Source organism: Acinonyx jubatus, chromosome B1 (assembly GCF_027475565.1).
Source record: "Acinonyx jubatus isolate Ajub_Pintada_27869175 chromosome B1, VMU_Ajub_asm_v1.0, whole genome shotgun sequence".
Classification (NCBI taxonomy): domain Eukaryota; kingdom Metazoa; phylum Chordata; class Mammalia; order Carnivora; family Felidae; genus Acinonyx; species Acinonyx jubatus.
Genome location: NC_069382.1, coordinates 73,035,108 through 73,140,607, shown reverse-complemented (window position 1 = coordinate 73,140,607; position 105,500 = coordinate 73,035,108). Strand labels below are relative to the sequence as shown.

Here is a 105,500-nt window from a genome sequence, read left to right as displayed (position 1 = left end):
ATTTGGTTGGGTATATATTGAACTTGTTAAGAACTGGTTCAGCTGTTGTTGTCTAGAGTGATTATATCACTTAGCATCCCCACTAGTGTACATGAGACTTCCAGTCACTCCACTTTTTCCCAAACACTTGGTATCATTGGTCTTTTAAAACTTATCCGTTCTATCAGCTGTGTGGTGACATCTCATTGTGGTTTTAATTTAAATTTTAATTTCTGTGGAGCCACATTTATTGATTTTTTTTCCTTTATAGTTTATGTGTTTTGTGTGTATTTAAGAGATCTTTGCCAAACCCAACATCACTACAATTTTCTCCTCTTTTCTCTTATAGAAATTTTACAGTTTTAGCACTTACGTTTAGGTCTATGATCAGATTTAAGTTAATTTTTATATATGATCTAATGTGAAGGTTAAAATTCACTGTTGTTCTTGCTTAAAATGTGTGTGCTTATTCAGGGGGTCTGGTGGCACCTCGGTTAAGCACCCAACTCTTGATCTGGGCTCAGGTCCTGAACTGGGTGCCACGTGCTATGCTGACAGGATGGAGCCTGTTCGGGATTCTCTCCCTCCCTTTCCGCCCCTTCCCACCTCGCATTTGTGCACGTACATGCATGCTCTCTCTCAAGAATTAGTAAAAAACATTTAAAGATGTGTGCTTATTCTAAATCAGGTGTGGGGTTGAATATAGAGAGGACCAGTGAAAGACTTACAAGTAGAAAGAAAAAAGACTTGGCTACAGCCTAGTGATTGACTACAAGCTAGATTTTTCAGGAGGGTCTTGATTTTGAATTTTCTGTCCTTTCCCCTCTCCCCAACTTTTATTATAAAAAAAGTTCAAACATACAGAGAACTTGAGAAGACCCATAAATACCCTTATACCTACCATGTAGATTCAGTAGTTGTTAAAGTGTTTCCATATTGTCTTATTTAATTATCTTTCTGAACCATTTGGGTGTAAATGGCATAAATGCTTCAACATACAGTGTTAGGATATTCTTTTACGTAAAGTAGTATCATTTTCACGTCCAAGAGAATTCATATTTTTTTCCTTTTTGTCACCTAGTATCCGGTTCTATTCAAATTGTCCCTAGTGTGGTCTTTAGTGTTTTCGAACCAGTATCCAAGTTTCACCTATCACATTTGGTTATGTCTCTTTAGACTTTCTAAGTCTAGCACATTCCTCCACTGTTTTAAAACATGTCTCGTAAAATGTACCATGTTCAGTACACGTTCAGTAATTCCATTTATATAAAACTCTGAAAAATGAAAACTAATCTATGGTTTCAGAAAGCAGTCAGTGGTCACCTGGGGATGGGGGAAGAAGGTCAGAAGGAGGGATAGATTGCAAAGGGCTTGAGCAAACTCTTGGGGTGGTCATATGTGCATTATTCGATTGTGGTGATGGTTTCACATTGTATGAAATCATTGTATGTTTGACAACATACGTCAAAACTGATAAAGTGTACATTTTAAATATTTAAATATGTGCCATTTATTGTACCTCAATTATGACTTAACAAAGCTGTAAAAAGTTGGGGGGGCACAATGTACTAATAAAAATAATAAGACAGAAAATTTTAAATTGAGACCGTCCTGGAAAACCCAGACTGCATAGGAATTGTGTTTATCATCAATCACCAAGTCTTTATCTTACTTGGTTCTAAATTTCTAATATTCTATTTTCACTCATGTCACTTTACAGTGGATTTAGAAGAGGCATATATCTTAAACAAGAGCAAAAATACATTTTACGTTTTAAACTACTTCTATGAAAACGCTTGAAAATAAATTAAGGAAACATTGAGAATGCATTTTAATTTACAAAACAAAAGAAAAAAATTCAGTAGGCCCTCCCCCCATTACCTCCAGAATTAAACATAGAGGTAGTTCACAGAAGGATCTAAGTCTCTCTTTTCAGCCTTTGCTCCCATTTCTACCTATACGTATTCCATCCCCACATTACTGGGCTTGCCTGCCACTTGCAGACCTCATGCCTGCACTGCTGATGCCCTTGGCTGTGTTGTTCTTTCAGCTCCAGATGTCTGTGTTTCCGGGTTGCTCTCCTCCTCCTTCAACTGTCTCTGACAAGCAGAAATGCTCCTCATTCTTAAAGCCTTCTTCTGGAAACTGCTGATTCTCACTGCAGCCAGACGCATCTTCCTCCATCTTGGACCACGGTGGTTTACACTGCCCCGGGAAATCCTTCCCAGTCCTGGGACAAGGGTGAGGCAAGGGAGGACCCACCTGAGACACAAATTTCAAAGGGTAGCAAAAAACTCAGTGATCAAGTATCTTCAAATCAGTACCTAATCAAGTTTCATTCTAGGCCTTTGGTCGTGATCTCTTTAGTCTTTTTAAATCTAGAACATTATCACCACCTTTTAAAAAATGTATCTTACAGAATGTACCATATCCAGTACATTTTATAATACTTACATACTAATATGATATTATAAGCTTTTATAATATCTATATTATATTTTATATGAACATTTAAAAATTTTTAAGTTAACACAAATTCTAGATGATGATACTTGATGATATAAAAATTTTAAAAAAAGACAGGATGTTTTTTTTATTTATTATTTTTGAGACAGAGAGAGACAGGATCAGTATGACTGATTTTCCAGAGCCTCAGTCTCCAGTATGGCTCCAAGCGGCACTGGCTCATTCCCACGCTGCCTGAATGAAAGGATTGACTCATCCTGTATCCCCTGCAGTTCCCATCCTAAGACCTGGCAAGTCCTGTACACCCATATACCAGACCACAACTTTCTGCTTCTTCCATATAAAACTTCCCTCATAAAAGAAGGAAAGAAAACAGCAGCTATGATTAGATGTCTAAGGATAGAAAACTAACGAAGGAAAAAGAAATTATAATAGGCTTGTAATCTAAGAGAATACAGATTGTCTCCAAGACAAAGAACTTCGGCTGCACCCTGCATGTGAAGAAAGACCACAGGGGAAAAAACAAGCTGTTACGTTAAATATTTCTCATTTTTAAGCGCTCTTTTTTATACCAATAACAGTCATCCCGAATAATTGAAATCGTCATGCCCCCTTCTTATCTTTAGTATAGAAATTTTTGTCATAAACAGATGCATATTCTTAGTCTAAAGTTAATAAATATTTTCTTTATTTTTTATCCAGATTTTCTTATCTTTCAGGTATAGATTTCTTTCTTGCAATAGGGTTGAAAACAATGGTCTGTTTGTGGGCGTCCACATTCTTTGTGACTTAATAACCATTTTGACAGTCCTCTTTTGTGGGCCTAAGACTTTTAAAATCTGTGACAGTATTTGCTGACAAGTAGGGCATTTCAGTATTCCCATTGTGTTCATGTATTAATCACGGATCTAATTATTCCTTTCTTCAGGCATTATGATATCATCATATGTAATCTATCTTCTAGTCTGGTTAAAACCAGTTTGGTTCTCATGACTTGGTAAATACATGGTATAGTACAGAAAATCATAAAGAGGAAAAAGAAAAAAACCTAACTTTCTGCTCCTCCCCCACTCTCACTGTGCCTCTCTCTCTCAAAATAATAAATAAACATTGAAAACTTGTTAATGTTTTTTTTATTTGTTATTTTTGAGACAGAGAGAAACAGTGTGTGAGCAGGGGAGGGGCAGAGAGAGGGCGAGACACAGAATCAGAATCAGGCTCCAGGCTCTGAGCTGTGGGCACAGAGCCCGATACGGGGCTTGAACCCACAAACAGCGAGATCATGACCTGAGTGGAAGTCGGACGCTGAACCTGAGCTGAAGTCCTATGTTCAACCGACTGAGCCACCCAGGCGCCCCAACATTGAAAACTTTTTATGAGTAAATAATAAGAAACATACAAGCTCAAAAAATCCCCTTAAAATGTGAAATATTTTTAAATGAAATAGACCTGATTTGAGCCTGGGACTAGACTCCTCTTTTTGTTCATCTCAGGAAATCTAGCACATATAAGATGCATCTTGCCAATCTTGGGGGGAAGAAACCAACAAAAGATTTGGAAGATGCCTTATATTTTCATTTGCAACAATATTATTGGTGATTAGAAAATTATCTTTCGAAATTTCAATTACAATTTTAGGTTTTATTGCTGACTATAGGCAGAAATAAATTTCTATGTGTTAGTCATTAGGTAGGAAGGAGGATCTAGATATGCTCTAAGCTAAGAAAACAGGCCGAAACCACCTTTCGGGGCAGTGGCTTTCCTCTGGTCTCATCAGATTTCATAGTCAAGAATTAGATCAGGATCTACATTGTGAGTCAGGAGAGTTCATTCCTGATACACAAAGGAGAGGGAAGTGGTACGTCAGGAACATGGTAAATCACTTGTAGATACCATCAGTACCCTCAAGTTGATGATGTAAGCAAATGATTTCCTCAGAAGCCCTTCGACACAACAAGTACAGTACTTGTTGCCTTGGAAAATCTGGTGTGGGGTATTGACCATCTGGCAGTTCTGAAACTTAGATCCAGGGCAACAATCTTGCTTGTCTTGTCTACTGCAGTATACTCAGCACCCATCACTGTGCCTGGCACATAGTAGGTGTTTACTAGCTATTGCTGATGAATTTTTTTAAAGTTTATTTATTCATTTTGAGAGAGAGAGAGAGAGCATGAGTGAGGTAGGGGTAGAGAGAGAGGGAGAGAGAATTCCAAAGAGGCTCCATGCTGACACAGCACTGAGCCTGATGCAGGGCTCAAACCTGACTTGAGCCAAAATCAAGAGTTGATCACTCAACTGACTGAACCACCCAGGCACACCTATTGTTGATGAATTTTTAAAAGTCTATAGGCTCATAAATACAGGGGGGACACTTAAATGCATATTTCTTTTTTTTTTAAGTTTATTTATTTTGAGAGAGAAAGAAAAGGAGCACAGGGAGGGGCAGAGAGAGAGGGAGAGAACGAATCCCAAGCAGGCTCCACACTGTCAGTGCAGAACGATGTGAGATTGGTTCCCATGAGCCATGAGATCATGACCTAAGCCAAAGTCAAGAGTTGAACACTCAACCAACTGAGCCACCCAGGTGCCCCTTAAATGCACATTTCTAAGTGAAGAGAGGCCAGTTTGAAAAGAGTACATATTGTATGATTCCAACTTTATGACATTCTGGGAAAGGGGAAACTACAGAGACAGTAAAAGATCAATTGTTTCCAGAGGTTCTGGGGCAGGGGGGAGAGACGAACAGGTGGAACACAGAGAATTTTTAGGGCAGTGACACTATTCTGCGTGGTACTCTAATAGTGGATATATGTCATTATATATTTGCTAAAACCCATGGAATGTACAATACAAAGATTGAACCCTAATGTAATGTAATGTAATGGACCTTAGTTAATAATAATGTATTGATAATTGGCTCATCAATTATATGAAATGCATCACACTAAAGCAATATGTTAATAATAAGGAAACTGGGGAAAGGGAAGGAGGTATATGGAAACTCTTTGCACTTTCTGCTCACATTCTGTAAATTTAAAACTGCTCTAAAAATTAAAACCTATTAGGGGTGCCTGGGTGGCTCAGTCGGTTAAGCATCAGACTCCTGATTTTGGTTCAGGTCATGATCTCACGGTTCATGAGTTCAAGCCCTGCATCAGGCTCCAGCTCACAGTCCAGAGCCTGCTTGGGATTCTCTCCTTCCCCCTCTCTCTCTGCCCCTTCCCCACTCACTCTCTCTGTCTCTCAAAATAAATAAATAAACTTCAAAAATTTTTTAAAAAATAAAATAGAATAAATAAAATCTATTAAATAAAAACATCTTAAGGGTGCCTGGGTGGCTCAGTTGGTTAAGCATCCGACTTCAGTTCAGATCATGATTTCATGGCTGGTGGGTTCGAGCCCTGTATCAGGCTCAGTGCTGACAGCTCAGAGCCTGGAACCTGCTTTGGATTCTGTATCTTCCTCTCTCTCTCTGCCCCTTCCCCACTCACACTCTGTCTCTCTGTCTCCTAGAAATAAATAAACATTTAAAAAATTAAAAACAAACAAACACTCTTTGAAGCTTTATTGTGCCCTTTACTTCCACTCCAGGACAACATAAAAGGAGCTACCAGAAACTAGATGAATAAGTAAATGAATGTCGCATTTGAATGAATGTGGTACTGGGTATTGAATGAATTTGGTATTCTTTAGACTCTATTTTGAGTAAATAAATACCTATTGAGTGCCAACCAGAGCAATGCTAGGCAGGATGCAGTATAGAAAGAAAAAAGACTGCTTCTTATTCTAAGAACTATATAGAAGAGCTTTTTATTCTCTTGACCACAAGATTCTTTAGGAGAGAAAATGTTTACCTACCACAGGAGAAAAAAATAGAAACTTTAGGGAGTATGACAATTAAATAGAAATGTAATGGGAATTCAAGCTTGTGCATCCACTCTGGAAAACAGTCTGGAGATTCCTCAAAAAAACTAAAAATAGAACTACCCTACAACCCAGCAATTGCACTACTAGGCATTTATCCACGAGATACAGGTGTGCTGTTTCGAAGGGACACATGCACCCCCATGTTTATAGCAGCACTATCAACAATAGCCAAAGTAAGGAAAGAGCCCAAATGTCCATCGATGGATGAATGGATAAAGAACATGTGGTATATATATATATACAATGGAGTATTACTTGGCAATCCAAAGAGTGAAATCTTGCCATTTGCAACTACGTGGATGAAACTAGAGGGTATTATGCTAAATGAAATTAGTCAGAGAAAGACAAAAAATCATATGACTTCACTCATGTGAGGACTTTAAGAGACAAAACAGATGAACATAGGGAAGGGAAACAAAAATAATATAAAAACAGGGAGGGGGACAAATATGGAGAACAAACTGAGGGTTACTGGAGGGGGTGTGGGAGGGGGTATGGGCTAAATGGGTAAGGGACATTAAGGAATCTACTTCTGAAATCATTGTTGCACTATATGCTAACTAATTTGGATGTAAATTTTAAAAAATAAAAAAAATAGAAGAAGTAATTAGTAAAAAAAAAAGCTGAGGATCATTGTTATTTTCTGATTTTATATATATATATGTATATATATATATGCTAGATCTATACTATATATATCTATATCTATCTCTATATAGTTATATATATATAGTATATATCTCTACTATATATCTATACTGTATATATAGTATAGATATATATACTAGATCCAGTATAGATATATAGATATATAGATATGTATATACTAGATATAGTATATATCAGATCTGGTATATACTAGAACATACATATATACATATATATATATATATATATATATATATATATAGAACATCCAGAGTACAGTTGAAAAGATGTGATGGATTTCTTTTTTTTTTTTTAAATAAAAACATTTGGTATTTGAAAATCTGGGTTCCAGTCTTGTAGCTTTTGGGTAAGCTAACACTTGAGTTGACACGAGTGCCATGTAGAATGGGAATGATTGCTCAGAAGGATTACATCAGAAGATGTATATAAATTCCCTGTCAATTCTGACACATAAAAGGCAATCAATGCATTGCCATTGTTTTATTATATTGTTGCAAAAGGCACAAGATATAGATACTGGTATCACTGTCATCTTGCCCAACTTGAATGTATCAAGAAGGCTTGCGGGGTGCCTGGATGGCTCAGTCAGTTAAGCATCTGACTTCAGCTCAGGTCATGATCTCACAGTCCGTGAGTTCGAGCCCCGTGTCAGGCTCTGTGCTGACAGCTTGGAGCCTGGAGCCTGCTTTGGATTTTGTGTTTCCCTCTCTCTCTGCACCTCCCCCACTTGACTTTGTCTCTCTCTCTCTCTCTCAAAAATAAGTAAACATTAAAAAAATTGTTTTAAGATAAAAAAAATAAGTAAATAAAAATAAATAGAAATGTACATAAAATTGACTGGGACAAAAACAAACATTTAAGACGAAGTAAATGTGTGAAGACAGGAAAAGTGAAGGTGAAACAATCCATATTGCATATAAATAGATGCAAGAGTAATGATCTCCTGAAACAGAAAGCTTGTGTGTGGTTTTGTAAGTCATCAGAGATATGCTGCTATCACACACACACACACACACACACACACACACACACACACACACACACACAGGCTGTACTCTTTCTAAGGATCTCCATGTTATAGACGGTTGAACCCAGCTATGGCAGGGAGGGGAGAAGGAGGTATCTCATTTGATGCTTAAACAAAACAAAGCAGACTGCAGGCTTATACAATTAGGTCATCTTTCTCATCACCAAAAAGACTGAGAGGTAGTACTGCCTCTTCTTCTTTCCATACCCACTCTTTTGGCTGATCTTGGATGACTTCTTTTACTCTTCAAATCTGGTGTAGGTGGAAATTTTAAGCTGGTTTTACCTGTATACCAATTGCAACATATCAAGTGGTAAAGAAAAGTGACAAAAAGAAGGCAATAAGGTTTTCCCTAAATCCTACCCCACACAGGAGAGCCCAAACTTGAACGTAGCATTTCAGAACTATAACCTACTCAAGACATACACGCAAACACACACAGACACACACACACACACACACACACACACACACACACACACACACACAAAATTCTCCAAGATTCCAGACATTAGACTAGTATCTTAAAGGGTTGGGCCACAACTGGCTGGGGGCATTCCCTCAATAGCCCCTAAAGGAGGAGTTAACCTAGAGGTTGGCCTTTGCTATCAGAAGGCTCAATCCTACTACCTACAAGCCTGGGAGCTCATATAGTCTATCTGAACCTCATTTTTCACATCTCTAAAACAGAGGTTTAATAACACATATCCTTTACAACAGACAGTTACAATGGAGGTATAATGAGATAATGAGAGCAAAACTTACTGATAGTGTATGATGGTAGTGTATACCATCACCATCATCATCATCATCATCATCATCATTCCTTCCCTGTTGGAAAAGACAGGTTCTCTAAGGAGAATGAAGGAAAGTGCCTAAATGACCTTAGGGTATAAATCAACCCTTGATAGGATCCTGGAAGGAAATAAATAGACTTGCTTTCAAGTTCAGCAGACAGTTATCGCCAAGGCTGTAGCATATGGCCATGTACTGCACAACTCCAGGGTGCACCATTCCTGTAATTCATGATCTGCAGCTATCAACTAAGGATTACTGTGTAAAGATTGCAGCTCCCACTTTCTATAATAAACTTACAAATGATGAAGCAAGCCAGAAATCAGCTATCCAAACAAGTGGCACATGACCTTCATATTTTCAAATAAATTTGATAAGTACAACAAATGTAATGAATGAAAGCAATTCCCATCCTGAAACTCTGTCCTTTTTTGGGTGCTAGAAGATCTGTACAAATACTAAAACTAACAAGAGACAACGAAAAGTATAGGAACTTTAGTCCAAAAACCACTGATCTTATTTAGGTCCTATCTTCAATTCTGAGGTCAACCACAACAGAAGTGCTGTCTAAAATACAAATTTTAGGGACACCTGGGTAGCTCAGTTGGTTGAGCATCTGACCTCTGCTCAGGTCATCATCTCGCAGTTCAGGAGTTCAAGCCCCACGTCGGGCTCTGTGCTGACAGCTCAGAGCCTGGATCCGGCTTCGGATTATGTGTCTCCCTCTCTCTGTGTCCCTCCCCTGCTCACACGCTGTCTTTCTCTCAAAAATAAAATAAACATTAAAAAAATTTTAAATACAAATTTTAAATAAAAACTCCACAACAACAGGAAATTTATTCTTCATGCAAATGAATTTTGTTCTCAAAAAGAAAAAGCAAACTGGACAGAGGAGAACAAGATACCAGAACTGGGATCTATTTGATGACAGGAAACTCTGATCCTAGCCTTTGGATATTTTCCAGAAATTTTCTCTTTTAAATATTATGTAGTTCCAATGAACAGTTTAATAGGATCTTTTTTCTTCTTTTTTCACTTTGGAAGTTATCCTAACGTTCATCTGGAAGAATGAACAAATGAAAATAACACGGATTTTCTAAAGAGAAATGAAGTAGAGTGCTAGCCCTACCAGATACTAAGACATAAGGCAGTAAGAATCAAAACTCTGTGGTGCTGGTATAAGGACTGAATTGACAAATTTCCCACTGGAACATAATAGCCTGTGAATGGGTTCTAGCATGCATAAAATATATGTTAAATGTTGTATCCCAAATCAACTGGGAAAGAAAGATCAGTTCATAAATTATAATGGGTTGAGGGGCACCTGGATGGCTCAGTCAGTTAAGTGACTGACTCTTGCTTTCAGCTCAGGTCATAATCTCACGGCTTCATGGGTTCAAGCCCGCATCAGGCTGGCAGCATGGAGCCTGCTTGGGATTCTCTCTCCCTCCCTCTCTCTACCTCTCCCCCATGCAAGCTGTCTCTCTCAAAATAAATAAACTTTAAAAAATAATAAAAAAATAAATGGTAATGGGTTGAACAGCTACCAATTGAGAGAAAAACCAGCTCATATCTTCATTTCACATTATAAATAAAAAATAAAATTAGGCTATGTAGAGAAATGAAAAAGAAAAAAAACATCTTTAGATGAGCTAAAATAGAATAGAATTAAATATTTTCCAAGCCTCTGGAAACAATATGAATTTCTAAGCTTGAAAATAACAGATAAAATAAAAATTTGACAATATAAACACAAATATAATTTTGAGAGTTAAAAAGGCAAACTGCAAACTTGAAAACACAGTTACTTATGGGAAGGGACTTTAACAAGTTCTTTAAAGAGGACCTTTAAAGAGTTCAAATAAATAGATACAAAAATTACTAAGACTCTAATAGATAAATCAACAATGGGCATGTGCAGAACATTTGCAGAAGAGTTGCTACAACTAACCTTAAATAAAAATTTCCACCAACAGTTACGATTTCACAAAGCAAATATATATCATTATCACCTATTGCATTGGCAAAATGAGAAAGCGATAATACTTATTAATGTAGAGGGGACAGAAAAATGTATATGCTTTATGAATTTCTACTGACATTTCACATGGACAAAACCTTTTAGAAAATACTAACTTTAACAAAATGTATCAACAAGAAGATCTCATGCCCTGTTATACATGGTCCTTTTTCTGGAGGTGAAGAAAATAAAAGGTATAGAAAAAGCCATATGCACTGGAACCATCATAAAATACTATTTATGATTATAAAAGACTTGAAACAGCCACATTATGAAACAATCAGGAATTGTTTCACTAAAATGTAGAACTTAGTAATGGCAGTGCGAGCAAAAATATTAAGTCAATAAAATATACATATGATGGAATATTACTCACCAAAAAAAAATCATTATGTAAATTGAATGACCATGCAATGCAGCTATTGGGTTGTTTGTTTGTTTGTTTTCCTATTCTGCCCAGCATGCTTACGAATCTCCTGGTAGCAATATCCCTTTCCTTTGGAGAGTGCTTCCCAGTGCTGTATAATCCTGGCGGGGATATATGTCCTGATGGCCAAACCTCATCTCCCTCCTCCCTTTCTTCTCCCAACTCATCTTCGTCCATGTTCATCTTGCTCATTTACTCTATCCACATTGGCCACTTTTCTGTTCCTCAAAGTTTATTCCTGTCCTGCTTCCTTGTACTCTCTGCCTTGTGTGTGAGAATGCTCTGGCTCAGTCACAAGGCTGATTGTTTCTTGCCAATCAGGTTCCATCTCAAATGACTACTCATTCTAATCTGTCTCCTCTATTTGCTTCACCTTATCTATGTCTACTTTAAATTATCTAATTCGTAGGCTCCTGGATGGCTCAGTTGGTTAAGCATCTGACTTCAGTTCAGGTCATAATCTCACAGTTCATGAGTTCGAGTCCTGCGTTGAGCACGAGCCAGGCTTTGAGTGAGCCCCACTTCTCTCTCTTTCTCTCTCTCTCTCTCTCGCTCGCTCGCTCACTCTCTCTGCCCCTCACTCACTTGCACCCTCTCTCTTAAAATAAATAAATAAACAAACAAGTAAATTATCTAATTTGCTTGCCTTCTGTTTCAGAACCAAAGAAAACTTTAGGATAAAAACTTAAAATGTACACTGAGATTACAACTAGGAAACAATTACAACTAGGAAAATATATGAGATTTGTATCACGAGGGTCATGGGGATTTATTATGTCTGATTTCTTTCATCTTTTTCTGATCATCCAAACTTTCTGTAATGTATTTATGTTGTTTTATTAATTAAGACACAGGTAGAAAAAAGTCACGTGCTATTCAGAACCCATTAGCTTCCTGACATTTTTATGAAGAATTTCATTTACCCCAGCTTTAATATTCAGAAACTATAATGACAGATTTTGCTAACAGCTAGCCTCAGAAAAGTTCTTGGTTGAAAAGAGAAAAAAAATTAAAAGGAGTGTTTGGTGTGATAGTACTCCCAATCACAAATGACAAATTTGTACTGTGTCATTGTTAAAGCTGCCAAAGCACGAAATATAACCATGATGGGTTTTCTATACATACACCTAAGCTCACATGAAGACATATCAAAGATTAGGGGCTCCTGGGTGGCTCGGTTGGTTGAGTGTCTGACTCTTGACTTCAGTTCAGGTCATGATCTCACAGTTTGTGAGTTCAAGCCCCGTGTCAGACTCCATGGTGAGCGTGGAGCCTGCTGGGGATGCTCTCTCTCCCAGTCTCTCTGCCCCTCTCCCCTCCTTGTGCTCTCTCACTCTCTCTCTCTCTCTCTCTATACAAAAATGATAAATAAATAAAACAAAATACCGACCAAGGATCAGATATACTAACAGAAGTTGTTAGAATTATTTGTCCCAATGCCATAGCCAAGTACATAATGGAAAGGTTCTCTTATTTATTATCTGTAATATGGGAGTCATTAACTGAGAATAATTAGGCCAATGCCTAGGAACTCTACAATTTTTATTTTTAAAGTGGTATTAGAAATTTTTTAAATTTAACTCTCCATAAAAGCATTCTCCAAACCTAAGGTAATCACATCTGTTTCTTAATCTCCACAATGACCTTGTCCTTGAAATCACATTTCTTTTTATTCCCAGCATGCTCCTGGCTCTTTGGTATACACAGACTTAGTGCTTCTGCCCTTCTAGAGATCCCACAATCACCTTCGCTTACTTATTTGAGAGTCTCACCTGTTTTTCAACCACCTAGTCTCAACTCAATGGATAACATCACTTACTTTTCCCATGAATAGTTACAGAGTGCCTAGAGTTACAGAGTATGTGGTAGATCCTGGGTAGAAATAAGGCATTCTTCCCCCCTTAAAACGTACTTGCAGTGTACTGGGAAAAACAAGTGAACAATCAAAATAAATACAAAATACATTCGATTTTAGGGAGGGAATTAATAGGATTTGCTCCTAAGATGGTCAGGAAAGATCCCCCTGGAAAGGTAAGTTGAGATCTGAAGCATGAGGAGGGGTCAACCTAGGGCAGAAAAAAGCAAGTTTATTTAAAAGTTAATATGACTGGAACATCATAAGCAAGGGGTTAAGTGGCACGAAATAAGATGAGTGTGATTAGAAGGTGCCAGATCAAGCATGGTCTTACAGGTTGGCTTTTATTTAAAATGCAATTTAAAACAGTTGAAAGGTTTTTAAAGCTTATTTATTCGTTTTGAGAGAGAGGGCGGGGGCAGAGACAGAGGGGGAGAGAGAGAATCCCAAGCAGGTTCCGTGCTGTCAGCACAGAGCTGAGGAGGGGCTAAATCTCACAAACAGTGAGATCATGACCTGAGCCGAAATCAAGAGCCCAACGCTTAACCAACTGTGCCACCCAAGCACCCTAGTTCTAAGATTTTTTAAGATGATTCTTTAGGATTTTCAACATAGATAATCATTTAGTATCCTTCAAAGGTTATTATGTGTGTATGTATAATAATATAAATTCATGTTATTATGAATTCATGGATCTAAACACCTTAATCTGTATCAATCTCTTATGATTATTATTTTTATCAATACATAATTATCTCATATAGGGTCAGTGGAAGTCTCTGTGGGTTGATTACTGAGTCCTTTTGACATGACCTTTGTAGTCTTGGATTGCTTCACTGCTATCTGGTCTGGCAAGATGTTCCAGGCTATTCTTTCACATTTCTTGCCCCAGACCTGTATAATCAGTTTACTCAAGGAGCGCTGACTCCTTTTATTGGTAGTCCGGATGGACCATCACACTGTCTCCTAGACCATGTCCCAGATTATACTCAACTTGCTTTTATTCCATTCTCCATATAAGGATAAAGATGATTTGAAAATCACACCCAGAATTGTAATTTCTAAATACCATTTCCCAATAAAAGGCTCCTTAGAAAAAAAAAGACTCAAGAACAACTTTCAAGTTTTAGGTGAAAACTGATGGGGGATAACTATATCAGAAAAATGAATATTCTGAGAAAGATTTGAAGCAGGGTATTAAATCACTGCCGCAAAATGCCAGAGGTCTGAATTTCAAAGATATTGTATAAAAAATGTGTCCGAAACTCCCATGCCCTTAGTAACTGTTTACATTACTTTGTATACTCCTCCAGTCCTCTTTGACTAAGTGTACCATTTAAAAGTCCCAAGCGATATGTTCATTCTGCCTTACAGCCTTCACTTTTCCATGTAGAGAATCACTTTAAAAGATCAGTAATCATGCTGACCCACAATAATTTACTTATTTTCTTATTTTGGGTTAATTTGCTTCCGATTTTTTATTATTGTGTGTTAGTTAAGGCTTTGGTTATAAGAAGCAAAAGGTGATTCAAGTTACTTTAAGTTGAAAGAGTAATTTATTTCAAAGATAGAGGGGTGTGTCACCAAGTGAAAGGGTAGAAATGCAGTTTGGGCGTCTGGAAGGAGCCAGAATGTTGACAGTCCATTCTTTGTTTACCCCTGTTTTTCTTAGTGAATCTGCTTCATTCTCTTTCCTTTACCCTCATTGTCTCTTCTTGCAGAGGAACAGCGTTACCTCAGAGTTTATTCTATCATTCTGACCACATCCAGGGATTAACCTGCAATCTTCTGTCCCAGGCCCACCTCCTGGCTTGCATTAGCTCCATTCCTGGTTGAGTTGCGAGAGGGATTACCCACTACAAACATGAATATCAGAGCTGCATCTCTGGGGAAGGAGGATGGGAGGAGTTCCTACAGATGATGGCATAGCTCACGGGCTGGGCTGACCCCTAAAAGGTGTCACTATAATTTGAATAATGCCACTCTGAACAAGTTTGTGGAAGTTACTTTTGTTCTTTGTCCTTGGAGTGTGTTCTTCAAAGGGGAATCACTGGGTCTCTGAGCAGGAACAGTTCATGACTTATCTTTAGACAATGTGAACTAGGCCATGCTGACGACAGGAGAGGAAATAAGGGTGTTGGGAAATACTGGTCTGGCGACTGTCAAGAAACTCTTCCTTATCTCCATGATATGCCTTTTAAGTCATTGCCTGTTCCACCCTTAGAAAGCACTAGAATGAACACACTCTCATCACATTCCTTCTGTGTTTTATCTTCAGTAGTATTTATTGAACAGAAGAAATGAAAAGACAATAAAATCCACTGCTCATGTAGTAACATCACATTCTTAAAGGGAGTTATAAATGTGGAAATTAATTTCTTCTTACAAACAAATATCCCACATTCTTTCATCTTTCCTGATAGTCTCATTTTCTGATCCTTTTCACATTTTTCTGGCCCTTACCACCCTTTGTCTCCTTTCTCCCCTCAGATTAAAGATGTGAACACTGTTCCTCCAAAATATAGTACTGAGAAATACTCACCAATTAAAGCTATTAATTCCTCTGAGTAAATGGCAACTTTCAAGGATGTTGATCACCTGAGTACTTCACATTTGTCACATTTTAAACAAAATTACGTAGTTCTTTTTTGGTTCAGGCCAGAATCTTAATCTATCTTTGGATTCCTTAATTTCTGAATTTGGGAACTGGATAGGGGCCAGTACAAGACTGCAGGAAGTTGGGAGATGTGGGGAGGTGGATAGGCTAGAGAGAACGAGGACCGACCAAGGATGTCCCAGGTCAACACTGTCCTGGTGACAGGCTTAGTAGACCATGCAAAAGCCACACACAAGGGGGGAGGGAACGAGGTATCAACCAATGTAAGATGGGAGGCAGCTCACTGACCTAGAGGAAATGGCAAAGTGTGGCCACCGAACAGGGCAAACAGCTACTGAAACTAAGGGTCCTGAGTGGGCAAGAAGGCAAGATGAGCTTGGAACTCAGGTCTCCAGAAGAGGGTCCAAGGAGTAGATGAAAAATATGTCCAGCTCAAGGAGCCAGAAGGATAACCAGAGTTTGGCTCCACACATTAGCATTGACAGAAGTATTTGCCATGTGTTTTCAATATATTCTAATTCCCCAAATTGCCTTTTTTTCTTCATTCTATTGCAGTGTTCCCATGTTGCTTATTTAAAATCGTATAATTCACAGAGGCACTGTCAGAACACGACTCTTGGTTCTAAGTCAGAAGTCTCATCCTCTGTCTTGTTTTTAAATGCAAGTGACAAGGGTTGGCATAGCCTGGCAGGTGTGTTCTCGGCCACAATAAGATGCCACCCTGCAGACGCCATCGGCTGGACTGCAGCCCAGGTAGGCGAAATTGTCCTCTGGAGGGTCCCTCTGTTCCTAAAGGAGCTCTTCCAGAGGTACAACGGGGAGGCCAGAGCCCTTTCATTTTATCATTCATTGTTTACACACTCCCACCTAATTTTAAGGGTATAAAAGGAATGGCAGCTGGTTTCTGAGTTTGCAGGGAAAAGTGCTAAAAGCAAATAAATAGTTGGGAAATTGTCTTGAAGTTCGTAGCGTGAACAAGGCATTAATGTGTAATAGAGAGGCTTTTTAACTGTTCTGGGAATATTCTACCAGTGTATTAGAGAGATGGTTGGCCATTGTTTAAAAAAAAAATTAAAGAATAGCAAAAGCCACTCTAGTAGTTTTTGAGGGAATGCTGTGGGCAAAAAAATTACACAAAAGAGGGTGGGGGGGGAGCACAAGAGCACCATTAAGCAGATGTCTGTTAGGGAACATTTAATTTAAAATCAGATAAGCATCCATTGCACTGTAAAACAAATATTTTTGCAACATCTCCATCCCTGCCTCCTTAGCTGCTGTTTTCAGACTTTGCTAGAATGTAGGAGGCAAAAACAATGTGAGGCTTAGATAGAGTATGGCTTGATCCCATTCATCAGTATTGAGGGAAGTATTCGACATGTGTTTTCAATACATTATAATTCCCCCGAATTGCCTCTTTTCTTAACTCTATTGTAATTTCCCCCATGTTGCTTTATTTAAAATTGTACAATTCATAAAAGATTAATGCTTGGTCCAATGAATATGCTCAAATTTCTCATTTGACATAGCATTACATGTGCTTCTGTCTTTGTTACTGACTAGCCCCCTTTGGGTACTTATTTCTTAGTAAATATTAAGTGGTGTATTTGCTTTTATGTTCTTGGCAAGAAATTACATGACCAGGCTTACTCTCAAATTTTGTACCTTTTTGGATAATGTGCTTTTGTAGTAATGAATCAAAACAGATTTGTATTCAAATGCTTCCATGAGCTCAAAGTAGAGAGAAGGGGATTCTAGGATCTTTAAAACACTAGGAAAATGTGACTCCACAATGGAATTGAGTCAAGTGAAACCTCTAGGATGAACTGAGGAATGTTTTTCTAACCATTAATTCTGGAAGTAAAAGGAGAATATTTTTAAAAAGGAATATCTCAAATGAGATACTACTATTAATTATAACAATGATTTCAATTACTTCAGGTTATGTATGATAACTGAATCCATCAAAATGAATGTAATGGACTCTGATTTAACTACATGGGACTACAGTTTTTCAAAGCAGTGAACTCCAACTTGTATTTAGTAGGATTTTTTTACTATGCTACTGACCTACTTTCAGACGTGGACTCACAAATCCCAGGCCCCTTAGTAGAGTGGGAAGAAAAGTTACTTGCTTATATTCTGCAATTTATTACACCAATTTATGGTCCTTCAAGTCTGGGCAGGGGATGGGCTGTTCTTGTTTTATAGAAGAACCTTTTTGTCCTTTGTTGGGGACGTTTCCAGCAATTTAACAATTGACTCTAATAGAATCTCATGAATAAAACTAATGAAAACATGAAGAAATGAACCCTAGAGACCAAACATACAGTAGCTTATTGTTCACTCTCTGGAGAATAGAAATACCTTCTCTAACAAGGTACAATGGTGCAAACAGGAACTAACACTCGAGTTTCAAAGAACAAGGCATTCAGGGTCAGGAGAAGGCCAATATTGCTGACCTTAATCTGGTCAGTAAAAATAAACTCCATAAACGGGTATGAACAGAGGCAAATGATTCAGCTTTGGACTGTGTTCAGATGATTATTAAAATTTTTTAAAGAGAGAAACAAATTACAAAATCTAGCTCTTTGTCCTTTGACTCATCTCCATAGTTTTTTGAAGGAGCGATATATAATATGTAGTATTTTCTCTTTCACTAAGACAACCCTTATTTTGCCTACTCTCTTGGATTCTAGGAAGTGTATGGGACACATGAAAAGCAAGACATGGTACTACTAAAATATTGAGATGGTTTTTAATTCCCTAATTCTTTTGTTGTTTTTAATGTTTATGTATTTATTTTTGAGAGAGAGAAAGAGCGAAAGAGAGCACCAACAGGAGGAGGGGCAGAGAGAGAGGGAGAGAGAGAGAGAGAGAGAGAGAGAGAGGGAGAGAATCCCAAGCAGGCTCCACATTGTCAGTGCAGAGCCCAACATGGGGCTTGAACTCACGAACTGCCAGATCATGACCAGAGTTGAAATCAAGAGTCAGGGGCGCCTGGGTGGCTCAGTCGGTTGAGCGTCCGACTTCAGCTCAGGTCACGATCTCGCGGTCTGTGAGTTCGAGCCCCGCGTCAGGCTCTGGGCTGATGGCTCAGAGCCTGGAGCCTGCTTCCGATTCTGTGCCTCCCTCTCTCTCTGCCCCTCCCCCGTTCATGCTCTGTCTCTCTCTGTCTCAAAAATAAATAAATGTTAAAAAAAAAAAAAAAAGAAATCAAGAGTCAGAGGCCTAACCAATTGAGTTACCCAGGTGCCCCTAATTACCAACTTCTTATATCAAGCCTTTTATTAAAGCTGTGAGAGCAGACTCTTCAATTCTTTGGGTCTCAGTGTCCTCGTCTATAAAATAGAGGAGCAGATGTGATCAGTGTTTACCCAAGTGTGCTATCTTCCTCATGCCACTGGTAGTACATGAGATGATTTTAGGTGGCCTGTGGACAATTGCTTTAGGTTATGTATTTATTTTACTAGCCTATCAAACCTGTGATATTTATGAATATTACTGCTTAGAAGCAAAGTAGGTATTATGTTTTTTAAGACAGTCAACCTAAAGAAAAATACTAAGTGGCGCAAGGACAGACACTCAGATCAATGGAACAGAATAGAGAATCCAGAAATGGACCCACAAACGTATGGCCAACTAATCTTTGACAAAGCAGGAAGGAATATGCAATGGAATAAAGACAGTCTCTTCGGCAAGTGGTGCTGGAAAAACTGGACAGCGACATGCAGAAGAATGAACCTGGACCACTTTCTTACACCATACACAAAATAAACTCAAAATGGATGAAAGACCTCAATGTAAGACAGCAAGCCATCAAAATCCTCAAGGAGAAAGCAGGCAAAAACCTCTTTGATCTTGGCCGCAGCAACTTCTTACTCAACACGCCTCCAGAGGCAAGGGAAACAAAAGCAAAAATGAACTACTGGGACCTCATCAAAATAAAAAGCTTCTGCACAGCGAAGGACACAATCAGCAAAACTAAAAGGCAACCGACAGAATGGGAGAAGATATTTGGAAACAACATATCAGATAAAGGGTTAGTATCTAAAATCTATAAAAACTTCTCAAACTCAACACCCAAAAAACAAATAATCCAGGGGAGAAATGGGCAAAAGACAGGAATAGACACTTCTCCAAAGAAGACATCCAGATGGCCAACCAACACATGAAAAAATGCTCAATATCACTCATCATCAGGGAAATACAAATCAAAACCACAACGAGATACCACCTTACACCTGTCAGAATGGCTAACATTAACAACTCAGGCAACAGCAGATGTTGGCGAGGATGCAGAGAAAGAGGATCTCTTTTGCATTGTTGGTGGGAATGCAAGCTGGTGCAGCCACTCTGGAAAACAGGATGGAGGTTCCTCAAAAAACTGACAATAGAACTACCCTACAACCCAGCAATTGCACTACTAGGTATTTATCCAAGGGATACAGGTGTGCTGTTTTGAAGGGACACATGCACCCCCAAGTTTATAGCAGCACTATCAACAATAGCCAAAGTATGGAAAGAGCCCAAATGTCCATCGACAGATGAATGGATAAAGAAAATGTGGTGTATACACACACACACACACACACACACACACACACACACACACACACACACAATGGAGTATTACTCAGCAATTAAAAAGAATAAAATCTTGCCGTTTGCAACTATGTGGATGGAACTGGAGGGTATTATGCTAAGCAAAATTAGTCAGTCAGAGAAAGACAAATATCATATAACTTCACTCATATGAGACTTTAAGAGACAAAACAGATGAACATAAGGGAAGGGAAACAAAAATAATATAAAAACAGGGAGGGGGACAAAACAGAAGAGACTCTTAAATATGGAGAACAGAGGGTTACTGGAGGGGTTGTGGGAGGGGTGATGGGCTAAATGGGTAAGGGGCATTATAAGGAATCTAGTCCTGAAATCATTGTTGCACTATATGCTGACAAATTTGGATGTAAATTTAAAAAAAAATAGAATTAAAAAAATGTAAAAAAAAATAAATAAAAATAAAGTGATTCTCAAAAAAAATTAAGTAAATGATATGGGGATATGACAAAATAGTGAAATGTTATTTTTGCATGGGTCCCATCTAGAATGTACTAGACTGGATAATCCCTAAGGTATGTTTTAGCTCTGAGTCTAAAATGTCTATTATTTTTAAGCCTTTGTTCCAAACCTTGGTCACACTGACCATAACAGAGAAGCCAAAATTAAATATAAAACAGAGAAAGTTAAACAGCAGAAGTGAAAAGGAAGAAACTAAAGTGCTTGAATAATTCTTAGACTTGATAATCTCTCAAGAATTAAAACTGGATGGATTTTCTTTGATCTTGATATAGAATTTTCACTTAACTGTCTAAGCAGCTTCATGCAACACTTTCATAAAAGCCTTTGAAAAGATCCCCGTATTGAATTATAAATTCTGCAAATCTGCCCCACATGTTTATATTATGATCAACACTGGTGTTCTAAAAGAGTTGTAAATTCTGTTTTGGTTGTCTTTTAACTGCTCGTTGGACTGGAAAGATCATAACATACATACTAACTTCATTATTGAGTGCCCAGCCTTGCACTTTATAAACTTTGTCTTATGTAATTCTCATAACAATCCTACAAAAGAGGTATTATTTTCTTGATTTCCAGGGTAAGAGACTGTAGTTCTTTGAGATTCCTAACTTGTTAACTATCTTACCCAAGGGCTCACAGCTAGTCTGTGGTGAGCATTTAAAAAAATGCTACTCAGCTCTGTCTCATTTCTAAGCACATGCTTTTTCTACAACATGAAAGTTTTATGTAAGAGTTTTAAAGAGACATTTCCTTCTCTTCACGTTTGAAATAAAGAGCCCTTCGGCCTTGATTAAGAAAAGGAAGAACTCAGATTCGCAAAGAGTAGGTCAGAGACCTAGGCTGAAGTTGCCACTGCAGGGTGGGACATTTGAAAGAAATCAGTGGTTATCTTGGAGATCTGCCATCTCTCTTGACGGTTTATGTTCCATTCCGGGGGCCCTGGATTGAGACTCTTCCTCCACCTCTGCAGAGAACCACCCTCACCTCACCACTCATGAACTTTCACCAGCATGAAAGTTGGTATCTTCCATTACTGCTTTACTAGTTTTTCCTCCCTGACAGTTTATCTGTCTGTATCCCCAGCTCAGAGCCACTTCTCTCCCTCTCTACCAGCTTAACTCTCAGCAGAAAGGAACTGCACCATTTGCCAAACCTGTGCAAAGTTCTCCCTCACCCCACCTCCCCTTTTATCATCAAGGAGTCCTGGATTACTGGGTTACTGGAATACTCTAACGGCTCCAAGGAAGACCAGCTATTCATCCCTCTTTCCTTGAGAGTTCTCTCTGTCATCCAAAATCAATGTGGGAAGACCTAAACTTAGAAATTCTATCTGTAGGGGTGGGGCGCCTGGGTGGCTCAGTTGCTCAGCTCAGGTCAGGTCTCTCTGCCCCTCTCCCGCTCACATTCTGTCTCTCTCTCTCTCCCCAAAAAATAAGTAAACATAAAAAAAAAGAAATTATAAGTTCAAATAAAATGACCAACTCTTTTATCCTTCAAAAAAAGTTATTACATAAATTAGCTTAATGTTTATTTTATTAAAAACAATTTTTTTATAAATAATGTTTATTATTTATTATTGAGAGACAGAGAGACAGAGTGCAAGCAGGGGAGGGTTAGAGAGAGAGGGAGACATAGAATCTGAAGCAGGCTCCAGGCTCCAGCTGTCAGAACAGAACCCAACACGGGGCTCGAGCTCACAAACAGGGAGATCATGACCTGAGTCAAAGTCGGTTGCTTAACCAACTGAGCGACCCAGGTGCCCCTAACTTAATTTTTTTTAAAACCACAGTAAGAGAAGTATCTTATCAAGTGGGAGAAATAAAACTCAACACAATGACAGTGTTTGGAAACCAGTCTTAGTCATAAAGGTGCCATGGAGAGAAGGAAGCTACCTCTAAGCATACTTTGTTTAAAACACAATGCCCTCAGTTACAGACAGCTGACAGGTGCCCAGAGCAGTTGCTCAAGGGCAAAGAGCCCAGGAACGAAAATATGGATGTAAGCCTGTGGTTTAATCTCACTTCCAATTTTCTCTGATATCAGCACCTTTCCCACTCACAGGTCAGGTCCTAAATGAGGCTGCATCATCAGGGGACTTCTTCAAGCCTGGGCCAACCCACCTCTTAGTTTCAATATAGGAGATTGCCATTTTGCAGGTTACAAAAATGGCCAAATCCAACCTATATAATTTCCTTCCCATGGAAGGAAGGTAATGCCTTTGCCTTGTACTTGGTCTCTATATCATTCATTTTCAAGGGATGTCTCTTCTGGATTGTACCTTTTGCAGGCCAGCCCCCACATCCATATACCATCTTTGGTTCAGACCGATCCCTGAACTTGAGCTTGGGTAGGAGCTCTGCTCTGCCACCCGCGTCTCTGCCTAACTTGCTTGGGAAAAGGCTTTACTTTAAAGGACCAGATCCTGGGAAAAGTAGTTGGGGGACAGGGTGTTCCCACCACTGAACAGGCTCTGGGCCCCAGAGGCCACCCAGTATACACATACACCCCCAAACCCAGACAACCTCATCCCTATTACACACAATGTACACTGACATTTTCTATTTTATTTTTTTTTCTATTTCATTAAAAAATGCCAGTGGGTACCCACTAAATTTATTTTGTGACCCAAGAAGGGGTCATGACTTACTGTTTGAAAAATACTTCTCAGAGGCCTTCTGGATAAACTCTTTGAATACAAATAAACACTTACAAATGCCCCCCCCCCACCCCCCACTCCCAGAGACTTGCTTTCCAGGTGCAATGACTAATCCTTCTAGTCCTGCCTCAGTCCTTTTGTCACTCTGACTCAGGATGTCCTCATCGAGGGGCCTTGACCACTGCTTCGGGAATCTTGTCCCTGCCTTCCTCAGGCCTCCACTCCCCAGGTCCACCCCAGCCTTCCTGTCCAGGGTTTCTTGCCCCTTCAAAATGTCTATATGACCATGAAACGAACCTATAGCTTTAGTCATCAGTTTGCCATTTCAGTGATTCCATGTTTTAATCCAATCTTGAAAATTCGACATGTATTTGGTACAGTGTGTCTTAACAAAGAATGCCACACACAGACAAGGGAGCCCAAGTACCAACATCATACCTATCAATTATGAGAGACACTGAGATGGAAGAATGGCAAAATTAGACGTCCCGAGTATTTCTTTCAACATCTGTTCCATTTTCCAAGATTAAAAAAAAAGGCAGAATTTTGCCTCATAGCTTTTCTTATCGACTGTATTATTTATTTGTGGTTATTTAGCCAATCACAATCTCCTCTCCATTAGAGCCAAGCTCAGGGAGATCAGAAAGTACTTAGCTCACTCCCCAGCACCTAGCACAATGCTAGGTATGTAGTAGGTTTCAGTAAATGTATGTCGACTGAATAAATGAATGTGTCCTTTAAGAAGGCTTCAGCAAGGGGCACCTGGGTGACTCAGTCAGTTAAGAATCTGACTCTCGATCTCAGCTCTGCTCATAATCTCATGGTCATGGGCTCGAGCCCTGCATTGGACTCCTCGCTGACAGCATGGAGCCTGCTTGGGATTCTCCCCCTCCTCTCTGCCCCTCCCCTGCTTGTGCTCTCCCTCTCTCTCTCTCTCTCTCTGTCTCTGTCTCAAAATAAATTAATTACTTAAAGAAAAAAAAGAGTAGATTTTTTTAAAAAGCCAGATTTAAAAAAAAAAAGGCTTCAACAAAATTTCTTTTTTCATAAAGGCTTTGAACTTTCCCTCATGTCTCACAAACTAGAATACTGAGTGTGAATCTGTTACTTCATCAAAAAATACAAGTTTGAGTTATTTTTGGGGTCCCCTTGGGTGAAACTCCTCCCCAAAACAAACACATGAGCATCCAACCCCCCAAATGAGCTTTCTAACAATAATAGTTGCCATCTCTTGCACAGTTCACAGTAAATCCAGGACGTGGGTGCTATCATTATCCCCCATTATACAGAAGAGGAAATTGAGGCTCAGAAAGGCTTAATTGAGGCCTCCGGGTCACATGTCATTTTGCCTTTATTCTACCCTTTCATGAAACATCTTGTTAGACTTTTTAAAAAGTGGGCTTTTTTTTCCCTCTTCATCCTTCTAAGAATCTTTTGTGCAAAGAGAGCATTAAGAAATGTCATAGCAGAGGAATGAGCTTTAAAATCAGGTTATTCCAAAAGAGAATGTGTAATGTCATCATGGAGTGACTCCTTCAAGATGTTTACACACATTTTGAACGTGACGTTTAAAAACTGCATCTTTTCTCAATGCAAGTAAATGATAAATCTTTCAAATAACATCAATGCTACCTGATCTTAGGTTATATTCTTTTGAATATAAATGGATGTCACAGTAACTGAGAGGAGAAGTAGCTGGTTCTAAAATAAAACAAATTTAAAATGAGGAAGAAGTAATAATTTGACTCTAGTACAAAAAAAAAGTATTCTAAACAGTTTTTTAAAGTTAAAAGAGGGAGATTTGTTCATCTATAATTCTATGAATAATTTCTACCTTGGAGCATGGAAAGGGTTCTTGAGATATATTTTAATCTGCAAGCTCTGTGCCTTTCATCTTGCCAGTTTCCTCTAATTGAGTGCGTAGAGTGTGCAAAAGGTGTTAAATGGGGCTCAGAGGAGCAAGGTCTGAGTTTCTGAATTTTACAAAAGCAGTGGCAATTTTTATCACTTTTCTCAGAGTTATTTGCATTTCAAAAGGACACATATCCCAATATTGTTTTGTCTCTCATAATTGATCATCACAGTGAGGTGTTTTAAGAATCTGGCCAGCAGCAAGCACGGTGACTATCCAAAGCACTCGATAAATGCTTAGTAAGTAAAAATTGATGTTAAAGATTGACCTCAGCAAGCACCAGGCTGAGAGGTTGGCGAAGATCAATCCACCTTGCTTTTTCTGCTCCTTGCTTCTTTTGCCCAACCCCACCTTTGACCTCAGGCACTAAATTGAGATTCTTTCTGCTGGCCCGTGGTGGGAAGGTGCCAATAATGAAGTAACGAAGTATTAGCTGACAGCATTTAGGCAACTGCTTCTCCCTTCCCCCACCCTCTCCCATCCTTCATTTCCGCCTACACGCAGTACAGCTGGGGCCTGGACAGCAGCCAGGGAAGCCACGGTGGTCCAGCCACTCCAACCATCCCGAGAAACAAACCCAGGGAATCATGCTTAGGTGTACAAATCAAAATAGGAAATTATGCAGATAAATAATGCTTTTATAGCCAACTCTGATCTTGTCACAGAGAAGTTAGGGAGTAAGATGAAAAGTTGATTTTAGAGCTTCAGGAGTTGGTTATTTTGTAATGCTAAAGGAACGGTGGAAAAAAATATGCACACCAATGAGGAAGACCTGTTACAACTCCTCCCACTGCTTCACAGTGTGGTCTGGGGTGGTTTCATACCTGTCTGGTCTGGGAAGTTCCCATCAGCCAAAAAATGTATACCCGTTGAGCAGAAACTATAGAAACCTCAGTTCCTTACTTTTCATGTCACAGGAAACAAACCGTTCTCATTCTTTTAGAAAAAGATAATAGAATAGGAATAGAAACATAATATTTTTAATCTTGTGAATGATTAAACTTCATTATTGCGTGTTACCTCCTATATGCATGATTCACATAGAGTTGCACTCATAGTGCACCTACATTTTATGCAGGAATATTTAACAGTAAATAAATCCACCCACTTCAACAACAAAAACAACAAAATGTCTGTTCTTTGACTTGTTTACTGAAATTTACTATGTACATTACCAAATCTTTTATGTTACAAGTTCTGCAGGTGTTCTGTTATTTCTCTTTCTTTCTAGGAATGAAGGTTCTGCAGGACGTTTGACATTTTGCTTGACTTTGGGGCCTGTGCGGTTAGTGGGATCTTAGTTTGTAAACTAAACTTTATACACAGTTGGATTAAACAGGCATTTAAAACCACCATGACCTTTGGGTACTCCCAAGTTCGCATATGGCTTCAGCTTCCACCAGTTCATTAAAATTTCTCCTCCCGAAGTGAGCAACCACCTCCACCTTCTCAAAACACTCTCCTGCCTGCCTTCCTGACTCCACATTCTCCTGGCACCCTTCCTACTTCAGCCACTCTTCAGTCCTCTTTGCTGACTTGCCTTCCTCAATACCTTCTTCATTCTTTAAAATTTTTCCTTCTATTTTTAATTGAAGTACAGCTGACATATAATATTACATTCGTTTCAGGTGTACAACAGTGATCTGATAATTACATACGTTACAAAATGCTCATCACAGTAAGTATAGTTACCCTCCGTCACCGTACAAAGTTATTATAATATTATTGACTGCATTCCCTATACTGTACTTTTCATCCCTGTGACTTGTTTGTCAATGTAAATTTTTAAAATAAAACCTCATTTTTAAGGGCAATAAGAAACATAAAGTGCCAAGGAACAAAGGTAAATGAATACATGCACAAGATCTTTGAAGTGTTTTGACATTTTATCGAAAGATTTTATTTTTTTAAATTTAAATCCAAGTTAGTTAACATATAGCATAATAATGCTTTCAGTAGAATTTAGTGGCTCACCAGTCTGGAGGCCTAATTGTAATTTCTTCCTTCATAATATCCACTCCCTAGGGCATTTCATCTACACCCATGGTTTTAAATACTTCCCCAAGCCTCTCCTCTAAGTTCATATACTCCATACATTCAATTTACTTATCAAATTGCTTCTGCCATTTCCCCAGTTTGAAGATGCTGATGGAAATAATCACAGCAGACAGTCTCTGCTTTGCTGTCCTGCCCACTGCTCCCTTGCAGTGTAATCAATAAACTTCCAGCTCCTTCAAAAAAAAAAAAAAAAAGGAAAAAAATAATCACAGAAGTGTCTTAGAGCATGACCATTCTTAGGAATACAGAACTTTCCTAACAGGCATCTCAAAGTCAATATCTCCAAAATAAAACTCTTGATCCAACCCAATCCCCACTCCAGAACATTCCCTCTCCTAGTTTTCCTCCATCTTACTAAGTAGTACCCTCTTCCATCCAGTCACTAAATCCAAAATCCCCTGTCATACTGGATTTCTCCCTCCCTCTTTTCTCTCACTTTCAATAAATCTTGCCATTTCTACTTCCTTGAGTATTTCTCATTTCCCAAAAGTTTCTCTCTAATTATAAGCCATTCTCCACTCTTACCTGGATCACTGTAGTAGTGGCCTGGCTTCCCCGTTCCTACCAAAAGATAACCAGAGTAATTTTTTTTAAAACATGGATTGAATCATCATGATACGCCATTGTTTGATAACCTTAACAGATTGTGCTTCCAAGGAAGATCTAAACTTCTGGCCCCATGTGTCCTATCTTGTCCTATTTGTTCCCTTGTTCTGCACGTCTTGGCCACATTGAAATCCTTTCTCCAACTGAATATAACAACCTCTTTTCTGCTTCAAGGCCGTGTACTTACTGTTCCTTCTATTTGAGACCCTGCTTCCCTTCTCTTTGCCTACCTTCTGTTCATTCTTCAGGCCTTAGTTTCAGTGTGACCTCCTCCAAGACGCCTCCCTTTACCTAACTACACGCATACACACACCATTAATATCCCACTGCATCTTTTAATTTATAACATTTACCACATACTTAATCATGCATTTTTTCTTTGTTGACCATTACTGCTTCTTCCACTTATCTTTTCACTAGTTAATAGTATATGGATATTTGTTAAATGAATACAAAATGGGAACACAAGATAATTGGCCTTGAAAAAGGAGGGGAACTATTTAAACTTAAAACAAAATTGTTTAAATATTTTTGTTGCTTGGAAGTCTTCAAATTTAAAAAAAAAAAATTTAGTGTTTATTTACTTTTGAGAGAGAGAGAGGGAGACACAGAATCTGAAGCAGGCTCCAGGCTCCACGCTGTCAGCACAGAGCCCTGATGTGGGGCTTGGACTCATGAACCGTAAGATCATGACCTGAGCCAAAGTCAGAAGCCTAACTGACTGAGCCACTCAGGTGCCCCTGGAAGTCTTCAAGTTTATAATCATTTGAGATGCAAGTCAATAAAATACTTTTATTATTTTTTTTAAGATTTTATTTTAAGTAATCTCCACACCCAACGTGGGGCTCAAACTCACAACCCCAAGATCAAGAGTCACTTGCTCTACTGACTGAGCCAGCCAGGCACCCCTAAAATAATTTTAAGTAACAGTGCTCTCCATGACCTGGCCTATAAGCAAAGAAAGGTAGTATTTGTGTATTTGTTGGGAATGTTAAACTGAAGATACAAAAAGTCGGTAGAAATAATCATGAAAGAGTCAAAGAGCATGACCATTCTTAATAATCCAGAACTTTCTTCTGCTGGTGTTTATGGGAAGAGATAATGTCCACAATGGCATTAGCCAAAGCTGCTCTTGTTCAATTATCAGTCACAATAAAGAAGTCATTTGATGTAACAAAACGAAGGACAAGAGAGTTTTATCATCACAGAACTGGTTCAGATAAAATGTTCAAACATCTGGGATTCTCTCAGAGTTTGGGATCTTTTCCTGGTTTGTGAAGAATGCATTTTTTAAAAGCATCTGGCTTGGACTTCCTCCAATGTGATAATTTGGTAAACAGTATAAAATATCACATAGTGTGAATTAGCCAATGTAATCAAATATTTTGAAGGAATGGAATTTTCTGTGAGTAATATTATGGAATTAGAAAGCAAGTTAATTTTACACTATTCTTTTACTTAATAAAAATAAGTGTGCAAATTTTTGATCATCCACCATGATGGTACAGATGGATAGGAGTATTTTTTGCCTGAATTAATTAGGCATCTATGGTTATAGTATTATATTAGCATGCATCTACTGATCAAAGAAGGAAATAGCTCAGATACAAAATCAGGACTACAGAGAGCTGGGATGGGAGGCCAAGTGAGGCTTCCCATAACCTTTCGGCTTTTCCTTTCAATAGTGCTATCCCTCGGGCACCTGAGTGGCTCAGTTGGTTGAACCTCCGACTCTTGATTTCGGCTCAGATCATGACCTCACAGTCATGAGATCGAGCCCTGTGTCAGGCTCTGCACTGACAGCACGGAGCCTGTTTGGGATTTTCTCTCTCCTTCTCTCTCTGCTCCTCCTCTGCAGAGGAAGCGAGCAAGGTTACCACTACAGGGAGTTAAGTTGCCCGTACTAAGAACAGAAGCTGAGCAGAGGCTACACAGAGAAGGGAGAAGAACAAAACCAGGGTATTTACATCAGCCAATGACTTCTGAGCCGGATAGAGATTTTTTTTTAAGTGAGTACTAAAACAAGAAGTTATAAACATCCTCTCTGCTTCTCTGAGAGCTTACAGGGACAGCTCAACACAGAGCAAAGAATCACTTGAGAGAGGGGGTGGTGGAGGGAGAATTTCCTGGATAACAGGTGGCCGCTGGAGGAAACACTTGCCTCCTGCTGCACATGCATACATAGCTGGCCTATGAGAGAAACACAGGTGACGAGGATTCTGTTCTTAAAAGGAGCACTTTGGGCCACTGCAGATGGAGAAAGAAAATGAAAAGCTTTCATGCAAGGAAATAGCCATTTTGATGACAACAAGCATGGATGAGGAACGGCATGGAGCCTAGTAGGGGATTACTTAATGAAAATATCCAGGGAAAGAAAAAGAAAAGAGCCTGACGACCAACACAGATACAGTGGCCTCAGTGAAATCTGGTTAAGAATCACATGAAATGCTCAGTAAGGACGGAATAAAAGTTAACACCAGAACCGTTCTGTGTATTTTTATAAGTTTAGTATATGTAAATTTTGACTGGGTCGACAATTTGTTGACTTTGTATTGCTCGTTACCAAAGTATGGATTCGATCAATCTCAAACTTATCTGAGTTTTTTTTTTAAATAAATTCCTAAATTAAAGAAAAAAAAACAATCTAGGGATTTTGTGAAAGAAAGAAAGAAAGCTGTCCTTCACAAATCCTACTGTTAGTTGCAGTCAAGCTTCCAGAATGGGCAGACCAGGTCAACAGCATCCCGTAAAGAACAGGGGTCGGTGGGACAGGAATGGGTGTTCGTGGAACATGAGTGCTTCTGATCCTAAGGTTAAGAAAGAGAGGTTGAAGAAATAAGGAAAAGGACTAAGAGTGGGTTCTTACTTCACTGTCTCTTTGACTTCTGTCTTCCACCTCTCCGAAGCTTGCACTTTTCCACTAGGCTACAGTCTCCCAGGACCACGGACGGCGGGTGCGGCGATGGCACAGAATGCGTTATGACAGTAATTCGAGGGGAGGGATGACTGAGATGAGAATTAGGAAACCCGGATTTGAGTTCAGGATCTGTCCCAGCAGCTGAGTGACCTTGCTCAGGGCTCCTGCTCCTTTCACATTGGGGACAACATTTCCCCACTCAGTCTCAGAACCTTCTCTGGTTTCACTCCATTGACCCTCACTCTCTCTGGCTCATCAATTCTTAAACTCTGTCTGGAGGAGCTCTTGGTGGTTTGGACCCATCAACTCACCTGGACTGGGGCCTCTTGCCAAGAGCCTCTCTCAGCTTGCAGAGGATCTGAAACATTTCTCTATTTCACCTCTGCCCCTGTTCCTATCTCCCAACACCTACTTATCAAAGTCCAATGCCTTTGAGGCCAAGTCAGATCTTGAGTTCACCCAAATGTCCTCAGTTCTCTCAGAATATTTCCCCTGTCCCCAGTTATTTACGTATACGTCTCTCTCCTGTTCCTCCTTGATTATGGGTTCCTCCAAGGAGAGATCACTTCTTTTTTGCCATAGTCCCTAGCATTCTGCTTTGCTTTGGACAAAATAAACCTAAGTTTTTATTAAATATATATCCTTGGGATAAGTGTAAAAGAACTTCTGGTTAGGTTATTTAACACACACGGAACACATTCTGATAAGTGTCTTTTTTTAAATCCCTTGTTGAGATATAATTCATATACTATACAATTCACCCACTTAAAGTGTACAAGTCATTGTTTTTAGTATACTCACAGAGTTGGGCAACCATCACCACAATCTAATTTTAGAACAGTTTTAAGTCTCCAAAAAGAAACCCTGGACCCATTATTGGTCATCCCCACCCTCCTCCCCTCAGCCCTTGGCAATTACTAATCTACTTTCTGTCTTTAGACATTTGCCCACTGTGGGCATTTTATGTAAATGGAATCATACAATATGTGGTCTTTTATGATCTAAGCTTTATGCTATCGAAACATTCAGAGACTTTTCTTTTTTCTTTTTCTTTTTTAATGTTTATTTCTGAGACAGAGAAAGAGATGGAGCACAAACAGTGGAGACACAGAATCTGAAGTAGGCTCCAGGCTCTGAGCTGTCAGCACAGAACCCAACGTGGAGCTTGAACCCACGAACCATGAGATCATGGCCTGAGCCAAAGTCAATGCTTAACTGACTGAGCCACCCAGACACCCCAAGAGTTTTCTTTTTAAAAAGCTGGCTCCTTCAGAGGGGTGCCTGGCTGGCTCAGTTGGTAGAGCATGTGACTCTTGATCTCAGGGTCATAAGTTTGAGCCTCACTTCGGGCATAGAGATTACTTAAAAAAAAATGGTGTGGTTTAAAGGGTTGGCTCCTTTAAATAAACTTTTGGCAAACTCCACTCTAAAAGGGAGAAATCATTAATCAGACAGTGATACTGAATGACCTTTTTAAGGGTATTTGTATTTTAACGGAGAATAACAATGCCATCACACAAATAAATGACTCATTTAAGGGGACAACACTTTGGGTGAATGTAAAACACATCCCATGAGCAGCCATCCTCTCCTGAGACTGGCTCTCCCTTCTGGAATCTTCTGATCCTCCAGCATGTCCTGATAGGAGGAACTGTCAAGTTCTTGGAAAAGGCCAGAGCTTTGCTGTGTACCTTCTGACTAATGGGATGAGGTACAGTTTTTCAACAATCTTTGAAAAGTTTCCTGGGAATTAAACCCATCCTCTTAAAACAACAAGTGTAAACCTTTATTACCAATTCATGGATTCTAAGGTACACATTTCTTTTCGCACACTTAAACGGGATGCAACTTATGGTTACTGCTGGCCTGATGGCAGTCATGAACGAGTTGTCATTTCTGGCACAGGCACAGACCTGTCATAGCTGTTCATGCGGCGTTTCAATTGAGATGAGGCATAGGTGGCCCACCTGTGCTGAGTCCCCAGGCCGTCTACAGTGTCTTCAGAAATTTACACTATGATTTGACATTGACGTTTTACATGCCCATTGCCCCTGACAGCACAGAGAATGATATTATGTGAAGGAACACAGATATTTTGACCGAGGATTTGAAAGTGATTCAGAAGACTCAGACTTGGCATGAAAAACATTTTAGGAATACCTAACCTGATATTTTCCTTTTTATGTATGCATGTATTTATGTTAAGAATGATGTGTGACTTTAAAACATCTAAGTCAGTTGGAAGGAGTATTTTCAAACATTTTTTTAAGTTGGTATTACAGTCTAATTAGCAAGTATTTCTTTCTTTCTTAGTGGCATATAAAATAACGACACATTTGACGATCTTAAATTTTGCATCTTAAACTTGGCATATCCCTGGTGTGTTATCTCACTCTGTGTTCTTCATGAATTAGAGGAGGGGCTGAGGAATGGAGCCCAATTCCCAGGGAGATTCAAGCCAGCAGGGCTAGAAAAATGAGTCTTATGTAAGGAACTTTTGAGGTTATTTCTCATGCCCCAGTGCTTGTACAGAGAACAACAACAACAACAGAAATCATGATGGAGGCAAGCAAGTCGCAATACACAAGGCTCAAGTGGGATCCAGTATTCAGAGTGTTGGCCAGCCGCCTGGAGACGCTCTAGAAGCTCCTGGAATTCTCCGGAGGATTGCAGAACTCCATAAACTATATGCTGACATCATCCTTGTCTGGGCAAAGACAGGACCAGCAGCCACCCAAGAATGGCCTTTCAGAATCCCTAATGAATTAATCACCACAAACCGGAGCGGGAGAGGGAGAACGTGTTCATGCCGTCAGTCCGCCTTTGCCCAGGGGTCCTGCCTCCCATTCACCAATTAACTTTACAGTTGCATCTGTCTTTCCTGCCAAGCTCTCCCATAAAGGAATTTATCACCTTCTGTTCTGCTTTTCTTCCCAAATGTGAATCAGAAACCAACAGTACCGTTTAAAAAGGCACTTTCAGCAAATCCAATTATGCTCCCAAGCACCTTTCCGCGGAATGAGTGAGCTCTTCTGCATTTCCTTTTGTGGCTTTATTAGCCATGCTGGCCAGAAGCTTGCTGCTAGCTGGGGCCAATAATAATAGGAAACACTTGTTTATGTGCCAGGCACTGTTCTGAGGGCTTCATATCGATGACCTCATCTAATCTTCACAAGAATCCTATGCAGCAGGCACTGCTATTACTCATGTTATAGGTGAGGAAACTGAGGCATAGAGAAGTTAGGAAACTTGCCCAAGGTCACACCGCTCTAGACATAAGAGATGAGGGTTGAACCCAGGCAAGCTGGCTCCAGAATCCATGCTCTAGCTGCCATCATGTTTGACCATGAAAAAAAGATATGCTCACTTTGCCTTTTTGTAAGTAAAGAACGTGAAGGTTAGCTAGTCTTGTGGTTTTTACACCTTTAAGATCAGGCTTCCTTAGAACTCAGTACATATAAAGGATCCAATCAGAGATGGTCTGTTTGAAAGAGGAGCAAGGGCCTGTAGGTATTGCCCCTGTTTGGCTTTCCTCCTGCGCCCTCCCCCCACCCCCGCCCTGGGTGTCTTTGGGCATTTCCTGGAATCCTGGGAACTTCTGGACAACCTCTCCCTAAATGCCTCTTCTTATTGACAAGCTCTCCCCGAGAGCTCAGAGAAGCAGTAATCTCCCCAGGCTGCAGGCAGAGCCCAGCTCTCCTGACCAGCTCCTGGCTCCCTAGCCGTGCCCCAGCATGCTGCCTCTGCATGTCGGTTAGCACCCGCTACACTGCACTTAATGAGGACAAACAAATGTGCTCATCACATTGAGTTCAAGTGTGAACGATGCGATCATTCTGTTCCTGCTTAGCAATCCTTTTTCTGGAAAGATCTAGGACAGATGCTGTAAAGCTTTGAACATAAACTCCTGATAACAGTGGCGTGCTTAGAAGGAAGCCCTGAGAAGCAGAGATGCAGAGTAGTTCTGTTTGTGAATTACTATCAGTTAGTCTCATCTTCAAGGGAGTTTTTTGCCCAGCAATTACTATTATTTCATCCCAGATATGGTTTGGAACTCTGTCCTTCTAACCTATCCCTAATAAGATAGGGGACAGAAATCCTAAACCACCTGAGAAATTTTGAAGCAGTCACTCAAGTTGGTAATATCTCTTTCTGGCAGTGTAAGTCACCAACTTTGTCTGTATGGATCACTTTGTATCTGCTGAGAGCCCACAAAGAGTCATTGTTTTTGAAAGCATTGCCGCTTGAAAGTGAATCTGTGTCCTTTCCTTCCCAGCAGGTGCTATCAAGACCTTTTCTGAGGGCTCAACCCAGATAGATGGAATAATTGGCTATGAAGTAATAGTAACATACAATTACCACTCTGTATTTCTAAATTAATGAAGAAATGATCCTCTGATTGAAACACTTTCCTTTGTGTTAACTGAACGTTTACTACCTGACATGGTAGTTTGACAACTTTTTCAGAACTCTGATCACATGTATGAAAAACCAAGGCAGCCTTGCCCCCTTTTCTGGCCTTGTCTGATACTGTGTTGATAACTTCGACAGTGTGATACATTTATGTAGGATAGAAGGAGGGGAGAGAAAGAATTATGTTCTTGTCCAATACTGACCAAAAAGATTTCCACCTTCCTCCATGGGAATCGATGCATAATTAGAGTCAAATGCATCCACACTGTTAAGTTCTGCATCTGCAGGCATCTTCAGATATGTCTATCTTCATCCTTTGTATCCTTGGCCAAGTTATTTATGCTCACACTTAATTTCTCTCTAGAAATAATACCACATGAGTCATTAAGAAATACGAATCCCTTCTCGCTCTGGCCTGAGATCAGGAACTCTCAGCCATAACTTGGGAAATTATGGGAAAAATGAGCTGCTCAGTTAGGAAAGACGTTATTAATAGAGGAGGAGAATCCTTCTGCTTTAGGTTAAGATGGCTGTCTCCTTGGATCTTACTAGAATCTTAAGTCAGTAGTCTGGGGCAAGAATAAGCAGTGGGTAAACATCTTCTTGTCTGGATGCAACCAAGCATAAAGAAAAATGATATATTGTCGTTCAGAAAATATTCTACTAACAATAAGGGCTATTAGAATTGCCTCATTTCTTCCAGTAATTCTTCTAATGTGATCTCTCTTAAGTAAAGCATTTTCAGTGTGCATTCTCCACCCAAAACCTAGTAGGTCAGTGTCTCTGGGGATGTGATGCAAGCAGCGTGTTGAAAAGGCTTCACAAGTTTTTTGTTGGGTCTACTCTAATCATTCTTAGCCACAAGGATGACTTCTCTCAATGGTTGACTTTTGTCTTCTAATTTTTTAAATTGGAAGCACTCTTGTAATTTTTTGTAATGTTTTATTGATTTCACAGATGGCAAAATTAATTTCCCTAGTTAAAACATCACAACCCCCAGAAGATGATTTGAAGGGTAAAATTCAGGGGCGCCGGGGTGGCTCAGTCAGTTGAGCTTCCAACTTTGGCTCAGGTCATGACCTCATGGTTCATGAGTTCGAGCCCCACATCGGACCCTCTGCTGTCAGTGCAGAGCCCACTTCGGATCCTCTGTCCCCCTCTCTCTCTGCACCTCCCCCATTCGCTCGCTCTCTCGCTCTCTCGCTCTCTCTCTCTCTCTGTGTCTCTCTCTCAAAACTAGACAAATTTTTTTTTTAAATGATACTTTGGGGAAGGCAGACAGGATGAAGTTTGGGGACTTCACCAAGATGCAGTCTGAAGAAAGCACGGTCTGTGTGAGTTAAAAACTCTTACCATTTGCTGGCTTGAAGCAATGACTTAGTGTGAAGTCAGAAGCAGATAGGTGCCTTGGTGCCACCAAATACTGATGTGGGATATCACCAATATGGAGTCTGAAGTGTAGAGGCTCAGCACCTGGCAGACCCAGCAGGACCTCTGGCCTGTGTAGGTGTCCCTTTATATATAGGCTAATATATTGTAGTTTCCTATGTCTCTATAGTCATTTTACCCAAGAGCATTTTCTCTTGGGGAAAATGACACCCTTTCAAGATGGCAAAGCATGAAATCAGAAGGAATCACAATAGGTTAAATCTTCTCTGAGCTATGGTTTTCTATGCGCAGATGCCCGTCGTGAGTAGCTTGTAAAATCAACCGCTGTGACCATTCATGCATAGGCTCTGCTGATTTTACAAATACATAGTAATGCAGCCGCCTCTCCAAGGGCAGGCTCCAGCCTGACGTTTGCACAGCCAGCAGAAATAATTTCTTGCAGGAGATAGAATTTCATCGTTTAGCAATATTTCATCAAAGGAAGCTGCACCCTCAGCCCCACACGCCGTCTGTTTGGGAGGAGGTGGCTGCCCTCCCCCTACCCCCTACCCCCCCCCCCCCCCCCGCCTGCTTCCCTTCAAATTAATAGGCAGCCAGCAGGTAATCAATGCCTTTTACAGAGGATGGCAGGGAAAACTCCATAGGTCACTGTATTGAGAGTGTTTATCTGCGAGGCAGACACGAGGTCCTAAAAAATGGCATGTGTTGCTTTTTCTTATCAAAGTAAATCATGTTCAACACAGAAATGTGGAAAAATAAGAAAGCTTGAAAAAGAAAAGAAATCATTCTTAATCCAATCATTTGAAGATGACCTCTCTAATGTATTAGCATAGTTTGTAGTCTCTTGCACAATTGACATTACAGGTATATTCAGCCTGTTGCCTGCCTTCCCCCTTACGATATGGTACATGCCAGACATTTCATGTTTCTTTTTTTGTGATCATAAATAACGTTTCAGTGCATCTCTTTGTGTGTAATTTTGAGTCTACCCTCTGATTATTTCCTCAAGGTAGTTTCCTAGGAATGGGATTTCTAGATCAAAAGATGTGAATGACTGTTGCGGCATTTAAACAAAGATTTTTCTGGGTTAATCTGAAAACACATCACTGTGTTCACTGGTTGTGTAAGGTTGTTTCTGGGGAAGGGGAAAACACCTGCCACCAGCTTTTCTCATTCCAATGCTTTTTTGATGTTGTTCTGGTGGTAGGATTGATGCTTCCTCTACAGAGTAGATATTGAATGACGGGAGCCCCATGCTGTCCAGCTGCCTTTTGTCTCTTCAGATCTCATCTCCACCCTGTTCTGTCCCCTGCATGGCGGATCTTCATGAACTACATCAATGGGCTCCCTTGCTCTGTGCATTCCAGTTGGGTTCAACTGGTAAGAGACTCTGGCTGAAGACTGGGCAGGAGAACAAAGAAGCTGACCTTCTCCTTGAGGAATTGCTGTGAGTTGGCCGCACCCTGGTTTTTTCTTCTTCTTTTCTATCTGCACTTTAAAAATTGTGGTAAAATACACATAACATTTACCATTTTAACCATTTTTAGGTGTACAAATCAGCACACTTAAAATGTTGTACAACCATCCCTGCTAATCCATTTCAAGAACTTTCTCATCATCCCAAACAGAAATTCCATACTCATTCAACAGTAACTATTACCCTTTCCCCTTAGCCCTTAGCAACCTCTATTCTACTTTCTGTGTCTATGAATTTGCCTATTCTAGGCATCCCTTAGAAGGGGAATCGTACAATATTTGTCCTCTTGTGTCTGGCTTGTATCACTTAGCAAAATGTGTCCAAGATTCATTCACATTGTAGCATGTGTCAGAATTTTATTTTTTTAAGACTGAATAATATTTCATTGCATAAACCTATTGTGTTTTGTTTAGCCATGCATCTGTTGATGGACCTTTGGATTGTTTCCACTTTTTAGCTATTGTAAATAATGCTGCCCTGAACATTGACATACAATGGCTGCATCCTTTTTCAAGACCACAAATCCTGTCAGGTGGTCCTGTCCATATGGCCTCTGTTTGTTCCAATAACCACTCCCTTTCCTTGACTCTTTAGGCTTCGGGTTGTAGTGACTCCATACTGTTGCTAGTCTCCTTGTGGATTTCCCTACACCCTACCCATGTTTTTGTAATTCTCTTCTTTATTAATCTTTCTTCAAGTACCCAGTATGAGCGTGCCATCTATTCCCTAGATTGTGACTTGATTCTGACTTGCTCTGAAATTTTGCTATATACTGTCTCCACTATTGGTCTGAAACAATGGAGTACCTCTCAAAGAGGACCTGGGCATATGGCCGATGCATCACACCAGTAGATATTGACAAACATCTGGAAATGTAAAATACACATGCCCAGGCCCCATGCCACTTCAACTGATTCAAAACATCTAGTGCTGGGACCTGGAAAATCTTCATCTTAAAAAAGTTTCCCCATGACTCTAAGGCTGTTGGTCCAAGCCTAACATGAACCCCTGGCACTGGGCTCTTGTTTGTAGTCCTGGACCAAGGTATTGTTCTAGATTTGCTTTAAGAATTTAGGTTGAGGGGCACCTGGGTGGCTCAGTTGGTTGAGCGTCCGACTTCGGCTCAGGTCATGATCTCACGGTTCGTGGGTTCAAGCCCCAAGTTGGGCTCTGTGCTGCTGACAGCTTGGAGCCCGGAACCTGCTTCAGATTCTGTGTCTGTCTTTCTCTCTCTCTCTCTCTCTCTCTCTCTGCCCCTCCCCTACTCACGCTCTGTCTCTCTCTGTCTCTCAAAAATAAATAAATGTAAAAATAAAAAAATTAAATTAAATTTAAAAAAAGAATTTAGATTGATATTTTGGGGGGCACCTGGCTGGCTCAGTCAGTGGAGCACATGACTCTCAATCTTCAGGTCATGAATTTGAGGCCCGACATTGGACATAGAGATTACTTTAAATTTATTTATTTATTTATTTATTTATTTATTTTAAATCTGAAACAGGCTCCAGGCTCTGAGCTGTCAGCACAGAGCCCGATGCAGGGTTCAAACTCAGGAACGGTGAGATCATGACCTGAGTCCAAGTCAGATACTTAACTGACTGAGCCATGCAGGTGCCCCTATTTATTTATTTATTTGTTTATAGAGGACACAAGCGGGGGGAGGGGCAGAGGGGGAGAGAGACAGTAGGCTCCACACCTGTGTGGAGCCTGATGCCAGGCTCGATCTCACAACCCTGAGATCATGACCTGAGCTGAAATCAAGAGTTGGCTGCTTAACCAACTGAGCTACCCAGGCATCCCTATAGGGATTACTTTAAAAAAATAAATACAGGTATTCCCTATGTAAAAAAAAAAAAAAGAAAAGAAAAGAAAGAAAGAAAAAGAAAAAAGAAAAAAAAAAGAAAAATGAAAAAAAAGAATTTAGGTCAACATTTTTTAGCTAATTAAAATAGGCAAAATATACTGAAATGAAGGTATCAGAAAATTAATCATGTTTTATTCACTCTCTGAGGTAACTTTGTTTCATATTGTGTTGCCTTCTAAATTGTCAAGTTTTTAGGAAGGAAGAACAGAGAATGATGTTCACCCCAGAGATTGTCTTCTAAGCTGCCAACATCTTGTCCGTTTTCCTCCAGGTGCTGTCTCATTGTGCACTCATCTCCTTGTGTTCAAGATTCTATAGTAGTAGCAAAAGGCTAACACTGAGAAGCTACTAGAATGCTACATTCATGTTTCTAAAAGTTGCTTAATCACCAATACTTTTTGTAGTAGTATCTTTTCTGAGGTATACACGCTATATACAGCTGTCCTTCAGTGTAATATCAAAAGCCGCATTGGACCGGCTATGATTGCATTACCAGTCCCTCTTGGCAAACAGTGGTTCCAGATATTGGTGCTCAGAGGTAAGTGGGGAGCTGAAAGGCAAGAAAACAGTCTTTATCTACCTCAATATTTTGCCAAAGACTACTATGAATTTGGAGTATTAAATAAGTTACTCTAATAGCTTTTCCTTATTACCTCATTTTTATTCTCAATCCTGGAAGGTGGTAGTTTGAAGCAATTCATTTAACTTCCCTAATCTTCAATTTCTTCATCGAAAAAAAAGAGAGAAAAAATATTTTCACCATACTAAAAAGCATCGAAAGTCACATCAAATTAAAGATCCTTTGGTTCATAAATTCCACATTACAGATAAGGAAATGAGTTACAGAGGACATTAGGGAACAACTCGAAGTCCAACCTACTACATGATAGTGAGATTAAGCTTCAAAATCCAGGCCTCCTGGTTCCTAGCTCAGTAGATAGGCCAAAACAAAGCCAGTCAGAAGGTTAGGAGAAATTTCACTGCAATGAAACAAACAAAAACAAAAAAGAGAGAGAGAAAGCACGCGGACAAGAGATGATGCCACAAACACTAGACTTCCCCATCACCAGCAAGACTGAGCAGGAGTGTGGTAACCACAGTCAATGCAACCAGTCAGCCTTGGTGCTTAAAAAAAAATTGCAAAAAATGTGAAATATCTCTAACCTTTAGTGAGCTGGACAGGAGCTAAGCACAAGGGAGGTGTTAAAAATGACGAAGAGGCCCTTGTCCAGTTCACTGTGGCATTCAGTTCAGGTCAGCCACTAGGAACAACCTGCGGCTGTGTGTTTTAACACGGGCCGCTCAGAGGCCAGATGGGGACACTTCACAAGACTAAAAAACATCCCTTCTGGGGCTGAGAAATTTGTTCAAACTTATCTACAAACCTCTTTTTCCCCTCTCGTCTTTAAGATTAGAAGTTGAATCACTAAGTTTTCTTCTTGCTCCTTAACAACAACAACAAAAATCAATAATCTTTATTTTCTTTTTCTTTCCTTTTTTTTTTAACATTTGTTTATTTTTGAGAGACACAGAGAGGCAGAGTATGAGCAGGGGAGGGGCAGAGAGAGAGTGAGACACAGAATTCGAAGCAGGCTGCAGGCTCCAAGCTGTCAGCACAGAGCCCAATGCGAGCCCGAGCTCACAAACCGCGAGATCATGACCTGAGCCCAAGTCGGATGCTCAACCGACTGAGCCACCCAGGAGCCCCAAAATCTTTATTTTCTAAGTGTCTTGGTGGATTCTGCTGGAAGCTTTTCTGTAGTTGACTCAATTGCTTTCATAATAGCCCAGACTATGAACTGTTGGTAAGCTGAGCTTTTAATGTTTCATATTTCAACATAATTACATTTGGGATGATCTTATTTCTCTTTTGAAGAACTTGATCCTAAACCACTATCATAATCACTATAGCAAGTTGCTGCTTTGAATCAGAAATTGCTTTAAAAAAAAAATAGATAACTTCATTTTCAGCACATAACATACAACTTGCATTTACTTCAAAATCAGAAATAGGGTTCCACTGGTGGGGCGGGGTGTGGGGGGTGGTTAGGGGAAGGGGGATTCTCTTTTTCATCAGGCAGTGGTTTAAGAAGGCATCCTGCAGATTGTCTCCAAAGCAAAAACCATCCTTCCATTTCTGCAGTGTATGCGGCCTCTGACCAGCACTGAAATGTCACTAAATTTGAAATCATGTTCTAACACACCACGCCCTAGCTTTGAGCTCACTGTCAGAGTCATTGGCACAGGCAGAATCAGAAGCTGGTGCCTACAAAACCGTAATGTTTTGGGCAGCAGGGACCAGAGAGTATAAAGCATGTAGGCTCGGGACAGCTTCCTGGAAGCCAGGTGTTAGCTTCTACTGCTGTGTCACTGTCAAGTTCATCTTCTAAGTGTTGCGGGCTAATTGATTAACCCTGTGAGTCAGCTGTGGTCTCATCACCTTCATTTGCAATGAATGTGTGAAACAAAAAACAAATGTTTCTCATGCTCCTCAGTAAATTCAGTTCCTTTTTTCTTATTCACTGCTTTAATGGAATGTCTTTTTGATTTTGGCAACGAGGAAATAGCCAACAGAGCTAAGAATGCATCTCCGTTGACAAGTTACAGGAGGATGAAATGACTATTGTCATGAGCAGAAACTGCCCTCCTCCATTACAGAGAGGATATAATGGACGGTCCCTCCTTTTGCTCCTCAACCTGCAGACCTCAGGGTGTGTGATATCAGGATGTGGAGGTCCTGTTGAGATTAGAGGATAAGACCACAGTCACACGGGTAAAGAGGTAGGCAGGATTTTCCCCATGGGATGTGGGTGTGGTCATTCCCAGAGAAGAAGGCTGGATCTCAGCAGGGAGCCAGAAGTGGGAGGGAGCAAGGCAGGCAGACCAGAAGGGCCACCTCTTCTCCTCATAGCCTCCCCCTGCCCTTGGGCTGGATTTAGACATAATTTTCCAACCTCACCTCTGGGGAAGGGAATAAGATGGGCTCCATGGTAGAGGAAGCCCGGGAGCAAGGCGGCAGGGCACATCCTGAGTACCATTGGTGCAGCACGCTGCCATCCACATTGCTGTAGAGGCTCGCTTTAACCATCCCAGCTCAGTCGTGGTATTGCTGTGAGGAATTACAGGTGGAGCTGTGAGTCTTTGCCTGGATCAGCGTGTTACACGGGGGGACTTCAGTCTCAAGTGGGATAGTCCCAAATGGCAGGTGAACATTGGGAAGCAGAAGGTAGCATGTGGCGGCCAGCCCCGTGCTGTGCCTTTTCCTTGCTTGCTAACCTTAGGGCAGTTTGCACAGCGAATCCACATTGGACCCTCGAGCCAGACTTTGTGGGTTAATGTCTTAGTCCTATCACTTACCGGTTGTTGACTTTAGGCGAGTTAGCCTCTCTGGGCCTCAATTTTATTGTCTGCCAAAGAGGGATAGTCACAAGTTGGTTGGAGAATTAAATGGAGTTCTTTTAGTAATACGCAAATGCTACATAAGTGTTCGCTTTCATTTTAAGATTAAGGATGCTGTTAGATTTCCTTATATCAGGATTCTTAGGATCATGGGTGAAATGGACATGTACCTGCACGAGGCAAAGAAGGCCGAGGTAACAGGAGGGATGGGAAGAATTTTAGAGAAAAGGATGATGTGGCCCCCACATGGCAAAGACTGTGACATAGTTACAAAGGATACCCTGAACTGTCACCTCCAGGGGAAATTGTCATGGTATGCTTGTTTCCACCCTATGGGGAAAAGGTTAGGGGGTGAGCTTTTCAGCCTGGATTTAGGACTCCTTTGATGGTAACAAAAGGAGTGGATTCAGATAAATCAACTCCCGCCCCCACCATGAAACGAAAACTTCCTATGTTTTACAATACAGTGACCTCAAGCACAAACTCTAAGGATATTTGGTGCAGCAACTCAGAAAGGAGCTGATGAAAACTCTTAGTCATACGGGGAGACTGTGTGGCTCTCGTCTGATGTCTTCTCGTGACATGTAAGGTCTGTTGGTCCCCCGCTGAATTAGTTTCCTAAGGCTGCCATGACAAATTACCACAAATCGAGTGGCATAAAACAAAAAAAATGTATTATCTCACAGTTCTGGAGTCTGGAAGTCCAAAATCAAGGAGTCGTCAGGGTTGATTCCTTCTGAAGGCAACAGTTAAGGTCCAGAATGAGCATGATGACCCCCCCCCCTCCGTCTCCAGTGTGGATGGGAATTTCCACAGAGTCCAACTGGGAGAGCAGTAGGGTGTCCATGGCAGAGTTAGGGTTTGCAAGGAATAGTATGAGGGCTAGCACTGCATTAAAAGACCATCCACATCTGTTTGTGCTACCCTTTCTACACCAAACTGCTAAGCCTCCATCAGAGAGTTGCCCGATCTCAGGGCACACAGAAAGGACAGAGAGCACAGCATAGGTCTTTTGCCCATGGAAACAGCCAATGCTCCTGAAGGCTGGCCCGAGGTGCCAGCGCCTGACACGGAAGATGGCGTGTCACTAGACAGAAACAAGAATGACATTCCAAGCCACTTTATTTTCAAATGAGCGAAAGCAAATCAACGGCCCTTCCTTTTCATCTGGCATGATATTTTCTCCATGCAGCGGCACTTAGCAACGGCTTCGTCCCTCCTGATTAGTGCTGCCATTAGAGAAATGATTCCTCAGCACACTGAGTCATCTCGGATCCTGACAACTGTAACCATTCCAGATGGTGAGAACATCAACGACCATAATGGCCCTTCCAGTCAGTGTTTGCTGCGAATTGTTCTCGGAACCACAGGGGACAGACACCAGCTTGTAGCCTGGAGAGATTTACAAGGTGTGGCTGCAAAGGAACAGCATGGATTCCACAAGCCACATGTGGAAATCAGTCACTCTTCTTCAGAGTCACAACCTACGACCAGGGGCCAGATCACAACACCAGCCTTGAGAAGCAAAGAACAAAAAGCCTGGGGCGACCCAGTAAAATGCCGAGCAAGACTCGAGAAACAGGTGCTCGGTGTCTCCAGGACCCTGCTGTCAACACAGGCTCTTTGCTGGCTCCTTTCATACTGTCACCTAGACCGACATGCAGGCCTCGGAGGAAAAGACAGGCATCCAATATGCATGTCTTTCAGTGTGAAGAAAAAGAAGCCATCTGCAATCTCTCATGTAGACGGCAAAAAGTCCAACATCTTGGCATTTCGGGTTTTCAGGGAAAGAAATGCTAAGCTGGAGAAAAATAAAGGCGGTTTTTAGAATTTGTGCAAATGACTTCACAAAGCTGGTTGAGTTGAGCAGTTTCCCTCCTACACCTGAATGTCTGGTTTTGAAGGGCTACGGGAGCGTACTAAGCACAGCTGAATTTATTTTACCAATTTTCTAGCTTACGTTATAAAAAAAATAGTACCGGGCGAAGGCTCATCATCATTACGGCACAGTGAAGTGCTCAGTTCACAATTGGTTGTTTAAAGTTAATAGTAGATCAACTGAGCAACTACTAAAAAGATGATGCATTGGCTTAATTCTGCGTTGTTACAAAGCCCAGCAGCTGAGTTAATATATACATGGAGATGTTGGCAGACGGCTCCTTTTGGTAATAATATTCATTTTTATGAATGGCTCATTTATTTTTTATATGTTCCTCTTTAGCCCTGCCCTCATTTCTCCCCTCTGTTGCTGAGCCTGGCTCCCAGGACTCTGAAGGTAGAGGGGGAGGGATCTCTCTGAATCTTAATGGAGAGAAGGAACAGGCTGCTGCTTAGGACGGCTCCAAAGCAGTAAAAAATGAAGAGGAAAAAAATCAGAAAGCAAATCCGTGGCAGCAATTGGTTTCAGAAGTGCCAGTCGGCTGATTATTTACTGAGTCTACACCCTGCTCTCTTTGTAGGTGTGTTTGTTTCAAATCCAGGTGGTGACTCATCATTACGGTGAATCTCTCCCATCCACTCACTTCCTGCGGGAGGAAACTGTAGATGTGCAAGGCATTTTATCTTTTTATCTAATCACCTGAAGAACAAGAGGAGCATACTTATTTGGGGGGGGGGGGGGCAGGGGCGGAGTACAGCCCTCAAAGGAAAATGCACTAGACCTTTGCCTTGGAAGTCATTGGAGCGTGGCAGAGAGGGGCTTATAAACTACTCCAGCTTCTCTGTTGCAATTGCAGGTATGTTTACAGCAGGGCCCCAAAGGGTCTGATCATCACTGCTGAGCAGCTCCAGTATTTTCTCTGCCTACGAAGCTATCTGCTTTCCCCAGATTTCTGAATGTTTACTGGGAAGGAAGTCCTCCAGGCTGTCCTCCATTATCCCCAAGAGCAGTATCCCTCTTTGCTTGGCCCTCTCTCCACACAGCCCTTCCAAACGGGAAACGTGGGAAAGGAATGGCTAAGGAGACCTTTGGGGCCACAGCTGAGAGAGAGCTGAGACTCCCCAAAACATAAGAGAGACAGTAGAGCCAAGTGGTCTGGAACTTCCGCTGCAGAGTCAGACTGCCCTGGTCTGGGATCCTGGGTCTCCTGCTTACGAGATGGTGACCCTCAGCAAGTTACTTAACCTCTTTGGGCTTCCATTTCTGGAAACTGAATGCAATCATAATACCTCTCTCGTAGGTGTGTCGAGAGGTTTACATGAGATAGTACAAGTAAAGTACTTAGAATGTTGCCCAGCACAAAGGAAGTTTTAGCCACTGTTGTAGGTATTTCAACTTCCTGTACTAAGCAGTCCCTAATTTAAATGCCAAAGGGTGCCCAATTGTACCCATCACCCTAAACTAGCAAAAGGAAGACCTCATCAGGGGAAATTAAGCCTCTCCCTCTCAGATCGATAATGAAGGGAGCTGGCCTGTGCAAGTATTGTATGTGGGTGCTGATGGAGCCACACGTGAAGTTTCCCACGGGTGGAAAACTGAGAAGACCTCCTCTTACAGGACTCAGAGTTACTCATGCCTCACTTGTATCGGTATCTGAGCGAGTCTTGCGGGTCTCATGTGGCACTGTGCAGAGGCTGCTAAAAATGCCCAGGAAGTCAAAGCAGACCTCACTGCCAGAGGTCTTATACTTTGAAACAGATAAGACATTCATTCATAGGGAACAGTAAGCTAATGGAAAAGGCAGCCTCCGATCAAGCTTCCCCAGTGTGTGTCGAGATGCAAGTGCTCAGCAACTCAGGGCAGAGAGAGGTCAGTGCCAACAGTTAGCCCTGGGAACCACGGTGCCTGTCCTTCAAACTTCTGCTCTTAGGGGGAATAGGGTTCTTGCTTATTCTTTTTCTTTCTCTTCCTCCTTCTCCATCTCCTTCTTCTTTGAGAGTTTATATTTGCAATATGTTTCAGAGGAAGATGCAGCCCACTGAGGCTGAGTAAGAGCTCTTGGCAGATTTCTGTGTGGTCTACAGATCCCCTGCTTCGGAATGATCTGACATGCTCATTAGGACAACTGGTTCTTGGGCCAAACCCCCTTTGGCCTGGTGACTCGAGACTTCGAATTTTTAAGAAGCTGCCCAGAGAGATGTTTTTTGTGCATACTTGGTGTGACAGCTGTTGACTCGGAGATGATTTAATCTAGCTGCTTTGTTTTGCAGATGGGGAAACTGAGGCCCAGGGAAGTGAAGCATCTTTCCCAAAGTCACCCAGCTAGCTAGTGGCAGAAGCAGAACCCTGTAGGAGGGGAAATTCAAGAGCATTCTGACTACAGAGAGGTCTCCAGGCTCTCTGGATGTGAAACCTTCCCAGACAGGCAAATACTGAGTTCTATTTCCTCTCTAGCTGGCATATAGTTCTGGCCACAGCAATATGGGACTTATTACTATATTTTACAACAGACATAAATTCCGCATTTCCAAATAAAACTGGAACCTGGTATTTGCCCAAAGAAAATAAATTAATTTTAATGAGGATCTCACGTAGTGTTTACAGATTTTGCATGTTTCATTTGGTAATTTAATGCTATTTTACCTTGAGCATTGATATGGAATTGATGAAGTTTTTTTTTTTTAAAGATAGGAAAGAAGAAGCCATAAATATAACTATTTCCCAGCCTTTAAAATTCCACAAGAATTAATGACACAAAACTATGTAAAGTTGCAAAGAGTAGGTGATGACAGAGTTGGGGAAATGACAGCAAAGGGGGAACAATATAGCTATAGAACAGATATATGTACCTTACCTCCAAGTCACAGTGCCTAAGAAAATGTCATTACGGCTCACGCATTTGTCACCATATTGAAAATAATTCAAGGCCAGAGTCTATGACTATTGTCTTCTTTGGAGTGTCCCACAACACTAAGCTCAGTCTTACGTAAACACTCAAAATATGCTGCCTGATGAATGGGAGAGGAAGGTGGGGAGAAGGTGAAAGAGTGAGAGGGGTATGTGAGGGTGGGAAAGGGAAACTGAAATCAAGACGTGGAGGAAGTCTGTGTCTGGTTACCCTCTTACAGAATTGGTGTGTTTATCAGGGGCACAGGGGTCACAGAGGAGAATGGCGTGGTCGGCAGGCAGGCCACAAGGAGCCCAAGGAAGCACAGATTCTCAGTAGGGCACGTGTGGAAAGCTCGCGTGATAGAATTTAATGCTAAGGCGTGTAAGATACCACCTATCCAGCTTTAAATCTCTCAGCAAAGAGTAAAAGCATCTTAGGTGGCTAGCTGTCTGTTGTACTTTCATTCATTCCTGTTTTGTTTGTTCACTGATTGTTATTCTAAAAACATTTCTTTCTAATAATAACGAAAATGACGACTAGTGGTAATAAAGTGCCTGCTCTGGGCCATCACCCCATTACATAGATGAGGAGGTGAGGCTCAGAGAAGCTGGGTAACTTGCCCAAGGTCACACAGCTAGGATTCAAACCCAAGACTGTTCCATGCCAGCCTCGCCTTTGAATCACCGCAGTGTTGCACGAAGCGAGCCTTTCTGCAGACATGTGTGTTCCTCTGGAGCTGCTCCAAACCCTCCCCACATTCTGTTCCACCACTGCATCCAGGGAATCTGGTTCTCGCCTCAACTCCGCCCCCCACTTGCGGTGTGACATCGGCCAAACCTCTTTGTTTCTATGGGTCACGTCTCTTCATCAGCAAAATGCAGGGATTGTGTTAAGTGATCACTGAAATTCCTTGCACCTCTAAAATTCCGTGTACCTGTGACTGGACGCTCATTCCTCTCAGGTGGGGGAGCATTTGTGAAACTGCCCATTTCTCTCATGACCTCGAGTATCTCATCTAGGCTGTTGCTTCTTGTGGTGGAATCAGCCGTTGCCCATCCGATAGACATTATTCTTAATAGAACCCTTGACTTTCTTCAAGGTAGCAATGCACCCATCTAAAGGACTACATTTTCCAGCTTTGCTTAAAGCTGGATGCACCGCACTTCTAGTGTTTTTGGCCAATGAGATGTAAGTGGATCGGGCTTTCAGGGGAGCGCCTCTCACCTTCTGTCTTTTTCCTTCCTGCTAGAAGGATGGGCTTGATGACCAGAGCTCCAGCAGTCATCTGGGGCCAAAGGCAGCTTTGAGGATAGAACCCACATGCTAAGAAGAGTGGCACAGAAAGATAGAGACCATGGTCTCGACTGACCATGGAGCCACCATACCAGCCTTGGGTGTCCTACCTCCAAATTTCTTTTAGGTGAGACAACGATAAATCCTCTTGGATTTTCTGCTACATGCAGGCAACTAATTCTCACTAATATACCCTCAAACTCGTCACTCTTCCTTTCTCTAGCTGTAATATTTCCCGTAAATTGTAGTGTTAAAGTCGCTGCGGCCTGCTGGACAAACTAATGACCTGCTGGCACCTCCAAATCAATTTGCACAACGCTAGATTCCTAATCTGAAAACCATAACCTTAAAAAAAAACCGGTTTCTCTTGTGTTCCCTGCTGCAGCAAATGGCCACACCACGCTTCCTGCCACTAGGGCTCAAGGCCCGGTGTTCATTTTCATTTCTCTTATTCAGTCAGTTGCCGAATCCCGTGTCTGCTCCCTTCGTTGATTTAACGTTCTAAGGGCACACTAGCGCAAGAGACAATTGGCGCTGGGGGTACAAGAATAAGGCAAACAGACGTTTATCGGTTCTCACGATGCTTGCTCTCGAGGGCAGGGGATTATCTGTTCTCGTGAAGCTTATAGCCAAGACAGGGATTAGTTGTACCATCATGCAAACAACTGTGAAACTGCAATGGCAGCACGGGCTACGAAGAAAAGGTACTGAGAACACACAATGGGGGGCCAGGGAAGGCTCTGGCTTGGCTGAAGACTGAAGGATGGGTGGGCCTGATTTGAGCAGGGAGGGGCATGAGGTGACAGAGGAAAGAGCGCGTGAGAAAGTCTGAGGAAGGAAGGGGCAGGGTACTCTCCAGGGGTTGAAAGGAGGCTGGCTGTTGGCTAAAGCAATAGGAGCCATGAGGGATCCAGGAGGCAAAGGTGGCTTTCAGACAAATATTAAGGACTTTGAGCTTCATTTGAAAAACAAAGGGGAGGCATTTGAAGGCTTTTAAGTGGCTGAGGGAGGGTGGGCAGTGACCTGGCCTCCCTGTGTCCTTCCCGTTTCTTTTCTCCTCTTTCCTGGATTTTCTCTGCTACTCCACTCATTTCCCGTTGTTTCTCTCCCTGAAACTCACCCTCCACGTGTGAGGATCATTCTTCCAAATCCCAGTGCTGAGCGTTTTGCTCTCATTCCTGCTAAATGAAATCCAACTTCCCAAGGCAGAGTTCAAGGCCCCAGCTTCCAGGTGCCTGCTTCCTCGTGTGCAATTCGCTCTCCCTCACACGCCCTTCGTGCTGCAGCCACACTGTATTGTCATGCGCTCCCCGACTCTGTGCCTTTCCTCGTGCTCTTCTCTAGGAACTGAAATGCCATTTTCTCCAATGACCATTTGTCACAACCCTCTGCCCTTTAAGACTTTGCTCCAGCTCAACTTTCTCCCTCAGGATTTTGCCTGCTGTCCCCAACCCAGTCATCCTTCCTCCTCTGTGTCTCTGAGCCCTGTATCTGCTCCTCCCCGGGAACTTGTCACTCTGCATCTGGGCACAAGCCTTATCTCCCAAAACAGGTTGATGGGAGGATACTGGCTGCTTCTTTTCTGTACCCAGGAGGTCCCACCGTGCCCCACTTAGAGCAAGGGGCTCAGCAAATGTCAACTGAAGGAACGAATGAATGATACTCAAATATGTGGGCAAAATGTCATTCAGGGTCACCCCTCACACAATCCCTGTGTAGTCAATGAAAATGGCGTGTCTGCACGGTGAGCCTGGGAACGTGCAGACCGCTTTTAAAAACAGACCAGCTGGGGGCGCCTGGGTGGCTCAGTCGGTTAGGCCTCCAACTTCAGCTCAGGTCACGATCTCGCGGTCCATGAGTTCGAGCCCCGCGTCGGGCTCTGGGCTGACGGCTCAGAGCCTGGAGCCTGCTTCCGATTCTGTGTCTCCCTCTCTCTCTGCCCTTCCCCCGTTCATGCTCTGTCTCTCTGTCCCCAAAAAATAAATAAACGTTAAAAAAAAATTAAAAAATAAAAATAAAAACAGACCAGCTGGGTTCAAATCCCAGTTCTACCACATACTACCTGTGCTCCATGAGCAAGTTACCTCATCTCTGTAAAATGGGGGTAATAGTGTACTTACTTGGGGGCATTAAGTGGGTTCATTCACATGGCACATGTCTAAAAGTATCTGTCGCAGAGTGAGTACTCACTAAAAGCCTTCGCCATCATGCTGTCATTCCCAGTTGGAATGACTCTCACTAGGTGACAGTGCCTTCTGTGATCCAATGACCTACAAAATGGTGCCTGGGGCCAGACTCCTGGGCAGCGTGATTTCCCACAAGCTGTTCCACAGGAGAGCCTCCCAACACCTCTGCATCTTAACAAAATGAGCCTGGCAGGTCCTTCATCTCGTTCCACAGACTTTCAGTTTATGCCGTTTCGGCCTCTGGGCTGTGATCTCCTTAAGGGCAGAGACGACAATAGTAAGAGCCAGCACTCCACCATCCGTACCACACACCGGGCACTCTCTGTTCAGAGTGTTCACATGGATCCTCTCATGCGTTTTTTCAAAAAAGTCTTACGAGGCAAGTAGGGCGCAGAGAGGTTCGGTAACCTGTCCAGAAGCGTGGAGCCGGCATTTAAACCCAGCCAGTCCGGCTCCAGAGGCTCTGGGCTTCCCCACGCTATCTCACCTCTCCTCTACATCTTTACTACCTGGCGCATAGGAGGCTCTCAAGAAATTTTTGCTGAACGAATGGATCCCAGTGGCATCTTCAGGGAAGCCTTCTAGTGTTTTTTCTCTCTCCAGGATTTCTGGCTGGGTCCCTCTCCCATGGTCCCCTCTAAACCCACCCACAGCAGCTGCTAAGGAGTCCTGCTCTCCTCAGGAGAGCATGCCCTCTTGGGCTTGAGGCAGTGGCCTTGCGTGACCCCCACCAGGGTTCCCTCTCAGCCTTCTGCTCTCATTCCCTTTCTTAGAAAGAGTTGCTGGAGACTCCACATCACTCCTAAGAATGGAAATTTTCATGCTAGGCTGGGGGAATTAAGAATGATTTTCTGTGGGGGGGGGGGGTGGATTTTAACTGGACTTTATTCTTTTTCTATTTCTTTTATTCTTTTTTTTAACTCTATAAAAAGTGTATGTATTAACTGGAGAAACTGTGACAACTACAGAAGTAAACAAGGGAGAGAATTTTAAATGGAGGATATTTTTGCTCTTTATTCAAAATATTCTTTAATATTTAAAGATCCTTACAGTAAAAAAATAAAAATGAAAAGAACCCAAGTGATTAGACATTATGCGTTAGGGAGAGAGAAAACCTTTCTAATTCTGACTTGTTCTCATTCAGCGTCTCAAGACCTTGACAACTGCTTTAATACCTTCTGCTCCTGTCCTAAAATGGTGACATGATCCATAAGGTAAAAGCAGAGTTTCAAAAACTGCCCTGATTCTCCCATAGTCCCTGAAGAGAAATGGCAAAGTGTGTCCACGTTCAGCCCAGGATACAGGAAGGCACGCAGAAGAAAAACTATACATTCCACCTTGGCGAGGCTTTGAGGGCTTCTTACCAACCCTCCTGCAGAACCCTTCCTTCTTTTCTACAAAAAGTGGTCCTGGACATATACACCTAAATATATTCATGCAGCTTTGCAACTGAGTTTCAAAAGACATTCCTTTGCTGGAAGAATATTGGATTTTTTTTATGAGTTCTTAATATTTCTGCCTCCACTAACGAGAACTTACCCACTCTCATTTTTGTAACATAAATTACAAAGGTGATACAAATTTATGTATCTAAATGTAGAACATTTAGAAAATACCAAAAATGTGCAAAGAAGGAAACGAAAAGCATCAGTAAATCCACCTTCCTGAGAACCTGGCCCACTCTGGAGTTGTGGCTCTGAACGTGGATAGGTAAGTGGAACGGGAGAGAAGAACACGTGTAGGGGGATATCTGTGTCCTTGGCTGGTCCCAAATGCCCTGCGTGTGGTCATGGCATTCCGATCCCCTTTAGAAACTGCTTCCTCATAAACTCTCTTCCCCACAACCAACCAACCAACCAACCAATCAATGTGTACCACACACACACACACACACACACACACACACACACACACATATGAATACTGTGGTAGTACAAGGACATGTCAACCCCAGTCAGTCCCAATACCATTTTCACAGGGTTAGGCATAAAACCCAGCCAGTCTAATCTAATTCCTTCCGGGGAACGTTTCCTAACTGGGTGAGAGAAAGAGATTCCCTTCTGCTCTGGTGGTAAAGACGGAAAGATGAGCTCCCTGGAGCCACTAGCTACAATAGCTGTAGCCCCGTGGAGAAGGTTGTTTCAGACAATGAACGGAAGACAAGAATACTGAAGAATCTTTCATTGCGTTTGAGTCCCTGGTGTGGCTGTTCCTCGCTGTAGCTGAACCTGCGTCAGGTTCTCTCTGAGAGCAGCGACTTCTTGCTTTGCCCAATTTGGTTACCGGAGCCTGTACGTTTCTTTTGGTCTGAGGTATTTTGAGTTGGAAAATTCCTCACGGAATCAAGAGTCTTGTTTAAACAAACACACCTACGTTACACGTAAGGAGAAAAACTTAGGGAGGTGCATTCATTTAGGATAAATTTAAAAAATTTATGCAGAAGAAAGTGTCGGGCCTTGCCCTGCCACGCCTCTTGTGGCCTGCTCTGGATCTGACCAGAGATGAAGGTGGCATAGCCCTTCTCAGACAATCCAACTAGCTGTCACCACTCTCAGAGCTCTCATAGGGGTTAGGGGATGTGTCCCAATACTGTGGGAGCATGAATCCTAGCCTAGCCTTCTTATTCACGCTGTTTCTCTGGAACCGGGTTTCTCAACTTAACAGGGAGGTGAGCCAACTCTACCGTAGACAAGGTATTATTGTCTAGTGTCCTTTCTGCCCTTCTACCATTAAGCCAGGCAGGCCACCATTCCCTGTGCATCCAGTGGCCACTGAAGGAAGACTCTGGATAGCTCAGCTCCATTGTCAAAATCACCCAGACCCCACCTCACCTCACTCCCAACCCTTTCTAGTCTGCTTCTAACTCCTGCTTCAGATTTGTGTCCCAGATTTTGACTCCTATCCTGCCCCTTTGTTTTTCACAACTAGTCTTGGTTTCATCTGTTGAGCCAGAGAACTCCCCAAGAACTTTTCCTCCCATTTTCCCTACCCCCTCCTTCAGCCCACTTTGTTCCCCTTGTTTCTGCTCCAGCCCCACTCAGAACACAAATCTTAACATTAATTGGTTTGGCTGCCTCCCCAGATATATCTCTCCCTCCCAGGTCCCTGAAGGCAGAGGGTTGGGGAGTATAAGCAAAGAGGAAGGATGGAGGTCCGTCTGGAACGGAACAGAAAGGTCCTTCTGGGTTACAAACAGGAAGGCACATTCACATGAGGTAAAAAGGCATTAGTCACCACATCTAACAAAATGGAGGAGTTTCTTTACAGATTCATGGAGCTGAGAAATAAATGGGTCCCATAGTTTACTCTCTTGCCCCATTAGGTGACTTGGTTGGCTTTATCTACACTGAGTGCTGGTTGGGAAACGTTTCAAGGAGGATTTACAGCACCTCTTATTTTGTTCATCTGTCTCCCTATCCAGGGAAGAAACAATCCACATCTTTCTTGTGTCATTACCTAAAATAGATCATTTAACCTTTTTATTAATACAACTTGTGTTTCTTTTCCCCATGGACATTCTAGAGAGCAAAGAAGAAGAGCCCAGCTCTGAGCCAAAAGAGCATCTTGAGAGGGTTTCAGTGACCTGCTGGCCCCTCCTTGTGTTCCTTCCCCTCCAAATGGGGTCCACCTTTTCTCCTCTGCCTCCACTTGCTTGTTGGCTCAATTATGATTGTTCTCTGCCACCTTCCAGATTGGATTCAAGATAGCTGGAAGTAAAAAGCACATATAATAGGACAATTTCAAATAAAGATAAAAAATGATAACAGAATCTATCAGTTGGAAGGTGAACTTGGGTAGAGACTGGAAACTTGGGTAGAAAATGGTAACGGGCAATAAGCAAACCTCTATTTGGGTCCTGTTTTCACTGGTGGTAAATACTGATTTGGTACGAGTAAGGGTAGTGCAGTGACTCTTAGCTCAGTGGCTGATTGGTTTTTCCATGATTATTGAGCATTTACTAGTGCCACGCACTGTTCAGGATACAGAGATGCCCAACATTTTTTAATCCCCATCCTCAAGGTGCTCACAATCTAATCTGGTCCTGTTATAACTGTACGTACTGAAAATACTCATAAGTTTCTCTGTGTCTGATCCACCCACTCTTCTAGGCTCTTCTATGTTATGTGTCATGCCTCATGTAGTTGATGAAACCTGCCCAAAATTATTGGACCAGGGATGTATGTCCAAGCCAAAGATGGCCATCAGGCACTGGACTCAAGGGAAATCAAATATTCCTAGGGACACTTGGTGTGAGATTGACTGTTATATTTCTTCTGTATTACATGAGGCCATGCAAATTTTGGCAGATCGTGTTTTCCAAAATGCCTGTAACATATCTCCTATCCCACTCGCTCTTGACACTTCTCCCATTGAATGGGGGAGTTTATGTTCTCTCCCCCTTGAACTTTGCGACTGCTTCAAGTGACAGAGTATGGCAGAAGTGATGATATGTGACTTCTAAGTCTAGCTTCTAAAAATGCCACGTACTTCCACTTTGTTCTCTTGGGATATTGCTCTTGAAATCCAGCTACCACGCTGTGTGGCAGCCATGGAGAAGCCCATGTAGTAGGAACCAAGGCCCCTGGCCCACACGCCTGGCTGGGTTCCGAATCAAACAGCTGGGTACCAACTTGCCAGTCATGTGAGTGAGCCGTTTGAAAGCAGATCCCCCAGCCCCAGTTCAGTTGCCCAGATGATGCTGGGCAGAGATAGGCTGTTGCCAATGAACCCCACCTAAATTGCAGACTCACAAGCAAAATAAATGATTGTTGCTGGTTTTAAGCCACTAAGTTTCATTCGTTATTTCTTTATTCAGTGACCAAATCCTTACCAGAACCTAGGTCCAGAAACTAAGTTTTTTTACCTTATCACCCCTATTCCAAACCCTGACTTTTTTTCTCAGCATGATATACCATTTCTACTGGTCCTGGGGTCCTTCCTTCACTGCCCTCCTGAAGCTTCTGTTACTTCTGGTCTGAATCTGCCCACCTTCAGGCCTCCTTGACAATGACTGACACCTTCTTAAACACCCTCCTATTGTTTATTACTGGGAAGGCAGTTTAGCGTAGCCGTTTAGATCATGTGCTTTGGAGTTAGGAAGACATGAGACAAATTCATAAGTTCCCTAATCTTATCGTAAAAGTATATTGTGAAGGGCGCCTGGGTGGCTCAGTAGGTTAAGCATCCAACTGTTGATTTCGGCCAGATCATGATCTTACAGTTTGTGAGATGGAACCCCACATTGGGCTCTGTGCTGGCAGTGTGGAGCCTGCTTGGGATTCTCTCGTCCTCTCTCTCTGCCCCTCCTCAACTCACATGCACGTGTATGTGTGCGTGTGCACATGCGCGCACTCTCTCTCTCTCTCCCTCTCAAAATCAGTAAACCTTTTTTTTTAAGTATATGGCGAGGATCAAAACAAGACAATATATGGTAAGTACTTAGCACCTTATGGCCAGTGTTGCTACCTCATCAGATACCCAATATTCTTTCACTGCTTTGAGAAGCAGACCCTCATTGTTGGGAATGATGATGTACCAACCCTGAGACCCTACCTGTACCAACCCTACAGTTTCCTGCTCCTTGCAGATAGGTTGGCTAATGAGATGTAGGCCGAGTTGTTTCAACGGGCTGGCAGGAAAGCTCTTTAGAGGGGCTCGCCCTGTTCTGGTTCCCTTTCTGTCCTTATTGTGGACACCACGCTGGGGCATGTGTACCGAACGGCACCCCTGAGGATGGGAGCTTTGCACTAATGGAGGGGGGGAGGGTGAGAAGGAATCCAGGGCCCAGATGTCCATGGAGTTACCATACCAGCTTACCTCTGTATTCTTTCATGCATGACCAAAAAAGATCTTGCTTGAAATAATTTCATTTTGTGTGTCTAGTATTAGAAGCTGAACTTAATTCCCAACTGATACACACAATAAGTTCCAGTTAGTATTATTGTTCTCTCTTCATATCCCTTCCCTGAGGCCGTGGGACTGTCTGCTTTTTGGGTCCAAGCCATCTTGAGGCCGATCTGCCCCATCACATCAGTCACGTAGTCACTCTGGTTAACATAGGCAGGACGTATACCCTGCAGCAGACTCTAGGGGTGTATCGATGCCATAACTGACCAGGTTTTACGTTAGTTGGGGCCTTGAAGGGGAATCTTTCTGCTCGTTGTTTGTCAATGTACCGACTGGTTTGTGTGCAGGAATGCATCCTTTTTCACAGATGTCTTCATATTATCTACGTGTTATGAACTTGTCTGTCAGCCTTGTTCCATTATAATGACATTATAATGTCAAGGTGTAGAAAATGAAATTAGAATTAAAGACATGAACAAAAGCGAGTAATTAGGAAAAAGAGAAGGCTTTAGCTCTAAGATTTTTCTTAATTTCTTAATTATTATTTTATTTTAGAGAGAGAGAGAGTAAGGGAGAGGGGCAGAGGGAGAGAGAGAGAGAGAGAGAGAGAGAGAGAATACCAAGCAGGCCCTGCACTGTCAGTTTAGAGCCTGACCTGGGGCTCGAACTTATGAACAGTGACATCATAACCTAAACTGAAACCAAGAGCTGGATGCTTAACCAACTGAGACACTCAAGCGCCCCTATGATTTTTCTATTTTTACTAGAAATACTTTTAAAAATTACATTCCATAGACAATTGAAATTTCATTTCTCAATTTAAAAATATTTTGTAAAGAAAAAAGACAAGAATGTGTTACATCTTTTAGGTATGCAGAAAACCCAGTTAATTTTTAGGGTAGACAATTTTGTATAAAGCAGGTTGAATTCTATAAGAACTTTAAAATTGGTATTGCATCATTTATTTAAAGAGGTGTGTGGATCGGAGCACCTGGGCGACTCAGTTGGTTAAGCCTCCGACTTTGGCTCGGGTCATGGTCTCACAGTTCCTGAGTTCAAGCCCCGCGTCAGGCTCTGTGCTGATAGCTCAGAGCCTAAAACCTGCTTCAGATTCTGCGTCTCCCTCTCTCTCTCTGCCCCTCCCCTGCTAACACTCTGTCTCTCTCTTTCTCTCTCTCAAAAATAAAGAAACATTTAAAAAACTAAAAAAAAAAAGGTATACAGATCAAAAGAGATAATTATACAAGGTAACAATCCTTCTTCTCCATAGTCACAAGTAAAATTAAAAGAACTTTCCTTTAAAAAGATGTGTAATTCACTCCTTTACTCTTAGTCAACAACATTTTAGTAAACAAACACCTTACTTGCAAATAAGCATTTATCTTAAGTGTTTATATACATTAATCACATAGAAACTAATGTCAAAGACACTCTTTACTCCTCTCTTATAGTGCTTTATTTTTCAGTTAACTTCAAAAATGCTTTTCCATCTAACACTGCTGAATGAGCACTTTAGCTTACCAGCGTGTATGTACTTATTTATTTTTGTAAAAATCATACAGCTGAGCATAATTTATACATATGTAATGGATATCTGACATTTCTAAAGCCATAAGCTATAAAGGAAAAATATTATTACATATATTATTCTCAGCATACAAGGCAGGAGAAAAGAACCTAAAACCTGTAATCAGTCTTAAAACTTTAGTAGTTTTGCAAATCAGTTCTAATCAATAGTGATGGGACCATTTCTTACATGAGACTTATAAGACAGAAATTATACATTGAAGCCAAGTGATAAATAAACATCTGATGATCTTACTGACCTTCTGAGGAAAGACTTTATATTACTTGAAAAATGAGAGTCTAATACAGCATTTTTTACATTATTTTCACTTAACTTTAAAAACAAGATGCATACAAGTGAAATTATTAATGATCTACCAGGTTATTTTTTCACTCATTGGAAAACTATAACCTCTGCTCTTTCTGAAGGCTAGCATTTATTAAACATGCAGAGTTTTCCCATGTTCTTGATGTTAATTATAACGTCAGGGTTTCACCAAAGTCAGAGTAATATAGTGATTACTCTCCACTGATCTTTATACCGGAGAAAGTGTTGCTTACAATTTGTAGTTTCTATGTATCATTCATTTTGTTCTTTCCATGCAGATCAAAGAAGTTAAAATGTGAAGAATATCTTTCATGTAAAAGGCCCAATTACTTATGTATAAAGTACCAAAAGCCAGTGATGACAATGTGATGGGATGTGAGGAATATGACTGCCTGAGCCCTCTGCACCTGAAGTCCAACTGGAAAACATCCATTCACCTTTGGTTGTTTTCAATGGTTCAGTGTTGTATTTCTAAACTTGTACGGCACTGAGATGAAAGTCTCAATGTTATTGGCTGTACTTTGGCTTAGAAATTTAACTTCTTAAGATATCATTTCAAAAAGAGCATAGAGCATCTACTGAATTGATTTTTTAAAGGTTTTATTTTATAGAATTGTATGGATTGCTATCTCACGAATATGACATTCTATTTAGAAGAGGTAATGGGACAAAAAAACAAAACAAACCAAAAAACCCCACCGAGTATCTACAAATAGCTACTCCCAAAAGGACTAAGAGGAAAATAAAATTTTGGTGCCAGACAGGACAATACCAAGGCAATGTCAAAGAGCTGCTCAAACGAGCAAAGTAATTTAGGCAATTCATTGTTTGAATTATGCAATTATTAATAAAAAATTTGACTAATTCCATTCCACACTATTATACAGTGACTTTTCTTATTATTTTAAGACTGAAGAAATGTAACCTATGGGTAGAGCTACTCTGGCCTGCCTGCTGTGTATACTGAGTGGAACCCCAGGATTCATCCTGAGTATCTTCTGACGGTGAAAAAGTAGCATGTGTAAATTTAATCCAGCATAAAACTCAATGTTTTCCCCACAATGAGAATTTCAGCAGTGTCTTCCCAGTATGAAACTGTGTCTTAGCACTCTACTTACCTTCAGAATTTGTATTAATTCTGACAGAAACTGAAACTAAAGCCTATATTTTATGTTTACTTATCATAGGGGCCTTCTTCCAGAGATGGTGCAAATTGATAGTTTAAACAGTCAAAATTTAAAAATAGACAAAGTCATTTTTTAAAACATTTTACATTGCTAGAGGCATTTGTCACTCCCTGGATATGACTTTTGATCCATGCTGTATGCCTGTTTTTAGATAACAGTGAGCTTCCCAGAAAGAGGAGTCATATCACTGAGTTAAGAGTAACAGACTGAGGGGCGCCTGGGTGGCTCAGTTGGTTGAGTGTCCGACTCTTCGGCTCAAGTCATGATCTCACGGGTTTGTGGGTTCGAGCCCTGCATCGGGCTCTGTGCTGACTGTGCGGAACCTGCTTGAGATTGTCTCTCTCTTCTCTCTACCATTCACTCACACTCTTTCTCTCTCAAAATAAAATAAACTTTAAAAAAAAAAAAGAGAGAGAGAGAGTGTAACAGATTGATAGAGGCACCTGAGTGGCTCAGTCAGTTAAGTGTCTATTAAGTGCCTGACTCTTGATCTCAGCTTAGGTCATGATCTCATGGTTCCTGAGATGGAACCCCGCCTCAGGTTTCCCACCCAGAATCAGCCTGCGGATCCTCTCTCTCCGTCTCTCTGCTCCTCCCCCATTCACATGCACACGCTCTCTCTCTCAAAATAAATAAATAAGCTTAAAAAAGAAGAGTAACACATCGATAATCTTGTATGTTTATTAAAACAAGTTCCCTGAGGAGTTTAACTAGGCAATATTGTTAACCTAGTTTGCTTAAAGTGTACAAAAATACGCAGTGAAAGTTATATATCTTTAAAACATTCCAAAGTCAGGTTTTGTTCTGATTGGCTACCCAATTAGGGCAAACTAATGTGATTTTTACCAACAATATCTGAAACATAAAAATTAAGTTTGGGTTTAAAAGCAGTTATTGAAATTATCATAAATATATGATATCTATTGATTGAACAGTAATAAGATACAGGATGCTAAGATTGACCCTTCACTGCTTTGGTTCATAGACCTTGCTAGAATAAACTACCTTCTAAAAAAAATTCCTTGTAGACTGTGCAATTATAGAGGTTAGGACATTTTGCAGACATAAATTCAATGACATGTTACTGAAGCTTGCTTCTTCTGAAATTTAAAGTTATTTTAAATGCTGAATGAGAATATTTTAACTGTATTAAAATATTCATAAAATATTGCTTAATCAAAATGAGATTTCAAGACCCCTTATCATTCTCTGAACTTCTAAGTGCATTGGTTGATAGACTTGGATAAAGTTTATAGGCGTAAGTATTCAGCAAAAATCTTAGATACCTAGAGAGAGAAAGAAGCAATCTAAGACTCTTCAAAGAGTCAAAACGTGGAGAAGAAACAAAGTAACAAAATAGGCAGAAATAATAATTCAGAAAATGGCAATTTTGGCATAAATATCTGAGAGTCACTGTCGATCACAAATTGAATATGAATATGCAAAACAGACGTGAAAACAAAAATGCCTTATTAGGATGTGCTAACGAGGATATGACAGATGAATCTGTTGACATTATATACATACCACAAAGACTGTCTTTTGCCACAGTTCCATGATGTCCCAGGATAACACAATAGCAGTGGTTAAACACAACCAGATAGTTCTCTTTCATTGTACGGAAAGATTTCCCTGGCTTGGAGCTCTGCCTTTAAAATGATGGGCATAGTTCAGAAGGTGAGTACCAGTCAGAGGGATTCCGAGAAGGGGGAGAGGGGTAGTTTTGTTATGTATTAAGGCAGCCTTTCGAACCCAAGACCCCAAATTCAGCAGCAAATGTGTGGTGAACCTCATCTCCCCTCAGTTTACATGAGGAAAGTAAAATAAATAAAGTGTTCACTCTTTATTTCTTTCCTGGAATACAATATCAGGTATTGCGGAAGACCCGAGGACTCCCAGTTTGCTAGATTGCTTTAAAGGTCAGAATTAGACAATCAAGGATTCAGTGAGGATTGATTTTCCGTGAATGGGAATGATAAGCAGGCCCTTCTGCATCTGGCGCCGTTGCTTCTTGTACAAGAATGTCAACAAACCCCGTGTAGAATGTCACCTCTGCTGGACTGATAGCAGCCTCCTGGAAAGCTGTGTCCAGGGAGACACGAGGCTTGTGCCAGCCTGACAGGAAGGTACGGTGGGTGATGCCTGCCACGGGCACAGGTATCTGCCTGTTCCTATTCTGTTTGTTGCAAACGACTTTAAAGATCTCAAAAATACAAAGCATTGGCAGATGACCCCCTGTGCCCATGTTCTCTTCACACAAAGGCAAAGAGGTGTGGTGAGAGCAAGAATGAGCTTTGGAGAAATGTGGCCACGCTGGTGATCTTAGCCGAGAGGGAGATCATCTGGCTCCTTCACTGCAGATTCCTGTTCCTCCTAGAAGTGCCCAAGGGGCCTGTCTGGCCAACTCAGAGTCCGCAGGTCACCAGACAACATCTCCTCAGGACGGTGGACTCTCACTCTGTCTTCTTGGCAGGTAGACGCGCTTCCCAACCCCCGGGGATGATGTATAGAGTGAAGCACGCGCTTTGTTCGCTGTCTTTTCCATGACGTAACTGGCCTTGAGGAAAGTTCCTGCTGAAGGCAGAGGACCTATCAGAGGACTTGACTAATCAGAGGAAATTATCCAAAGCTAATTAGGTAACAAGGTGACCCAGAAGGAGGCCGTATGTAAAACAGCTTCCTGATTTAAACTCCAAGGAATGAAGCAGAAAGGGAACAAGGACCTGGAGAGTGTGGCCGCAGTGAGTACAGGCAGCTAGAGGTTGGTGGAGAGGAGGGAACAGGCGCTGAGGAGAGGTGAACGCGTCCCGTGGCTACTCCACCCTCAGAAGCCACGGTGGATGGCAGCCAAGCCTCTGCCCGGCGCTTCTCAATCGTGCATTCTTCCAAGTACAGGTGATGCCATCGTTAGGGAGAGTGGGCGTTGGGAGGCACAGCAAAAGGTTCTTGTGTCTATGTTGATTTGAAATTAATTAAATTTGCATCCTCTTCATCCTCCGTTGGCAGGCTCAGCAGGCTCCCTCCAGGGCTGCTCCTTGGAAAACATTAGCACCATTCAGTTTCAAGATTCATTGTCACTGTAAAAAAAAAAAAAAAAAAAAAAAAAGAGAACAATAGTGTATTTCCAAGAAGCTACCAAGAGCTGGTCACTCCACTGTGGAGGTGACTCAAGAGAACATAAACAGTCAGGAAGCCAACAGTGTCCAGCTTACAGTTTCTGAAACAAAGGTTGGTTTGGATTTTATACTTGATCCCTGAGGAGGAAATCCATGAAAGCCAAGAAATAATCCCTAGCTCTTGCTCCAATATCCCTCCCTCGTGCTGATGTGGAGAGAACCAGATGGAGTTGGGGGTCCCTCCCCCCACCTTTAATTAAAACGAATCCCATTCTCTATGAATAGATGCCAAATTTGCCTTTTTTTTTTCCTTTTTTAAAAAAATTTCCATGCATTGTTTTTTTCAGGAGTTGGTGGTCCTGGCGTGTTTTCAAAAGCCCATTTTGTTCGTATCCACAAAGGATCCGGAGGTGCTTTCTCCGTGTCATTTAGAATTCAACCATTAGGCATCTTGGGGTGTGAATAGACATAAATTACGGACATGGTATTCGGACATGACTGTGCTGGCTGGCTAATTTGTGCTTTTGTTTCTAACTTGGCTATCTTGGCCACATAGCTGGCTCTGCAGCTTTCCCCCAGCGAGACCATACCTCCACCCACGTCTCCTGGAGAGCAGGCCACTCTCCCTCTCCTCCTGCTTCTTTTTTCAGTTTTGTGTCCCATCACTCAAATTCCAGAACATCCCTACTTGAAGTGACCTTTGTGTCCAAGGAAGTGCCCGAATGATAATAATCAACAGAACATCGTATGTCCTTAGCTCACAGACATGGGTAGTCTGCAACCGACTGTATTCTTCTTACTCCTACTTCAGGGCTCTCCTGCTCAGGGAAACAGCATGTGTTTCCAAAAAGACTTTGAAGCAGTTTGGTAGATGGATAGGTAGCCAGATAAATAGATCTATCCACGAAAGGGGAGGGGAAACATAGTGTGTATGGTTATGTGTTTGTATTTGTGTTGTGAAGACCGGGGGAAGATGCTGTGATAAGGGCAGACAACCAGTACGAAAGGAGGAGGAGGGCAATTGTGAACAAAAGGACAACTTCTGTAGCAAAATTTACTTACAATGGGAAGCTGATGGAAAATTAAGAAAGTTTTTGGCTGAAGAGCAGATTTAACATCCCCTTCATTTAAGTCACCCTGTACCCCTCTTAAACTGGGCAAGGAGGTTCCATTTCTTGGAAACTGGGTGGTAGCAGAATATTACTTCTAAGATCCAGAAGTTCATCTCTATAGAACATAAGTCTCTGAATTGCGGGTTTTCCTTCTGTGGCCTTATCTGGAAACTTCAGCTCCCCTAAGCACAGTATAACACAAAGCCTCACTCGTAGTGGGCACGAGCCCTCTTTTGTCCACAACGCTGATCTGCGTCCAGCTGTTACAAAAGATGTGATTTTTTTTTAATTTTTATAAAACCATTCCGTAGCCTCTGTTGGAAAACTAAATACAAATAAGCAAAGCAAAAATACCAACAATCTTACTACAGTCAACATTTTGGTGTTCATTCTTCCAAACTTTCTTCCCTTGATAATGACATACATTCTTTTTGTACAAAAGTAGGATCCTATTACGTATATTGTGCTATCGACTGCTTTGCTCACTCTCATTCGCCTGGAGACTTCAGTCCTTGCTAATAAATACACAATATCTTTTTAGTGGCTATAGAGGATCTCATTGCCTCACGAGATGAAAAAGCATTTTTAAAGTACACACCCTTATTGTTAAACATGTAGACCCTTTCCAATAGTCTTTATGTAGCCTAGAAAATGCTACATCTTTGCACACTTCCATTTGTTACCTTCGGGTAAATGGCTAGAAGGGGAATTACCAGGTTAAAATGTGTCCTCTTTTAAAGCTTGAAGAGCCCATTTTCAAATTACCCCCTTCCCTAAATATTTTGTACAATTTACCTTCTCCCCACACTTTCTTTAGGGAAATATCTTTTCCCCCACATCCTTCCCCATACTGGATATTATTATTTTCATTTTTTATTGATCCAATAGGTGAAAATGGTATATTTACTTTTTTATAATTTCTGAGAAAAACAAACATTTTTTAAAGCTCTCTTGGTAATTTCCATTCCTTCTTTTGCAAAATTGCTTATTGATAATTTTTACTCATATTTAAAATGGGACTGTTATCTTTTTATTGGTTTGTGTTTTAAGAATCATAATTTTTATTTATTATACATGTATTGGAAATACTTTACCCCAGTTTTTATTTTCCTTCTCATTCTATTTATTGTGTTTTTCGAAGTACAGAAATTTAGAGTTTTTAATGTTTTAGAGTTTTTAATGTTTTAATTTAGAGTTAAAACTATGCTTTTCTGATATGGTTTCTGATTTGTGTGTCATGCTTTCAAACTAGTTCCCAACTCAGAGTTATAATAAAATTCCTCTATATTTTCCCTGGACTTTTTTCTTTTTTTAACATTTAAACTTATTTGGAGTCTATTTTAATCTAAAGTGTAAGGCAGAGTTCTAAATTTTAATTTAAAAAAATTTTTTTAATGTTTATTTTTGAGAGAGAGAGAGAGAGAGAGAGAGCATGAGTGGAAGAGGGGCAGAGAGAGAAGAAGACACAGAATCCCAAGCAGGCTCCAGGCTCTAAGCTGTCAGCACAGAGCCCGACGCGGGGCTCGAACCCACAAACTGGGAGATCATGACCTGAGCCAAAGTCAGATGCTTAACCAATTGAGCCACCCAGGCACCCATAAATTTAAATTTTTACATTGTTGAGTCTTTCATTCAGGAACACAGTACATCTCTATTTTTAAAAATCTTTTATGTCCCTCAAAAAATTTTTGAGCAATTTCTTTTTATATTACACCATTCATTTTTTGGTTACGTTTATGCCTTGGTATTTCACACCTCGTGTTGCTCTTTTATGGTAGTACTAATGCTCATGTGCGCTAACAGTGGCTCTTTTAGCACAGTAGATAAGAGCACAGGGTCAGATGGCCAGAGCTTGAACCAGGGCTCAGCCACTTCCTTGCTATGTGACCTTGGATAAGTTGACCTTTCTTAGCCGAAGTTTCCTATTCTCATCCGCAAAACATGCATAATAATACCATGTACCTTCTAGGGTTGTTGTAAAGGATAGGTGAGCAAATACAAGGCTCTATGCTGCAGGCCTGACGTGCAAACCCATGAACGTATCTTATCCTTATTTTGCAGATTCTAAGCTAGCGAATGTCCGTCAGTGAACTACAAGCTTGAACATTGCTTCCAATATCCAAAGGCTTTCAGAAACCATCTTCCAAAACAAACTTTCCATTTCTGAGAACGCCCTTAAATGCGGTTTGTTTAGAACACTCTACAAGCATTCTGAAGGCTTCACGTGTGACGCTGTCCACCTCCTGCTTCAGCTTCAAGCACAGAAGCTCACACGTGGCACTCGGCGCTCAGCTCTGTGGACAGTGAGCAGCATGACAGGGTCTGCCACACAAGACGGTCCCAACGTGGATACAAGTTGCCTCAGCTATGGGACCTCAGGTCATTCCTAGTGTTGCAAATCCCACGTGCGAGTTTTTACTGGCCGTGGTGCGGTGGCCATCAGGCCTGTGGGCAAGCCAGCAGCCTGGGATCTGGCCCGCTACCTGAGCCCAGAGCCATTCTCTCGCTCACGTTCTTCCCTCTATTTAGTTAGACGCGTTCCCTGCTGTCTTTGGGGCTATTTATCATCTCTGTGAAATGATCAAATGAGCCCAGGCGTTGTTAACTCTGGCAAATCCTAGAGTTCTGTTAAAAATACCTTGGCAAACTGCCACACGACTGCAACAAATAAAGTAAGTAATCCTGCTTCCAACCTCTGTTGCCTGCCTCGGTGTTAATTCCTACAGTTTTAGTGTCTTGTCTATGACAGTGGCATTAGTGAGGAATTTTTCTCAGAGTGTTATACAGATATTTTCAGAATGTGGGACAGCTTTCCTAAAGGCCTTTATAGTAACAGGCCTACAAACCATAAAAACAAATTGAATTGATGAAAAAGAATCGATTTGTTATTTTTAAGAAAGCATTTAATTGGAATGCTAGCAGTTAAATGAGGACAGATACAGCTCTTAACACCTTGTTTCCTAACTGCCCCCTTGGTTGCAGGTAGGATCAGATAAGCCATCTTTGTTCTCCTGACCGGTTTATCTTCTAACAATCCCTCTTTATGACCACAGCTAATGTTGCTTAGCTCTGAAGATGGTAATAAACCTACGTTAAACCTTTCGCACATGATGATGCTCCCTAACTTGGTTTTGGGGAAGTGCAGAGCTCAGGATAGCACAAAGTCACATAACAATTAGATCGTGCTCCCTTCTTTTCATCAATATAACGTCCCTTCTCCTTCTCGAAAGAGGCCTGGCCCTGGAGGGAATTATAGAGGTCACACATCTGGCTAACATCACAGGCAGGCCTAAAATTCATCCAAGACACATAGATCATGCCCACAGTAGACATAATCTGGGCCACTATTCAAGCAGGCTGTGTTTTATTAAATTTAGTACATCTCTCACTCACCACATGAGCATGCACGCGTGCACACACACACACACACACACACACACACACCCCTGCATTTTAACAATGTTATTTGAGATTATCATCCTGCAGGATTATAAATGGTTACTTTGTACCCCTCATATGCTACTTTGTATCCCTCATAATACAGAGCTCAGATTTGAGGGAAACCAGTTGGCACTTAATGTACTTCCTAAATACTTGTTGAGTTTTAAAAGACTTTTGAGAGACTAAAAAAGGAAAAGAGGAAAGAAACTCACAAAGAAAATAACTGAGCCAGAGATTTACTTGAGCAAAGAGGTGAAAAGAGTTCACTAAAACCACTGTTTTCTTGCAGTTAATGATCTTTTCAATGAATATATGGGACGACGGATGCATCATCTACCAAATACTTTCATGTATCAGCCTCATGGTGGCTGCCTTTCTTGCTGCTGTGTGTTCCTTCTTTTTTTTTTTTTTAATCTCTAATTTATCTTATAGTTTGTGGAATATCTCTTATTTTAACTAATTAATAAAAGAGAATTAAAATGTAGTTTTTAAAAAAATATTGCATTTCATAAACTTGCTGTGTAAATTGGACAAATCACTTAACATCTCTGAGTTCCAGGCTTACTCATACAGATTATTTCATTTTTAACTGGTCAAACTGGCATGATATAGACAATGCCAGGCCCTGTCTGGCATTAGGTGTTCATATTAAGTGTTCAGTAAATATATTTTGTAAAATTATATCAACAATCATACTTTTCTAAGAAAAAAAGAGAGAAAGGTCAAGAGAAGAGAGGAAACAGGAAGAAATTCACGAAATTCTTTATTAAACGAAACTGGATTTTCCTGAGAAATACTGAAGTGATCCATTTTTATGTCATTGAGCTCAGACATGAATCATAAGATAAACAATAGAATTATTACAAAACCAGAACAGGTATGCTGTTATTCACCCTCTAACTAGTTAATTTCTTAGGTGATAGTACCTAAGAATCTGGCATATATAAAATGCTATACAAATGTCTTATTGTTTTTGTTATTCATGAGCTTTCAAAATTATAAATCTACTTGAATGAAACCAAATCGATTTTTTCTCTAGTCGTTCCCCACTCAATATAAACTCATCACTGTGGCTAACTGGCATAAAGGAAAGAAGATGGACACTTGGCTGTTATTTGCAGTTCCTTTTCTGTGGTTATTCACCTGAGCTTACAGAGACAGAACATCGTGCTTGCAGGAAATTGTCTAAGTATAAGGCCTCAGGAAGAAGGGACAGGCTGGCTACACCTTAAGCACTCTGACGAAAGGGATTCTTCCCTTCTTGTTACCACTATCTAGCTCCATTCAGGAAGGTTCTGTGAGGCTGGGGGTAGACAATAAGGGAGTGCGTTCTTTACAGAGAATTTAAACAATAATAAAACCAACTCAATAGATCTGCTTTTTGTTGTCACCATGTGCTGGCAAAGATGAACCGTGTCAGTGATGAAATTCTCTTCAACTCTAGGGCAGACCTCTCCCACAGCCTTGCCACACCCCTTGGACACAACTTCCACTAACATTCTTCCCACTACCTCTTACACTGCCTAGCACAGAACCAATACGAATTAGGAGGAAAATGCTAAGGAAATAATAATAAGGAAATAAGAATATAAAACTCTCCCTCCTCCACAATTCCTTTGTTGTCTTTTCTTATGGATTTTTTAAAGATACAAAAACCATAGTATAAACTTCCCATAGTGCTCGGTATGTCTCTGGCATTTATTAAAATCTGTGCTAGATTTTAGGTTCCACGACATAAAAGAAAGTGTCCATTCAACGAGGACAGGGCAAAGTAATGAACAATGGCTTGCCAATGGGATACATGGGGAAAGTTCTGAAAGGCCGGAGATTATGGACCTTAACAAGAAAAGTCTTTGTATCCAATGTGGTGCATTAAGTGTAGGATGGTGACCATATCGACTCCTTTTTCCAGAAGTACATGGACTTTATGCCTAAGAGGTTCTGCGTCAGGGTGTCTTTCTAGCATCAACAGGGATTGAGCCCTTTAAATAGAGTCCAGAAGTCTTAGTTTAGCAAGAGGATGGAGAAGTGTGTTTTCTACTAAGTTCAATCTTCAGTGACTGTTACATACTTTCTGAAGCATTGCAGTCACTTGTACACTGCTTAAATGGTAGAGGAAGGATGAGTCACAGAGCTAAAAGCCAATGGGGAACTTTGGGGGTAATGATGTATCAAAGTAGGTTAACTGATTGTGACAAATGTACCATTGTGGTGTGGGATGCCAACAGCTGGGGAGGCTGTGCATGTGTGGGGGTATTAGAACTCTCTGTACTTTCTGCTCAGTTTTGCTGTAAACCTAAAACTGCTCTAAAATATACAGTCTTAAAAAAAAAAAAAATGCCCCAACCAGTACTGTGGGTGGGCCTGGGCCTTTGGACACAAGCTCACTAGCCCAAAAGGCAGTCAATTTATGTATATCAATGTTAAGTTAATAATAAGAATACCAATACTTATTGAGAGCTTATTTTGTGACAGACTTTGTTCTGAGTGCTTTGTACCTTTCTGACTTTTCAGTGACTAAAAATTAGATTTGCTTTACAATATTTTACTACTCTTTGCAGCAGTCAGAAAGTATCTGTGGCACCAAAGCCTTGGGACTTGCCATTGCTGGTTCTTAATGCTGGTGCTGGCTTCACTGAGAGGGAATGACATAAGGCCTGAGGGCAGTCCTGTGAATTAAAGCCGAACAGTTCCGGACCAACAGAGGAATGTAGACATTCCCCTTAAAAACAATAGTTTAGCATAAAGCAGCTCTCCAAATGGGTTAAGGCTTTTTGTCTTACAGGCAGAAATGACCTAGAGCTTATTTCAAAGACCAACCTTTCAATATTTCAAAAATGTGATTTCTAAGATGCTTTCCCAACCATATAGTTCTCAACATTAAGTTTCTTCTATGTTGCCAATAATTCCAAAAACCAAGAGGCAGATGTATAAAAACCACCGGTGTTCCATGCCACTTGTGGGTGCCCATCAGAAATACAGTCATAAGATATTTATAGGGTTTTGGTGGTGATCTGAGCCATGTGCTGAACATACACATGACTCATTTTTAGGTAAGATTAAAATGCAGAGAAAATATTCTTTTGTAATTGCCTTTGTGATGCTCCCGCTAGCATTTTTTTCCCTTTCATCTACTTGTTAATATCTGGTACCTCATTTACATGGGATAGAATTTTTTCTGAACCAGTGATGAATTTTTAACATGCAAAAACTTGGACTGGTAACGCTGACTGAAATCTTCAATAACAAACGGACTTCCGAATCAGAGCCGAGGTTTACCTCACTAAGACTGCAGAGGTGTGATGTGTGAGATGTAGGGTGACGACCTTTTAGATAAGGTTTAAGGGAAGGAGCAGAAAAAGGGGCTAGAAGACAAACATCTGACTGCCCCGATCACCATCTACTATCAGTCTTTTCCTGCAAGGCTCCAGCCTCAGGGACTGCCCGTGACAAATGTCTGCACTCTGGAAGCATTTAAGATGACAGGCACAAGACCTCTGGTTAACATGGAGGGAGAGAAGACGGGTGGTTATTTACCCTGCTCTGAAAGATTATTCTATCTACTCCAACAGAAGCGTAAAGTCCCAGTCACAGGCTCAGTCAAGTTCTCTACTCGCTGATCACCTCTGAGTCACCCCTACCAACAATTTGGTGCCCCCAAATCACAGCGCTGCTGTGTGGAACAAGTCCCCACGTTGCTGAATCATCAATCCTTTCTCCTGCGACACTTCCCACGTCCTGACCAAACTGTCCTCTGATCAAAAACACCCCAGGCGTGGTCATTTCTAGCCTCACAACAGGTAGCAAAATTTAAACAAGCCTCTGGTGTGCTGACCACTAAAATTTTCTATCAAGCAGAGCCACCTAGTGGTAGAATGGAATATGTTTTTAAAATTCTCATTTAATTTCTCTCCTATGACAATCCAATCCAGGTGGGGTTTTGTTTTGTTCTGTTTTGGTTTTTATATGTTCATTTTGCTCGCTCATATTTACAGTTATCCAGTAAGGCTGTCACTTCCATCTGATTTCCTTACCAAATATCTATTTATCCAAGGTAAACAAACCTATAGTTTGTTACAGTTGGAAAGTTTTGTAGCTAAAACAGAAGTCGACTCAACAGTATCTCTTCAGAAGGACAAAGAAAATGCCAGTATTCATTTACTTCAAAAGATAGAGTCACTAGGATATTTACTTTGTAACTTTCTATTTGTATTTTTCTATTTACTTTGTACCTTTGTACCTTTCTTTTCTCCACACTACACACCTATATACCCATGTAAATTGTCACATAAAATTTACAAGCGCAGAGAAGGTAAATGAAAATGCTCTACCCTGGTCTCCAATACCCTCCCCCCCACACATATAATCAATGGTAGAAATTAGAAGTACCTTGGGTTGTGGTTTGATTCCTTTTCTTCCTTTAAAGTAGGTAAACATTCACAATCAGCTAGGACAGAATAGAAGCAAACTCGTTGTTAATCACCGAAATTCTATTTTCTACCCACAAAACTCATGCATTTGAGCGCCACATTTCCCAGCTCTGTGTGGTTGCTTGTACAGAAATGGCCTCACTAGGGAGTTCCAGAGGTTAAAAGATTAATGATGGCAAGGCTCTTGAAATGGAAAAAAGCATTAGTAGCACAGATACAAGACTTCAACATGCCTCTGGCCCTGTTGGAAAGGGCACAATTCATCACTGCTTGGTTATTCAGTCCCCAAAGAACCTCACTGTTGCTCCAAAAGCTAGAATCTGCATGTTTCAGGTTAGCCACTGGAATAAAATAGCTTTACCGGAGGTCCTGATGAGCCTGTAGAATGATTTCAGTCAGGATGCATGATCAAAAGGCAGCCAGTGAATTGAGGAACGACTAACCTTAAAGTCGTCAGAGTTCTCTCCTATCATGTCACAGTTATTTGTAAGGAAAAACAAAATCCATCAACTCCATCACCTATGTGTCAAAATAACTCTCTGCTGTAGTTATGAAATAGATATGCCTTTTTCTGGGTTTCTGGTTTTGTGAGTGTAATGGGATCCTGACATATGACTGTTATCTCAGGCACAAAAGGAAAGATGTCAAATTATTAAGAGACGTTGTCTTTGGGTGGTATAATTTTTTTCTTCTTTCTACTTTTATTTTTGCATTTGCCAAATTATTATGTATGTGTATTTTATAAACTAAAAACAACAAAATGAAACTGCCTTAACGATTATTATAGTGACCTGCCCCTGTCCCCAAATGCTTTACAGAGCTTTCCTTGCCTCAATCTTGGGCTATGAAAAACTGTTCCGTTCAAAATTGTACAAGTTCATCGAATGGTTCTAATCTTTGGGAAAACTTATGTTGATAAGCCTCTGGTATAATAATTCTAATAACAGGTCTCTGGATTTGGGGCTTCACTATTGTTGAATCTGACAGACCCCGGGGTATTTTTTAAAGTTGAATGTTAACAATGCAAATGATATGATAATATAAATAGTGGATGTTATGAAGATAATCTGAGCATTAAAAATCAGTTATTGATTTTTTATAGGAATTTTCAAAGGGAAAAAACAACTACCATCTTTTTTACTTTTTACTTATTCATTTATTGACACGCAATTTTTTTTAATGTTTATTTATTTTTGAGAGAGACAGAGTGCGAGGAAGGGAAGGGGCAAGGGGAAGGAGACACAGAATCTGAAACAGGTTCCAGGCTCTGAGCTGTCAGCACAGAGCCCAACTCGGGGCTTGAACTCACAAACTGTGAGATCACGATCCAAGTGAAGTCAGACGCTCAACCAACTGAGCTACCCAGGTGCCCTGCTACCACCTTTTTTAAACCCACATATTAATTTAATGAAAAGTAAGGAACACATACAGCAATTACTTCCAGATATCAATTAGGAAGTAAGTTACGGGAGGATGTTTATATTACTATCTTTATTAGTGCTGTTCAATAGAACTTTCTTTGGTGATGGAAATGTTCTAGATTTGTGTGTATAATACAGTAGTTATGCATCCCAAGTGGCTACTGAGCATTCACAATGTGGCTAGTGTGACTGAAAATTTTTAACTTTATTTAATTTTTTAAATTTTAATTTAAATAGCCACATATGGCTGGTGCCTCTTGCATATGGCAGTGAACAGCACTGATCTATGTAAATGATATGTGGCAAAATTTTACATCCATATACAGATTAAAATCATAGATCTCTAAATTTTACAGTAGATAAGGTAATCCCGGATGCTAGCTTTTTCCAGATAATTTGGACCCAGAGAGCTCCTTGTTTGAAAAAAAATCATCTTCTTGAAAAAGTCTGTTTGAAAAGATTGTACAAAAATAAAAACAAATGGCACCACGTGATGCAGTAATTAACCTGAGTCTTTTCTTTTTTTAACGTTTATTTACTTATTTTGAGAGAGAGAGAGAGAACACAAGCAGGGGAGGGCAGGGAAAGAGAGAGGAAGAGAGAGAATCCCAAGCAGGCTCACTGCTACGAGCACAGAGCCTGCTGTAGGGCTTGATCCCATAAACTGTGAGATCATGAGCTGAGCTGAAATCAAGAGTTGGACGCTTAACCCACTGATCCACCAGGCACCCCTTAAACTGAGTCTTTAAGGATAGTCAGACCTAAGTTGATTACCCGCATGCTCCAGATCTCATGTGGATTGGGCTCACACCGTCACATTCCAACAATTACGGGACATTTATAAAACCGTTGCAACCTTCACATGCCAGAGAGGACAGGAAAAGCAACTTTAGGTTACCACGTACCATTTCTATTCATGTTGTTCATCCACTTGTCAAGCTCTTCCATTTCAATTTCCATAACAGAGGGTGTGTCTTCCTCAAAAATGGGGCTGGAGAGAGAACAGAAACAAAAAGGAGTGTGGTGTGCCGAGTCTCATTTTGGGAAAGCCCAGAATGTTGACTGCGGGAAAGGTGAACTTGACCTGGTATGTGGCACTCCACGGCAGATTGGGGCTTTGCCCTACTCACCAAATTCTGAGAGGCGGAAAGGCTCGAACTACAATAAGCCTTCATCTATCACTGATCCAGTGATGGAAGGTGCACGGCCCAGCTCTCCTGGGCAAGGGAGCCCAGGAGACTCTGACTGCTTCCCTAAATTAGGTACCAAGTTGAGCTGCCAGGCTTCTACCAACTCCTCTGGGGAGTTGCCCTATTTAGCATGGTAGCCTTGCTTAATTTCACTTCCCTTTCCTTGAGGTTTCTGATCTGTGCCCCAGGTCAAGAGGCCACTGTGGACAGGCTGCTTTCATCACCCCTCCTTTAAATTCCCAGGCTTTTCTGACATAGAGAAATGGAGTCGTTGCTTTCAGAAACCCACTGCCCTCACTTCCCAGGATTCAGAGCACACGGTTACGGAAAAGAAGGCCCTGGGTAACGTAAATGGGGTTGGGGCGGAGACCACCAGCTCAGAACCACAGCTGAGGCGCGAAAGGAAGGCACGTAGAGGAGCCTGGGTGTGAGAAGAGGGCGTATGGAGGAAACCAGCAAAGTGTCTAAACAAGCAAGGTTGCTAGGGGGAAGGCTGGAGGAGGTGGTGACACCGCCCCAGAACACTCTTCTGGTGGCATCTTGTTCTCTTTCTGCCCACTCCTCCCTCCATCCTTCCTTCCTCTCCCCTTCCATTCCCCTTCTCCCTCCCGCCCTCACTGTGATTCTGCAGCATGAACTTTATGCTTCTACCAGGACTCCCCTTTCCTACCAGGGAATGTTATCTTTCCTGGTGATAAAATTTTTAATCAGAATAAATGAACCAACGTCCTTGAAATACACCCAGGGTCAGAATATTTAAACCACAATGCATTTGGAACTGGTAGCATTCAAAGACTTTTTTTTTTTTTTCTGGAGAGGACCCTGTTCTTCACCCAGATCTCCCACTGAACTGAGGTTGGGAGACAGGTGCATCCCCTTCCCCCTTGGGCTGCTAAGGGCCCTCTCCTGGGGCCCAGGATGAAAGGGGACCCTCAAGGGTGTCAGAATAAAAACTCCTAAAAAGGCAGATGGCTCTCTAATCTACTCCTCTCCCGGATATCTTCGTCTGCACTGAGCTGGGTGGGAGGCAGCAGGAACTTACACTTTGATGTTCTCACTTCCCAGTTCATCTAAAGAGAAAAGATATAAAGGACATGTTAGCTTTCATTGTCTAGAACAACTTTTTAGTTCAACAACAGCTGAAATCTCCTTTCCAAAGACAGGAGACAACTTTAAGTAAATTGCATTTTAGGGAGCAATAACTCTTAAGTCAAACACGCACCATATTGAAATGAGGTCCTAATTTACCACATGAAATCTGTTTTTTTTTTTTTAAAGATATGATGGTTCCCTGAGAGTGTTGACCTCAAATCAGATGTTTCTCCCTTTTTATTTTTTTTTTAATCCATCTGAAGAAGAAAACAGTGGTAATGGGAAGCAAGGGAGAGTCAGACAAGAGGAACTGTTCGTTGGCCCCTTCCTTACTCCAACACGTCCCAGTTCAACACACTGCTGTTGTATCTTTGTGTGACACACCAAGCCCAGCACTGTGACTGTCCCTTTGTCCCAGAGCAGGTTGTGGGATACTCATCAGGGCTCCCCTTGGAACTCTGCTCTCACCCCTGCTGCTTGCATGGCTGGACCCCTCACACCCTTCTGGTCTTAGCTTATACTCTCTCCTCAGGGAGCACCCTCCCTCCCTCCTATCTCTGAAGTAGGGTCCACCTTTCCAGTTGCCCCCCAGCTCAGCACCTTGCTTGCTTCCTCATAGAATTTGCCATGTTTGTCATTGGTCAATCCATCTGCTTAATTTTTTTGGTCGCTCCCACAGTTTCAGAAGGACAGAGATCGTGCCTGCCTTGTTGTCCTGCTATCCCCCCACCTCCCATCCAGCTAGCCCGGTACCTGGCAAACACCCAGTAAATATGTATTGAATAAATGAGTAGGCCTTAATCTGGATGGTCTAACATGGGTTAAATTCATACCCAATGTTTTGGACTTAACTATACCATAAAAACAAAGCTTTGAGCAAACTTGCTTTTTGTTGCTGTGGTTGAGGTGAGAACCAGGTAACAGTTTGTCAAATGCCCATCAGGTTCCAGATGAGCGTGTGGCAAGAATCAGAGCCCAAAGGCCCAGCTCAAGCTCTGTTTTGTTTGGCAGGGGAAGCGATGCATCCAGAGAAACGAGGCGATGATGTCAAGTGAGTGGAGAGCATAGACCCACAGCACCTTTTATGATGTGAAAACCATTGAGAAGCAAACCACTTTGTAGAGGCCCACCAAATAGTCGAGTGGTCCTGATCCTTGGCAACTGGAGGTCTCTTTTTGCCTGGCCTGCAGAAATGTAGGTCCCCGTCGAGCAAACACAACCAGCAAGAACCTGGAACTGAGCTCCTGGCAGCTGGGAGCCACTATAATTTCCTGTGGGTTGGCAAGCTTTCATGGCATCGCTGGTCCAGGAAAGCTGGGCACAGATGGAAGTTTCGAGCCACCACTGCTTACCTTCTAGGGCCTATGGGTTATATCCTTCTGCCCCCTGCTAGGAACCTAATGCTTCCTGCAGGTGTCTGACTCCTCAGGCACTTAGACTGGGGAAAGGGGAGTATGTTCATTTATATTTTATATATGTATATCTTTCATCTAAAACTGACGTGCTATTTCCTTAAAGGATTTTACTATAAATAAAGCCCATACACAACTGAGCCTTCCCTACAGGTGACCCATAAAGACCCCCCTGTTTTATCACTCCCTCTCTTTCCTTCCCCCTCTTTCCCTGCTTAGTAAACCACCCCCAACTAATTTCTCAGAGAGCTAGTGGCCCCACAGCCCCACCGTAGAGGGCATGGATTTATCTTTATAATTTGAGCGCCTGCAGGCTTTGTGGTGAGCAAAAGCTCACCCTGCCTGCAGACGATGGAAAAGTTTAAAAACCCATTACAAAAGTACTCCAGATGCACCAAATGGGAAGCTCCTGTAATCAGTATTCAAACAGAGCAAAGAGCCTTCTGCGGCCTCGTCTCCCCTGCTCCGAGACCGTTACCCCTGCCCCAGCCACCATGGCAACAGAAAAACATCTGGGAGAGCACACCAGAGCAGAGCATTAAACCAGGAGGGAGACCAATTACGTGTCCTCAGCAATCAGGTCCTGCCCACTCCACTCCACCTGGCCTACATCTCTTTATTAATAGCCATCTACTCCCTTTGCCACCGGAGGGCAAATGTACCTCTTACACAGCCCCCCACCTGCACTCGATTCCATTTTCCCTCCTACAGTCCTTCCATTTCACACCCTCCTACCCACTTCGTCCTCGGCCCGCGGTTCCCAGCTACACCCACTCAGCCTGCCAATGCCCCCCCTGCCAGCTACCCTCCTCTGTGTACCTCAGATGGTGGCATCGCTGGGGCGAGGGGATGAGGGCAGGAGCCCCACAGGAAAGTGGCTTATTTATCTTTTTTTCCATGCTGAACACTGAGCAAGAGACAGACGCTTTCTGGAGATGTACTGAGCAGACCCAGGCGTCATGTAGCCACAGTCTATTTAAAGTGATGGTTTCCTGCCAGCTGTTTTCCCTGCAGCTCTCTCAGACACAGCACATCAGAACACTTAATAAATGTTAAATAATAACAACTGCAAATTTAATGCCTGCAGGTCTGGGAAAATGGTAATAGAGCATCACGTTACTACACAGCATTTCCCTTTTTCTGGACTCGAAATGGACAGGCCCAAAGAGAAAAAGTAATTTCCAATAGGAAGAAATGTTCTTTCTTTCTTTTTTTTAATATATTTTTTAATTTTTATCTATTCTGAGAGAGAGAGAGGGGGGGGAGAGAGAGCAAGCAAGAGAGTGGGGGAAGGGCAGGGAGAGAAGGGAGAGAGAATCCCAAGCAGGCTCCGAACCGACAGCACAGAGCCCGACATGGGGCTCGAATCCGCAGACTGCGAGTTCATGACCTGAGCAGAAATCACGAGTCAGAGACTTAACTGATTGAGCCCCGAGAAGTGTTCTTTCTAAATGTGTTGGGAAGGCGCCCCCCGGTGGTCAAACTGGTGCAGAAGCGCCTACCAGGCTCTATTCAGGTGGGGGAAAGACCAATGTGTCTAACTTTCTGAGAGCACATCATCCATGCCCTTCCACAAAACATTGTTTTGGATACTTTCCAAGAAAACTACTGGTCTGACCCAGTATGACAGTTCTATTTTTCCTGGAAAAAAATATTTATTTTTTTTTAATTTTTTTTAACGTTTATTTATTTTTGAGATAGAGAGAGAGACAGAGCATGAATGGGGGAGGGGCAGAGACAGGGAGACACAGAATCCGAAACAGGCTCCAGGCTCTGAGCTGTCAGCACAGAGCCCGACGCGGGGCTCGAACCCACGGACCGCGAGATCATGACCTGAGCCGAAGTCGGCCACCCGACCGACTGAGCCACCCAGGCGCCCCGGAAAAAAATATTTAAATAACATTTTGTTAATTTAAATATTCTCCTTTTATTGACTTGCATTATAATGTGGTGTTATGTGAATAGGGGGACTTCAGTGGACGGAAGTTGTTAACCTTTCAGCATTTAGTTTGTTTGAGGAGACATCCATCTGTTAAGCAGTTAACTGTCTGTATCTATACCAAAGGAGTGACTAGTAAAAGAAAATATTTAAATAAATTTCTCTCTATCAAAAGTTGTGATTAGCAATTGTTTGGACGTTTCAAGATATCTGTGTTGTGTTCTCTCTCTCTCTCTCTCTCTCTCTTTTAAGTTTATTTATTTATTTTGAGAAAGACAGAGACAGCACGAATCAGGGAGGGGCAGAGGGAGAAGAAGAGAGAGAACCCCAAGCAGCCTCCCCACTGTCAGTGCAGAGTCTGATGTGGGGCTCAAATTCACAAAAACATGAGATCATAACCTGAGCTGAAACCAAGAGTCAGATGTGTGACCTACTGAGCCTCCCAGATGCCCTTCTGTTGTGTTCTCTTAAAGTGAGGCATATTTAAACCAAAAAGAAGGTGCCAATTGGTATTAAGAATAAGTTGCAAATTTGTTTTTATCTCTGAGAATAGCTGTTCTTTAAAAAAAGTTCTAACATTGTTTTATTAACTCATTCTGTCAACAAACGTTTATTGAGCAGCTAATATATGTGTTGGGCTAGGCACTAGGTTAGGTAAAAGGGGTAATCATACTAATAGGTTAACACAATATGCCAGCTACTCTTCCTACTAAGTGATTTACATACATGAACCCATTTCATTCTCATACCGTCTCTGTCAGCTAGGTGTTGGATTTGCCCATGTCACAAATGAGGAAGCTGAATCAGAGAAGTCAGAGGGCTAAGAAAAAAGCCAACAGGGCAGCGTGGTTCCAGAGTCCATACTCTAACCTTGATGTCATACTACTAAACAAGATAAATAAGACAAGTTCTTGATTCTCTTGGACCTTAAAGAGAACATAACCTCGTAAGAGAGACCAAAAAATAAAAATTAACGAAAAAAAGACAAATCAGCAACTCATGCCAGTGTAAACACTGTGCACAGTAAGTGTGAACACAGTCTGTAAGAGCACAGAAGAGGTGTGATTAATTTTGCCTGGGGAGTGATTACTCAAGGCTTCATAAAAGAACTGGGCATTGAAGAATAGGGTGGCAATTTGCCAAGCAGACAAGAAGGAAATCTCACACAGAGGAACAGTGGCAACCAGGCACGTTAATGTCATAAAAGTGTAAGCCACACTCCGGGAACAGCCAACAGTTCATGTACCCAATGCGGGATACATGAGCCATGTCTGAGATGGAGGCCCGTTCTTGATCATAAATGGCTTTTGAACTTTGAGGTTCTCACAATGAAGTTTAACCAAAAAGCCCTTTCTGGGGCGCCTGGGTGGCTCAGTCGGTTGAGCATCCGACTTCAGCTCAGGTCACGATCTCACGGTTTGTGAGTACGAGCCCAGCGTCGGGCTCTGGACTGATGGCTCAGAGCCTGGAGCCTGCTTCGGATCCTGTGTCTCCCTCTCTCTCTGCCCCTCCCCCATTCATGTTCTGTCTCTCTCTGTCTCAAAAATAAATAAACATTAAAAAAAAAATTTTTTAAAAAAAAGCCCTTTCTGTATTTAGAGCCTAGGAGCACGAACATTTGACTGGACACCCGGCATCCTCCCCCCAAACCCTATGACACCATTAGGTAAGACTGGCTGAGGGACTATGCTTTAGGCAGGAAATTCTTACTTTCCACGAGGTCAAAACAATGGGGTCCAGACATCTCTGTTTGCTTTATCTTTTTCTTTAGCTTACAAAGGAGCTCCCATATGACCACTGTTACTAGGTCACCCTGAAATTTCAAGCAGTGGAGAAAACAGGTGTATTTCCTACTCCTTTGGAATCTCTTACATTGGCTCTTGCCAAGAAAGGTAATGCACATCAGGGCTTCTTCCCTAGCTCACATTTACCATACCTGCTGGCATAATGGACAATGACCATTTATAGCTCCTGCCGTGATCTCAAAGCCTCTTCTGGTGTGAGGACAGTGAGCAAGACCCACAGGCCAAGAGCTTGATCTCAAAGCCAGAGGTGCCCCATTAGTGAGTGGGAGGGATAGAGAGCGAGTTTTGTGTGCACATATCAATATGGAGCTTATCAGGGATGGTCTCATCCCTTGAGTGATTTTTGGAAGAACTAAAGGCTTCAACTTAAAAATCTAATTGGAGTCCTTTTTACCGGCACAAGCCAGAAGTAGTCAAGTCTGCTTTGGACTTAGAACTACCGTGACACCTAGTATGTGTTGCTCTGAGAATTGGCACTGAATACCCCTCGTGTGTATCTCTGACCTAAGGAATTCTCCATCAGATGGCTTTCAGATTGATGACGGTAATCTTGAGCCAATTAGGAATTTCATACAAAAGTTGTCATAGCTTTAATGAGAATAAGAATGATGCTTTACTCAGGCCTTTACACAATCAAATTGGGATGTGGCATGGAGGAGAAAACAGTATCTTGGATGGAAATCTGTGTGAGAGAATCCCCTTCTTGAGCCCAAGGTCTCAGCCTCCGCATCCTCAACCCCAACCTGACCCACTGCTTTGCCAGCTCGATTATTTCCTCCGACTCAGGGAATGTCGCACGGACCTATCGGCCAGTTCTAGACTGGGCCCTTGTCTGGATTAAGCACAGAGATGGCAGTTGTGTGATTTAAATTTCAATTGAGGCTGAAACCGCTCTCTGTTTGAAAAATAAGGGAGTGTTCACCACTTACTATTTTATGTGGTCCTTGTCGCTTCGCTTTAAAACCTCTCCGTTCCTTTTCCTCCCCCAGCCCCAACTCCCAACAGGCATTAATTAGGGTCATACTCACATGTCTGTAAGGCATTCTGAGATCCTTGGCTAGAAGGCTCTGTGTAAAAGCAGAAAGTGTTTTTGCCTTATTGATTGTTCATTAACACATGAAGCAATTGTCTGGAAATGGGAACACACAGAATATTTACCTTGTTTAGTTCTTTTCCTTTTATAGCGTGTTACAAGGATTACCAGTATTACAAATAGGAGGGCCAATAAAATCAGCGGGATCAACACCATTAATATAAACTCGTGTTGATCTGTATCCTCCTCAATGTAGGTAAAATTTGTATTTGTTATTAATGTTGCTGTGGTCACTGCAGCCAACGTCGTCTGAATGGTAGAGTCTCCATCGCGGCTTTCCACTTCCAGGGGCCTATCTGCTGACTGTTCTGGTTCCTCAACATACCCTGAGGGAACACACACAAAATTGAGATTGCCATGGAGACAAAGCTAGTATGTTATGTTTTCAATGATTTTTACATTTACCCTACATGCATCCAGTGGTAAACTTGATCTACTGCATTTGGTCATCCAGTTCATTGTGACAGAGTATTGATTTAACACAAATGGAGTTCAAGCTGGGAGTATATTGGATATGCAATCGGACGGAGCCCAGAGATAAACCTCCCACTGATACAGGCAGTTGGGCCTTAACCAGATACTTTGGACACACGCAAAGGGCATTGAGAAGCTTCGTCACGTCAAGGGTGATATTCCAGAACATCTTCTAGAGGACACCATGCTATTTCCATAACATTTCTGGATAAATCCAAATTCATGTTTCCTGGAAGTTAACTACTTGCCACACAGCACTCAGGTATAAAGCAATGCATGCTGTCCTAGTTTTTCATAAAAGGTTGCCTATCAGTGCAGAAGAATTCGTGGAAACTGGGGAGACTGATTAGACATCAGCCTCAGTCTCACATGCTACAGAGAATGGAGACTCTGAGATTATCGGACACAAGTCTTCCTGAATTCTAAATAAAAACACAACATGTATTTCATTTGTAAAGGGAAATTCTCGAGAGGGAAGCTCCCTTAGAGACTAGGGAACCAATATTTAAATGTATTTAATAGAAAGCATCTTTCCCTAGAATAGAAAGAGCTTCCCCTATTAAGAAGCTATATAAACAAGTTTATTCTCTTTGAATTTCAGATTGTGTTTAAAACCATCCTGGGGCTCATCACAGGACAGGGAAGGACTATTAGCCTGATGATCATCTGAGAAATCTTTCCTCACCCGGCTATGTAGTGACCACAGTAAGGCAACCAAAGGTTTCCATGTTACTATGGCATAATGTTGCCTATCATTCAAATGGGGCCCACTGAGGGTAAGAGCATGAATTTAGGCTATAGAAAACTTATCAAGTAAGATGACTTATATGAACATTCTAAGTGAAAGGTGCTATGCAAACAGAAAAGTCAGCTGCTTTAAGCCATCCTCTGTTACTGTAGGTTAGGCCACCACCGCACTAACAGAGCCAATTCCACACCTTATCCATTCACATGACTGAATGACCATGAATTCCTCTGATTTATTTTATTTAAAAATATGTGTGATCACAGTCTAATTTTTTGTTGGACTATGTACACGAACATTTCCGTATCCCCCAAGACCAGGGAATCCACCTGATAATCGCATTGGTAAATGCCCCCCCAAAAACATCAGAGTCAGTTACAAACTTCAGAGTATAAGTAGCTGGTGTTCCTCACATGTTTATGCCAAAAGCAGGATTTTATTTTTTATTATTTTTTTAAGTTTATTTACTTATTTTGAGAGGGACAGAGACAGTACAAGTCGGGGGGAGACAGAGAGAGAAAGGGAGACGGAGACAGAGAGGAAGAGGTAGAGAGAGAGAGAGAGAGAGAGAGAGAGAGAGAGAGAGAGAGAGAGAGAATCCCAAGCAGGCTCTGTGCTATGAGCACAGAGTCTGATGTGAGGCTTGAACCCATGAAACTGTGAGATTATGACCTGAGCTGCAACCAAGGGTCAGATGTTTAACCAACTGAGCCACCCAGGAGCCCCCAAAAGGAGGATTTTAAAAAATATTTACTATGTATTGACCTCGGTCTGGGTTAAGTCTTTGAAATATTTACATCTTTGAAATAAGGTAATAAGTTAATAATATTAACACATATGCTAAAAGCTTTGATGCATCATATATCACCCTAATCCAGGAAAAGATATTTGTCCAGTAGGACAATCTCCTCATTAAAGTCATCCAGCTCGCAGAATTATTGAGAACAAATAGCATCATTCACTGATGATCCAGCCAGTAACAACTAGACATATTTGGGGGGTTGGCAGGGGAGGGGCACACACACACTCAGGTGCAGTAGAAATACTGACCCCCCTATTCTCTGAGGCCAGTGCTTAGAGACCTTCCTCGAATACCCAGACTTCTTTTTTATTTCTTTTGCTTACTTCTAGGCCTGCTGAGGCTGCCACCACTATTTCAGGCTAACCTTTATAGAGAATTTACTAAGCCAAATCCTGGGCTCTGCCTTTTACCCAGATTATCTCATTTTGTCCTCACCATTTTTCAGATAGAAACTGGGCAAAGAGGTTACACAGCATGCCCATGGTCACAGAGCTATAGTGGAGAGGATGTGAACCCAAGGTGGCCGATCATTGAAACTGAGCCTTGAAATTCACACGATGTTTTCCCTCCGATAAGACAGGAATACAATGATTACAAGGCACGAGGTGGTGAACCAGAGAGGGAACCCCTGTTCTCGCCGATTCACCTGGAAGGAAGCAGTTTCCTGGCACAAAGGGGAAGAGAGAGGGATGGGTCCCAAAAACCTGGGCTTTGTGGGGCTCCTTCTAAGCAATTCAGCCCAGATGCACAGCAGTACATGTTCAACACCTCTCCAAGGAAGGATTTGAGTCACCATTTGACCTGTGGCCCCAGAAGAAGAGAAAATAGGAAAGGAAATAAGGTGGCAGGAATAATGAGAGTGTTTAGATAATCAGGAATGAAAGAGAAATGGAAGGAAACACACCAGATGGTCCTGGGTCATGTACACTTATTTTTTAGCACAAGGGACAGTGCTGGTCACAGCTGGCCCCTAGTGACATTTTGGAGTGAAAGGGGGTGAAGTTTCTCTCCCCAACATCCCTTTCACATACACCCTAACATACGTTTTGCACGTTAAACATCACTCTCTCAGAATCTCTAGCGGTTATTTAAATAAATGAGAATCAAGGGGTCTCTTTCCCTCTCTGTTTTCTTTTTCTTTACCCTACAAGACTTCGTCTCCAGATACTTCCATTACAACGTTCCTTACAGCCCTCCCCACCCCACGCACCACCACAACAGCCACAAATAATAAAGAACACTGGCTGGGCATTTATCATATGCTTAGCATGTGCTAGGATCTAGGATAAACAGCCACAACCTAATTTCCTCCCCCCAACAACTTCCTTGCTCACATTTTACAAAGGGAGAAACTGAGTCCTGAATGTCTTGCCCTGGGGGACAACCCTGTCCTTTATAAGTTCTGCGACATAGGGTTTTGTAGCTGCATTCCCTACAGCGTAGGTGCCAAATGATAGCAAAGCTTCTACTCATAGCTGGTCCCTTCATAGTAGTGAGAATTTGAAAAAATTATTTACCCCTGTGGCGTGATGTCCTAATGTGTACAACTAAGGGGGGACCCCCAACGCCCCATCTATTTCCACGTTGCTATGTTGCTTCTGGGGTATTTACTTTGTTTTTTTAATTAGAATTTTCTAAACTGATACTAGACACATGATACTAAGCTCAGAAAGGAAGTTCCTCTACCACCACTTCCCCTGCCCACTCAAGGTGCCTCCCCAGCGGTAACCCACTCTGCTGCCTTCCAGAAAAACTCAATGCACGTGTAAGTATCATTTCCTGTTTTCTTTTTTTTTTAACACAAAGGGTGGCAAAATGTATATACTGCTCTGACCCTTGCTTTTCTCACTTAAAATTTGATCTTAAGGGGCGCCTGGGTGGCTCCGTCAGTTAAGCGTCTGACTCTTGGTTTCAGCTCAGGTCATGATCTCATGGTTTCATGAGTTCAAGCCCTGCGTCCTGCTGACAGTGCAGAGCCTGCTTGGGATTCTCTCTCTCCCCCTCTCTCTGCCTCTCTCCCACTTGCGCTGTGTCTGTGTCTCTCAAATATGAATAAATAAAAAAAAATTTTTTTAATTGATCTTAAGGGCATCCGGGTGGCTCAGTTGGTTGAGCCCCTGACTCTTGGTCTCAGCTCAGGTTAGGATCTCATGGTTTGAGTTCCAGCCCCACACTGGGCTCTGCACTGACAGCACAGAGCCTGCTTGGGGTTCTCTCTCTCTCTGCCTCTTTCAAACTGAATAAATAAGCTTAAAAAATGTGACCTTCAAGATTATTTCATGTCTATATACAGACAGTTGTCTTTCCCCCTATTATTTGAATGTATCATAACCTGTTCCTATTGACAGAGATTTAAGTTGTTTCTTTTGCATTTTCAATGATGTTACAGTAAACACCCCTGCGTCCTTTGGTTTGTACCCGTGCACGTATGGTCTGTATTTTGTCTTAAGTGTGGTGAGAGCAGGAACAAGAGTGTTGGGTGCAGGGGGAGAGAGGACAGCACCAAATTGCTCTTGGTGGCCTTCTCCAAGATAGCTCCAGCCCGGGCCTCACACCATGAGGACCAGCAGAAACTAAGTCAGAAAAGTGCGGGGCGTGCAAGGTGTCTTTGATGGGAAAGGGGAGAAGTCGAAAAACGGTGGGGATTAGCCCCAGCAGCATTAGATGCCGTCAAAAGGGGAGTCGGAAAACCAAGGTGAGCCATGGAATCAACTCAGGAGCCAAGAGTGGCTCACCAAGGGAACAGAGGTGAGAGTGAGGGGAAAGGAGAGGGGGACAAAACCAAGGTGGGAACCGCAGAGGAGCCAGTGGTCACAAAAGCAGGCAGTGCAGAGGGCTACTCAGGGGACTGTTCTGTAGAGCATTATGGAGGTTCCTCCTGCGGCCTGTGGGGCGACAGCAACTCTTTCCCCCGTGGACACGGCACCCCCTAAAGCTACTCTGCCTCCAACGTATCTATGGACCCCGGCCTTTTCTTTTTCCTTCTTTCTTTTTTTTTAGAGACAGTGATTTTTTTTTTTAAGTTTATTTATTTATTTTGAGAGAGGGTGGCAGGAGGGGCAGAGAGAGAGAGGGAGAGAGAGAATCCCAAGCAGGCTCTGCTCTGTCAGTGCAGAGCCCCATGCAGAACTCAATCCCATGACCATGAGATCATGACCGGAGCCAAAGTCAGATGCTTAACAGGCTGAGACACCCATGTGCCCTAAACCCCAGCTTTTTCTGAGCAACACTTGCTAAGGCCCACAATAGTCAATGGTAACTTCCTGTAGGAACCACCTTACACTTCTTGGGTAAAAGCAACATTTTACAACCTAAGGAGTCTAGTGCTCCTATGGGAGAACCCAGAACTCTCTATCAGGAAGTGAGCCCAGAACGTGTGTGAGGCAGAATGTGCAGGGCCGTGTCTTCTGTCGTGTGTGGATTTTGTGGACATCTCCATGGCATCGGGGCGGGCAGGATGTGGATTCAGAACGGCAGGGCCTGGGAAGGCCCCTCGCTGCTTCCACCCTCTCTTAAAAGCCAGGGAAGGAGGCCCTGTCCTACTTATCCCATAGTGTTCCTGTGAAGAGCAAAGGAAATCACAACCATGAAAATGCCAAGTAACCCACAGGGCACCACACACACGCGCCCGGTGTTGGTAGATTTGCTACGCGCTTAGTGCTCCGTTCTCGTTCCCCCATCTCTAGACTTACCGGTTTCTCGGCCGTCCCCCTGGGGACTAATCTGCCTGCTCTGACGTCTTCATCTTATTGCTATGTCTTCTCACCTAAGTCTGGACATATTTCAGGGTAAGTGATGTATGGCCTGAGGGTAAAACTGAAAACGCTACAGAAATAGAGAGGCTCAGGCATGACAGCGAACAGGGAGAGGCACGAGCCAGCGAAAAGCCCCGCTGCAACACCTCACTTTGCTTTTAATCCTCCAATCCTAAAAGCACCAGATAATCAACCGCACAGTTACGGAGTCACTGACAAATGACTGCTGACGATGGCCATGCAAACACATCTGGGACGCATATTCCACAAACCTGGCAAGGACCCTGGGGGGGAATCTTTGTGCGTGGGAAACTGGGAGAAAAGGCTCCAGGTGAACCCGGCAGCAAGAGCAGCTGAGTGGGCGCGTCGGCCCTTATCACTGCTCCAAACACCGTCACTAAGTGGAAATGACTCTGCTTCTCCGTGAAGCAAACTAGCTGACTTCTCTTTTCTTGAAAGTGGAACAAATGCGCAACCACGCTCCAGTTTTTTTGTTTTTGTTTTTGTTTTTAAGTTAAAGATAAAAAGGCATTACATACCAGCTGAGAGAATGCCACACTGATGTTCCAACGTAAAATAAAACAATGTTGAGAGAATGACATTAAACTCAGGATACCACGGAGTCTGTTGGGCCTCAGTCAGGGGCCCCATTCTTTCATTTGTTATGTAGACTCCATGCACGAATTGTGTCAACGATTTCATAATTCAGATAACGAAACAAACGGAAACACAAATCAGGTGTCAGGCATTCAAATTCTGCCCTGCTCTGTGGAGAAACGGGAGTATCTGAATTTCAAGATACTTAAGACACCAAACTCAAGAAGTCCGCCTGCTTCTCATTCACCTGGACCTCTGCGCACAGCAAAGAGCCAGTCAGTGTTGGATGAGATAAAACCAAACCGTTCTCAGCCTTGGCTGCACGTTAGAATCACCTGTGGACCTTCTAACGCTCCTGATGCCCAAACCTTTCCACCTCACTGTATCTGGGGTGAATGCAGGCCTCGGGATTTTTTTTTTTTTTACAGTTCTCCAGGTGACTCCAGCGTGCAGCCGGGATTGAGAACCACTGCTGAAGACCCTCCCCATTTCTGGTCTTGCCCTGGGCCACCCAGCACTTCCCACTGCTGTTCTCTGTGCTCCCCGTTGGCAAACTGGAGAAGAAAGAGGTCAGGCAGTGGGATACCAAAGTCTTGTCTAGCAGCTACCGACCCTGTCACCAGAATGGAATAGCTTAACAGTCACCACTGAAGCCTTGAGCCCCTTTAAACCACGGGTCCTCAAACTTTAGCTTCAGAATCACCTGGAGGGTTTCTCAAACACAGAATGCTGACCACCGCTCCCAGAGTTTCTGCTTTAGTAGGTCTGGGATGGAGCTAAAACGTTTCATTTCTAACAAAATGCGGTGGCTGCTGGTCTGGAGGCCATGCTTTGAGAGCCTTTGGCCAGGCTATGTTGAGAGAGGACAACCATGCCTTCCCGAGGAAGTCTGAATATGAGAGAATGTGCTGGGATATGAAACCCTCACCCCTCATGAAGGTCACTGCTGACAGAACAGTTTGGGGCTTTAAACCACGGGTCCTCAAACTTTAGCTTCAGAATAACCTGGAGGGTTTCTCGAACACAGAATGCTGACCACCACTCCCAGAGTTTCTGCTTTAGTGGGTCTGGGATGGAGCTAAAACGTTTCATTTCTAACAAAATGCGGTTGCTGCTGGTCTGGAGGCCATGCTTTGAGAGCCATTGGTCTAAGTTGTGTTTAGTTATTAGTGACACCTTTTGTCCACAACATTTCCCATGCACCCACATCAGCTGGTGTGTTTTAAGCTCTGTCCAAATCAGTGAGGGTATCTATAGCGGCTGTGCCTTGGCATGTTTTAAAAGCTCCCCGAGTGATTTCAGTAAGTATGCCAGGCTGAGAGTTACTGAGTTAAATTGTAATTCAATTGACTTTATTTTAATTTGTTGTTACTAAGCTTTAAAGGTGATTGGAGGGTTACTGGGTGGCTCAGTCGGTTAAGCGTCAGACTTCAGCTCAGGTCATGATCTCATGGCTCATGAGTTCAAGCCCTGCGTCGGGCTCTGTGCTGACAGCTCGGAGCCTGGAGCCTGCTTCGGATTCTGTTTCCGTTTCTCTCTGCCCCTCCCTCACTCACAATCTGTGTGTCTCTCTCTCAAAAATAAATATTAAAAAAAAAAAAAGATGAGCGGAGACCCTATACAGAAAGAAGCGTCTGAGAGCAAAATTAATAGGTATAGGCACCCATCAGATGGTCTATCTCTTCGGTGCTGTTGTCTGTTTACAAATCAGTTGTTCAGCATCTGTGGAATCGGACTGCGATGGGCCAGGGAACAAATGGGAACCAATGACGTACCAGGCTCACCCGACTGCAACCTGTTGTGGGAGGGTGATTGTGTTGGATGCAGGGAGACACCAGGGCCAAGTGGATGGACGATGCTCCTTGGTGTTGGGCCACTGGGATATCAGCCTGCATGGACCACAGGTGGGTTTCTGAAGTGTTCTGCCTTTCTCCCATTTGCTTGGATTCAAAACAGTACTAACCTATTGTTTATCATCTGAGAGTACTTCATTCAGGTACTTTTTTTTTTTTTAATGTTTCTTTATTTTTGAGGGAGAGAGAGAGCGAACAGGGGAGAGGCAGAGGGGTTGGGGGGACAGAGGACCTGAAGAGAGCTCTGCGCTGACAGCAGAGAGAGAGCCCAATGAAGGGCTCGAACTCACAAACCGTGAGATCATGACCTGAGCCAAAGCCAGACACTTAACCAAGTGAGCCCCCAGGCACCCCCACATATTTGTTCATTGTCTGATGCCTCCACAGTTTGGTGTCTTTTGTATCCCTAGCACCTGTAACCCTGTCTGCCATCGGGTAAAAGTTGTTTAGGAAATGTAAATAGGCCATGTTAGTCTGAGAGAAAATGCGGGGACATCTCTTACCTTTTTATCAAGAATATAACGTCCTCCTGCCTCTATCCACCCTCTTCCAGGAATACACACTGTACATTCTTAGTCACAAAGAGAAACACGGATCTAAGGTGGTCTTCTTAAAAAGTTATCTAGGGGCGCCTGGGTGGCTCAGTCGGTTGGGCGTCCGACTTCAGCTCAGGTCACGATCTCACGGTCCGTGAGTTCGAGCCCCGCGTCGGGCTCTGGGCTGATGGCTCAGAGCCTGAAGCCTGCTTCCGATTCTGTGTCTCCCTCTCTCTCTGCCCCTCCCCCATTCATGCTTTGTCTCTCTCTGTCTCAAAAATAAATAAACGTTAAAAAAAATTTTTTTTTAAAAGTTATCTAAATTTCAAAGAAAGCACTGGAAAATGAGAGGAACTGTTGAATGCAAAGTTAAAAATACTGAATGATAAAATTTCATGTTCCTAGTTTTTGTTTTGTTTGGGTGGGGGGATTCTAGTGTTTCCCATGGTTTCCCACATGTAAAGGCTGGGTGACCTAATTCTCTCTGGGGACAGGACTAGGGAAATGGAGAGATTGTGGTTGTCACTGTAAGCTCTGTTGTACTATTTGACCATTTTGATTAAGTGGAAATACTCACTTAATGTATTTTCCTGACATATTTACCTGAAGAAGGTATGGTCAGAGTTAACTATGGTTGAACAGATGCAAGACAATAGCGCTGAAGGGTGAGGGCGGGTTTTAACTATCAAAGGGCAGTTCAGAGGCACCGGGGTGGCTCAGTCGGTTGCCTGTCTGTCTTTGGCTCGATCGTGATCTTGCAGTTCATGGGTTCAAGCCCCACATCAGGCTCTGCATTGATAATGCAGAGCCTGCCTGAGATTTTCACTCTCCCTCTCTCTCTGCCCCTCCCCCACTCATGCTTGCATGCTCTAAATAAACAAATAAACTGTAAAAAAAAAAAAAAGAAAGAAAGAAAAAAAGTAAAGGCAGTTCACATACAGCAATGCCTGCATTTTGTACACCCTTTCTCATCAACCATATGCTGAAAGAAGGTTAACAAATGTTTCTTTGGCTTATTTTGAGGAGGGTCATCTGGTAAAATGCTTGCACACGGTAGTCTGCTCTGGGAATTTACTCGCGAAGCTTGGTTGTATTTTTTACCTCATTGCCTCCAGAAGCACACCTGCAGCTGCAGTTTATTATCAGATTTTATTTTTCTTTTTTTGTAATTTACTATCAGATTAAAACATGCCCACAAAGGGGGCCCACCATGCTCGGATGCCTTTTTTGTTTGTTTGTTTTAAACTTTTTATTTTGGTGTCTTTTCAAAAGAAAGCTTGCTCATATTTAACCGGACTTGCCCAGACCCTGAGGCTGTCTCAGTTGGGAGTTACTCACCTGGGGAAGCTGCATTTCTGACCATCTGACTACCTTTTTGCACGCTGGAGACCTGTTCTGCCTTGTGGTACCTGGCAGTTTAAAGGAATGTATGTATTTTCTTTAATGTTTATTTATTTTTGAGAGAGGGAGAGAAAACCACGGAGGAGGAACAGAGAGAGGAAGAGAGAGAGAGTCCCAAGCAGGTTCTGCACCGTCAGCACAGAACCTGATGCAGGGCTTGAGCTCACAAACCGTGAGATCATGACCTGAGCTGAAATGAAGAAACAAATGTGGAAAAAAACAAATGGAAACAAAAAGGATTTTCTTAAAATGATAGCTATTATCATTACTAATCTGAATATTTTCTACTTTCATTAGATTTCTATCTCTCTTTCGAATAGCCGGTGTCAAAAGTACAATTCGAGAGTTAGTGGGAGTCAAATGTTCCTGGCCATGCCCTTGTCCTCTCTCTGGCCTGCTATCAGCCCCCTCTGAGTAGGGAGGGGAGACAAGGCAGGCTCCTGCACAGTGCACACGGGCCCGCTGTCTGGGCGATACACCCCTTGCTCAGATCAGCATGGGCTCAGTGTCGCCAGAGAGAGCACCTGAAAGACAGGGCCAAGCCCAAAAACAAATGGTAGATGTATGTTTGTGGACATATAGGAGACAAGGAGGACAGGAGCGAAGGGAAAGGAGATGTGGGCTAGTATCTCAGGGGCTGATGTGTCTTCACCAGGAGCAGCCTGAGAAAGGGGAGAAACTGGTGTAACCAGTATGAGGGAGCAGACAGCAAGAGATTGTTCTATTGTGTGACGGATCCTTACAGGAGGCCGAGGAAGGAGGCAATTTCCTCAGGTCTCCGAAGTGGTGTCTGAGCGGAACAAATAGTGGATGGGACTTTCTGAGTCCAGGTGTCTGAGGCTAGTGTCTGAGGCCAGCCTGCTTCTGGTCCTATTTTACCTTGAAAGGGATTCTATCTTGCCCCTCCCTCCTGGACAACCTAACAGGCCTCAAGCACTGAAAATTCAGTGTTGCTGCTTGAGCTCGGGATGCAATTCAGTTCCACTCTCTTGCCAGCCTCTTTTCTGCATTTGTTTTGTTTTGTTTTTAAATTTTTTAATGTTTATTTTCGAGAGAGACAGAACGTGAGTGGGGGAGGGCCAGACAGAGAGGGAGACACAGAATCTGAAGCAGTTTCCAGACTCTGAGCTGTCAGCACAGAGCCCTGTCGCGGGGCTCAAACTCACGGTTCGTGAGTTCATGACCTGAGCCGAAATGGGCCCTCAACCAACTCAGCTACCGAGGCGCCCCTTCTGCAGTTGTTAATATAATCCCACGATTTTTTTTTTCCTTCTAGTTTTTAATGTGATGGGTTGCATGAGTAGATTCTCTAAAGGTGATCCACTCTCAGATTCCTGGTTCTATGTAATCATTAGGGTGTTGTGTTTTGCTTTGTTTTCAGCATGGTTCCTTTACTTTTATTTGAATAACTGATCTAGGACTCAGCCTAATTTTTTTCTAATATTTAACTGGCTACGTAACCAAAGGTCTGTGGTTTTAGTGACAGACCAATGTAGGGATGGTCTTTGCTTGACAAAAGATAGTCATAGGGTTGCTAGATAAAGTACAGGACCCCCACTTGAATTTGAATATCAGATAAACAACAAATAATTTGTTTAGTACAAATGTGTCCCATGCAATATTTGTGTGGCCTATACTTACACTGCATTGCATGAGATGTACTTACACTAAAAAAAAAAAAAAAAAGTGTTTATTTGAAATTTACATTTAATTGAGTGTCCTATATTTTTATTTGCTAAATGTAGTAGTCTTACTCATGAATAAATAAGCAAGCATAATGTTCAGAAAAGAATAAATGTATTTTTAATTAAGAAATATTTTTGGGGCGCCTGGGTGGCACAGTCGGTTAAGCGTCTGACTTCAGCTCAGGTCACGATCTCGCGGTCCGTGAGTTCGAGCCCCGCGTGGGGCTCTGGGCTGATGGCTCAGAGCCTGGAGCCTGTTTCCGATTCTGTGTCTCCCTCTCTCTCTGCCCCTCCCCCGTTCATGCTCTGTCTCTCTCTGTCCCAAAAATAAATAAAATTTGAAAAAAAAAATTTAAAAAAAAAAAAAAGAAATATTTTTGTCAGTGGAAGAAAAAAAACCAGATGCCAGGAAACCCTAGTAACTACTGGACTCTTATTTCTGAAAACCACAATGGGGTGGGGAAGTAGGAAATAATAAAGATGGTTTTAGTTCATGTACAGCAAAAAAACATAGAAAAAAATTCAAATTCCTAAAACAGACTAGATTTATTGGTTTTATTTCAAGGTAAAGGAACCCAACACCACCAACTGGACTCTGCCCTGATAGGGAACTTTCCTTTCACGATATTGAATTAAGGAGGAAATGCTCTGTGCTGTCCTTGTCCCCCGAGGCAGATGTTTCTATTTATTTTATGTTACAGAAATTTTATTTCTTTTTTGAGTTTTCAAATCCTCTTTTACTGGCTTGAAATGTATTATCCATGGAACTTATATTCCTTTTGTTTTCCTTTCAAAAGCCTCCCCCAAAGGCTTGTAACTACCTGGTCTTTCTGCAAATCGTCAGGCTGCTCAATACCTATTTTCTGGGTCTAAACTCCATCCCTATTTTTTTAAATGTTTTTATTTCTTTTTGAAAGAGAGACAGAAAGAGTGAGAGAGACAAGGCGTGAGCAGGGGAGGGGTAGAGAGAGGGAGACACGGAACCTGAAGCAGGCTCCAGGCTCTGAACTGTTCGCACAGAGCCCCACGCGAGGCTGGAACTCACGGACCATGAGATCATGACGTGAGCTGAAGTCGGATGCTCAACCGACTAAGCCACCCAGGCGCCCCCCCATCCCTATTTTGAGAGGAAGACAGATGAGAATACTTTCGCAATACTACTCAATAGATGTGGTTACATAGTATTCTCTCCAGGAAGGGAAGCAGTAATTGTTGCCTGTTTTGGTCTGAGAAGACAGAAGTAAACTACTTATACATGAAAAGATATGGGATAGTTAACATTTTGGATTAAAAAAAAAAGTGGGGTAAGTAAAAACTCATATTTATCCAGGTATTACCATAGTTTCATTTTATTATTTAAATGATTATGACTTTGTCATGAATATATGTAAATCTTGGATAAATTTTATATCATTCATTCCCCAGTCAGTCAGTCAGTAGTGTGCCTATTATGTACCAGGCACTATTCTAGGTCCTGGGATATAAAGGTGAATGAGACCAGGTCTATGCTTTTCAGGGAAGACACTGGTAAGTAGGGACAATGGCACATAAATCAATACCTATAATACAGTTTAACAAAAACCATGATTGTATACAGAATACCATGAGACTATGGGAGAGGAAGGTATTTGTTCATCTGGAGGTGGAAGATTCAGGAAATCTTCACAGAGGAGGTCACCTTAGTGACCTTCACAGAAGGTCATTAAATTGAATCTCAGGAGTTTATCAGGCAAAGGTGTCAGGGAAAGGCATCACAGTTGACGCACATGGGAAGGCTCAGTGACCCAACAGTGTTGGCACATTCAAGCAGTTGCACCATCAGGCGTGTGGTGGGGAGTGTCAAGGGTTAAGCAAGAAAGGAACTCAGGACAACTCATAAGGGGCCTTGTAATAATGGCAAGGGATTTGGAATCTACTCAAAGGAAATGAAATCTCACTGAAGGGGTAGATACGGGAAGAAATGATCGTTTTTGTTATAGAGCTATTGCTCTGGAGGCCATGTGAAATAGGGTTGAAGAGGAGACTAAACACAAGAGACAGGTTAAGAAGTTAATGAACTAGAATAGGCAAGAGCTAACAAGGACTTAAACTAGCAGGGAGCTGAGAAGGAGTTCCGTTCTGGACATGCTGAGCCTAAGGCCCATGTGACATTGTCCAAGAAAAACTGAGGGCGAGAATGCAGGTATAAAGCTGGGCAGATAGGCCTAGTGGGAGGTTGTTTTGTTTTGTTTTGTTTTGTTTTGTTTTGTTTTGTTTTGTTTTGTTTTGTTTTGAATCATCAGCCAAGAAGTAAGGTGAAAGCCATGAACATGGATACCATGGCCCAGGAATGATATAAGGAATAAGAAATAAAAGATAGACATGCTATGAAATGAGCAGGTGGAAGAGAAAGACTCCTAAACAAAAACTGGAAAGGAGCATTCAATGTGCTAGGAGATCAAGGAGAAAAAGGCATTACAAAACCCAAGGAAGAGGGGAATTTCAATCATTGGTTAATTATGTTAAGTGATACGGAGGAAAACGTGCAATAGGGACAGAAATGGGTCCCTTGGGGTTAGCTCTTAGAAGACACTGATGACCCAGGTAGAGCAATTGGAATGCTGTGTTTGACACAGCAGCCAGATTGCAGTGGGTCCAGATGAAGGTGTGTTGACTTCTTTCAAAGAGACTGGGAATTATGGAAAGGGACGATGGCAGAAAGCTCAAGAAAAACTCAGAGGCACTCTCATTATTTTTCATTATAAAAGTATACCTACCTGAAAGAATAGAGAATACTGTAACAGATAACTGGGTACCCACCACTAATTATCTCACAATTTTCTATATCGACTAGAGGAAAGATTGGCAAACTTTTCCTTAAAGAGCAGAGAATGAATGTTTTAGATCTTGTGGCCCGCAAAGCAAAATACAGGCTATTATATAAGTTTTTGTTTAACCATTTAAATATATAAAAACCATTCCTAGCTTACGGGTCAGAAAAAAACAGGACGCTTGCTGAGTTTGGCCCATGGGTTTTCATTTGCTGACCCCAGGACTACCATGTTTTTCTGAAAGAAACACAACATCATAGATACAGTTGAAGCCCTCCTTGTACTCCTCCCTGATCTCATTCCCCTCCCTCCTTTTCCAAAGGTAATTGCTTTCCTAAAGTTAACGTGTATCAGTCCCAACTTTTAAAATATGTCTATGTCCCTAAGCAATATAAGCATAATTTGGAGTGTTTTTATGTATTTATTTACTTTTGTGGGAGAAAGCATGCATGAGCACGCATGTGTGTGCAGGGGAAGGGCAGAGGGAGAGAGAGAATCTTAAGCAGGCTCCAAGCCCAGCGCGAAGCCTCGTGCAGGGCTTGATCCTATGACTGCGAGATCATGACCTGAGCCGAAATCAGGAGTCGAATGGTCAGCTGACTGAGCCACCCAGGCGCCCCTGGAGTGTTTTTAAAACTTTAAGTAAATGTAATCATTCTGTGCAAAATAATCTTCAATTGGCTTTTTTGGCTAACATTACAGTTGAGATTAATTCATCTTCATACATTTGGCTTTAGTTCATTAATTTTACCAGCTATATGACACCTCATTTTGTGACTATATTAAGTGTCACATATTCTTCTGTTCATGAACACTTAAATTGTTTCTATTTTCTCCATCTTTACAAACAGTGCTACAGTCAGCATTCTTGGCCATGACGTTTTGCCACACATTTGTTTTTGAGCTGGTATATATACCTGAGATTAAATTGTTGAGGTTGTAGGCTACAAACATTTTTAGCTGACTAAATATTTCCAAATTGTCCTTCAGACTGGTTGTGTAGAAAAATTTCCTTTTCCGGTATTTTGGTATGGTTGGTAACCTGAAAATTTTTCCCAATATGCCACACCTAGAAATACTGAATGAAATATCAGAAGCAACTTTTTAAATGTATAAAGAAACCTCAAAAGAGCAAGGAAATCCCCAGGGTCCAGAAAATGTTTCAAAAAACAAAAAAGAAAAAAGAAAAGGAAAGGAAAAAAAAAGATGATATAGGAAATTTAAATTCGGAGACGAATATGGGGACCTATGGGGATTTCCTAGAACAAAGGTTTGGGGCCATAGGGATATGAGAGGTTATATAATTCTTTCAGGGGACTTCTGTCCATCTCTTGGCTCAAAACTTAAGGCTGGGGTGCCTAGGCGCCTGGGGTAAGCATCTCACTCTTGGTTTCAGCTCAGGTCATAATCTTACAGTTTGTGAGATCAAGCCCTGCATCAGGCTTTATGCTGACGTCACAGAGCCTGTTTGGCCTTCTCTGCCTCTCTCACATGCTCGCTCTCTCTCTCTCTCTCCCGAAATAAATAAACTTAAAAAAAAAAAGTTAAAGCTGAAACACCAGGCCATGGTTTTAAAAAAAGGAAGGGGTTGGGGCGCCTGGGTGGCGCAGTCGGTTAAGCGTCCGACTTCAGCCAGGTCACGATCTCGCGGTCCGTGAGTTCGAGCCCCGCGTCAGGCTCTGAGCTGATGGCCCAGAGCCTGGAGCCTGTTTCCAATTCTGTGTCTCCCTCTCTCTCTGCCCCTCCCCCGTTCATGCTCTGTCTCTCTCTGTCCCAAAAATAAATAAACGTTGAAAAAATAAAAATAAAAAAATAAAAAAAGGAAGGGGCGCCTAGGTGGCTCAGTTAGTTAAGTGACTGACTCTTGAGTCGGGCTCAGGTCAGGATCTCATGGTTCATGTGTTTGAGCCCCACATCAGGCTCTGCGCTGACAGTGAGGAGCCTGCTTGGGATTCTCTCTCTCTCTCCTCTCTCTCTCTCTCTCTCTCTCTCTCTCTCTCTCTGTGTCCCTCCCCCACTTTCATGCTCTCTTTATCTCTTTCAAAATTAAATAAACTTAAGGAAAAGAAAAGAAGGGAAGGAGCAGTGATTAGCACAAAGTTTTAAGTCAAAGACCAGTGTTCCACAGCCAGGCTGACCTCACCCTCATCCTGACACTGTGGACCTGGCCCTTCTTCTGATTTCAATTTGATTTTGTCTACTTCTTTCTCGTTGGCAATAGCTTTGGCATCTTTGGTCACCTGTTTCTGGCGTCAACTTGCCTCCACAGCAGACTCTGGTTTGTTGGCTGGCGCCTTTAATGATGTTTGGGCACCTCCTCTTGTAACTCTTGGAGTCTGACCCCTGAGGCCTGCTCAGCCTCCCCCTCTCCACACCAATGCTGGGGGTTAAGCCTGAGGTCTAACCTCTGACTCTCCTCAAGCCTAGCACATCCCTGCCTCCATTTCTTCCAAACACTATTCTGTAGTGACAGGACTAGGTTGTATTGGTAAAGTATTTACAATACGTTGGTGATGGAATAAAAGAAAAGTTGGATTTCTGTTAAGTGGGGTGAGTCTTCCTCTGTGTGCCAGACTGTATCTTCAGTGCCCCCAAGATATCTCTTTTTTTTTAGTTTTTTTTAATGTTTATTTATTTTTGACACAGAGAGAGAGAGACAGGGCATGAGCAGGGGAGGGGCAGAGAGAGAGGGAGGCACAGAATCCGAAGCAGGCTCTGAGCTGTCAGCACAGAGCCCAACGCAGGGCTCGAACTCACAAACCGCGAGATCATGACCTGAGCCCAAGTCAGACGCTCAAGTGACAGAACCACCCAGGTGCCTCATGCCCCCAGGATTTCTATCGTGAATGGGAATCAACTGAGATGGACAACAGGCTTAGGTCTGTATAAACTTCAGATAAAACTATTAGATAATACTATGTTTAAAACAAAGACATAGAAGGAATAAATAACACAAGAAAAAATAAAAGCAGGGGCGCCTGGGTGGCTCAGTCAGTTAAGGGTCCGACTTCAGCTCAGGTCATGATCTCACAGTTTGTGAGTTCGAGCCCTGAGTTGGGCTCTGTGCTGACAGCTCAGAGCCTGGAGCCTGCTTCAGATTCTGTGTCTCTCTCTCTGCCTCTCCCCCACTCATGCTCTGTCTCTCTCTCCCTCAAAAATAAATAAACATTAACAAATTTTTTTTAAGGAAAAATAAAAGCAAGACATATTTTTTTCTGGAAACAAAAAAATTTTTTCTAGAATAAAAAATATAAGTGAAATTCAAAGCCCAATGAATGGGTTAAGCAGCAGGATGGACTGGGTGATTGCACTAACCCTCCCACCGGTGGTGCAGAGTTCCTGTTTCTCCACATCTTTGCCAACATTTGAGGATGGTGCAAACTATACACAGGTAGGCAAATTGCAGGTTGTATTGTTTCTTTGCAGAATTGGGCCCATCCCAGCCAAAATCCAGCCCTCTTCTGGTTTCTTAGATCAGGCTTTTGGACACAAAGGGACTTTAAGCCTCAATCAATCCCTTTCTGCCTGTTTTTTTTTTTTTTTTTTTGGTCCCTGAAGGCTGCTTGGTCCTTGGGGTCAGTTCTCAGTAGCGCTCTCCCATAGCGACTGACCCTGGTTCCCACACCCCGAAGCCTCTTACCCAATGACTTCATCATTCCACTTTTCCGCCTTCTGGTCTTAACTATGCTAATCCCCTGATTCTCTGTTGCTCACTCTGCACCTTGCAGCCTTTCCTTCCCCCTCTAAACGCCAAAGTTCAACCCAACTCCCTCCATCCCTTTTCCTGTAGACCAGTCTCCGACCCAACCAGATACAGCTCCTTTATTAATATGCAGTAACATTAGACTCCAACTAAGAATGCATCTACAGTTAGAAGGACACCAGAGATATATTTTTCTAAACCTGAAACTAGCCACATATCCTGGCAGAGCCTAAAAATCCAGAGGTATCACAGCATATGTTAGAGCATGGATTCCTGAGACTGAATCTTACTTTACTATTTAACTGTGTGACCTGAGGCAAGTCACTTAACCTCTCAGTGACTCCATTTTCTCAAACGTAAAAGAGGGACATATGTTTAAGGTTGTTAGGAAAATCAAATGAGTTAGTATAAATAATTTAGAACAGCGCCTGGCATACAATGAATACTATATGTGTTTGCTATCATCATTATTGCTACTTGAAATTGGAACTGTCCCAGGCAATAGCAGATGCCAGTCACATTCGTTGAAATGAGATCAGTGTGATAAGTGCAACTCCATTTATGTAACTAGTATTTTATTTAATTATTTCTTCCCAAGGTTTAGCTAATGCTCTCCTGAAACAGCATAGAGAATCTCCCAGTCGTCCGTGTCAAACCCAGTGTTTAACCCTGGCCACCAAAACAGTTACAGCCTCCTTGTTCTCTGTCATGCCCTTAGCCCTCCTTTCTACAAACCATTATGCCCAAAGCAGATAATAAATCCCATGTTTTTGGTGTCTGGGAAGTTGCTTTTAGCTTTCTGATACTGTCAAGCTGACATGGACAGGGCACAGGGCAAGAAACCAGGTGGAAATGACTCCCTCACTCATTGGACACAATGTTGCCTTGACATTGAGTCTGCATTTTCTTAGCATCCAACCCTGGCCAAGATACTTAAATCCACAGCTTTTCTTCTACTAGGCTCATCTGTTTGGTCAAAATCCCAGAAAAGCTGTTTTCTCATTTCTCTCCTGGTGATTTCTAAGCAGATTATTTCACTTGGGATAATAATCAAGTCTGCATCAGGCTCTCTCTATAGAGAGAAAAGACACTGACTCAGAGGTATTGACACAGGTCCAGGTAACTGCAGGTATGAGATTATGTTGCCTGTTTGTGGTTGGCTTGATTTGAGCTGTATCCTGGAATATGTTTGCAAGGAAGAGAGTCAGGCTGTTCAGTAGATTGGATTCTACTACCAAACATCTCCAAGATACTTTTTGAAGAATCCAAGGAAATACAAGTGTGACGCCTATAAACCAACTCACATCCTGAAGTCTTAGGCCCCATGGGCTCACAATGATATACATTCATTAATTTAAAAATATATAATCAGTCTTTGTAAGAGACTTCCCCTTGACTTCGATTATACAGCTTTTTGCAGGTGGGCATTTTTGCATTTTCTGACTTTGGAAATCCAGACAGGGCCCCGTAAGTGTCTTGGATGATTATCCAGATAAACCCTGCACTTGGCTGAAATGCAGCTTTTCACCTCTGACTTCCCTGACATTCTAACGATACTTGTTTTCAGGAGCTCATCAGCTTTTAGTGATCAGCCTCAAATCCATTATATTGCTCGAACAGGGTTCGAGGAAGTCAAAGATGAACTACAGAGGATTTTTCCCTGAAGAGCTCACAGGCCGGTGGGAGATACGGACATATACACAATTAGGATTTAATGTGATTAGCTATGTTTATAGAAGTTTAGTTTTATGTGGGCATAATACAGGTAAAGGCAGAACGCCAGGCAAGGGGCAGTGAGAGGAGACATCAAGGAAGCATTAACTCTCAGTCTGGGTCTTTAGGAGTTCATTAAGTAGAAAAAAGAGAACTTGTCATTCACTTTTAGCATGAGCCACACAGGCCTGGGGCACATGCTCCATTCGGTGTGACTGTGGCTGGGCAGTGGGAGGGCACGTGGGAGGAGATGCCATGGAAAGGAGGTTGAAGTGAGAGTCTAAGGGGCATCAGTGAGGAGCAACCAAAGGTCTTCACGTGGAAGAGCCACTGATCAGATGTGGGTTTTAGAAAGAAAACTTTTACTGGGTCTTCAGATGATCCTTTCGCGTCTCCCACATGGCAGACGCTGGACTCAGAAATAACAAGAAAATACTCAGGCAAGCTTAAATATTACTCTCAGCGCGTCTTTGAGGCATGGGTGGTACCTCTAAGACTCACAACAGGTGGCAGTGGGATGGCTGGGCTCTGCCTCCTGGGGTGTGAAGGGACGCCCCGCAGGGACAGGAGTCTGGCCCAGAGGGATCTCTACCCGGGCAGAGGAGAGAACAGGGGAGCCTCAGTCAGAAGAGCTGCGGGGCAATGGAGCTTGGCCTTCTGACCTCCCCTGTGCCAGCAAATGCAACTTGAGCTGTGTCACCTTGGTGCTCGCTCCCAGCCCCCAAACCATGCCTAAGATAACACATTGTCTCCCCCCCCCCGCACCCCCGCCCCCCGGCTCATCTTAAACACTACCTCCCATTTTAACCAAACACCTTTCTAGTTGGAATGGTTTGCCTTTCGCTTTTCATTTGCCACCTCAGATGCCTGGCAAGACCACATGGAGAGCACCCAGGGCAAGCGAAATTGGTGGGATGGTGTGGTGGGGTGTTGACTGTGAATCTCCAGGAAATTGCCACATCTGCTAGGTCAGGGCCTGATGCCCCCCACGCCCCGCCCCCATCCTATTTAAAGAATTGTAGCTTGAGAACTTCCTTTTGCTTGAAATACTGCTGTACGCTAGAAGCAGGTAGTATCCCTTGACATAAACTATTGGCAATGAGTTGATTTACCCGAGGGCAAGTCAACAAAACTGCTGTAAGAGGCAATTGAGGCTGATCGTGCTTTTGTTGTAGCAACTGTCAAGGGTATAAATCAATTGCTGCTCTTAGCTCAAAATACGGAGATTTAACATTTTGTCTTTTCCGATACCTTTGATTGGCTACAATCACATCACTTTTCAAAATAAAGTTTCACGGTACGCCTGGATGGCTCAGTCGGTTAAGCGTCCGACTTCGGCACAGGTCGTGATCTCACGTTTCATGAGTTTGAGCCCCACATCAGGCTCTGTGCTGACAGCTCAGAGCCTGGAGCCTGCTTCAGATTCTGTGTCTCCCTCTCTCTCTGCCCTTCCCCCCCTCATGCTCTGCCTCTCTCTCTCTCACACACACACACACACACACACACACACACACTGATTTTAAAAAGATTTAATCTAAAGATTTAAAGAGATTAAATTAAAAAAAACAATAAAGTTTTAGTAGTAACAATCAATGCAAAGAAAATATCCCCCAACGTAACAAGATCAAAGAAAAACAGATGAAAGACTTCTCTTGATAAGTTGGAATGGGTGCCTGGTAACTCCTCAGATAATTTTGTTTACTTTTTTTTTTTAACTTACTGTTTTTCTTTGGTATAATTTCTAGCCGTATATTTCCATACCCAAGTTTTTCACAAGAGGTTTTAGGACTAGCAGATTTCTCAGCCCACCTTATTAAAAGTAAATTCATTATTTCTCTGTTTCAGCTGACTGAAATGTTCTTTTGCACAAACTGCCAAAAAGTTTATGGTTTTCTTAATATGCCCGTTAGAGCTGGTAAATTACAGGGACCCCACGTGAGTGAACTGGGGCAGGATTGGCCAGCTGCGGGGAAAGCCAGCCAAGCCCCCCATCCCCACCCCCCCAAACTACAATCCTGATTTTCTCTCCTTCTTTCACAGAAAGGACTGGATTTTCTGGGTGTTCCCCTCCCCGGCAGAGTTCTGTAGCCCGGGGCACTAAACAAGCCTCGTAATCCTCCTTTCCCGGGGTGGAAAGCCGGGAGGTAGCTTACCCAGAGCCTGGCTGGTGGGAAGGAGCGCGATCACCAGGGCAAAGACGAGGGCAGCCCCGGAAGCCTTCCTGTCAGCTCGCCCCGGCATGATGCTGTGCTGAGCTGCGCTGGGCTTCAGTCTCCCTGAAACCTGAACATTTCCTGTTTCCTGCTTGTTTGGGTTGGTGCTGACTTGAAGGAGAGGTGTTTGCCTGTTTTTTAGGAAGTGATGTAATTCTGCAGGAGCCTGTCAGACCAGCAAGGATTGCAAAAGAGAAGTTGCTCTGCAAGCACTGATTCAGTCAGTAACACCTCTCAAGCCCTTTTCAGTCCCGGCCCTGCCACGGGCCCCCATCTTTTGTAATTGTCTCTTAGAAAACAGTGTCGATTGCTCAGATGGCTTTTGGGATCTGGGACTGAGGGTCCTGGACCACAAGCATTCTCCATTTGTGATTTTACTCAATCCCCAGGTGAGAATCTGGGGCTGCCCAGAGTTTAGAGCAGCAGTATTC

The 105,500-nt window shown here is 42.2% G+C and overlaps 1 protein-coding gene across 3 annotated transcripts; it reads right to left on the bottom strand.

Moving 5' to 3' along the window:
- Positions 1-52,768: 52,768 nt before the first annotated feature.
- TMEM154 (transmembrane protein 154) lies at positions 52,769-105,216 on the bottom strand. 3 transcript variants are annotated; one of them, XM_015080645.3, is made up of 7 exons: positions 105,010-105,216; positions 82,848-83,108; positions 82,718-82,756; positions 76,484-76,511; positions 75,157-75,242; positions 72,790-72,847; positions 52,769-60,031 (listed from the first exon to the last, which is right to left on the bottom strand). In XM_015080645.3, the coding sequence occupies exons 1-7, from the start codon at positions 105,095-105,097 to the stop codon at positions 60,016-60,018; spliced, it is 576 nt and encodes a 191-aa protein (XP_014936131.1). In that variant the 5' UTR covers positions 105,098-105,216; the 3' UTR covers positions 52,769-60,015. The 3 variants fall into 3 exon arrangements, with proteins under 3 accessions (XP_014936131.1, XP_014936129.1, XP_014936130.1); XM_015080643.3 differs by having other exon boundaries at positions 52,775-63,765; XM_015080644.3 differs by having other exon boundaries at positions 52,776-63,808; positions 105,010-105,214.
- Between the last annotated feature and the right edge of the window lie 284 nt (positions 105,217-105,500).

Bases quoted from the DNA above. Each gene is read 5' to 3' on its own strand.
- TMEM154 (XM_015080643.3), bottom strand. From the start codon at position 105,097: ATGCCGGGGCGAGCTGACAGGAAGGCTTCCGGGGCTGCCCTCGTCTTT. The intron at 83,109-105,009 runs GTAAGCTACCTC...GTGTTCCCTCAG, and splicing joins TCCCACCAGCCAGGCTCTGG to GGTATGTTGAGGAACCAGAA. The intron at 63,766-72,789 runs GTACTTCTAATT...ATGTTTTCCAAG, and splicing joins GAATCAAACCACAACCCAAG to GAGCAGCCCTGGAGGGAGCC.